Source organism: Colias philodice, chromosome 10, assembly GCF_061535455.1.
Source record: "Colias philodice isolate Cphi_HAF_F1 chromosome 10, ilColPhil1 Martin Lab GWU primary, whole genome shotgun sequence".
Taxonomy (NCBI): domain Eukaryota; kingdom Metazoa; phylum Arthropoda; class Insecta; order Lepidoptera; family Pieridae; genus Colias; species Colias philodice.
The window spans coordinates 6,164,442-6,308,620 of record NC_143095.1 but is presented as its reverse complement, the minus strand read 5'-3'; the positions used below and the strand labels follow the sequence as shown (position 1 = coordinate 6,308,620).

The 144,179-nt window shown below is 32.7% G+C and overlaps 9 protein-coding genes and 1 long non-coding RNA gene across 15 annotated transcripts; 3 read left to right on the top strand and 7 right to left on the bottom strand.

Annotated features, from left to right (window-relative positions):
- Positions 1-27,430: 27,430 nt before the first annotated feature.
- LOC149485232 (cyclic GMP-AMP phosphodiesterase SMPDL3A-like) lies at positions 27,431-53,774 on the bottom strand. The gene is made up of 10 exons (XM_089700027.1): positions 53,599-53,774; positions 41,909-42,004; positions 34,994-35,062; positions 34,305-34,464; positions 33,403-33,605; positions 33,031-33,188; positions 31,054-31,222; positions 30,140-30,252; positions 29,353-29,540; positions 27,431-29,069 (listed from the first exon to the last, which is right to left on the bottom strand). The coding sequence occupies exons 2-10, from the start codon at positions 41,973-41,975 to the stop codon at positions 28,841-28,843; spliced, it is 1,356 nt and encodes a 451-aa protein (XP_089556153.1). The 5' UTR covers positions 41,976-42,004; positions 53,599-53,774; the 3' UTR covers positions 27,431-28,840.
- Positions 53,775-60,236: 6,462 nt separating this feature from the next.
- Positions 60,237-61,542, bottom strand: LOC149485231 (uncharacterized). The gene is made up of 2 exons (XM_089699609.1): positions 61,305-61,542; positions 60,237-60,721 (listed from the first exon to the last, which is right to left on the bottom strand). The coding sequence occupies exons 1-2, from the start codon at positions 61,362-61,364 to the stop codon at positions 60,362-60,364; spliced, it is 420 nt and encodes a 139-aa protein (XP_089555735.1). The 5' UTR covers positions 61,365-61,542; the 3' UTR covers positions 60,237-60,361.
- Positions 61,543-63,025: 1,483 nt separating this feature from the next.
- LOC149485230 (myrosinase 1-like) lies at positions 63,026-65,477 on the bottom strand. The gene is made up of 5 exons (XM_089700025.1): positions 65,351-65,477; positions 64,471-65,135; positions 63,979-64,287; positions 63,446-63,687; positions 63,026-63,207 (listed from the first exon to the last, which is right to left on the bottom strand). The coding sequence occupies exons 2-5, from the start codon at positions 65,017-65,019 to the stop codon at positions 63,054-63,056; spliced, it is 1,254 nt and encodes a 417-aa protein (XP_089556151.1). The 5' UTR covers positions 65,020-65,135; positions 65,351-65,477; the 3' UTR covers positions 63,026-63,053.
- A 595-nt stretch (positions 65,478-66,072) lies between these two features.
- Positions 66,073-70,597, bottom strand: LOC149485229 (myrosinase 1-like). Of its 2 annotated transcripts, none has more exons than XM_089700010.1 (6): positions 70,474-70,597; positions 70,047-70,177; positions 67,481-68,145; positions 66,818-67,126; positions 66,455-66,693; positions 66,073-66,371 (listed from the first exon to the last, which is right to left on the bottom strand). In XM_089700010.1, exons 1-6 carry the CDS (start codon positions 70,563-70,565, stop codon positions 66,218-66,220), a joined length of 1,590 nt encoding a protein of 529 aa, XP_089556136.1. In that variant the 5' UTR covers positions 70,566-70,597; the 3' UTR covers positions 66,073-66,217. The 2 variants fall into 2 exon arrangements, with proteins under 2 accessions (XP_089556136.1, XP_089556137.1); XM_089700011.1 differs by having other exon boundaries at positions 70,302-70,558.
- A 541-nt stretch (positions 70,598-71,138) lies between these two features.
- Positions 71,139-73,008, top strand: LOC149485228 (putative bolA-like protein K11H12.1). The gene is made up of 3 exons (XM_089699980.1): positions 71,139-71,380; positions 71,464-71,675; positions 72,788-73,008. Exons 1-3 carry the CDS (start codon positions 71,359-71,361, stop codon positions 72,935-72,937), a joined length of 384 nt encoding a protein of 127 aa, XP_089556106.1. The 5' UTR covers positions 71,139-71,358; the 3' UTR covers positions 72,938-73,008.
- Positions 73,009-74,476: 1,468 nt separating this feature from the next.
- On the bottom strand, positions 74,477-93,320 carry ash2 (Set1/Ash2 histone methyltransferase complex subunit ash2). Of its 3 annotated transcripts, XM_089700007.1 has the most exons (10): positions 93,005-93,320; positions 92,736-92,914; positions 92,366-92,513; positions 91,593-91,789; positions 78,491-78,702; positions 78,054-78,231; positions 77,021-77,177; positions 75,927-76,050; positions 75,226-75,480; positions 74,477-74,767 (listed from the first exon to the last, which is right to left on the bottom strand). In XM_089700007.1, the coding sequence occupies exons 1-10, from the start codon at positions 93,145-93,147 to the stop codon at positions 74,663-74,665; spliced, it is 1,698 nt and encodes a 565-aa protein (XP_089556133.1). In that variant the 5' UTR covers positions 93,148-93,320; the 3' UTR covers positions 74,477-74,662. The 3 variants fall into 3 exon arrangements, with proteins under 3 accessions (XP_089556133.1, XP_089556134.1, XP_089556135.1); XM_089700008.1 differs by lacking the exons at positions 91,593-91,789; positions 92,366-92,513; positions 92,736-92,914; positions 93,005-93,320 and adding an exon at positions 84,980-85,101; XM_089700009.1 differs by lacking the exons at positions 91,593-91,789; positions 92,366-92,513; positions 92,736-92,914; positions 93,005-93,320 and adding an exon at positions 84,675-84,834.
- LOC149485227 (uncharacterized) lies at positions 79,934-81,333 on the bottom strand. The gene is made up of 3 exons (XR_016316137.1): positions 81,089-81,333; positions 80,901-80,962; positions 79,934-80,819 (listed from the first exon to the last, which is right to left on the bottom strand). It is a non-coding gene; the product is annotated as an uncharacterized LOC149485227 (long non-coding RNA).
- Positions 93,321-99,379: 6,059 nt separating the features above from the next.
- Positions 99,380-100,952, top strand: LOC149485225 (uncharacterized). The gene is made up of 3 exons (XM_089699608.1): positions 99,380-99,817; positions 100,023-100,359; positions 100,749-100,952. Exons 1-3 carry the CDS (start codon positions 99,595-99,597, stop codon positions 100,897-100,899), a joined length of 711 nt encoding a protein of 236 aa, XP_089555734.1. The 5' UTR covers positions 99,380-99,594; the 3' UTR covers positions 100,900-100,952.
- A 2,983-nt stretch (positions 100,953-103,935) lies between these two features.
- Positions 103,936-109,912, top strand: LOC149485224 (2-acylglycerol O-acyltransferase 2-like). The gene is made up of 5 exons (XM_089699979.1): positions 103,936-104,175; positions 105,300-105,527; positions 105,965-106,408; positions 106,680-106,879; positions 109,716-109,912. Exons 1-5 carry the CDS (start codon positions 104,147-104,149, stop codon positions 109,871-109,873), a joined length of 1,059 nt encoding a protein of 352 aa, XP_089556105.1. The 5' UTR covers positions 103,936-104,146; the 3' UTR covers positions 109,874-109,912.
- Positions 109,913-115,483: 5,571 nt separating this feature from the next.
- Positions 115,484-138,398, bottom strand: hlk (hulk). 3 transcript variants are annotated; one of them, XM_089699978.1, is made up of 26 exons: positions 138,225-138,398; positions 129,702-129,884; positions 129,078-129,218; positions 128,818-128,850; positions 127,590-127,772; positions 127,233-127,376; positions 126,685-126,867; positions 126,233-126,364; positions 125,709-126,023; positions 125,301-125,615; positions 124,899-125,213; positions 124,235-124,423; positions 123,892-124,032; positions 123,498-123,818; positions 123,123-123,305; positions 120,113-120,244; positions 119,599-119,922; positions 119,286-119,474; positions 119,065-119,202; positions 118,838-118,936; positions 118,225-118,539; positions 117,388-117,544; positions 117,139-117,305; positions 116,638-116,964; positions 116,152-116,331; positions 115,484-115,880 (listed from the first exon to the last, which is right to left on the bottom strand). In XM_089699978.1, the coding sequence occupies exons 1-26, from the start codon at positions 138,394-138,396 to the stop codon at positions 115,693-115,695; spliced, it is 5,166 nt and encodes a 1,721-aa protein (XP_089556104.1). In that variant the 5' UTR covers positions 138,397-138,398; the 3' UTR covers positions 115,484-115,692. The 3 variants fall into 3 exon arrangements, with proteins under 3 accessions (XP_089556104.1, XP_089556102.1, XP_089556103.1); XM_089699976.1 differs by lacking the exon at positions 118,838-118,936; XM_089699977.1 differs by lacking the exons at positions 118,838-118,936; positions 128,818-128,850.
- Positions 138,399-144,179: the final 5,781 nt, after the last annotated feature.

Sequence of the window (144,179 nt, the reverse complement as noted above, 5' to 3'; positions counted from 1 at the left end):
AAGTCAAATTCATAAAAACAATACAATTTGCCTATAAATTAAATATCGGAATGGTTTCATTGCATTATAAACTCTCATAGCATGTTTTAGTTTCTAATGATTTATAATAAAAGGGCAAAGTTATAAATAATTTAACGTCAACTGCACAAAAAATAAACATATCATGATTATGCGGCAAAAACTTATCTCTAGACTTTTGAATTTGAGTATTATTAATAACAAAATCGTCCTCCTAATTCATTAAAAATGCATATATTTTTTCATTAATCCCACTGTATTAAGTGCATACATCATAATGTTTTTTTGTTAATTTTGAGAATACTTCTATGAGAATCACACTATAGCAGTACTAGCGCTTCGCCTCGTCTTCGCTCGTGGTACATGTTTACGGTTTCTCTCCATAAGAACCATCCTCGTACTTTAAGGAATATTATAAAAAAAAATAACGAAATCGGTTCAGCTGTTCTAGAGTTATGCACTTACCAATACATTTGTAGATTCAATTTTATTATATAGATGTATGAATCACTATGTAAAATATGTTTTACAAAATAGATAAGAAGATACTCGATTCAATATACTATCTGATAAAACAAGATCTCGATTGAGCATTCATTGTAAAATATAATTTATTTCACTCAAATGTATCAAATCTTCTGAACGGTTGAAGTCAATAGAGATGTCTTCATTTCTTTGTATTGTCGATAAAATAGAAGATTGATAAGAACTAACATTTCGAAGAATTGTCTTCTATTGAATTCAGTTTCAACTGTCCGAATGAATATTGTCTATTATATCTGCGACTGATAAGATAACATAAGTGTTGAAAAGACATCGTCTTTGATTTCGCAAACCTTCAAGTGGAGTTAGTTTGAGACAAAATCTCTTAAAAAGTGTGTGCTTAATTTCAAAGTCACAATAATTTTATCCAGGGTTGTAATTTAATTAAAAAAACAATCTCCCACATTAATCGAAGCTAAATTATCTTAAATTGGAATTTGTCATATTTCGAATATGATTTAGCAGACATTGAAAATTCGAAATCCATTAATCTGTAGCCTAGTAATTTATAACAACAAACGTTTCCAATCTGTAATATTATATAACACTGTTGCTATTCGTTAACGGTAAATTATAATAACCAAATAAATTCTAAATTTCGATTTATGGTACGTTTTCAATTAATACTATAAAATATTAGAATTTGTGTGTAAATACTATATGTATTTGAATAAATATTTAATCAATAAAAAGCATCGATATAATATTATATTAGTCACATCACTGTTAAATGTCATTTAAACTGAATAAAATATAATAAAAGGGTGACCGTTCCTGCAAATTAATTTCTAAATAATTACCTCACTAGTCACTTAGCATCGATGAACAAGATCTTGTAAAAACAAATAGCTTTTTGGTCTTTAAAAAAAACATCGTCACTGAACTACATGTACGTAGGTAATTATTACTCTGAAGTCAATTACTTGTATTCGAATCTCTTTCCTTGTAATATTTAAATTGTCGCTTAAAGTCGTTTCCAAATGTGAGTGTAACAATATTATATATATTTTTAACATTCACGGGTTGTGTTAACTAATAAATTTGAAAGTAGGATGTAGTTCTATGCTCAAGAGTTGCTAATTAGACATACTTATAGCTCAAGAGAGTTCTAGTCGTGATGCTGCTTGAGAAGTATTGATCGTGAACCAATCAGCCTAGGTGAGTTAATTAAACGACATAATTTGTGTATATGTATGAGTTCATTTCGATTACAGTGGTAACTGTAACGGGATATAGATTTCTTGTAAGTGTTTAGGCAGTAATCTACAGATCTCTATAAAATAGAGATTTTATCAATTAGAGAATTGAAAGACTTTTTGTTACGTGGCTGTATTGGCATTAGGGAATGCAATCCCGATCCCGCGGGATCCCGATCTCGCGAGATCTCGTGTAATTTTTCGGGATCAATCCCGACGCATTATATGACGAGATCCCGTTCGAGATTGACGGGATTGGGCGGCAGTGGTCAGCGACGCAACACACAACCACTCGGGGCGCAAGCGGCTTCTAAAAGTCCTTTTGCACGTATATCCACGTCCACGAGCTTAGACAAATTAGAATCTACCATTAAAAAAGAAATGGATTTGTTTGAGTGTGGAGGAACAAGGGGGCGATTTTTGCAGTTTGCATACAGGGTATAATCGTTAAGTGTGCACAGGCGATTATTCCATAACTATTATAGATATCAAAAAACTTTAAACTGATATTGAAAGTACTATACCTAATGAGTAAAATGACAATAAGAACTTTTTGAAAGTAAAACGAGAAATATCCAAAAATGTTACATGAAACGCTCCCATACATTTGATTTCCCATACATGTTGTATTCAAAGCAAATGTTCGAAATGGCATCCTCGATATGGAATACCATTGTATTCCACATCGAGCTCTATTTACAGTTTCTGAATGAACTTTCATTAAAATCAGCGAAGTAATTAAAGCACAAAATCAAATAAAAAAGCAAAACCTTTCATATTAAATGTATGAAATAGTCATATTTCATACTAAATATATGGGAGCGTTTCAAGTGACATTTTTAGATATTTCTCGTTTTATTTATAAAAAGTTAATAATGTCATTTTACTCGTTAGGTAAAGGGCTTTCGATATCAGTTTAAAGTTTTTTGAAATCTGCAATAGTTACGGAATAATCGCCTGTGCACACTTAACGATTACACCCTGTATAATTGCTTCGCCAGTGGCGAATCGCCACGCTGTTGCCAACCAGCGTTGAGTCGGAGAGGGCATTCTCAGCAGCGGGGTACATTGCAACGGACATTAGATGCCGTTTAGCAGATGAAACTATTAATACCCTTTGTTTTTTAAGGAGTCATTTAACATTTTCAAAATCACTTTTTTTCCTAATTTCCTTGAAATAAGCTTATTGTTTTGATTACCTAATTTATCTTCGTTAATTTCTTTACAACCTGATTATTATTTAGTTGGTAAGATTAAAGAATAAAGGTTTTTATTTTCTTTCGAGTAATATGTTATTTGAGTTAACCTTACAAATCACAAACAAGCAGTTATTAGCTTTTTCAGTCATCTGAACTCAACATTTTTTTTAAATTAGACGGGATCCCGAAAATTCCGGGATCCCGCGGGATTGATATTTCTAATCCCGCGGGATCCCGAATTTGCAATCTCGAGTCGGGATTGCATTCCCTAATTGGCATTCATTAGTTTATTGTTCCTCACAACATGTGGTGAGGGTGGTGATGTTTGTATGCACTATGTACTGTAAGATATGGAAAAAGAAACAATTTATTAATCGCAGGAGTATGTACTCACATGCACATGTGTGCATATTTTAAAAGATATTATAGATAGAGAAAATTAATAAAGTGCGATTAAAAAATGCACTCACTAGGTACTTTTATTTTTTAATTTTTATTGCAAATGAAAATTCATCAAAATGTAGTAATACAAAGCAATACAATTTATATAAACAATTGAATTCAAAAGCCATAACCACTGAACCACTGATGATTGACACAAATCATTATCTTATAGAAACGATCTGTCAAAGCGGGCGATAATTCTCCAAAATCTAGGGTCCAAAGGAAATGAAACAGCTACGACGATCTAAATAAATAATGTATTACATTCCGGTCCGCTCGAACGGGAATCAGGAGATAATAGCCTTTCGGGGATTTAAGGGCACTTTATTGGGGCAATTTTACGTTCATTTGTCAGCTGTCAAAGGTACAAAAGATTTGGTCGATACCTGGTTACTGGTTAACGGTCACAACCAATCGCTTCACGATAATTTTTAACGTGATAACAGTGTTAAATGGTTTTGATATTGGGATTGTTAGCTGCAGAAATATGATGTTATAGAGGTCAACATTTTTTTGATAAATGATTAGGTAGGTTAATGCTTTAGATCAATTATTGTTTTGACCAGTCTTCTGTATCTTGCTAAACCGTGATATTAGACTTCAACAGGCTATAAGATCAACAAAGTTATGTTAAATTGATTAATTTTCATTGCTTGAAATTATGTCAATCTAATTATGTAGGTCGATTAATCTTCTACAGATAACTATTTCAAAATACACTTCAATTGTGGAATATGCGACGTGTAGGTAATTTGTATATTGTGAATTTTTATGAAAGTTTATGATAACATTTAAAACAATAAATCAATAAACGAACGGGTACTTAAATTAAGTACCTTTTCAGCTTACTAATGAGCTTTTATGTATAATTTATTCACAAGCTTATTAAAAACGTATGAAGCCAAAATTCCCGATTACAACCTTTTATTTGCTCATTATGTTCGGTTTCACAGTAAGCAGATTACACTTGATAAAATAATACTACATTAGTGTAGAGCTTTGTATATATATACTGTGACATATCGATAAATAAATGAATGCAGTTCGTGCGTATTTGTTTTTCAAACACGGACGTAAAAAGGATTAACTATGTATTCCCAAAATCCGAGATTATTACACAATATTGTGTGAAAACAGGCATAAAATAAATAAAGCAAGCGGCATAAAAATGGAGGAATTAATATTCTTGGAAAAGTGCCTTCGACGTTATTTCCTCTAAAAACTGACATTGTGCCTTTGTTTAATAAATTATTCATTATAGGTCAGTCTTCTGACTAATTATTCATTATAGGTCAGTCTTCTTTATACACCTATTGTTTTTATCTTGCTTGTAAATAAATCACCCAATTTCAAGGTGGTCACTAAAACAAAGCCAAATTAACTTTAGCTTATCAACCATTAACTCATTTGGCAAGCTCCCAAAGGCTTGCGATTTCCCTTCCAAGATACAGTTTTGGCTCGACCCTTGTTACGAGCGAAATGTTTACGAGGCAGCGACATTAAGCAAATTAAATAGTGAAATTCTGACGAAACGCTGCAATGACTTATCTTCACGGACTTAATCCAAGATTTTTACGATGGAGACTAATAAGAAGGTCTTAATACGGCTAGGAACAGAAAAGGGACCACTTTCCAGCGCATAAAACAAATCGGTAAATGGATGAAAAGGAGAAATTTCAATTTGTTTTTCCAGCCAACTAATTTACCGATCAGCAATCGTTTGAAGTGCTCTTTGCCAATTGCACAAAAAGACAAACGATTTGCGATTTAAAAAGAAGTAGGTATGAGTATTAATCAAGATCTAGTATCATATTCACTTAAAATTAATTAACTTAATAAATACTGACGACGCATTTGATCATAATGTTGCAATAAATGGACCATGTCGCAGACATTAATGTAAAAAAAAAAACAATATAAACATTAGGTACTTATTCAATATTCATTAAATCGAATTATATATCAAACTTATCAATTAACGTCATTTAAAGTTTTTACGGCATTTAATTATGCACGGGCGGCATGAGTGATGAGTCTAAAATATTTTATTTATTTTGACACATGAAGACTCTACACCTACCTATTTGAGACAAACGTATCCTGAAAAAAGCGATACTTCAATCCGGTAGAAAATCGCTTATTTACAAATACTAACATAGATCTTGAGGTACCTACTATGAAATTTAACCAACGCTTACCTTGTTTGAGGGTTTACACTCGTGTTGAGACACTCTCAAAAACTAACTTTGCAGCATGACCTAGTTCTGCGATTCATTTTTTGTTTTCATGTTTTTGTGAATGTACGATATTGGCTTGAAATGTTGAATAATTGAATTAATAACATTTCAAGCCGATATCGTACGTATCGTATATAGTAACTAAGCTTTTGAAATTGAGTATATATTTACTATTAGACTGATTGAGCATATTTTTTTTAATAACAAACACTTCAGCTTAGTTGATCAAGCAATTTGTAGAATCAGCGTCATTTGTCGAACTATATGCCACTGTTGAAAATGATTTTTTGCTTTATAATATTAAAATATCGCTTTATAAACCTTTACATCTTTCGTACGTCTTTTCACGCGTCTGTCACAGGTATAATATTTTTATTTATTAGGTAAACATTAAGTATTTCATTGTTGCTATAATTTTGAGCCGCTCTGTTTTCATAACTAGTATATCGCTCCATTCTATTACCTTATTCTGTCACATAATTCATAAGAAAATATTGTTTTAATAACTTGACTTTCTAATAAAGCTGTCTACTGAATAAAAGCATTAAGAATATCATGCCGTAGATGATGACAAACGGTTATCATTTTGCACAAACTGATTTATTAGTAGTTTATATTTAACTGAATACTTACGTTAATGGAAGCATATTTTGTTATCTTGTTCAAGTTATATTGAAGAAATTTACAAAGAAACTCAAGCTGTATTAATGTTAGACGTCTTTGATTTTATAATATCATCTATATATATAAAACTCAAAGGTGACTGATATAGTGATCTATCAACGCACAGCCCAAACCACTGGACGTATTGGGCTAAAATTTGGCATGCAGGTAGATGTCATAACGTAGGTGTCCCCTAAGAAAGGATTTTAGAAAATTCATCCCCCAAGGGGATCAAATAGGGGATGAAAGTTTGTACCATGAAAATTTATCTTTTTCACGCAGGCGAAGCTGCGGGCAACAGCTAGTTAATTATATAAGTTGTAACTAACTACTTTAGTGTTATTGTCACTAGTAAAGTAAAATTATAATGTCTTCATAATAAGCAGTAACATAACATTTATAAATTTATTTTTAAGCTATAAAATACGCTTCCTTTGTATAACATTTAAGGGAAGCCATTTAATTATCTAGCTCGGGATATTTCTATAAATAAAGGACAAAATATAATTAGTTATTATCGATTCTATGAAACGTCTTGAAACTTTATATCCCTTACAACAAATTTACGCTTGTGTTAACTTTGTTACCTTTTATAGAGAAAAATGCGAACGGAATTATTTTATACAATTACAACGTGTACCCACGCACTTTATTTGCGTTTGATAAAAATTATTCCAGGTTTTCTATTAAAGGTCTCGTGTTGAAAGAAGTTAAAATATATTTCATCTCAACTTTGTTGGATTTTTTGTATAATTTGTTCAATCATTATCTATTCCGTTACTGTACTTGTATATGTTTTTCTTACGTTTGTATAAAATTATTTAGGAAATAAAGCATCTGAGATAAACAAAATAATATTATAAAGTAAATTACATAACATAAACAAATAAATATTTTCTGGACATTTCACTCAGAATGTGTTCTCGGCTTTACGGCTACGCTCACTCTACTAAGTAGGCGTTCGTGTGATAAATAATGCTTACTTATATTATGAATGCGTAAGAATATTTATTTTATTTATTTATTTGTTTGCTTGTCTTTCTTTCATGTCGCAACAGAGCTATTTTATGGTATGAGTTTTGTCTGGACGCTACAATTTAGGGGGTTAAAGGCTACTTTTTACCGCGGTGAAACATCTTTGGAATTTCTTTGACTATGATAGCGAAGCCGCGTGCTATAAGCTAGTGCATGATAAAGATTATAGAATAATTAGATATGAATTATTTATGACTAACTAGTGGTCCCCCCGGCTTCGCCCGTGGTACATATTTCGCAATAAAAGGTATCCTATGTCCTTTCTCGGGTATCAAAATATCTCCATACCAAATTTCATGCAAATTGGTCCAGTAGTTTAAGCGTGATTGAGTAACAGACAGACAGACAGAGTTACTTTCACATTTATAATATTAGTATGGATTAGTCATTAATGATATATCAGTTATTTCATTATGGCTATAATACATCTGCCTCATTTAGACCTCGCTTTGTAAGTACACTAATGTTGAACTATAGAAAATAAGCAAGCGATTTTTATTTTTATTTTTATTATAGGATTTATTAAGCTTCCTTTCCCGGTGTCTGCTGGTAATCAAATCTAACAAAATTGAATTTGACTCATTTCTTAGTGCTGAGTCCGTAAGACATTTTGTACAATATATAAAGTGAAATTCAGTTTCCTGTATATCTATAGTGTCTAAATGTGAAAAGGTTCTAGATGTTGTCATTGTATTTCCGAATTCCTAAAACAATAAGCTTTAGGACTTTTTGGTATACAATACCTATATTATATTATTTGGTGAATATAATTGTATTCATAACATAACAATTATAAGAAATTTTCCATGGAATATCCAATAACAGGATGTTCAGCACCAACGAGGCAATGTTTAACGTCAGAACAACGAAAAACGTTTCTCGGAAAATTTTGGGCCAATTTTTTGATTGAATAGTGTTGCAAAATATCATAATGTTATCAGATTTGACTATAGAAAGCCAAACACCAAAGGAAAGTAATACCTACGACAAATTAAAATTAATTGATGAATAGCGATCCCCCCGGCTTTGCCCGTGGTTTGTTTGTTTACATGTTTACGTTTTTTTTTTATAAGAACCATCCTCGTACTTCAAGGAATAGATTCCGCAGCGCACGCGATGACAGAATTTTTATTAAGGAATTTTTTACACCTTGGTAAGGATCTCTATTTTTTTTTGAAAATGCAATATAAGTAGGTAGCCTATGTTGCTCAGTGAAGATGCAGGCTTCTAATGGTGAATTTTTGAAATCGGTCCAGTAGTTTATCCGTGAAAACCGTAATATATACATACATACCCGTAATATATTGTTATACCAAGATTTATCCATAGCATGTTAAACGTTATTAAATAACTATCTGGCCCAAATAAACTGCCAACAAATGACAGCAGTTTACTCGACTTTGAAGGTAAATATAGGTTTAAAATAGTAGTTGGTATAATTAAAACGTTTCATTGTCTTATATTGTATGTGAAACACGTAATATTCAAATCAAAATAAACGTATATTGTTCTTAATTAACATGACAATATAACAATGACTGTAGTACATATACATACATATTATAGTAGAATGAATTGTGTCATGTTGTTAACAGTTTACATTATAATCTTTCTTGGTTACTCATTTCTCAACGATATAATATAAGTAATAGGGCGCTCTCAGTGTTAAAATATCGGGATTTTTTACAGCCGTCTTATATATATACCTATTCTTAACGTAAACAAAATTCCAATGTTATAAGCGCTATATGTCCCGTATGTTACATAAATTGAATATCATATCAAGCACTCCGTACAAAAAGAAATAAAAAGATCCAATTTCCTTCAGCTTGGCTCAAGGTGAATGAATTTCAATACCGCACTGAGGGTGCGCATAATATTATGTACCTAACTCAATTGCTTATAAAATTACGCTTGCAATGACCATAATATGTGTGTAATATCAATTAGGTATAATTTATTGTATAAATACATGACTATAAGGAAAAGCTCACAAAAAATAGATATCAAAATGTACCAGAATCACGATTCAAACAGTTTTTAAACTTTTTTTATTTGTTGAATTTATGCTATATTGCCGGTATTATAAAACATTTAATCGAAAATGTGTCAGTGCAAACAAAAATACATGCGAAACAAAAACTCCATTAGCGTTCTCGACATTGTTGCAAAAAATTGCCAACTGATCGGACATTTATATGTTTTAACCGAAAGTAAAGTAAAGGTGGGTTCACATTTGATCATTTTTGCGTATCAGATCTCCGTCGCGACGTAGCATCGACGCGTATCATGTTTGCTAGTGTGGAAGCAAAATGATCGCGATCATGATACACTTTGTAAACACACCCATGATACACTCCGATCGCTATTAGCCGCGTATCTGCGGGCCGTATCATAATATTATATCTTATTTCCAGATTGATTATGCCCTGAATTGAACTTACTGGAAAATTCATATATGATCGCAATAAATAAACAGCCATGTTTAATTATGGTATTATATGAATTTTCCAGACAGTTCAACTCGGGGCGTAAACTGACTGGGAATAGAAGGTTATAATACGGCCCCTGATATGTGTAGTAAATAATACGGTATGGTCAAAATGCCCATTTAGAATACGCTTACTCGATTTGATACGCCTGATATGGATTGGATTACTTGATACAAATGTTGACCCGCCTTTACGAACATAGAGTTACAATGTGTATCAGAGCAGAGAATATTGTCTGAGTAATAAAAAAGTTCTCTTTCAACTTTAACAAAGTTCAATGAAGGTTGACGTGCTGGAGCGTCAACTTTCAACGCTGATGAATTTTAATTGTGTCCCCCGTTATTGCTCCTAATTAAGCTTGAATGTTTAATATTTTTAACAGTAATTTGAGGTGATATTTTTATAAGTAGTGCTCAAATTATTGTTGTATTTTGTGAGGCATTTCTGCTTTCGAAATAGAGAAGGCTCCCGAAGGTAATAAAGTGACTTATGAGTATATAAAAATAATTGACTCTTCTTTGTTCAAATTATAATATTGTTTTACCTTTATTGCTAAAGATCAAGGTTATGCTTGATATTTTTATCAACTCTCTATATAATTTTCTTTTCACATTTTCATAATTTGAATAAAGATGATATTATTAAACTTTTATGATATCAATTTAATAATGCAATCACGGGTAAATCCCCTCTACAATGAAATGGAAAAGAATGGTCAAAGTACGCCATATGATTATTCTTTTGAACATTGAATGAAAGTTTAACCGACAATAGACGCTATAGTAAGTTCTTTCAAACTATGTAACAAAGTAGGTACCGACCACTAAAACTCCACGTACTACTCGTACTACTCCACCAGGGGCATATAATAGAATGCTTTCAGTAATCAAGATATATATGATGGCGCGTTTAATTTAACGATAATGTTATATTTCAAAAGTAAATCATTTGATTAACTTAATTAATTATTTCAATAAAAATCAATTGGATAAAAGTATTAACAATCATTTCATTATCAAATAATATTTCATGTCGTATTCAAAATAATGATCAAAACAACACAAATATAACGCTGACTCACAACACTCGAATAGTCGTTTTGATCGTCGAGTAAAAATGTCTAGAAATATTATATCAGTATTAAATTACGTAATACAACCACGCCCTAACATATTTTATCTTTCAGAAAACATAATTGCCTTTATTAATTGAATTAAATTAAATTGAAATTGATACGAGCTATTTCCTATTGATAAGTATTTTGTTATTTTGATGTCATTGATCGTCCATAGTGGAAGACCAAGTAGAACATGTTTCTAAAAGTTATTTAATATTCCTCGAAAATTTTTAAGTCATAATGTAATTCTGAAGACTCATAACTTCTTGAGCATATTCAATGATATAATCAAAAACTTAAATTTCATAACATTGAATATTAATATAAAAAGCACAATTGCAGAAAAGTATGCATGAAGTGTGCGCTTTTTATCGTGTAGGCCATAAAGAGGTCAGGGCTGGCATTTCAACGATTTATTTTTAATACAACTTTGGCAGAATTAATTAAAAATGAAGAAGTATTTATTGGATGTTGTATTTATTGGATTAATATTACCTATTTAACAATTTAACAAAAAAAAGCTTATTTTGATAACTAGGTATATAATATTAATATAGCTGAAGATTTTGTTTCTTTATTGCACGCGTTAATCGCGGTAACTACTTAGATAGGCCATTTCTCGAGGAAGGCTTTATGAAACATCACGTCAAGATCCGATTATTCCGCGAGGCACAGCTAGTCAATAATATAACGAATCGTACATATAGAATTAATTTTATAAAATATCTCAAAAGTAGTTTCACGAATTGGTTTTACGTGCTCATTTCAAGAACCACTACAGTCATAACACCTCGCTTATTATTAATTGCAAATGCGAACTGAAATTTTCCCGTTTCTACCATAAGCTCAATGCGCTTCATTGATTTAACAAGTAGTCGATGTTTGAAAATTTTAACTTATCGAGTTTTTACATTTTCAGACTGCATGTGGCTCTTCGTACATATATATGGTGTATCGCAACGGCATCACGCGTGAATGGGTGGACCGATTTCGATAATTCTTTTTTTATTATATTCCTTGAAGTACGAGGATGGTTCTTATGTAGAGAAAACGTAAATATGTGACACGGTTGAAGCCGGGGTGGACCGCTAGTATTTAAATAAATATTTTCAATAAAGTCCAATATAACTTTGCCTCGGGCGAAGACAAAATCGTTTCCATAGGTTTTGAAACGGCAACGATAAAGTATTACCTTCGGAATATCATGTTTCTAATGGATTAAACGAAATATAATGCTGTTTACCAAACTATTTGAGTTTCCTTGAGTGGATGAAATCTATCGCGAAATATTTGCAAGACAATTTAAATCTCTCGTTGTTTGTGTTGTGTAGACCTACACAGTACACATGTTACGCAGAACTAAAACAATTTCATTCAATAGAAGGAGTTCCCTAGAATGCGTTTCCTCCAATTTCATAATATAAATATATAGAAGAAAAATACGCTATTGATCCTGAATTCAGAATGCACGTCTTTCCATACATTTACTAAAGGCACTATACATGTTATAAACTATGTACCTACCTATGTACATAGTTTTATAACAATATGTTTGATTCACACATAGACATTCTTCTATCATTTTTGCAGCACAAATAATTAATAATCCTAATTCATTTTTATTTTTTATATGTATAGTGCCTTTAGTAAATCTATGGAAAGACGTGCATTCTGAATTCAGGATCTGAAAGATATCAGAACGTGTGTGGGGAATATATTGCAGGATTTAAAAATATGTTATACTTTACAGCTTTCCGCCCGCGGCTTCGCCCGCGTTTTCTAAGATAAACCCCTCATAGTTCCCGTTCCCGTGGGATTTCCGGGATAAAACCTATCCTATGTGTTAATCCAAGTTACCCTCTATGTGTGTGCTTAATTTCATTGTAATCGGTTCAGTAGTTTTTACGCGAAAGAGTAACAAACATCCATACATCCATACTTACAAACTTTCGCCTTTATAATAGTAGTAATAGGATAATATTTCATGTAAATTTAAAGCTGTATTTGTTGAAGAAGAAATGACACTTCTTTATTGTATTATCACAAGACACGGCACCCTTTTAAAAAGTTAGTTCTTACATAGTTAGTTAGTACTACTTACAGCTAACAGTATTATAACACTTAGGTACTTTGTTTAAATTTCAAGTTTACATGAAGTAAAGCTTCGAAAGATTAGGCAAGGTTTAAGGCGTTACCCGGCAATTTCGACTATGTTCAACCTCTATAAAGTCTGGTACAACATAAAGCACAATACCGAAAAAATATATAAAATAGGATGGTCTTTGATCTTTAATTGCTCGCGAGGACTTTTTTCCAAAGTTAATAGATTTCTAGAAAAAAAATGTGCCGTGGTCATCGATTTTTCCGCAAATACTCTATAAACTTCGTAACCTGCTTTCTTAGAGCTCTGAAAATTTTATGTTTAATAAATTATCAGTTGCACAACAGTCCCTGACGAGGATATTTTGTTTCACTGATTAGTATCTTTTTAAATACAAAATGCGAGGAAAAAAGAAGGTGCAGCGGGAGAGGTTTGAGATCCGTCAAGTATGGTCAAGGTTATTAGCGCATGTAAAAGCCTTAAGCGCGTCACACACGGTGAAGATACTATAATATTTTATCTTAAGATACTGTAATATTTTATATTACAGTATCTTAAGGCATCCGGTATCAGCGTTCTGACCATCATTTTTCTTTTTGTCATTGCGTACTAAGACCCCTGTAGAACCGCCATCCTGTTACAAATGACCCACAAATAATATAAAATATTACAGTATATTACAGTATCTTAAGATAAAATATTATAGCATCTTCACCGTGTGTCGACAGATTGCGATATATTATTTAGTATTAAAATATGCGTATTTTGTATATAAAACTATTATTATATGTTGCCTATATAATATGATACCTACTCTTTCTAAGGTAAAAATATCATCCAACTATCCCAATTGTATTGTATTTGTTTTTAAATTTGGTGAATCTTTTACAGTTATAATATTTTACCCGAATTAACATTAGGTATCGAGACAGTTGCTTTCGTCCGCGGGTTCTAGTTCACTATATTCTCGTTACATTGCCGCATTTTCCAGCTTATCTACAGAAACATTGACAAGCTTTCAAAGATCTCAGTTTTCCAAACGCTACCTTACATAGTTACGATCCGGATATTTGAGTAGTGTCCTTCCTTGTGTTAATCTGAACCCTTGTGCTCGTCTTTACCAATCCCCTTATGTTCCTCGAATAAAGGAAAACATTTCGACGTATAAAAAAAGTAAATCTTGCTTTTATGTTCTTACCGACTTATATTATAGAAAACTTATACAAGAATAACGTAGAAGATGAAATATAAATATAAATAAACGTAGAGAAATATAAATCATGAATTTTATTTTCTTAAAAACGAAACAACAGCAATTCAGAATTAAGAACAATGAGAATAATAACTCAACATTATGAAATACATGGTCATGCATAATTGGACTCGCATGCATTGTCGCGTGAACGAAATCGCCGGCAAATTCCTTTTGAAACGCTGTCATAATTCCAGCAAAAATAACTCTTGAATTGACATAAATATTTGTTTTAACTCTTTGACAGAAACGGGTGAGCTTATCGCAATTTTTTACGATAGATATTTTGCATTTGGCATAGTGCACAAAGTTTAATAGCCAAACATGTTTGATTGGTCCTGTTTGTATATTTTCCCAAAAGCAGTGCAGATTTAAGAAGTTGTAGCCTTATCACTGGCGAGGCATCGTGAAGACTTTATTAGAATGTTTTGCCAAAATGAGGTTCTGAACTTATCGTGAACTTTATAGCGGAATTTCGTGCAGCAAATCAACGTCGAGATAAGATACGTGAGCTGTGCTAAATAATGCAAATATTAGGTACTTTAGTTGGAATGAAGTTGGCAATGGAATTGTTTTAATTGTACGTTAGAGTAAAAAACGTGGACGTATATCGTGTCCAAAATTCCAGCACAGTATTCCAGGCATTGTCTGAACACCGTGTGAATTTCTTTGCTTCGTAGTAGATCGAGTTTCTGAACAAAATTAATATACCTCCAATAATTATTATAAGGCTTATTATCGTATTATATAAATATCGTTAATAAGGAACGGTAGGTAGATACGGAGAAAATCAACAAATTATCGGCTACTCATTCATATTCACTGAACATCGAGTTCTGAAAAATAAATATTTTCCTTGTGAAAATATACTCACAACGTAACCGTTAAGATCTAAATATTAAGCAAATAAAACGTTTATCTTGTCTAAGAATATTCATTGTAGATTAAAGAAGAACTAATGATATTATTCTTATATATAAAAATGAATCGCAAAATGTGTTGGTAAGCGCATAACTCGAGAACGGCTGAACCGATTTTGATAATTCTTTTTTTATTATATGCCTTGAAGTACGAGGATGGTTTTTATGTAGAGAAAACGTAAACATGTACCACGGGCGAAGCCGGGGCGGACCGCTAGTGTTTAAATATAAAAATATTAACATAATATCATTAGTTCTTCAAAAATGAAGCATTAATAAAACTTCAAATTGATTGTAATAGTCACTCTATTTTAAATTTAATTATTTGCAGTTTTTATTTATGTTATTGAAACCGCTCCTTGATTTTTCAATATCTTTTCTAATTGTTTCGAGAATTTTTTTTATTCTTCAGAAGTTATTTATTTATACAAAATTAGTTCTCTCTCCATAATTCAACATTGTTTGTTTGTCAAAATCATGCATCCATTGAGTAAGGAGTTGATCTAACCAATAATATTCAATGGAGGATGTATTTGCATATTATGCTAATTGATCTATAATTGATTACGCTACGCTATAGGATTTAGCTGCAATAATAATGGAACCTGCGAGATAAAAAGTAGAAGCTGACGATCGTTAACGTTTTGTAGGACAACATTTGCTTCTTACGACTTTGTTAGTAGAATTTCTAACGGCTTTATTTTTCTATGCCTTTGCAGGATATTCGAACCGCCGCGCCGCGCCGCGCTGTTTTAACAAAGTGAACGTTCGTCTTTTCCACGTAATACTAATCTGTGTATTATGTTCGAATTACTTCAGTTCATACTTCATGCTCAAACACCTTTTAGATCATTTTATCATTTCTATTAATGCTTTATATTATTTATATACTAAATTTTGATTATTTTTGCTGTGAAAACATTTATTTCGTCGTTTCTGTTCTATTTAACAGGAAGGAGCTAAATTGATAGTCAATACAAATAGCTAAACAATATTTCCCATAAAGGAAACATTGATACAGAATGCTTCAAAGTAGTCGATGTATAAACGCGTACAAACGTCGAGTTACAAGTGCGTTGAATGCGTAATTGATGACGTCATTTTACGCAACGGACAAAGCTTTGGCCTGCAGTTCGTACTGTGACTAACGATACAATTGGAGTGTTTAAAATTGATCAATTTCATATCTTTAGCTGGGTTTTAAAAATACAATTTTTGGTACCAATTTAGTTTCTGTCATTGGGTTTTGGTTGCGGTGAACAAAATTACCATAATCTTAGTGTTCTATACGGTCTATACCTTACAATGATTTTATCCCGATTGGAAACCGTCAGTTTATTTTTATATTTCATGTGTCCAGTTTTTAATAAATTGCCATTATTTTCCAACCTACTCTCTTCTAACATAACTTTCTTAATGCATAGATACCTGGATCTTGTGTCTTGTATACCTATTAAGTAATGAAGAATAGAATTGAAAGTATGCATCAATAGGTATAATTACCAAAAAATCACCGCTTTGGTTGACGGTTTACAATTTATTTTCAGCAAACTTATCTGACTGTATTTCCGTGTTAGTAAAATATCTAAATTCATAAAAAAAATGTAACTCTGAACAAACCTGGCAACAATTTTTCTTGTTTGTCTATTGTTTGTTTGTAAAAAACGTGAATATTTCTAGCATTTGAAAAATTCTAGTACTCGTATGTTATTTGTTCGACTGAACTTTGTCGCAGCCATGCAAAACAATAATCCAATTTTCCACAGCTAGAGATTTAGTTGAAGGAAAAGAGCTTTCATATTGTCCGACACTATATCGTATCACGATAATAAATAAATAACTTTTTCAATTGCATCATATCAATCATGTCGCGATAATAAATATGTATCTACAAAAATTTTGCAAGTTATTTATTTATATATTACGTATTTGGTATTAGAATCAAGTATGGTACCTACCTGTTATCATCATCATAATCATCACTATTCAATATACTTACTTCTTAGGAACCTCTTGGTAGTTAGTGGTTAGTATAGAAAAACAAACAAGTTAGGAGAACATCAAAATGTTCATCTCGTCTTATTGTGATTATACTCCATAAATAGACATAGTTGTGATAGGGCAAGATACATATAAAATTATTCATAAATAATATCGTACCTATCGTAATGTATAAAAACGATCTCAAACAAACTATTCAACTAGCAAGAGGCAGTTTAATTGCCACTAATGCTTTTCCAGCACACAAAAAATACCGTAAAAACTTTGATTCCGAATATATCATGCTGAATAGAAAATTATTTCGCATACACTTCAGTTAGTTAATTTAATTTTCTATCATACTGCCAACAAGATAGAGTTCATTATTTCGTGATAATTCTGGTAGCTAAAGAATTACTGGATCTTATTTTGTCATATAATAGTAAGTTTAGAGCGCTTTGACATGATATACAGAGTAATAATCACGTCGAGTATTAAATTAAATGATAAGCAATACATATTATATAATTTTCATGCGAAAGTTCAACAAGCGTGCAGAATCCGACCACAATCGACGTATTTGAATAACGTTTTTAATAATAATATAACGAATAAATCGCATATTAAATAATTCGTTATGTAATTCATAATCTAAATCACTACATAGTATAAAACATAGTCGCTTTCTCTGTCCCTTTGTATGCTTAAATCTTTAAAACTAGGTACCTTCGCAACGGATTTTGATGCTGTTTTTTTTTTAATCGATAGAGTGATTCCCGAGGAAGGAAGACAAGAGGGCGAAGCCGCGGGCGGAAATCTAGTGTTAAATAAATCAGTCTAGGGCGCAAAAATGCTACATAATTTCATAATTATTTTTCTTACATTTTATTTCGACTTATAAATTCGGCTAATATCATACATCATATTAACCTATATTTATCTATAAAAGTGGGATATTACGTTTCGATTAAAGAAAAAAACCGTTAATCTTTTTGTATAGATACTACAGTCTACTTTCAAAAAATTTGAGTACCTGTACAATTAGTTCAAATTAGTATTAGTGTACAATTAGTTTTTCAAAAGTTACGTCTTGAAACAATTTTAAAATAGGCATTTTAGTTTTTGTTGTAGACCATAATAACGAACAAAATAGGTGTTATTTCGCAGAAAATCAATTTAGAAGGAAATGAGCTACGTTTCCGAATTAAATTAAGAAACTTAGGTACACAACTTTGTTTTCTTTCATAATTTCCATTATAAGACATTTTAAACTTATAGCATTATATTTCAGAAAATTTTGTAGAGTTTTGTAATTAATGTAAACAAGTAGACGTTATTTAAAATAATTTAATAGTAATTATTGATCCAGTCAAATGATATCGTTTTACTAGTTCGTCTCCATGTCAAAATATGCTTGACCGCTCCTGTTGGTCTTAGCGTGATAATATATGGCCTTCCTCGATAAATTGGATTTCTAACACCGAAATAATTTTTCAGATTGGACCAGCCCCCCTAGTCAAGTGGCTTTCTGTTAGCGTAGCGTTCAATAGAATAGACTACGAATGTATGAGATAGACGTAGGTAACCTGCCCCCCTAGTCAAGTGGTTTTCTGTTAGCGTAGCGTTCAATAGAATAGACTACGAATGTATGAGATTGACGTAAGCTGTAGATAATATCTACAGCAGCCACTCTGTAGATACGTTTATCTACAGCCTACGTCAATCTCATAATTCGTAGTCTATTCTATTGAACGCTACGCTAACAGAAAGCCACTTGACTAGGGGGGCAGTAGTTCCTGAGATTAGCGCTTTAGAGCGCTAGCTATTTAATACTAAATATTTATACTAAGAAAACACATGCACAGGAGCTATATTTTATCAATAAAAAGCGTCGGATTTATACTCAATAATCCAAATAATCCCAAACAACTAAATCACCTTGAACATAAATCATAGGTACTTACTATAAGCACTATCCATACTATATAATATAATATATATAATATAATATAATCCATACTAATATTATAAATGCGAAAGTAACTCTGTCTGTCTGTCTGTTACTCAATCACGCCTAAACTACTGAACCAATTTTCATGAAATTTGGTATGGAGATATTTTGATACCCGAGAAAGGACATAGGCTACTTTTTATCCCGGGAAAATTACGCAATCCCGGAAATCCCACAGGAACGGGAACTATGCGGGTTTTTCTTTGACTGCGCGGGCGAAGCCGCGGTCGGAAACCTAGTTGGCTATAAAATATTAGCCTATGTCATTATCTATACTTATAATAAATCTGTAGAGAGGCCAATTCTGTACATGAAATATATTAAAAAAAAAACTATGAAGGGGTGATAAGGGATCGCTACTGATGCCAAAAATGCAATAAGTAAAATTTTTGTCTGTCTGTCTGTCTGTCTGTCTGTCTGTCTGTATATTCGTTATAGAAACAAAAACTACACGACGGATTTTAACCAAATTTGGCACAATTATTCTTCATACTCCTGGGCAGGTTATAGTAAAAGAATCATGTAAATCGGTATAGAAACACCAAAGTTATACATGAAAATATACGCTATAAGTCATCGCGCGTGAATACAGAATCATGCCATAAGGATTATTTTTGTGTATCAGTTGCCGCGTTCGACGCCCTTCGCGGCGGGAGCTAAAAGGCGGTGGGTCTGTACCCGTTTCGCGTTGTCACGGTATCACGTGTGAACGGCTGAACCGATTTCGATAATTCTTTTCTATTATATTCCTTGAAGTACGAGGATGGTTCTTATGTAGAGAAAACGTAAATATGTACCACGGGCGAAGCCGGGGCGGACCGCTAGTGATGAATATTTTGATAAGGACCTTTTCAAGTTTAAAAAATATCTATTGAATTTGTCTCATTTATCAAGATTAATGGTTCTTTTTGTTCGTTACAATCCGCTACGATAAACTTCTAACTAGATGGATAAAACCTGAAAAAATAATTTATGCTCAGGAGAAATTTTTTGTAAAATTTATTTAACACTAGCTGCGCTTCGCGGTTTCTCTCGCATGGCTCCGCTACTATTGGTAATGAGCCTATAGCCTTCCTCGGTAAATGGGCTATCTAACACCGAAATATTTTTTTTAATCGGATCAGTAGATCCAGAAATTAGTGCGCTCAAACAAACAAACAAACTCTTCAGCTTTATATTAATATATTATTATTTTAAAGAATACAGAATTTCTTAATAATTACTGTTTAGTAAGTTTAAGTTTATAGTCGAGAGTGTGTAAGACCACATTTTGTAATAAAGATTGGAACTTTAAGATAATATAAAATCTTCGGAGAGTTCGCTAGAGCCTGTTAATATAATCCGGGGCTGGTGCAAATTTCATAACACGCAAATATGGAAAAATATACAGGTTTAACGAAAAATTTATCATGCGTTATTTTTTAACAAGTAAGAAAGAGCATAAACCATAGCATAAACTTATTTAAATTTATAATAAATATTATTTTAAATTGAAACAATCGGTGGTAAATGTTAAAAATGTTAATGATATGACGATTCAAAAGTGCTTCTAAAAGAAGTCTAATTGAATAAATAAATGTTTGAGTTTGAGTTTGAATATACCCAATAAGAACAGGATAAAAAGGTAATGTTTTATGTGTTCTTTTGTCTTTATCGATGGATGCTTAGAATACAGAAATAACTTTTGTAAGAATTCCACCTTTGATCAAATAAGGAAAAGGAATAATAAAATAATAAATTATGACGAATATATTTAGAACAAAGTCGCAGTCATATAGATATTTTAATTATAGAGGAAGGTACTACTCGTTTACAATCTGGCTACATATAAAATGTACATTTCACTTTAAAATTTTTCATCACACTCCACACAAAAATCAAAAGAGACGCAACACATTTGAAATTTTAAATAAAAATATACAACAAATAACTACTAAAACGAATAATATAGCGTAGTTCAATAACCATCAAAAACATTTCCAGAATTTTCCACAAGTACATTAAGCGACAAGTACATATAGATAACATTTACTTCAGAATCACGGGATTTGTCTTAAAGCTCCGGCGGTCGCTTGAGGCACGTACAAAATAGAGATCGACATTAGAGAAATACTGTTACGACAGTGACATCAATGCTACTAACATTATTTTAACAAAGAGAATAAAAATTCCAGTACACATTTATTGGATTTTGTAACTGTTATTATGTACTTATTATGGTTGTACAAATTAATATAATACATATTGATATTGGGAATACATACGGCGAGCAAACTTGTCTACTTTTTTGTTTGCTTTGAAAATAATTTATAGAAATTTTATATAAAAGCGCCGTTTGAAAAGGTAATGAGTGTTTTTACTGAAAACAGCCAAGATTTATTGGCACCGGCCACTAAGCCAAAAAGTCGGGCCATAATTAATATAACAATATCAGAAAAGCTATTCTGTTCAAAAACTACCAAATTTAAAAAGGAACCAGTTTTTTAAATCAAATATCTAAATCAATCTATTCGAATAACTGTAAAAGAGCAGCACATAATTATAGGATATAGAAAAACCTACATGTAATCAGTTCCCTTGCATTTGTATAAAGTGACTATACCACATGATGAAAATCTCGACCTCAGTTTATTATCCCATAAGATTTACATATATAGAAGCTGTGACTCAAATAACACAACCTTTCAAGTCAACCCCTTTAAACTTTATCAAAGAATTCGAAAAAAACCCGTATACAAAACTCCACCACACGAAATATGCACTGAAATATGGTATATTAGTTATTCGAGGTAAGTCCGTAAAATTAATTAAATACATTCATTTTTAAAAAATATTATGATCATCCATAACTAAGCCATATATTTCGAAGTATAGATGTCATTTGCAAGCAAGCTACAAAAGCAGGCAAATTCAAGTAGAGTATATTTCATTATTAGTAGAAACCTACTTTTTAAACGCTACTATGCTATAGACAAAAATAATTTAACTGCATAAATTAACTTATTAATAATTATACCTGTGATTATACCCCGTTTGCGTCAAGGGAAGCGTGAACCCAGAAATAATTGGTTACACACCTTCCTTAAGACGCCTCGCTATACAGCAACGTCATAAAAACAACTTCTTAAAATATGCTTAATTCGTATTACAAGGGTCGACACGAACTACAAAGCAACCGTTATTACGACAATACTTTCTTCACACCAGCGTTTGGGTCAAGACCTTCTCGACCTCGACCCGTAACTAAGGAAAACTTTGGAACCCTTTCTAAACGTCCCAATTATTGTGCAACATTTATAAAGATACTAGCGTATCTTATTGAAGTGTTCTTATATTTTAACAAATTTAATTTTAAGGACCGAATGAAATGAGATCTTTAAACTTCAACACTCGAGTGTCAATGAAAGAGTAATATCATATAATATTTATTACCTATCTTTATAATATTTATTACCGTAGCGGTTCGCCGCGGCTTCCCCCATGGTATATATTTACGTTTTCTCTCCATGAGGACCGTCTTCATACTTCAAATAATATTATAAAAACAGAATTAACTAAATCATTTCAGCCGTTCTCGAGTTCGCTTACCAACATTTTAGATGCGATTGCCTCTTAGTTTTCTAGACTCATGTACAAATAAAAATAAGATACTATATAAGATATTATTACTATATAAGATACTATTTTATTAACGGATGATCATGACAGAGATGACTAAATTATTGCTTATTTATTATTAACGCCAGTAAACCTGCACTTAATTATTAACTGTAGCTTAATTTGATGCAAATGGCTTCTCTGACGTAATATAGTTTGTCACGCCACGGACTATGGTGAAAACATATTTGATTAGCGTTTACCATAATAATTCATGTATGTGAATTAATTATTTATTACAGAATTAGTTTCAAAATTATCTTACTTTCTACGTAATAAATGAAACGAAATGAAAAAGCTCGAGAAGAAGGATAGAATGATAAAATAAGAAATGAACCAACTGCGTTTATTTGTGTTGTATTTTCCCCCGTGTGGATTTGATTGGCCAGTAGTAATTTCGACCTGAATCGAGGAAGGAAAAGGCCAGAGGCAATTTTGATAAAATCAAGCAAAATAGTAAGAAAATATTAGCGAAATTTTAGGTTTGAAATCATTCCTAAATTTAACGTTTGTTAACTAGCATTTTGCCCGCGGCTACGCTTGCGTAGTCATAGGACTGATGTTTCACCGCGGAAAAAAATCTATGTCATTCTCTAGCCTCCTTAATATTATCACCATTGAACAGAAGAAAAAGTTTTCATTTATAAAACTAGTAATGATTTTGTGTCAATGCTATGCGTATGCGTAATTAAGAAATGGACTGCAGAAAAAGTTCAATCCATCCTATCTTTATTGTTATTTATTGAATGTTTATTTTTAAATGCGAGGAGATTTTAGCGCGAAAGTTTTCCGCAGACTGCAATGCAGATAAACTTTCATCCCCACTGTCTTCGAACGGGACATGTATAATTATTTGTTTCCGAACTGATTCAAATATAGCACCTGTGTTCTTCCTTTCATTTCATATATTATAATTAATTTGGTTACATTAATTAGTTTAGTTTTAAATAGGAATAAACACTAAACTTTCTAACATACCTACAGGTGTAAGTACATAATATTTTAGAGCCGAGTATTTGTTCTGTATTCCTGCGTATACTTTGAATTTTTCTATTACTTTCAAAATTACTGGTGAGTAGGTAACATTCATTAATTCATTCATAATATATTATTAAATATAATAAAATATTTTTTCCATGTCCTTTACCTTCGCTATCTTTGATTATGTACTTATAAAAAAGAACTAATGCAATTATTTACATTGAAAAGAACAGAAAGACTTGATAGTTATCTAGAAGCTAGAAAACTGTTTACAAATTAAGAAATAAGACTTTAGTAAAACTTAAATGTGAATGTATTTTTATTGAATAGATTTAATGATAAGTTCTTTGCAATTATTATGAACCTCTTATTCGCAGACTAAATAATAAGATCCATTTACAATAGGATTAAATACGACTGCGATAAGACGATTAAAATGTACGTTGCAGATAATATTAAACTTGAGATTCGCTCAAGGTACTTTTAAAACAAAATAAAACTTATTCAATGAGAAAATATTCTCAAGTAAATAGTATTAAATCAATTTTATCGTTATCTAAATAGTTTTCTGATCAAGAGATGACGCTCTGCACTAAGTCCCTACTATAAAGTAAAAAAAAATACAGATCTCATCTAGACCTAAGTGACATATCACACTAGCGGATTGCGAGCGGTTTCAAAGCGGAGCGGGTGCGCAACGAATACGTTGCGGTTGCGCAGCGAATTCGTTGCGGACGCGTGGCAGATGCGCAACGTTTACGTCGCAGTCATGTACACTCATTAACAAAATGGAATCCGTGCTGGTTGTTACTTATAACTTGTGATAGTATAATAATTATGAGATCATTATTTTTTACGAGTTTCATAACATGTTAATGTTTAGGGTATTGTTTTATCTATTAAATCTTGGTCGAAATGCAATCAGATAACTTAATTGCTCATTAAGAAAGTTCATTAGTGAAATAAATGTTAAAGCTCCTTAACTAAAACAGGGCTATCTTATTATTAGATAAATAGCAGTGAATAGAAAATTTTATCAAGCAACCAGCAACTCACTATCACTTTGCTCATAATTAGGTTCACAAAATCTCTTTATAACATACGTTGCTATGGGAGAGATTATACTGGTCAGTCGTTACATACTTTTGGAATGTATGGTACATTCTAAAAGTCCTAGTAATTCAATTTTATAGCACCTTTTTTTAACAACTCCAGTTGTTATTACATCTTTAGTTAACTGTTAAGTAAGTGCATTTCCACAGTACGGTTAAAAAATTGAGTGCTACAGAAACGATGGAAATATTGAATGGAAGTTAGGCAAGGCGGAAGGGCTGGCTTTTGTGCGAGAGTATACAAAATGACGCGTCCGCAACGAATTCGCTGCGCAACCGCGGCGTGTTCGTTGCGCGCCCGCAACGTATTCGTTGCGCACCCGCTCCGCTTTGAAACCGCTCGCAATCCGCTAGTGTGATATGTCACTAAATCAAATGTCTAGAAATCAACCAAGAAACACTTTTATATCAACAGCGCTGATTTTTAAGAAACATAATATTATTTAGCACAAAAAGGTGAAGGTTACGATTTGTCCAACTAATAATAAAAGAGTGAATAAGAAGCTAGGCATTCAAGCGTCAATAATAGTTCGCCTATTCAAGGCTTTTTGTATCCTTTCATAAAAATAAGGCCCGTAATAATCTTAAGAAATTCATGTAGGTACGTTGGATATTAAACGTATTGTAAAAAAGTATTATGGGGAAAGGAAAAAGGGTTTTGTATAACGGATTTATTTTTTATTAATCAAAATTTGTTTTTTTTTTATAAGTTTACAAATATTCAGCGTAAAATGCTCGCATTTTACAAAGAATATAAATAATGTGATAAATATACAATTGATATCTCTGAAAAAAAATTGTTTGTCTTGGTCAAATATTTAATTAAACGTTTAACCGCACGTTCATGTATCTCACCTTAGATGCTATGAGTTGACACAAAATATAATACTATGGAAAAAATAACATGTACATATACTTTTGTGATCTAAAGATCATAAATATATAAATATAAATAATTCACCAGCTTTTATTCAGCAGGATTTCATTTAATCTCTCACGACTAAACAGCCCATATTTACTCATTGATCCAAATATTTATTGACGCCTTTGTAATAGAGGTTCAGACGCGTTGTCAGCTAGTTTATGTTCAAGAGCATTCTTTCGTGATATTTTAGTGCCAACGAAAACTGGTATTCAGTGTTGTTCAGTATTAGAACATTGCATAGAATCTTTTCAAACGCACTAAGAACGACGAAAAAATGCTCTACACCTGTTTACACTAAATGACATAGTGGGTTTAGAATGAGCATTCGCTCGTTTGATCTAAATGCACAAATGCACCGTAAGAAATACGAATAGCTCTATAAAATAGTTTACTATGAAGAGGTCATGCATCGTTCTAGTTTGCATAAATTTGCATCAAGATATTCTACACTCGCTTACATTGCACATGATACTACCCTAAGGCATTGTACGAAGCTATTTTTAGTAAAATTAACGAAACTTGTTTCTTTATGACAACTCTACATAGAAGTACTAGCTTTCCACCCGCGGCATCGCCCGCGCAGTCAAAGAAAAACCCGCATAGTTCCCGTTCCCGTGGGATTTCCGGGATAAAACCTATCCTATGTCCTTTCTCGGGTACCAAAATATCTCTATACCAAATTTCATGCAAATTGGTTCAGTAGTTAAGGCGTGATTGAGTAACAGACAGACAGACAGAATTACTTTCGCATTTATAATATTAGTATGGATTTTCTATGCCATTATGGGCTGATTTTTCAATCCTGGGTTAAAACTTATTCGTCGAATAATGTATAAAACTACCATTTTAAAAACGTATTCTAATTGCCCGTATTTGACAGTTTACGTGACATTTTAATATTATCGTGTACCTAATACTTTATTGGACGGATAAGTTTTATCCAAGCATTGAAAAATCGGCCCAGCCAGTTAATATTATTAAATTATTAGATACGTCAATTACTTAAATCGCTTACCCGTCTTTAAATCATAAACTTTTCACTTCATTTCTTTTTACATTTATGCAAAGTGAACAGAATAATTCAAAACTCTCTTTTTATTAAAATAATACAAGAGCCTTTGAAACATTTAAAACAATTTCAGAACAAAGAGTCTATGGAGGCGCTTTGAGCGAATTTGTACAAAATAATTTACGTAATGACTAATTAGTCTAAAGTTTAAACAAAATTGAGGTCACTGCAAATAATGCTTACAACTATAGTCATGTAGATTCAATAAAAATAATTAGTAAGTACATTCGAATAAATGATACCTGTAATCTTAGCCTGTAATTTGTAATTTTAAATATCAATTTTTAGTATCCAGACTATTCATGTATTTTGCTACGACTATAATTATTATAATATTTACAACACCATACATATTTTTAAATAAATATTTGTGACATATAAAAACTTTTGTCTACATTATGTATTTTCACATTGGATTATTTACAATAAGAAAATAAAAACTCAATTCGCTTCTTAGTCATTTATTTAATAAACACTTAAAATAGGTACATGATAATACAGATTTTTGTAATATGACTCGCTCAAGAAAGTATTACGTATTATTACGCTATTTGGTACAATTTTAGTCTGAAATGTGGGTATCACTTTAAAATATATTATTTTTTTACAATTTTGGTCTGAATGACGACTATCCGAAAGCATACAAATCACTTATGTTCTAATTGTTCCTCGTTCAAAATTTCGATTACCGTAGGTACCGTTTCGTTTATATTTACAAAACTTTCATACATTAACTATAGGTAAATATAAATATAAGTACAATAATAAAATATGTATAATTATACAAATGACATAACAACATGAAAAATACATTTAATAAGTCACTCTCAACTTAATACAATGTTGGACTGTTGACAATGAAATCATGTTTTAGTATGTAACACAAAAACCATGTGGAGATCAAAAATTAAACGAATTTTCAAACGACGCGAACGCTTCCAAAAGCCACATCAGTTCCCTATTTTTGCACATTATACTGAAAGGTTTAATTGATACTTCATAAGAAATTCCTTCTAGTGAGAATAATATTTATAAGAGTTTCTAAATAAATTGAATGTTCTTGCTTATGATAAAGTTATAGTATTCATTATTTACCACGTCTAAGTTGGTAACACCCTGAAAACCAGTTTACTCTTCATTAGAATATCTCAGCAAAAGCAAATTATATCTCGACTACACTCCAGAAGTTAAATTTATGGTAATTGACGCTTTGTACGTCAAGTGCCAGCCTTTGTTTTTAATAACACCAGTTTATGGAAATTAAAATATTCAGTTACAATTATGGTAACAATATATTCTTCACCTGAAGTAGCGTTGACAAAAGAAAACAGAAAACATTAACAGAGTGTATAGAAAATTACAATTAGCATATTTTGTTTTCAAAATAAATCCACAACATAAATTAATGCGAAAACAATAAAATATATTCAATATATGTATATTGTATAATGATACCACTGAAAAATAAATTAAACAACTTACACTTCGCCAAAATTTTTACAACTATGTACAAAATCTTAACAGCTACACAATACAATAAACTTATGGTCAACAGGCCTATGAAATATTAAATTATAGTATCACAAAATGCGGCTGAGCTTCATCAAAATTTTATCCAAATCATCATCGTGAGGCGTGAGCCCATATTATAATATTATGTTCCCACTGCTAGGTATGAGGGTACAGGCTCCACCACATAGTGGTGGGTAACACGCTGGCCAAATATTGTACACCAATTTCCTTCACCGTTCGAGCGGTGGTGATGTTATCAGCATGCGCAAATAAATTGAAAAATCTATCTGCATGCTCACCTGGTCTCGAACCCCCAACTTGAAGTCCGAGGTTCTCACCTAGCCACCACTGCTCATTTTTAACAAAAAACTTTCATTTAAATTTTCGCACTTAATATTAAGATAGACCATGCGTTAATGAGAGGGGCGCTTAGCATTTTCATAGCAGCGGAGTTGGTTGACGCGGCGAGAGCGCTGGCTGCTGCTTCCACGCATTGGCGATAGGCAGCGTGCTCCAAGCACGTGATGGCGCAATAGTGCTCGTGCGCACACGCCCCGTCGCAAATGTTCATCGGCTCGAACTTCACGTTGTATGCTCGGAGGTATCTATGAATTATCGCCAGGTTTTGAATAGACTTTTATAACATTTTAAATTACGAAAAGATAGTAAATAATTATAGTTTCAGCAAGATTTACAGCTGAGATTTTAACTTCACTTTTCTTTTAACACAGACACGCTGCATAACTTGCTAAATAGCCTGCCCAAAAGTATACCTACAGAATTTCAAAATAAACGAACTGTGATTATATTAAAAATAAAATATTTCACCAAAGTTCTTTTCTTTTACAACATATCGATATTCTAGACAACAACAAGAATATAACCTACCTGCTAAAATACGTAGCATCTTGAATTGAGTTACTACGAAATTTTTCCGCCAGATTATGAAGCGATTCAGCAGAAACGTCTCGAAGACCATAATATTGAGTGAAATTATATTCCGCCACCCATTCCGCCGCAGAATCCGCGCGATTTGCTGAGGCCAAATCCAGGTAAAATTGCGTAAAATCTAATACCTGTAGGAAAATCATTTTTGTACCTAACTATTTAATTCTTGAAATATAAACTGAAAAATATAATGATGGATCTCATTGTATTACTTAAGAGATTAGATATTTAAATATTACGCTTTGTTGTTAGCAAGAAAAGAAAATCTTCGTTGAGAAATCTCTTGTGCTCCTTACCCATTTTAATTATTTTCTACATTTACCTTTCAGTAACGGTATAATAAAAGCAGTAATGATCTACTTGAGAAGATCTCTCCCAAGTGTGAAATCTTAGTGCGTTCAACAAGCAGTGGCTAGCTATTTTTAAAGCTTTGTATTTTCCACTCAAGACTCTCAATGGAGGCTGTAGTGGTTCGTCTTAATAAGACGCTCAGGCTCTTACTTGATCGATTATCCGTTGAAACAACTTTGCGATCAAATGAAAATGAATTCTCTGAGAAATTGAGTTATGAAAAAAATACTTATAAAATTACTAATAATATTATAAAATGCATGAATATAATCGTTATTGTTTGTCGATTTTATCTATGACACACTATTATCTATGCAATTAAAATTATAAAAATTGAGCTATATTTAAAAATTTACATTTTTTTTCTTTATTTTACCTTTCCAGTATCTGTATCAAATTTGTAAAGACGCAAACCCGGATTAGATGAGCCTCCATATTCGTGGTGTGGACTTACTGATGGTGCCAGAAGAACCCACGATACTGGCCGTTCTGAAATAAATATCTATTAGATTCTAATAAATAAAAACCTAAAAATAAATTACAATGTAGAACCTAGTGTAATAAAGGAACAACTTTCTGGACATAGTTTACACTAACAGTCACACACTCATACATAATTTTGGCAATGAAATTGGCTCCTTCAACGTATTAAGTATGCAACAAAACAATGTCAATTAGGAAGTACCATTTTAAATAAGTTTATGAGCCTGTTTTTTCCTATTTATATTCGACTCTTACAAGTACACTTCGTCGTAAATGACCATTTATCAATAGAGTTCATTTATTTAGAATGTTTTGTCAAACAGAATAATATAATTGGTCAACAAAAATAATTACATATTGAGCGTGGGAAGCGACATGTTCACGGTTCGAAGTTGAACCAATATTGTCGTTTTGTTTGACGAAATCTATATTAATTGAATCAACACAAGACAGAGACATGGCCTAATTAAATAATGCTATTAGTGGTTGTGTTAGAGCCCACTTTAGACATACTATATATTTAATTTTCCCTTTGATAAATAATATATATAGTAGACAAAATCTAATTTGGACCTTGCCCTTCGCTAGATTTTTTGAAAAATAGTATACTATCCTACCTACTCGATTGCGCAAGAAGGAAAGATAATAAACGATACTTTGTACTTTTGTTTGTTCCCACCTGCAGCTTCATAAAGTATTGGGTCTGACTAATTTGAAAACTTTTACATTAGGTATATTGTACTTATTTACTTCTTTTCAGTTCCTTAATACTTACTTATAACAATTATTTTATTTAAAAAAACTCACCTTCATCATAAATAACTCGAAAGGTATCAGCGTGTAAATGGCCAAAGAATTGGCCAGCAATAATTGGCGCATATTGACGCACCATTCTGAGATACTTTCTATTTGCATCTGCAGCTAGTATACTCCTACGGGAGTCGTAGCCAGGGCCTGCATGGCCCACTATGAAGACCTAAATATAAATATTTAATGTTAAATATTCTGGTAAACTATAATTAGTTATACTTATTAATTAAACTTGTTCTATTCATAACACCTTATGCCTAATTAACTTAATTACTACATCTATTTGATTTGAACAAAATATATTTCTAATTTTCATACAAATTTTTAACGAAATAAAAAGGTGTTTGTTGTTTTGTATGATACAAATTTTATATAAAAAAATTATTTTTATACGCCTATTTAAGTAACCTTCGATTTTGAAAATATCCAACCAAACACGACATTAAGAACTCAAAGTTAATTATTCGTTAGCTTCTAAGTTTTCTAAGCACTTTTTAATAGCCATTTATTATATTACAATTAGGCACAACCTAGACTTGGCAGTTCTTAAGGTAAGAATTTATTATAATTTCTCTCGATAAAATATTCATTCATTTCTTGTTTAATTGATACGATTAACCATAAAACAATATAATTGATAAATAGTCAATCCCTGTAGATTGAATCTATGAAAAATATCCTTCTCAAAATAATTTTGTAAATTAAAACTCGACTTCATAAAGTATCATTAACTCCAATCAACCTCAACAATATCAATTTTGCAAAAAGTGATTAGTACCACCATTAACAAGCCAAGTGCACGGCCGAAATAAATCACCGGAAAAATCTCGTAGTTCGAGCGATTTGGATTCTTTCTTCCAATTTCAAAGGCTATTAGATTAACGAGCTTTTAATCTATAAGTTATTACTGTTGTCGATGTTCTCCGACTTCCTCAGTTATAGTTCTGACTTGTTGAGAAAGTGGAAACCTTTATCAAAGCCGCACTCAAAGTAAATTATTTGTAATCAGATTGTACGATCGTTGAAAATGTATAATTTTACGTAAACTTTGTAAACAAGATTTATGAGCGACATGTGGGTCGGGAGTTTTCAATTTGTAAACTTCAGGCCTTAATTTTTGTAATTTTGAAGAGTTGAAACGTTCGTTGGTTTTACATACATTTTTAATGGAATTAAAAAAGAACATAGTCTTTCCGAGGTTTGAAGAGATTTTTTTTAATTGATACACTTACAGGATAAGAATTCACTGCACCGCTAAAACGATGAGGAATGAGGTACTTCACAGCGAAATTTATTTTTAACTGGTTTAATTAGTACAAAAATGTCTTCAGTTTCTGAATTATTTAATATTCTGAATTAAATTTGTTTTAGTATAAAGACTTGATATATCGTGTCTAATACAACGCTGGTCCAGCTTAGGGATCCTTCAAATTGATGACTGGTCAGGGACCACGAACGGCTAACTAATTCTGAAGCCAGGGCTCATTAAGTCTAATAGACCCCATTTAAAACATGGCTTTATTTAATTAAAGCCCATATATTCATACCGAACTGAAACTTTGAAATTATGACGAGTAATGCATGAATAAGCATATTCCATACTAACTTTTCGCACGCGGCTTTCGCATTTGCCTATTGTAAGTAATCAATTTACAAAAAATTACTACGTTATATAAAAAACATGTTATTTTGAACATGTCTATAATTATACAACAATGGACGAAATATTTAATGGTCGAAATCTCAATTTTCTTTTCCTAGCTGCTGTATTTTGTCGTCACCAGAACTGTGTAAGGTGAATGTAATTCTTTATTCAAGAGCATACCTTTATAAAACAGAATATTATAATATAATATTGTATGCTCTATCTAATTATTATTAGAGGTTCAGAAGCAGTAAACCACAAACAAGCTCTCGAATGCTAACATTAAAACTCCTTAATAAATTCTACGATTATCACATGTGTTTACTTACCATTTCATTATTAGCTGTGGCCTTTTCCAGTACTGTATCAAGCCATTCCCACTGACGCTGTGCTAGCACGCTACTCTCTTCACGATCAGTCAGTAAGTTTGTATTTAGCACCACAATCCGCAGTTTACTTTGAGTTTGATCTATTGTGTAATATCCGCCTGTACAGAAAATTATATGAAGACAATAGTTTTCATGTTGAAAGTCTTTAAATATTGAAATTTTGTTTATTTTTGTATATGTTGTTCTTGTAGATACAATTTTGGAGAACCTCGTTGATACAGTATTCGATTATACTGACTATTTCTCGAATAATACTTGCTTCGGGTTAATTACAATATCTATGAACAATTGTTACATAAATCAAATACTTACCAATTTTCATAGTCTGCAAAGCTTCCAATGGCAACCAATGACTCCACAAGTTTGTTAAACGCTCAGATGGCGCGGGGTCCGTATGGCCAAGCACGGGAAACACAAAATGTGAACTGAACGTCATACTGAGCAGCTCTGTTATGTTCCTGATCGCCTGGTACTTGCTGTCCTCTGTTTCGTCATATCTTGATGCTATGATGTCGCTGTTTTCAAAATAATATTTAAATATGTATTTAGAAAATTGTGGAAAATAAGATAAATAAATACCTATGTTAAATACGATTAGAAGAAATTGCCTAAATCAATAACCATTTTGATGCAGTTTGTATTTCTATCAAAACATACGTGAAAATTTGTTGAATTTTTTTAATCGTTTTTCTTTTTTTAATACCAACATTAACTAATGAAAAGATTTTAAAACCAACTATTACGATGTAAAGTTCAAATGTAAATTAAATAAAAATGAATTAACCCTATACGGATTTTCTGGAGCATGAACTCTTTGAATTGATTTCAAGCAAATACTAAGAAGTAGTGCTGCAACATCAATATAGAAATGAAGTACGCCGCAGTAATTTCATCACGCTATCGTGTAACATTAGTCACCTGAATTGAGTACTACTCCTATCTGCAGGGTCAATATCGAAGCAGTAGTTGAGACAATTGTGATAACTACCAAAATCATGATGATAAATGATGTAAACATCGCGCTGCAATGGGCTTTTCCATCAGTTGTATTTTTTTATTTATTGTTTCAATTAAACTTGCTTAAATTTCACTAAAGTTTATAGTAATAATAAACTTATCCTACGAAATCTACACTCACAACAACATATCTAATCATAAACTAGTAATCCAATTTATAATTATAATGCCTTCAATATTTACCGCCTAAAACTTACCCGGTCCACAGCACGTATTCTATATTTTCAGAATGTCGGGTTCGCATGTATCGCAGAGCTGATACTATAAGCTCCAAGGAACTGTCACAGGAGTAGTCCCCGAGGCGACCGATGCCGCCATGGTGGCCCGGAGTCCCTCGCTCGTTTGTACGACGACATTCTAAAACATTTTCGCAATATAAAAGCAATGCTTGTGAAACAAAAGAAAAACATGTATTTTAAACTTATCTAAAAGCTCTGAAAACAATCGATGTTACAAAAATGGAATATATTTAACGCAAAATTTAATAATTTCCATATTATATTCCTAATTATTAGGTTTGTAATAATACACGTAATATCTGAATTGTTTTTGAAGTTGTTAATTTAAATGTACCTAATCAATAAGTTGACCCACAATTTTTATTGTTTCAAGAAAATTATAGACCGTATGCCAATATCAAAATATACAATTGGCTTAGAAACAAAATGTTTATCTTCAAAGATATAGAAAACTGTTAAGTTAATTTCTATCAGAGAAAAGCTTTTATAATCTTAAGAACCAAAGACGATTCTCGTATAAAGCAGCGAGCGGTTAGTACAAACATTATTGGAATACTGCAAAAACAAGAAAACGGCACGCTGTTATTGCAAAGTGCTAAGGGTTAGTGGAAACAGGCAATATTAAATTATTCAACAAATGTACTTACGTTTTCTTTTATCGCCGAGCGGTGTGTATAATGCATCGTAATGAAAGTCTGTTATGTGCCAGAAGTAACCTAAAACAAAGAATTTGCGTATTACCTGCGGGAATCTAATCTTATTTCACATATGAATTGATTCCTGCTCTTCCTTAACATGGAAATTACATTACAGGTGGCCATAAAAGAAACAATTTCCCATTATATGCAAATCCGAACTCGTATTTCAGTATTAATACATGAGGACGTATTTAAGAGCTACAGAACCACAGACATACACATAACGGTCAAAAATATAACCCTCTTCTTTTTACTTCGGCAGCGATAATGAAATCAAGTGGCAAATGCCAGAGTTAAAAAGTATTATAAAACCGCAGTGATATCCTCTATTTTAAACGCGAAAAATAGCAATCATAGGTGATAATAAATCCTAACATAAATATTTATCGCTAATTAAAGAAGGTAAAGTTAACTAAGGTTCAAAACTTCTATGTGATCGACAGCTTGAAAGAAACTAATGGAAACTAATTACTGCAGACGTAGCATGTATCAGCTACGCATGTTCTATTAAACTACATGTAAGCAAGTAAGTTTTGCGGTTACCGATATTATAATTATTACTGTTATCATAATTGATTAATTATTAGGAAGGATTTTTTATTAATTTACTTCTCATAGATTTCAAGTATTTTATAATAGAAGTTCGTAGCTTTTCTTTGTTATATAACCTTTCAATGTTGCAAGCATTATTTTTTTAATTTGTCAACGTTGTTTATTATATATAAATTCATGATATTACGCAATAAGTGAATCGTTATGAGGTTAACAAATCCGTTTATTTAAATTTTAATAAAGAAAATTTTTTCACAACCACTTTTTATTAAACTTTCAAACCGTGGTATTTCAAGAATTCTCTTTGAGTTATTTTTATCACGGTTGTCTTATAATTTTAACCTTATTACAAAAGCACTAAAATATTTATTTCGCTTCCTTTTGATTTAAACTTTAAAGTTTCAAATTGTTTAGGATAACTATTTACCGTAGGTATATTTAAGAGACAGTTGTGCTGTTTCACTGAAGTAAGTAAATGTCGGTTTTACTTTCCCCCTTAAAAAATATTAAAAGATTACTTACAGAAGTTTTACAACTATACATAATAAAATATAATAATAGTTCAATTTAATTAAGAATTTCGTTGAAACATCTCGTCGTGAACCGCGCCAATATAATTGAGCATTTACAATCAAAAGAAAATATGCGAAGAAAGAAATACGTCCAGAACAGATTCCTTTTAATAAATTGGAATTTAATACTCCTGGCCGTCTTAAATAACTGTTGGTCGGAATCTCTTTCGAGTACAAATCAAAAAGAATATTAACGCACCTTAATAAGGTTAATAAAAAGATCGGTAAAAGCCAATGAAATTAATTAAATGTGTTTTGTGACGGGAAAATATAAATGTAATGGAAACAATCTTTTAGACAAACCATAAGAACAAATGTGTCATGATGGCTGAGCACTCCTATTACAGTTCAATTTTGATTTTAGTTCGTGTTCTGCCCATCTCAAACATGATTTTGATGGATGAGACAAATTATTAAATTAATTTTGGCCCGTTCGGTCCTCACTTATATACCAACTTGCTCCATAGTTATATAACTATCAACCAACTTAAGTGTAAGTATTATAAATACCTTACCTAATACCTATTAAAAAGATGAGTTCTCTTAATTTAATGAAGCTTTAACTTCATCCAATTCAACAATGCCTCATATTGGTTTTATTGAAACATGAACAGAAGAGAATATTTATTTAAAGAATACAATCAAACTATACTACACAAATAATAACATTCAACGTATATTAAAATAACTATTTACAATATAAAACACCGCTGGGTGTATAAATGTTGATTTAGTAAACAAAATCCTTTGTTACGTAGCTGTAGTGGCGAGGGTAATTCGTTTTAAATCAAATTATTTATTCAATGCAATACATTCTACAAGAGAAATAAGAAATACGTTATTTGTGATTGGCTTGCATGTTTTATAGCGATTGCAGATACATTTTATACAAACACTAACGAAAGGTAAAAATGTGTGTGAAAAGCGGTAGGTATATAAAAAAGTAGATAGGTTCGGTTTATGTATAATTTAATTTCTTACAAATTCCGTTCCTTGTAAAGAAATTGCATAACTACATGGAACAGTTCAAAATTAAGCGATTCTATTTTTAAACATACACATTCATTGAACATTTGAGTATAAAAACATTTCATTAGAATGTAATCAATTATACGCGGTTTTCAACACAACAATGAAGCTGACTCAACTTTCAGGGCTTTTCGGGCACAATTTAACAATGTATAACATAATAATAGAAGCGCAATCACAATTCAAATTACTCATTGAGTCTATAATCCGAATACAAAAGAACAATCGCCAAGTAGGTCAACACCTACTATATAATTACGTTCAATGAGGGTAAGATGGCGACCAATTTTGCGATATAATTTAAATTGAAATGTAATTAGACCGAAATCACATCGAAGATATACGAGCTGACGTTTCTTGAACAATGACCCACACACTCGCATTCTGAACACAAGACACACACACATACAAGCGGTATCATCAATCAAGCTTCCAACAAAGGGAGGAAGTCTGTGATTAGCAAGCCTAAATTATTATCAACCGGCGTATGTGCCAAGTGCAGACTACGACGATTACGATTCTCGGAGGGAACAACCTCTGTGGTTTGATCATAATCTTTTTGTTGGGTTCCTGGCTTTTGTTAAATGTTAAGAATTATTTAGAATATTTTCTTCATGTCCTCTTATGGTAAAACCTTTCAATTCTTAGAGCAATAAAGAAAGAATATAATACGAATAAATGTTACATTAACTTAATAATGCACGGTTTTTGGCCAACAAAGCTAAATCTCATTCTCGGCAGCTAAAAATACCGTAACATAGAAATCTCGAGAGATTCAGATCGGGGGCGGCAATACCCCAAATGTAGAAGAATCAATCGACCGCCGTTTTCCCTGATGGACCATTTTTAGTTCCATTTTCGTGGTGTATTTAAGGCTTATAGTAACAAGGCAATTTCGAAAACTACATTAGAACTATAATTTACTTCGAACTTCGTTTCAACTCAGTAGAAACTTTTTTCAAACAGTAGCAACCGCTTGAAAATAGCTTACAGGATTACATGCACTAAATTCATCTCGTTTACAAGTTTGTATTTTCAGGAAACAGTTTTGTATTCGACAAATACGTATATTAGTGTTGAATGCGGGAGAAAGTTGTAACTCATTTACTAACATGCAACGCTAATGATTTAGTGCAAGCTATTGTCCGCAGCTTGGCCCGCATGGTCAAAATAAATTTTCATATTATAAAGTTTCATCTATTTTATTCCTTTTTAGGAAAAATTTATCAAAATTATTTATTATTAGATGTCTAAATCATAGTGTCTATCGTATATCATAGATAGACACAGCCCAAACTACTGAGTTTGGGCTGTGCATTGATATATTTGTCAGTCTGTAAGTCACCTTTTATATCGATAAATCGATATATCCTAACGCTCCTCCTTTATTTCAAAAAGAACTACTTTTTGCCATTTTGCCACAATCCTGTTACGTATATACCTCTGCATATTTCAGTTTAACACTAGCAATCGACGTACAAACACTATCTATCCAAACAAGATTTTTCTCTGTAATACATAATTTACTTTATCTAACTTTAATCCGGGTAAAGCCGGGCGAGAGCGAGTAGGTAATAAATTTACTTACTTGTTCTTTTGAATTAGTTTGCCTCGATGAGATTGCTTTCTAGTAGGGATGTAACGATACATGATTTTGCCGATACGATACCGATACCGATATTTGTAGTAATGTATCGGCGATACCGATACCGATACCGATATCGATGGCTTGGTAGAAAAATAAATAGTGAATTATGCATAAAAAGTTACCAACATTTAACAGAGACAACTGTTAATCGTATTCTTTTAAATAAAATGCCAAATCAAAAAACAACAAAACCATTTATTTTAGTATTAAGTTTTATTTTACAAAGTCAGTTAAACTTTAAGTAATACACATACAATCAGTACCTAATAAAAGTTTACTATTGGTAGAGTTTTTTCAGAAAACAAAGTGCGCACGCGCGGGCGGCCTCCCGCATCGTTCATTGGGCGAGGGTTTTTGAATTTTTTGATATCAAAAAAATTGGTTGTTTGTAAAGTAGGTTTACGATCGAGATGTTTACGTGATAACATAATGCAGTGGCAGCGCTCGAGATGAAACGGGAGATCGGTCCGTCTCTCTCTCGTTATACCTGCGATCGCGCTCGTGAGGGTTTGGTGTGATACAAGTTTATGAACATGTCACCCGACTAAAACGATTTTAAAAACGTTATCACGTTAAAAATTAAAAAAATTCAAAATTATTTATTTCTTTCCTTTACATAAACAAATTTGTGATTGGAACACTCCTAGTAAGCAAATAAAATGCTTGTGTCAGGAGGTTCCGCTCTTCCTTAACACTATTACAGAAACAGAAATAAAACAATATGAATGAATACAATGCAAAAACATAAAAGAAAAGAAAGAATTTAATAAAAAAATATCGGTATCGGTTGATTTATTATCGGCGATACCGATATATCGGCTTGCCGATTATATCGGCCGATATATCGGTATCGGTATCGGTATCGTTACATCCCTACTTTCTAGCTATAAATCTGCTTTTTATACATTTACCATATACTTCGTTTGGACAGAATAATATATGTTTAATTTACCTTGTACCTCATGATACAAGAAATTGATTTAATCTCGCGAATAATCTGCTCTTAAGAACTTTTATCACGATTGATTTTAGAAATCTTCAGACATGGATTTCTATTTATTAAGTGTTTCTGTATAAAGTTTTTAAAATGTTAAATTCTTATTCTATTCTAACTATTTATGGATGACATAGCGGTGTCCCACCCGCCTATAGTATGTGCTACGGAAGCCACGTACAAAATCAGTTGAGCCTGCTGTTGGTTTATAGGAATCTTAAAATGAAGTCTACAAATACAAGTCACTTGAATCATTTTCACAACAGTTTAGCCACTTTCAAAAATACTTTAAATGGTAGATTTTACATGAAAGTGTCTCCCTAGCCATTGGAATTGAATTGAAATTTATGCAGAAAATAAGGAAGGTATGTTTTCACACTTTCAATGTTGGTATACGACGTACATAATATATTATCTTACGTACGAGTTTTCCAAAGTTTCAAAGATTTTGAGATGAAGAATTGCACACGTAGGAAATACTCAGCTTTTCATTATTTATCAAACATTTCCAAGAATTTAAGAATAATAATGTTCAACATAATTTCAGCTATCATAACTTGTTACTTAATAAATTAAGTAATAATATTGGAAACAAACTCAACTCTTTATCCATGAGTCTCTAACATTATTATGATATTATGTATATTTTCGATTGAACTAAACTAATTTGTAAAGTAGGCATTAAAATATAAAATTAGTTACAGCCCACGGCTCACTGATTCCCGAATAAAAAGCATATATTCTAGTAGGAATACTGAGAAAACCCAACTCACACAAAAACACTACATTAATATCGTTACTTATTTTGTATATTAAGCTTATAATATTTAATGTACTTATGTTTAATCGGATGTTATAACAATAAACAGCATTGTTAGTAAAATATACATTAATTTTAACTTAAATACACTTTTGTGATTAAATGATTAAATAATTATTCAATATTTATCTTTGCTACTGATGAAAGTTGTTATTATAATAAAACGGTTAGCGAAAATATTTGTTGTTCCGTTCGATTGTAAAGTATTATTTGTTTCCGATTATTTACTCCTATGTATTTATTTAACACCATATTCAATTGATATTTCTGTAGTTTTAATTGGATTTTGATGGATTAATAAAAATTTAGTTGAACAAATGGCAGTTTCAATATTTATATTGATGAAACGAAAGAAATATCCGCACTTACATTTGCTATTAAAACAAACAGCATTGGTTTGGTTTTCATAAATTTAAACAAAATTTAAAATAGTTTCGATAACATGGAAAATGATGTTCGACTAAAGTTGGTGACCGAATTCTAACCATAGTTATTGGAAATTTCGTAAATCAAGACGGTGTCGTCATTTGAACTCCATGGTGCTTCGACGATTTTGCGCTTTTTAATAAAATAAAACTTTATTGACATAACAAAAAGTTTGAATATGAGTATATCTATAATTGTGATCTAAGATCTATAATATCTCTTGATGTTGGCTAGTCTTAATCGAAATAAGCGATCGTTGGTAGGAATTTTCCACCACAGGAGCGATAATAAGCACAAGTTTTTTTCATGTGATATAATAAGTACATACACTAAATTGAAAAGGCTACGTGCAATCCACATAATATGATATACTTAGTATAAATTAAGGTATTTAAATAAAACATGATATATAGAATACATAATGAATACGCGCGTGAAAAGGCTGACACGCGTTTCTATGAAAACTGACAGCTTCAACTATGGTCTAGAACTTTCTGAATGCAGCTTATTCAGACACCTCAGTCAAGACTTTTAAGTAGGCTACACATAAATAAAGAAACAGTTCTTGCTTCGAAGAACTTCGCCGCAATCTTAAAATCTTAAGTGTTTTTCTGATGCACACAAATGGGCTAAGGAAGCGGTTAAATTTAAAACCGTGAATATTCATTGCGTTACTTTGCCACAATGCTGTTTTTTTCCTTCTTTGTTTTTTTCTATGAGTTCCTTTATTTTCGTATTTAGCGAGGCTGGATTTTCGAAGGCGTTAGGAAGTGTAGTAAAAAAACAAATATGGTTGCAGGTACATATAACAATGAAAACGTACCTATTTTTCCTTGAGCGCATGTTAGTAGAATGATGCAGCAGAAAATCAACAACAACTTCATCTTCATTTTGGCGGCATTTACGTCATTTTCAGCATCTGAAAAGAAAAGAAGAAATATTATATCTATTAAATCTGTATCTTCTTTTTTGTGTCAAACAAATTGTAGGTATATTAGGTAATCTTAGATTACGGAAAGTCTACTGAAATCACAACTGAAATCATTATAACAATTACCTACTGAAATCACAACTGAAATTATTATAACAATTACCTATTGCTATTTACTATAACATTTCGTGAAGGGGCGGCGCTATTTATATAAAGGATATAACGCAAACAAAGCGGCTGACCCCCAGCAAGAACAAACATATCATCAAAGAGCCTCTAAAATTAAACCCACAGAAAACTTAAGTAAATCCAGGCACGACTTTGTGGTTCGTAGTACACAAACATTCACAATACGCCGAGTTCGTTACAAAGCAATTTAATTTTATCCAAAAATTTTAAACTTCCCCTCGCCAACATTGCAACTTAATGCGAAAAGCTGGAAAGTTACGGTAACGGGAACATATAACAAATAGATTCACTTGGTCTGAATCGCGCGATTCGCATGCGAATGTAGTATAATCCAATTTCCTGAACAAAATCTAGACATTTCTAGAATTGATTCAGATATATTCTCTCATACTTATATTGTACAGCTTACGGAGTAGTGAACGTAAGTATCAGTTGATAATATATTTTTGAGTGAACTGAAGGAATAACAGCTATTCCGTAGTTGATTCTGTATAACAATATACGGATTCCTGGACCTGTCTTCTAGCTTTAATATCTACCTAAATTCCGGGTATTACTACCCGGAATTTATAAATTGAATAACATTGTTAAAGTTTTCCACAGATATAAAATTCCTTGTTAAACATTGACGTACAAAAATAAATCATGTTATAAAATTGAAAACATATCACCTTTTGAAATAAATAAAATTTCATAGAACAGTTTTTATTTACCAGAAATATTTTTCCTCTTAGTAACGAGGGCTATTCCATAGAATTGGTAACGCATATTTTATTTATTTTATAACGGGCTCAAAAATTAAGGTTTTTCTTAATTGAAATTTTTTCTAATTAATATCTGTTTCAAATTAAATGGTAACAGCTTTTACTTATAGCATCAATCCCTTATTTTAATTTAATTCTTAAGACGATCTCTTGTATACAGTGTAATAATAGCGAATCATGTACGTATATATCTATAGTGAAGTCTATAGTGACATTTGTTATGAAATAATTAATTAGGTCTTAGTTCAGAAATTCGCATAAACGTAGAAAAATAGGCTCAGAGCGAGTCGCCTTTTTGAAAGTTTGAGAGTTTGAAAATGTCGGGCACAAATTTGGATGAAAAGGCAAATACACAGAGTGAGCAGCCTCGCGAAGCAATTTCTGCTCGAAGTAGCTCGATCAGTATCGACCCACCTATAATGTCATAACTTAGTGCAATATAAAGGCACAGACAAGGCTACATCTGTTGGACAATCGATGATGATAATAGAACATGCTAATTTTACACGTCATTAATTCTAGATTACGCCAATTGTTCATTAACAATGATGAAAAAACGATTCTGTTCAGACAATCGTCAATTTTTATGTGAATTTATTTTAGCTTTGCTTTTTTACGAGGATGCCATCAATTTTAATAATAGACAATTTTAGATAGATGAACTTGACTACTAACGAGGCAAATAAAAAAGCTTATGCCTATTCATCAAAGCTTATTTTAAAACCTTCTAGCATCCTGGTTAACTTCTGACATAATATGCTATCTTACTTTTTTACTATTTAGTTGATTTTACTCAAAATGAGTAAGTAAGTTTATACTTTTCCAAATTACCTATTGTCTTATATTGTAGGTAGGTAGGTACTATGAAAGAAATCAATTCCCGTCACATCTATTACTATAATTAATTTAAAGTGGTTTATTCAATAAAGAAGATCTTCATTTACATAAAGAAAGATTAATGTTTTCACACAGCAGACTGGAACCTCTGAGGATAAATTGTTATCCAGGCATTATTCATACCGTAACTAGAACTTTAAAGTACACATTTAAGCTTTTTATCTGAACGAACATCAAATATAATAATTATGTACTCATAGAGTAATAAACGTTCTCAATAAAACTTGGGTTCGAATTATTTTATTACTTTTAACATCTTTAAAAAAACATTGTGTATAAATTACGCATCGATTTAAAAGAAAAGTAAATACATTAAAAGGATACTGCAATTATATGCAAAAACTGTAACCGTTGATGCGAAGTTTGCGTGTAAAAATAAATAAGGAAACTTCAATTTGTATTTAGATTTACAAAAAATATTATATAGTACAACGCATTAATGTAGCTTCATTCAAAGGAGAATGTTTTGTAAATATATTCAATATCTGTGTAAAAATCCCAAATAATTACCGCTGTATGATAATTATTTTATAATATATGATAATATATCTATATAGATATGTCACAGTCATCTGGTGGAATCTTTTTTTTATTGAATGTAATTAAATGACTAGGCCGAACGTCGATTTTACATACGTAACTCAACGTTCAACTAGTTAGCAGATTCATAAGATGACGGCGACAGATAGGTAGAGATAAACTACGATAACATGTCGCGCCCCTCCAAATTACTGTTTCAATGTGTGTAGTGACATCCTTACGAAGGAGTTTGTATGTAGTTGTACGTATTCGTCTTTAGTACTTTAGTAGCAGGCCGGCAGCGGTCTGAATCTTGGTGGTGCATTGTAAATACTTTCACAAATACTTTCAAACGTTTTGAATTTTGGAGGGGCGCGCCATGTTATCGTAGTTTATCTCTACATCGATTTATCTCCAAGCTATTAAAACTGTGTTATATTTTTTTACTAAAAATCTTGACCCAGTACAAGTATGATGATACTTACGACCTCTCGACGTGAATGCAGAAATATATTAAGAGAGGAACCTCGTATTGTGCCACGATGAATATTTATTTTTTTGACTTTGAATTTAGAAGCTTAACGAGGAGATGTTATTTTAAGCCCCCGGTACAAAAGTGGGGTCATTAGTTAAACCGCCTCCACGTACTTATCACGTTAACGTAATAGAGAGGGCCTGGGTTTGCTTCACTGCTTTTGACATCTATAATATTGAAAAATTTTAAAGGAAATAGACAGACAGATAAATAGTATATACAAAAATAAATGAATAGTCAAACTTTCATTTACTAGTAAATATTGTATTCGCAGATTTACCTATTCGTTACTAGTTTGTTTTTCAAAAGGATGTGGGGACACTAGACTTAACTACCTCTATGTACTATTATTATTACTAAATATGGACATGCAGCTTGAACAAACTACAATGTAAATTAATATGCAATTTATAAACAAACCACAGTGTTGACGATGATTTGATGATGAATTTGCATTTGCAATTAACAATTTGCAAGTTAATCTTTATTATTATCCATGAATTATATTTTCAGTTAATCATGCGTACATTTGATATGCATTTCATAACAAAAAGTTACAGTATAACATTACATTCGTACTTATTATAATTGGTAACCTTACGTGTAGTTAAGACAATTTTACAACTTACCTACCTAAAGACCTGGCACGCCAGGTCTTGTTTAAATAATTGCATGTAAACATTTACGTGTATCACTTTGTATATTATATGATACTAGCGACCCGCCTAGGCTTCGCACGGGTGCAATGGCGGCTGGCCGGTACCGCCGCAAACGCTACGTCCCGCAATTTTTAGGGTTCCGTAGCCAAAATGGCAAAAACGGAACCCTTATAGTTTCGTCATGTCCGTCTGTCCGTCTGTCCGTCTGTCCGTCTGTCACAGCCGATTTACTCGGAAACTATAAGTACTACAGTGATGAAATTTGATGGGAATATGTGTTGTATGAACCGCTACAAAAATATGACACTAAATAGTAAAAAAAAGAATTGGGGGTGGGGCCCCCCATACATGTAACTGAGGGATGAAATTTTTTTTTTCGATGTACATACCCGTGTGGGGTATCAATGGAAAGGTCTTTTAAAATGATATAAAGTTTTCTAAAAAACATTTTTCTTAAAGTGAACGGTTTTTGAGATATCAGCTCTCAAAGTCGTAAAAAGTATGTCCCCCCCCCTCTATTTTTATAACTACGGGGTATAAAATTCTAAAAAAAATAGAGGTGATGCATGCTAATTAACTCTTTCAACGATTTTTGGTTTGATCAAAGTATCTCTTATAGTTTTTGAGATAGGTTGATTTAACTGTAATTTATTATATTTGCTGCTACGGAACCCTTTGTGCGCGAGCCCGACTCGCACTTGGCCGGTTTTTATTAAATCTGTAATATCTTCGAAAATATTCACTCAAATCATACGGTGTAAAGGGCTATATAGATCTATATTAAATGAACAATGTATTCAAGGTATTTAACTGGTTAAGGATTAATGCTGTATTAGTTTAAAATCGCTTCGAAAAATAACCATTATTTGTCGTAAAAAGTAAATGACAAAAAAAAGTTATTGTGGGTTATCCATAAGAGATAGACATATACCATCACGGACTTTTCTGTTGACCTTTTCAATTTGTACAATACTTAGTACATTATTTTGATAAAACTCGTAGAGTTCAGCCTGCGTTTGCAATGTAAGCGGAAAAAAGTAAATGTAAGCTTTTGCTGAGGCTGTATCCGTTTGCCTAATTTTAAGATAAATTGTGTAATGTTTATGTCTGTTTTTTTTTTTGGCAATAAATTACTTTTCTTTCTTTCTTTAAAAAAATGTAATTATTTACGACATCACATTAGAAACCTCAAAACAGTAACAGTACTTCTCCACTATTTAATGGATGTTATTATACATATAAACCTTCCTCTTGAATCACTCTATCTATTGAAAAAACCGCATTAAAATCCGTTGCGTAGTTTCAAAGATTTAAGCGTACAAAGGGACATAGGGACATAGGGACATAAGGACATAGGGACAGAGAAAGCGACTTTGTTTTATACTATGTAGTGATACTGTATATAATAGCATACATAACTTAACCTCCTCTAGCCTATCTAAGCTACAAGACGTCATCCTTAAATCATATATCGGTTCACTATAGTGACTAGACAAAGATTGATCTATTATAGGCTGCAATTAGTGCCATATGGCAAGCGCTCGTTAATAATGAATTAATGAAACATTAATGAAATCGATGGGAAATCGCGATTAAGAATGACAGACAATCGCGACCTAGTTTTGTATGAAAGATAGCATAAAGGATTCATTCAAATAGAGCCGTGTAATTGACCAAGACTTACCTCTAAAACTGGTTAGGCAAATGGCGGTATCGGTAATTTTTATCATAAGTTTTATGTGTATATGTTAATTTTTAATTCACCTAACACAACAAAAATAGAGATCTGAGTATACTGATAATAATAATACAGACACACATGTAGATATTAAATTCATTCCTATGAATACGTATAGGTAACATTTCTCTCGATAGTTTCAGTTCGATTTTAAGTTCCTTAAACATGTAACAAAATATGATTATTATAATATAGAACTTATTTTTTGAGGCATACAAATTTTCTTCAGTATATTTTGAACAATATACTACTATCATATTTTTTACATAACCGCTTGAACACAGGCCATATATTATGTATATCGAGCTTTCGATCATTTTATTAACCCGTAACTGAACCCTTACACACATACTATCCTACAACCTGCGAATTGTACTAAAAGTTCCGCTAATAGTTATCGGAAGCCAGACCGCAAATCTAGGATAATGTTTGCTTCAATTTCGCGTTCCTAATGATCAAAGTTAGTTATACTAGTAACGTTACCTAATGCTTGATAGTTGTATTTTCGAAATGCGATTATTTGCATATTAGCTCGATGATTGAACCTTTAATAGTAACCATATCTATAGCAACATACATTCAAATCATTTATGATAATAATTTAAACAAACTTTTATTATTAACATCAATTTTATTTATCAACCTACGGACTAATAGTATTTGGCTCAAATTAGTACTCTAATATAGAATTCTAATATAGCGATTATGGGCTTCAAATCCTCTTCGGACGTCACATAATATTCTAGTAAACGTGAAAACTCAAGATAATCCACAAAGTAATAAACAGTACCACAACTGTATATAATTATCATGCGGTACCACATGCACTGCATATATTTCCCGTACCATATTGCGCTGGCGTTACTAATGCACCTTCATTGTTTGAATGGAAACATTTAAAAATCTTATAACTACTTCTATTATATTACGGAAACCGCAACATTGCAGGAAAACGAAATTCACAACGAACGAACAAGGGAAATTAAAAAAGCCAATTATAAATCTTGTACACACATACAATACAATTTGGCTTTTATTTCTTCATCCTTCCTTTAGAAATACTGTTTTATAGAACAATGTTTCATCAAAAAGGTAATATTATTTAGGGCCATGTAGACAACCGCAATGTTATACAATTTTTTATGCATGAAACGTACTGATTAACATGAAAATAATCGTCAAAATTATAATAAAATGTCTCTTAGTCAATATTGGAACACGTGAATGAAGCAGGCCACAAAGATATATACCTAATAAGAACAATGACTTCGATAAGAACCACGCAAGCGTAGCCGCGGGTTACAGCGAGTTTGCAAAAATACTGCCAATTTTAAATGGCATCATAATTCAAATAGGATTGTTGGATTAAAAGTCTATCCGTTATAATAGACTTTATACTTTGAAAATGCTTGAGCCTGAATTGATATCAAACCTATTAATTACCCGATTAATGCAGTGGTTTCTGACCCTTCTTATACATCCAAAAGTATGAGTTTTTGTATCATCCACACTAGGAATGATATTGTATATAATAAGAATGTATATAACTGCATATATGAAAACATATATTTATGTAAGTCTGATCTACTTAGATCTAACTTAATCCTTATAAAACTTGATACAGTAAGACTGCAGCTTACAGCGCAACTTTGCTTCACAAAAATAGAGAAGCAACTCAAAGTACTTTAAAATTAAACTTATCTATGTTTTATTCATCCTTAAACATAGCTTAGATCATTTTCCGTAAACACGTATTTTTGTTTCAATTTGTTTCAGAATTTTATAATCCTTTAAAAAAAACCTTTTACAAACATTCACACGGAAAAGCATCCATTTATCGAATATAATTTCCAACGCTTCTGCAATGTAATATATAAAGTCATATCTTCCCATATTCCCTTTATATAATAACTTCAAAGCAGCATATGTTCGAAAATGAAATGCTAGTAATTTGAAATTGCTGGCAAATTGAAATTATCTGAAGACCGGATTGCGTCGAGGATTGACCCTATATATTGCGCTAAATGAAAAAGGCGAGAATTGCTTGCTTTCTCAAAAGATATTTTATCTATTCATGTAAAGTTGTGTGTTTGAAAAAGACATGAATTATAAAAAAAATAAGTATAATTATAAAATATATCATTACGTTACGTTTTCGAGGTATTAGATTTCCTTAGGGATAGGGTTTAGGGCACAATGTTGTTCTAGTTATGAAATTATACAGTAATTAAATTAATCTTTAAATTGAAATTTCATCTTCCAGCTCTTAATAAATCCTAGTACTATATTGATAATTCATTTGAAAGAAGCCACGCAAATCTCCAAAGACCACAGCATTACTGCTCTTTCTGAACGCCACCTCAGCCGAGCCGAGCCTTGATTAAATTTGTATAAGAACCCGTATAAGCTTGATAATTTTCATGTCTATTATTTATTGTTAGTATCCAATTTAAAAATTAGTATTTAAAAAGGTCTTCAAACTTAAAAATACACGAATAAAATACCTATAAATATTATTACTTAGAGCTAAATAAAAAAGTATTAGCGCGTGGGAGTGACGTGTATTTCTGGTGTTCTTAGGTTTTCAACAAAGATACATCAGCATTAAGAATGAATTATATCCATCCTATTCCCTTATATTTTTATCCAATTCAAATCAGGGCAAATTAGGAGAGACATTCATAAAGCGAAAATAGCTGACAAGCTTTACAATGTTAATCTATTTCAGGTACAATGAAATGAATTAATATGATGACGATATCGACCAATTTCATTTTATAACGTTATTGCTATGTAGGAATAAAAAAATCGTTTGACACTCGTAATTTATCCGACAAACAGCGCTCTGATTATTTTTCTTTTTGTCATTGCGTACTATAGTTGAGCCAATTTAATAGGCAACATTTGACGTCTATCAATTTTATCTTCATAGGGTGGTAACCTGCTTAAAAACATCGATTAAAGCGAATTAATCGATACGGACTTGAAACATTTGTCAATCGAACTTGAAACACATGTCAATAATTTATGATGATTTATATTCCCAAGTAATCGATGCATTCGATTCTAGATGTCAGATTTCGATTTTTAGAGTAACGTCTCTGGTATTTAAAAAGAAAAAAGGTTTAATGACACAAAATTGTAGCGACGTCAGTTCTTTAAATAAGAAAATGTTTATTATGTTTAGAATGGTTTATCAGTAAAATCAAATCCTAAAATTAGTTGCATCGGTCATTATTATTATAAATATGTAATCGTAAATTGAAAAAAGTTAAGCAAATGTGCAGTTACAACAAAACGAAATATCATGTTATTCTATGTCGTCGTTACTAGGTTACGTTGTTGAATTTTGTTGAACTGTCAAATGTTGCCTATTAAAATGGCTCTACTATAAGACCCCTGAAGAACTGCCATACTACTATGTATGTATTTTTGTTGAATACAAATGACCCAATAATTTCCATCAGTCTCTCCCGGCCTATATCTTGGCTAGGGTTTATATTATACATACAAGTGCATGGAATGTTTTCTTTCAATTTGTTATTTTAACTTTAAAGAATCAGTATTAAAAAAAAACAATTAGCTTAATAAAATATTTTATTGTTATTTTACTTCATGTACCTACTCATTGTCTGTAAAATGATGAAGATTATCTCTAGGTAGGTACTAGGTATATACTAAAAAGCATTAGGTAGATAATAATTTTCATTAAACTTCGCTTTTTAAAACTAACCACCTGTAGGCTGAGACTAATATTGAAAAAGTTAATCTCTATTCTATATTATAATGCAAAGCTTTCTGACCGCCACTTCACTTATGTGAAAAAGTGACAGTTTCATACGAACTCACATTTACAGTTTACACCGAAATATCGAACACTTTTTTCTCCCCTTTACGGTGAATTTCTGAAAGTCCTTTCTTAGTACTCAAATCATCTTTAAAATGTGAACTAATTAATTTAAAAACAAGTTTAATAAGATAACAAAAATGTTCGATGCAGAAGGCATCTTTAAAATGCACTTAAAATATTACGCGTTAAGAATAACAATTTTAAAAAAGCTCACTAAAATATGAACTTTATTTATGCTAAACTAAAAGTGGATTACTTTGAACAGTTTTATTAAAAGGACTTCAAATTCAATTGAGACCGAAATATTTTAAAATACTGTTAGTTTACTGCTTTAAAACATTTTAACCAAAGGTATTAAAAAGTAATGTTTTTTTCAGCTTTTATGTGAATGTAGAGGTCGATGTACCATTTTAAATACATTTCTATAAATAACTAATTAGCTGGTTCATTTTATGAATGCTAGTAGGTGATATATCACAATATATTATAATACCTTCGTCATGATATAAGGTTTATGTTAGATTCTTGAACAAGAAACAAACAAAAAAAAAAGACGTGTGGCACTCGGGGACTGCCGCGGTAAAGCTATTGCATAGCATGCCTTCAAGCCACACCTCCGAGCCCGTCGGAGTGGGGAGCGTGAGGTTTTTTCGTTACGGAATTTCTCGATTCGGCCCCCGCGCTCAAGGCCCGCAATAGAAGCTAGAAGCTAGAAGCGCAGAAGAAGCAATAGTCTATTTATCGCATATAGAATCTCTAACTATCATATTACCACACCCCGGACACTCCATACAAAATTATCGTTTTAGACAGTCACACTGTAGAGACTGCAAATGTGTGTGTTAATGCTTTATGGTTGGCACATTTGTAAAAAAAAATTCGCGTTTTTCCGATGAAATAGGGCGTATTCAGAAAGAAAGCTTGAAACTTATAAGCGCTTATCGGCGCTTGTCATGTTCATATATTTTCCTGCGCGGGTTACCAGCACTGACAGGAAAATATATGAACATGACAAGCGCCGATAAGCGCTTATAAGTTTTAAGCTTTCTTTCTGAATACGCCCATACATCCGTAAACAGCACAATTATATCTAAGCATTTTCTACGAAAAACGATAATCATAAATCCAAAATAATAAAATTACTTTAAGTCAATTTGATTAATGTTGTCAATCTTCGTTGCGTATCGTCCTTATAGAAAAATATGGACCATTTTTAGACTGATCGTGCGGGTTGAGGTAAGTGTTTAATTTTGGCGGGAGGCGGAGAGTGTCCGTTCTGTAGCGTTTAGCTACTATGTATAATGTATTCTGTGATATTACCATCAATTCCTTACTTGATGTTATTAGTAATTCGCAAATTAAGAATTGAAAACGGAAATTTATTGTTATGATTTCCATCATATAAACATAGACAAAGACAATGATATAGACACGAGATTTTCCACAGAATAGAGTTCGATTACATAGAAAAAACGAATGTAAGAAATTAAAAGAACATCATACCCACAAAATATCCTTTGACAGTGATAGTTACGTATTTGCACAAAGTGCATTTCACAAAGTTCTACTTGTTTAGCTAGTAAGATCAACATTTGGCGTCACAATTTCAAAGCACAAAAAAATGTCAACCCAATTGTTACCCTTTGACTGCTACCACAAAAGCCGCCGTACTAAAGTCCAACCAACCAACCACTCGATAGAGTCATTATAATTCTGAGAAACCATTTAATAATAGTCGACGTTTAATAGCAGAGACTCTTTAAATTGATAGGTAACCTTAGTAACTATATTCTATAACCTATATTTTCAATATATACGATATATAGTGAAATATGCTTTCTTCGTGTTTTAAAATTTTTAAATAAATTGCACATGACAATTACTCTGTTAAATTATTTTATCTGTGATATTATTAAACATCACTATTATTTTCTGATGCTTGTGTTTACAGATTTAAAAAAAAACATTGAAAATCAACGTAGCGGAGCGTCGAATTGGTAATTGGATGAATGTGAAAAAAACATCACGAGGAAATCAATATGGTAAGCCTAAAACAAAAACAACCAGCTGAGAGCCTCCATTGAAATGACAAATGCAGTAATCAAAGAAATCCATCTAGTAATATTAGCGACAAGATTATGGATGAATGTATGTTCCATAAATAGGTATCTAAGTTCTGTGTGAAAAATTTTAAAGAGATAAATTATAATATTTTGGATGTGCGGGTGAATCCGCCGGATTAAGCTAGTATGCAAAAACTATATTTCTGTTATTATAACGTATAAAAGATTCAGCTAACTAAAATTTAAGAAACATATTCAAATACATCAATTCAACGAGGAAGATAAAACTCACTTTAATACTACAACACTAAAGCTTTTCTTTAAATAAAGCATTGACAAAATTGAATCAAGTTGTAAACAATACTCACCAAGGGTTCAAACAACGATACTATAAATATACAGTCATTCAATCTTTTACCAACAATGCAGCAGCAAGCATACGACACTCTTAAATGTTTAACATAAGCACCAACTAAACTATATCGCCGTTTATCCCAAACACTTTTGCACTAGCACGATCGCGTGGAAGAGGTAAAACCAGCCGTCTTTCCTCTTCAACAGCCAACTGTGAACTGAGCCACGATTTCATACTGTTCCATTTTCCAACTTTGATATCCTCGACAGTTTTCGGAAAGCTCGAAACTGCTACATTGTCGGAATGAGACAGTTTACGAACAGACTTTGAGTGCAACTAAACGAAAATTGCACTATAAAAATGTAAAGCTGTTTTTGTAACTGTTTAAATGTAAATAAAAATTGTTAAAGCATTTTTTTGAGTTTCTTGTATCTTGTAAAGATTGTATCAATTAGCCCCCTAAGTATCTGCAACTACGAGATTTAAAACTGAATCCCTTTTTATTCGTAGCAATTTCGTAGCCGATTACGCATCGAGACTATATATAGAATATATGTACAACTTGTGAAACAATTTTCTTATGAACGAATGTGATCATTATGTATTATTTACAGTAATATTTAAACTACATGTAATCGTGTATAGTAAAAGGGAAGTCCCATGTCCCCTAGTGGGGTAAGAGATGCACAGATCGATTTTCTTCAGGGACAAGTCTTTAGGGATCAGCCTTCTGTGTCCTGCCAGACCGAGACATATTTTTTTCTTCGTCTCCACCGGGACCCAGGACCCCTCGGTGTTAGGCTGACGCGTCAACCACTGTACCAAGGATGCGGTCGTGTAAAGTAACTAAAGCTGAAACAAAATGGACATGTACTTGTATTTACTCTCGCCAAGAGTTCTCAGATACTTGTCCGAACTTTCCTTAACCACTTTTCATGTGACTTTAACCTAATCTTTTGACGAACGGACACTTTTGTGCGTACATCATAGTTATACACATTCACTTGTGCATTTGAAACAAAATTTATAGGAATTTACCACGAATTTACATTGCACGGACTTTATTATTCGCCTTCCCTGACCTACACAAAAGCTAGCGAGCCGGCCAAAATCATAACACAATATTTACAGTATTATTTACGAAATCTTTCATCCAATCTAATTTTTGCAAAACAATTCAGTAAGAATATATTTTTTATATTGTATCCAATTAATTTTATCTATGTACCTTATTAGTGTCAGTCGAACATAATCAAATCTCTCGGTTTTAGCATTCTATGATCCAACCAAACAAGGAAGCGGCCTACCGATGTATATCGAAGGCAATACCTCAAATCAATAGGTCAGTCATCTTTAATATCCCATAGTCTCGAGAGAAGCTAGATTTCTATCTCTAGAGCTGTCTAGTCTTAGCCTGGAATACCGCCAGCCAATCCTGATTGCTACTATTGACTCAAATATAACTTCATATCGACGGACATTAAATCTTGCTTCGTGAATGATTAATTGCATGAATGCCCGCTTTTGTTCCTGGTCAATAGGGACCAATTTGCACGCTTACGATTTACAAGCTGAGATATCAAGAACTTTGTAAATTCTAATATCATAGCAACGTATTTGTTTCAATATTAGTTTAATATGTGTCTTAATGTTTAATAATACATAGGTTTTCATAAATATTATTAGTTAGTGTGTCTTAATATACATAATATGTAGTTACTCGTTTGTTAGTAAGAAGTATAAATATTGTATGTTAATACATAACCCTAGACCCGTTTTCCAAGTATACTCGTAATGGGAAACAAAACGAAACAACCCTTTTAGACCGCTTCACTCCCATATTTATTACATTTGGGATGAGGGATTATGAAAGTTAAACTAATAGCAGATTATGCATACATTTTCAATCGCTATTACGTTAAATTTAAATTTAGATCACGTCCCATAGCAATTGCTAAATATATTTCAGTTTATATTAATATCATGATCAAAGGGGTATTAAACATATAACAAATAAGTTTCTGATAACAACTGGAACAGGAAACGTTTTTGACACGTAACAAAATAAACTTGATTCTTGTTGCTTATACAATGGAAAAAAACATTTATTTATTTAACATTCTTTTAAACACCTACACAATCTACAGGTCTTTATCTCTCTCTTTATCTTTAAAGAATTTCATACTGCATTTAGCCAATTACATTTAACTATGATAGAATACGTTGATGAATGGACCAAAGTCGCAGTATTAGGCTCTATTGGATGCGTTCACGTGGAATAATTAAGGGGTTCCTAAATTATAGACCCTGGTTCTATATCTCTCTACAACGATTCCTGTCAAAATCATAAATACTAAAATAGGCTCTATCCACTGATCTATCTCGCCTCTATTATTAGTAGCCGCTTATTCTGCGCGCAATAATTCAGGATGTAAAAAATAGCTTTATTTGGTAGATAGATGTATATTATTAAACAATTTCAAAAATCGGTCAAATTGTTTTTTAAATCATAACTAACAACCATAAAATTAAAACTTTATCTATAAAGTAAAGATCTAAAATCTAATCTAAAGTTAAGATGGCCTTTACCAATTGTATGCATAAAAAGTGTCCAAAACAATTGCTACCCCCATATTATAGTTTTTCATCTAACATCTAACTTTCAGTTTCACAGAACATGTTAACAATATCAGTTACAGGCAACAAAACAAAGTTCGCTGGTGAAAAATTTCCGTGTTTTTCGCTTTAGTTTTATTTGCATGCATTAAAGCATGAACGAGATATGCTCTATCAGTTTTACACGCAGGTGAGCATGGTGTAATACCTATGGTGTTTTGAGCTTTGTTGTATTGGTCGTTTATCGAACATCTTTGAAATTACTGTTTGAAGAATACAATATTTCTGTTATATTTCTTATATTATTAGCGTTAAAATTTATGTCTGCTGTTAGATTTAAATTTAAATAAATATGAATAAATATAGATTTCAAAGATTGAATTTATTATTTACACATTCAATCAATTAGGATTGAATATGTAAATAATAAAAGTATAAACTTTTCATTTTTTTTCCTTGAAAAGTAAGCTTTGTAGAGCGTAAAAATCATGGGAAATGGTGCTCATGACAATTTTCCGATTGGTGGATTGGATTTTCGAAACAAAATTTGGAGCAGGTGAAATAATTTATGGATATTCACAATGGAAATGTGGATAGTAATTAGTAAAACTTTTTTATTGAGAAATCCAAATTTAATAATAAACAGTCTCATATTTTATGTGTAAGTACGTTTCATTCCCTTAATCGGTAAAGGCAACATTATTTATTTACATTTAAACAGACAAATAAAAATGTATAAAAAGAAATGACACAAAATGGGTTAACTTTAAATTACGTCGCATGTTACACACATTGCATATTTTCAGAAATATATCAAACATACGTTTGTGTAGAAATCATCCACCATGAAAATGAAAACCGTTCCAATGTTTCACTCGGGCTTAACGTGTCAGGCGATTTCCACACTTATATCTCTCCAAATAATGTGAAATATCCCTCGAACTTTTGTCTAAGCAAGTCATTCAATTCGTTCGGGATGTGCAAACAAGTGTTTTCCTAATCGGAATGTTTGACCGTTGTTGTATTTCGTAACGAACCTAGTGACGTGACTATAGCTGCAAATGTGAAGCTGAATAGTAGATACATTTACTCATGTTTATCATGTTTGAGTAAAATAATATTTCTGTTTAATACACACCTTTATCTTTTAGAAAAATTGGTAAATTAGACATTGAGATATACATATGGAGACGACACCGCCTACATCACTTATGTTCCGCTCAACATACGCCATAATATGGCGTAACTGCACGCTCATTTTTTATTTGTTTTAAAGTGAAACGCATCAAATATGCCTTCGTGTGTGTTACGATATTGCACAAATAATACAAATAATACGGAAAAGTGCAAAGGAATAACTTTCATCGGTAAGTACCTAACTAGATAATAATTTTTAAAACTTAGTTAGAGCAAAAAAATGGCGCACAGATTTTGTTCGTGGTGTCTCCTCCATACGTAGTAATATTATCTCAATGAAATTAGAAGTATTTTTTTGTTACCAATAGGAGTTTATTTCTTGATTCGAAACTGCCCCTGGTTTGGTATCTGTGTATTATCTAATTCTTAAATTTTAAAACTTGACTAAATTAATTAAGGTAAAATGTGTAGATGTTCGATTGTTATCATAAGGTAGATGCAAAACAAGACAATACATTCTTATCTACTTTTAATGTCAGCGCGCATTACAAAACTTACAGAATACCTACTTCACAACTACGTAAGACTAAGAGAGTAATAACTTTTCGTGAGAAGTGATAACGTTTCGATACCTTTTAGGTACACGCCTTTTCCACAAACCTGATAATACTGAGAATTGGAATTATTGCTAATAGTAAAGCTGATTATGTTATATGTTTAAAAGGCAGATTTAAATAGTTGTTGAAGGTGTCGGTGAGGAGATTACTTATCCAAAATCTGAATTTAATTTATGTAACGTACGTATTACGTCAGAAAGCTTAATGAAAAGCATAATAAAGGTCTTATATCCACTCAAGTGCTGAACGACCGGGAGCCGGTCGATCCACATTCAGGGGCTTGTGCGTTGCGACCGGCTCCCGGTCGATCAACAGTCGTGGGTTTTGCGTTCGCTTTATAAAACGGTCTAATAACCTTCCTCTTTCTAACTTATATGACATGTTAAGGAAAGAACAGGCTAGCTATAAATCAAGATAACAACATAACCACATGATTTAAGTGGCCCACTTTTCATGACACATTGAGTAGGTAGTTTTTTGTACAAAAAAATAAACAAGGAATGTGTAAAAAAAATGTATGGGAGGGTATGATGTTTTTATTTTCTCGTAAGAAGAGTGTAACAAAGGATCAATAAATATTAACATCTCACTGAACAGCTGTTTTAATTTTTTATTAGCAGACAAAATGTAACAAAAATTACAAGGGTACATTTGCTTTGACTCAAGTTGTTTTTATTTATTTAAATGTTACCATGTTTTGACAAGGCATAGACTATTTTATTATCTATGAATATACATATATACTTGCAAATGTGCTATTGATAAAGGAATCTGAGATAATCGACTTTAAAAAAATATTGGACCGCCAAAAACCCCAACTGCGGCGGCACCGGGAGCCGGTTTCGCACAAGACCCGATTTTTGCAAAATGGCTCCCGCACTTGAGTGGATAAAGGCATATAATTAGCTTTATCTGAAATATATTACCATCAAGTAGGTATCGTCAGATATTATTGACATGTGATTTTCCAAATATGACAGGATGCAAATAGCAAAGCTAAAATAATGCTTATCAAAACATTCTCACCACTTCTGATAATAAAATGAAACTATAAGTATTCCTGCGCTTTTAAGTAAAAGCCTGTAAAGATATTATCAATATGGTGATATTCTCCGTTGCTCAGTTTTATTTGCTTCTATCTTTTTCTCAAAATTTTCCGCAATAATCACAAATTTTTGCCAAGTAATTCTTTAACTAACTCATTATTAAACGCAACATTGGTTAATGTAGACAACCCTAATTTCTAACAAATCCTTGGATGTGCAGCAGCTACGCTGTTTGCCTATCCATTTGAAAACTGAACAAAATATTTGATCATTAAATAGGAATGCACTTTACCGCATCCAATATCACTGAAATATTATCAGTAATTGGATGGTCAGACAAATGAATAGCCTCTCGTGAATGTTTATCGTGTGTTTTCGAACCAAATAATCGTTGTGATTGTGTATTTACGTATTTATGTTATAATAAGGTTTTTTTTATTTTTTTTTAATAAGGTATTTATATGAGAAATGTTTTATTTCTAAACTGTTATAATGTATCTATTACAGTAAAGTATTATATTAACTGTGCTATTAATAACTTATAGCTATTATGTTAATTGTTTTCAACATAACCATTGCAATGCAAATAACAGCTATTTGTACATAATAATTATACGAATAGATAAAGGCATAATCCCACACATAACTCTCTTTAAGTTAAGCCCAGTCTACACGTTCCTCGATGGAGCTGTCAATGTCACAAGGCGGGCTGTCAGTGTGACAACAATGCTGCAGGCGAAGACGCCACTTCCACAGCGTGACATTAACGGATATTAGAAAGTGTTGGATCGACTTGTCACTGACTACTTCTACTGAATATTGTATGTCTGTGTGATAAAGTGATGCTTATTTTGTTTGATAATAGATACTTCGATACCTAATAATATTATGTAGAGAAAAAAAATATTTTGGTAATGTTTTGATAATTAAGTAACCAACATAAACTAACTTCTAGATAGTTTAACGTTTAGGTAAGAGTAAAATAATATTATTTTATGTTTATTATTTACGCTTCGATGAGGGTAGATCGAATGTATATAAGGTATGGATAATTTAATATAAATAAATATTACACTTCTATTCTGTTGCTTTTAAATTCACTGGAATAATATTGTCCTGAGTTTATCTTTTGACGTATATTTTTAGCACTATCTATTTAAAAATGTGTGATACAAAAACTCAATTCTAATCGCATATCTATTTATCACTTAAGAACAACGTGATAAGCTGACGTAAACAATGGTATCTAAATATAGACTTCTTTCTTAGAATTTTCAAAGAAATCATACACCGGTAAAGAAACAACGACCAATTTAATATATAATAAATAGAATATAACAATTATTTCAACAACATGATTTTATACAGTAAACAGTATAGGTGACTTATCGTGGGTACACACGGCGACACGGTACATTCTATCGAATTTATCCTTCCCGTGCGTTTTATTGCACTCCTCAATTACTTTAGCAAATTCGTCTTTATGTTTATGATTGCCAACAAGAGAAACAACTGCGTCCTTTATAAAGTGTCCTTCACTATCAGCAAACCCAGCTTTTGTTAAGAAGCAATACATGAATTTGCTTGTATTTGGAGTTTTTTTGAATTTCCATGTTATCAATTTGTATAGTGTGTCCGCATCGACGCCCGTCTCGCTAACACAATTTATGGATATTCCTAATAATCGAGGTACATCTTCTTGAGGAGGCTGTATGTAATCCTGGAACAATTTAATATATCTTAATTGATTATAGATTTTGCGCATACAAAAATAACATAACATACACAAATACTTATACACTGATATTAAATGCTTTGAAGCTCTTAAACGATTATAAAAAATAGTTTTAGGAATTCACTAATCACTCAGGTAAATAAAAAAATATTTGAAATACAATATGTTATTTCCAAAATAAATATAGATAATCATTGGTGTGATGAAAAATATTTCAGTATATAATATAAATTTTCACATTGAAAGTCTAAATTGGTTCCAGAAGTAACAGGAAAACGCAAAAAAGAAAATTTATTTTCGCACATAAAATATTTTTTGCACTGGAATTTTTCTTATAATTAATGATGTCTATTTTTATTATCCTCCTTTTTTATTTATTTCATTACTAGTATCACATCTTATTTTGTATTATCTGATCCAATATTAAAAACAGATTGGTTAAAGGTACTTTAATAATTTATCAGCTACATAACTAGTCTTTTATTTTAAATTATTTGATTTAATAAAAAATGTTATTCAAATATCATAATTATTATCATAAAAATAATAAATAAAAATATTTACTTACAGTCTCTCCCCGTATTAAAGGAACGATCACCAATAAACCAATAACCACTTTCAGAACCATTGTGACAAGAATCCCGATTGCGCTGTCCTCTTTAACTCTTTACGATTCTTTTATACTCCACTTATATTTACTATTTAATATGGTAAGTATTATCAAATCCATTGTTTGCAAAAAAAATTATATCGCTTGTTTTTGCTTATTATATCGCCATGTCGCTAATTGCTATTATCATGTCTAGAACTTGAGAAATAAACCCGACATTGTATTTTTTCAATACGAACGCATGCTTAATGCAACGGAAATCCATTAATAAATCTACAAAACACGATTTTGAATAACATTAAGATAAAATGAAAATATAAATGTGATAATTGGTTACTTTATTTAGATATTCAAATGCAATGTTTTGATTTTTGTTACATTATTGTGCAAATCTGATCTAGCATAGATGACTATATATGTATTGGATTAAATAATTATCTACCAAATAATTGTAATGCATAATTAAAAAAGAGCACACATGTCGCAAGTGAAACTTCTTTGGCAAGATTCAAAGACACCAAAATTTCAAATTTTACTTTTTACTTCAAAAACAAACAAAACAAAATCTAGCACGCAATAAACTTCAAACAATAGTAGCAATTAAGGTTTACTTATGTTTTTATTTGTAATCCTTAATGATAATCGATAAAACAATAATTATGTATTGATAAAAAGACGGAACTTGTAATAGATTTTAGTTACTGTCTTGTAATTCTGTGTTTTTATATTACAGACAAAGAAGGTGTAAACCAGGAAACATCACTTATAAAAATTAAAAGCATTTTGATAAAGGTTCAATACTTACTTCTTTAGAACCAATATATAGTATTATATGTCTAATGATCTACGATCATAAATATACAGACTTATTCTTTATTGATACTATATCATTGATTGATTTACATTAGTATAGTTAAAGCGTTCTTTTGAATATGTCCATCAATATTTTCCTTTGAACTTAACCTTGCAATGCAATTATTATTAACTAAAGGGATAATTATTATACAATTACAAACAAATTACCTCTAGTTATATACTAAGCATTAATAATACCTATCTATAACCCTTCCTTTATTCCAATTGAATCGATTGCATCTCTGCTTACATATTACTTCTACTCATGGTATAAATGAAGAATTAAAATAGAATGTACAGTCTATAATAATATCGAACCTTGTCAAAACTAAATGATTCAATTGCCATCAGTTGGCAGTTATAATAATTCCATAACCATACAACATAATGACCAAAAATCAAAACAAATTGACTTCACTAATCCAACAAATAAATCCAACAATCCTATCCTACTTTATTTTAATATGTATTTATAATTAATGCGAAAGTTTGTAAGGATGTGTGTGTGTTTGTTACTCTTTCACGCAAATTCTACTGAACCGATTACAACAAAATTTAGCACACATATAGAGGGTAACTTGGATTAACACATAGGATAGGTCTTATCCCGGAAATCTTATGGGCACGGGAACTATGCGGGTTTTCCTTTCAAAACGCGAGCGAAGCCGCGGGCGGAAATCTAGTAAGTACATAAATCAAAATATATAAAAGCATTATAATTTAGAGTTTTAAAAGACGACTCCTAAGTAATTTATGTACCTACATTAGGATTTTTTTAATTTTAAATATAACAAGAACAAAAGAAAAAACTCAAGATCAATAAATTAAAAATTGAATTAATACAGAATGATGTCAATTCACAGCTAAGGGAACAGTAGTATCCGGCTCATAATGAGTATCAAGCTGTCGTGTGCGCACTAACTCTTTATACACATAAGCTGATTTCCTTGGTGTGCGTGTGCGGTTGGGACTGTTATGATCTACTTCATACAACCCGTAACGAATGCTGTAAAACAAGATATCTACGTTAAAAACATTGTCTGCTTATGTGAACCCTTACAGAAAAAAAATACTTTAGTATTTTTACGGGCAAAGAGATTTGAATGTGAGAGTTACATCCCAATTTTTACAATTTTATACGTTGCTTCTTGACTATCAAGTTCTAAAAAGGTTTTAATAACTTAAGGTTTAGTTTTTAGATGTTAGGTGTATGTTCATAGAGCAAAAATAGTTTTATCCCTTACCTATATCCATGTAACCATTCCATGTTATCCATAAGACTCCAGGCGGTATATCCTATGACATCAGATCCATTATCTATCGCATCAAGCAATGCCGACAAATAAAGCCTATAGTACGTGACGCGGTCATCATCTTCTAGACCAACACCACCGCTACCCATTCCGTTCTCAGTGATAAACACAGGAATATTATTGTAATTATCCTTAATTGATGTTATGAGATTATAAAATCCCCATGGCGACGCCTGAAATTTTTTACATAACAGCAATAATTATACAAACGTAAAGGGCATTTCTTTTACGTAAGATTTCTAGGAGACAAATGTTTCTTATAACATGCCATACATTTTTTCTTGATTTTATTGATAGTCTTAAAAACGAACGCAAGACGGTTTGTTTTATCAATTAAAAAATACCACATTACAAAGCTTATAAAAGTAATAACATCGACAGAAGCTGTATATTTTTGTACATGACGGAAATAAGTATGATACTTTTATCGCTATATAATGAATACTCTCATTTAAATAACTTACCCTGGTCGTGCTATTCTCACTCAGTTTCCATTTGTCCAATTGATACGAAACAATCTCTGCATCATGAAACATTGACGGTACCTTATGAAAACTATTTACTGAGGAGTTTCTATAAATATAAAATGAGATATAGTGGTTTAGACCAAAGAAGTCAGATGTTCCCTTCACGTATGCAATTTCTTCTGGAGTGAATTCGGGCAGTCTTGATCTAAGAAAGCCTTGCTCAGCGCTCTTAGCCGCTACTCTTTTCTTCATTGTTTCCGGAAAATCACCAGTTTTCGAAAATATAGGATGGGCGTATTGCATCCACTGAAATTATAATTACTTACAATTTTCTTACTATTATTTAATATGCACAATCGTATGATTTCGCTACTAGATCTAAACATAATTAGAAATTACTGGTTAATAATACAATATGATTCTAATACAAAGATAATATTATCTTGGTAAATACTAAATATTAAAAACATATTTTTACAAAATTCTTACATTGAATGCGTTTGCATCATGAGCTGCTTCAATATGATCTTTCCCTTCCGGTTCATTCCATCGCGCACTAATAGAAATGAATATATTTCCACCTTGAGAAGACCTAAACTCATCGTCATAGATATGATATGCTTTTGCATGTGCTAGCAAAAGATTTTTTGCGCACAGATATTCTGCAACACCTTGAATATTTAACAATGGTGCTAAAGCATTGGAACCGTATCCCTCGTAACAGATTTGATAAGGCTCATTAATAGTCACCCAATATTTAACTCTATCGCCAAAGAGGCTAAAAGCTATTTTCGCAAAATCGGCATACCAATCCACGATGTTTGGATTTGCCCAACCGCCGAGCTCTTGAAGTTTTTGTGGTAAATCCCAATGATATATAGTTACTATGGGTTCAATGTTATATTTCAGCAATTCGTCTATTAAGTTATTGTAATACTGTACACCAGCATCGTTAATAACATTTGGAAAACCAGTTGGAAGAATCCTTGTCCATGAAAGAGAGAATCGATAGCAGTCGAGACCCAGTTCTCTTATCATTTCAACATCTCTTTTGTAAAGGTAATAAGAATTAACTGCTATATCTCCGGTATCGCAATTTTTAATAGCACATGGGGTTTGATGGCTCAGATAATCCCAAATACTTTCCGATCTTCCTGTAAGGAAATAAATCAATTTTCCGTGACATATTGTAGGTAGGTAATAAATGATTTATGGGATTGTTTTTGATGTGCAAAATTATAAACTTTATCATCAATGTAATGTTGAACATTACCTTGGAAGCTAAATAAATAGGAATTGGTAGGATTTTTTCTAAAAGAGGAGCACCTCTTAATTTTTTAAATGAGAAAGATAATGCAAAGTAACATACCATCTTCATTCCAAGCGCCTTCAACTTGATATGCAGCTGTAGAAGCTCCAAAAAGAAAACCTTCAGGGAACTTTCTGACTTCATGGCGTATGGCGACAGCATAGCAGTGTGGTAGTGCTATAAAGGCTGTTATTATACTAAGAAAAACAGATTACAACGTCACTTTTTTATATTTTTTCTTTGTATATAAAATATAAACTTTAAATATAAATAAAATACTCATATAAGAATTATAAAACTTACTATAAGTTTATGAAAAAATCCATTTTAAAATCCATTAACTGTTGATTTCGGTCTTAAAAATGTTAAAAGATACAACGTTGTCGTAACATCATTTAAGATCCTACAAGAGAATGCCCTTCAACAAAGAATATCTTAACCAAACATCACTAAAAAGAATTTATCTGATCTATGATTAGTTTTGATAAATTTGAATAAAATATCTTATCTTATAAGCAGCGCAGCGTTTAAGTGCCAGATATATTTTACCATGTAATGTTCCATTGAAAAATATATTATTAAGCTTCAGGGTCATTGGGCATTTTGTTTTAGCATTACAGCCAAAAAGACTGTTTTCAAAAACGGAAACGGATCTTGAAAAGTTTGTACTTGTTCAGTTGGGATGGGTCATGGGTAATAATTTATAATGCATTTTAAAATGATAAATTATTTAAAAATAAATACATGAATCTTAAAATTAAGAATTACTTTTTATCGTGATATCAGCACTAAAATACTTCATAGGTTGATAAAGACGTGTTCCAGCCTTAATGATCTAAGGTTCCAGCATATTAAGAGGAGAAATGAAAAATTAAGGCTCATGATGTTAATATAATTATGATTGATGTTGGAAGTACTATATAATTTTCAATTCACAGATAAGGGAATAGTAGTATCCGGCTCATAATGAGTATCAAGCTGTCGTGTGCGCAGTAACTCTTTGTAAACATAAGCTGATTTCCTTGGTGTGCGAGTGCGGTTGGGACTGTTATAATCTACTTCATATAACCCAAAACGAATGCTGTAAATAAAAATATATGAAAAATAGATAATTAAAGAAAACTGAAATTAGAATCGATAATATATTTGACTTTAATCAGTTACCTGTATCCTTGTAACCATTCAAAGTTATCCATAAGACTCCAGGCGGTATATCCTTTGATATCAGAACCATTATCTACCGCATCAAGCAACGCCGATAAATAAAGCCGATAGTACTTGACACGGTCATCATCGACTAAGCCACTACCACCACCCATTCCGTTCTCAGTTATTAATACTGGAATATTATCGTAATGCTCTTTTATTGAAGTTAACAGATTATAAAATCCCCATGGCGCCGCCTAAAAACGAAAAACTATTATCAATACAGATCTGCATATAATTGAGACAGGAGTAAATGCATTCCTCAAGCTTCAGTTGCAAAATAACAATTTTACAATCCTTTTTTGTTTTTCATTTTCATACCTTAGTCGTGCTTGTTTCGCTAATTTTCCACTCATCTAATTGATACGACAAAACTTCTGTGTCATCATGCAAAGACGGTACTTTATAAAACCCATTTACTGAGGAGTTTCTATATACATATGCACAACTATAGTGGTTTAGTCCAAAGAAGTCGGATGTTCCCTTCACGTATGCAATTTCTTCCGGAGTGAATTCGGGCAGTCTTGATCTTAGAAAGCCTTGCTCAGCGCTCTTAGCCGATACTCTTTCCTTCATTGTATTTGGAAAATCACCAGTTTTCGAAAATATTGGGTGAGCATATTGCATCCACTGAAATTATAACCATAATATATATGTTAACTGATTAATAAAAAACATCTAATAATTTAGATACACCTATTCAGCATAATACTGACTACTTTGATCACCCTCACAGATATCAAATGACTAGCTGTGCTCCGCGGTTAAACCCGCAGTGCTCTGGTCACGTTGGTCTTAGCGCTTATGATATATAGCCTATAACCTTCCTCGATAAATGGGCTATGTATCACGGAAATATTTTTTTAAATCGGACCAGTAGTTCCCGAGATAAGCGCGTTCAAACAAACAAACTCTTCAGCTTTATAATATTAGTATAGTACTTATAGATTTACATAATATAATATGGTACTATAAATATCTTACATTGAATGCGTTTGCATCGTGAGCTGCTTGTATATGTTCTTCTCCATCCGGTTCATTCCATCGAGCACTAATAGAAATTAAAATCTTTCCATCAAGAGCAGACCTAAATTCATCGTCATAGATATGATATGCTTTAGCATGAGCTAACAAAAGATTTTTCGCACACAAATATTCTGCAACACCGTGAATATTTAACAATGGTGCTAAAGCATCGGAACCGTATCCCTCATGACAGATTTGATAAGGCTCATTAATAGTCACCCAATATTTTACTCTATCGCCAAAGAGACCAAAAGCTATTTTCGCGAAATCGGCATACCAATCCACGATGTTTGGATTCGCCCAACCGCCGAGTTCTTGAAGTTTTTGTGGCAAATCCCAATGATAAATGGTAACCATGGGTTCTATGTTATATTTCAACAATTCATCTATTAGGTTGTTGTAATACTGTACGCCAGCTTCATTAATAACATCTGGAAAACCAGTTGGAAGAATCCTTGTCCACGAAAGAGAGAATCTATAGAAGTCGAGACCCAATTCTCTTATCATTTCAACATCTCTTTTGTAAAGATAGTAAGAGTTATCTGCTATATCTCCGGTATCGCAATTTTTAATACTACAGGGGGTTTGATGGCTCAAATAATCCCAAATGCTTTGCGTTCTTCCTAAAACAAAATTAGCTCATAACCAAGTTTTTTTTTATTTCGCTTCACAATATTTATAAAATATGTAGTTATTTAGGTAATAATTATTTAAACTGGTCATGTCCGGTGAAGTTAAGTAAGCAGTTAGAAGCTTGGGAAACCATATTTTTAGGAGCAACCGCGCATGTTTTAATCCCTTTTACATCATTATTCCTCTGTTACTATTTATAATTGTATCCACGACATTGTCTAGACTTTTCGGCTTCTACTACAAAATCAAAGGAAATGTACAAGTTTAAGCTTCTCTTTATAATATCATCACTACAACAAAGTTGTTGCCCGCTGTCTGTAGATATGTTTGATTAAATCTTTAACCCTTAATTTGGCACTGTATGTACCGTCATACATGAACTTGAAAAAAAAAAATTGTTAAAATAATTACATCTTCCGTGTGGAAAATTAACATTCTTATGTTGCAACACTAACTGTTATTGGGTGGAAAAATAAACACACATGTAGCAACATTTATTTTGACATAACTTGAAAAAAATGGCTACCCGGCGGACGTCAACTGCGTTGTCCAAGGTATTTATTCTATTATTATGAATATTACTTAGTTTAGGACAGGTGTAATGACTAAAATGTATGCTTTATTGTGTAATGGAATAAGTGTGATAATAATTGTGATGTTTCTATTACATTGAATGGTTCTATTTTGATCACTAACATGATGTATGACGTGACATACACTGCCAAGTTTGTAACGAAACACCCGCCATTTTGTTTGTATGTCACGGCATACATTGCCAATTTGAGGATGCTTTTTTATTTAATTGGTTTTATAGCACGCTTTATTTTCTTTGTCGGCAGCAAAAATTTCTAACTCGTGGTGGTAGAATTTTAGCGCTTGTGCCTGCTGAGCATGCACCCTCTGACGGTAGCGAAAGTTCTGACGATAAATTACGTGTGCGCACCCCGCTTTCCGCGACATCTTCTTCTGCACCTTCTATAGATAGCTCAATGGAAAGGCTCAATTTTTTAGATGATGATGAAGACCCCCCCCGACCAGAATGTTCGACTCACACCAATTTTTCGAAGCGTGTATTCAAGCCCGTCCCTAGAACCAAATTGTAAAAAAGTTCCAATCCTGAGTGACATTCCGTCACTCCCAGCAACCTCTGCACTTCCTGAACCCCCCGCACCGCCTGAATCAACAGCAAGTGGCTCCATAACTTAGGCTTAGTTGCAGCTCGCATAAGGGCTTCTTCCAAGTCGCGTCCCAGAAATACCAGATCGCAACGGCCCACTGTTTCTGCTGTTAGACGACCTAGACGAATCACCAAGTTCACTCTGAACTATCAGTGGAAAAAAACGGTTTTTCGACACAAGGCAACTGTAGAAGAAGACTCAGATCACACCGACATATTAAACGAAACTTCACTCGGTTATTTCTATAAATTCTTTTCCCCGGACGTTTTAGTAGACATCGTAGAGCAAACAAACTCATACGCAGTATTCAAAATTGGGCGCTCTCTTGGCTTGACCGAAGATGAATTGCGATATTTTTTAGCAATTCATATTATAATGGGTGTTGTTAGTATGCCATCGTACACCGATTACTGGAGTTTGCGGTACAGATACGATCCCATAGCCGATTTGATGTCTCTAAAACGGTATCAACAATGAATATCGGCACTTGGCAATGTATGCTGTGACATACACTGTTTTTCAGGAAATCTGAAGTTCCTATATTTTTTTCACTATTTTTTTGTAACACCTATAAATGTATACAATAAATTTTTATAAAAATAAAATTGATTTTGTTACATTTTATTCTTTGCCAAATTAAGGGTTAAAATAGAAGAGAGAAGAAAGAGAGGAAGGACCTTTTTTGTTGTCACATTTAAAACAAAATATCATACCATCTTCATTCCAAGCACCTTCTACTTGATAGGCAGCTGTAGAAGCTCCAAACAGGAATCCTTCGGGGAACTTTCTGACTTCATGGCGGATAGCATAGCACTGTGGCAGCGCTATAAAGACCGTTAGAAGACTATAAAAAATAATAAACACATTTTACCATCACGTAAATTTTATTGTATTTTAAAATTCTAGCAAATAATAAGCAAATGTAACGGAAACTTCCCTTTTTAAAATAATTTATTAATAAAACTTACTAATATTTTAAGAATATTCCCATTTCTATTCGTCTCCAATGTAGGAGTAAATTGTTCTTGAATATGAGATGTTGAAACATTTATATTAACTTATTATCTCAAAGAGCGAAAGCCCTCGATATACAAATATCTTCACTGATATTAAATAATAGTATTAAAGAATATTGTTTACTTTAGATAAATTGGAGCAAAATATCTTATCATGTAAGGATTATACCTTCGGTTATCCCAAACTTCAAACATCGGGTGTCCAAGCATCAGCATCTTGATAGTATCATAATAAATATATTCCTAACCACCAAAGTTCTTATAAAAAGCATCTGACGATTACTAGGGTAGCAGTGGAGACCAAAACATTAATATTCGAATTTCGTTGAATGTATTATAATTATTGTTGCCTGTGAGACGTTCGTGCTTATCTTCGTCTATAGAAATAAATTCATTTATTTTAAGGCGCCACAATATGGGAATTGGACAGTGAGAAAACCTTATCTTTTGGTTGTTATTTCTTTTTTGGCCCAAAACCTTCGCCAAAGTCGAAAGTAAGGTAAAATCTAAGTAATAATTGTATGAAGTGCTCGAAAATACCCATGTCACAAGTGCAGTAATTCCTATACTCAAGGCTGCAGTTACTATTTAATATTGTTACTATTTAATATTAATATTTATAATATAAAATATTATGGTAAGTGTTATCATGTTTTTAAATTATCAAAAAGACTTGCATCCAAATCCATCTATAAAATTCAATTCAATATTTTAATTTATGGCAGTACTGCGTTGCCATCTATAAAATTAAAATTCATCTATCTCTATCGGGTATGACAATTGACATTATTTTGACTTTGACACTAAGTTTTGAATTTATTGTTTTGATTTTTGTCGTAATTTTTATTTGAATGTAACTGAATGTAACAAAATAGGATATTCAAAATAATTTGGCACCAATTTTCAATCAAATAATACGCACCTATTGATAAAATACATTGCTATAGCGGCGTTGTCGCTGTGTCATATGTTTTATTGTTAAGGATTCGGGGTAATACACGGCATATTTATGTCGCTTAGCTTTTCACATGGTAAGGTTATCTCTTATTTATATTTTTTGAAGACTTCATATTATTTATTTTTAATATTATTAAACGCTTTTATTTTTACACAGGTAGATTAATTAGTTTCCTAGTAACAAGAACAATGACCTCTATGAGTGGGGTGGTAGCAAATACAATCAAGACTAAATTAGAAACAGCTTTACAAACAAAGCATCTAGAAGTAATCAATGAATCTTATATGCACAATGTACCTAAAAACTCGGAAACACATTTCAAAGTGGTTGTTGTATCCGACAAATTTGATGGTCTGCCACTTATAAAGGTAAGACAGCATCATTTATATTTAGCTGTTTTTGTTTTCTATTATGTAAATATTCAAAACTAACTATTACTAATTGAAACTGCTCCTTATTTATTTGCAAAATAAACAGCCCTTGTAACTCCATATGAAATCAGCTACTTGCCTTCTTACTAAAAATTTAACTGCTGGCTCTAACAAAGACACCCAAAAGAACCTTTTAGAAGAATCATTATTTTGTTAGTATTTATAAGTACAGTGTAAACTCTATATAACGTCACTTAAGGGACCGTGCATTTTTCGACGTTATAGAGAGTGGTCGTTAAATAGAGAGAAAGGGAAAATTGCATGATTGGTCCCGAGACAGGAATATTATTTTGACATTGCCTACGAAACATGTGTCAACATGTCTTCATATTGAGGTTTCTTCAATTTTTTGGCAGATCGTCCTTCTTCTTCGGCATGCAGAATTTTTTCTTTATTTTTCTACGACTGCATTTCTGAGAATCTTCGGTATGTCAGTAAAAAAGAATGTACACAACTACATTTTCATTGATTTCGGCAACTTAGTCAGTACAACCTAGTCCTAGTTCCTAGTGGTAATGTCTTATTGTGGTCGTTAATTAGAGTGAGCGTGATGCTATATGGAGTGTATTATTGTATAGACAACAATATAAACCAACCAAAGTCGAGAAATCTTGACGTTATACGGAGTTTGACGTTAAATGGAGTGTCGTTATATAGAGTTTACACTGTATAAGGTAATGTAGTAAACTGAAACATATTTATTTCAATATGATTATACTTCTATGTGAAAAACATTAAACTCATCCATTATTTATTTCTAGTTACTTCAATATTATATTTTTCTATTGATTGCAAATCTGGGTAGTATGATACATTATGCAATTGTTTCACTGACCCTTTTGTATGAACAAGTATTTTGTTAGTATCAGCCTTCTGTGTCCTGGCAATTTACTTTTCTTTGTCCCCACTGGTAATCAAAACCCACAGTTCTATGTTCTTAACCATCATACCAAGAAGGCAGTCTGAACTAATAGCATGCAATTAAAAGTTAATGACAACTTTTTTATTGAAGTAAATACTATAATTATAATATTATTCTTTCATTTCAGAGACATAGACTAGTTAATGATATTTTACGAGAAGAATTGCAGAGCGGAGTCCATGCTTTATCAATTATAGCAAAGACTCCAGAGCAATGGGATAAGAGTGACAAGATAGTGGAAAGTAGCCCCAATTGTAGAGGCGGATTTGGTAAATGAACATAAGATAGACAATGTAGGAACTATAATTATTAAACTATAAATAAATAAAACTTTTTAAATCTTTCAAATTGTTTTTATTCACCTTTGTGATTTCTTTTAATCTTAAAAAGATTTTGATCTGTTTACATTTCTTGTATCTAAATTATACAATACTTTTGACACAATCTTCATAAATATTTCACAGTACACAAGATTGAAAACAGATGAACAGCAGAGGCTACTGCAGCGGTCGCCACGAAAAACGGAAAATTTTGTTCTTTGATAAAATAAAAACCCTTACTACTAATATTCAAGATTCATGATCTCATTCATTCATTCAGTGTCTTTATTCTTTACATAGTTTACATAATGTTTATCATAGTTTTATAATGAAATATTCTTATTATACATATTGTGTTCATAGCAAGATTCCATTTAATTGTTATGAAAAGACAATAAATCGCGTTTGTATACTTTCCAAAACGGAAACTCGCTCACATTGACCAACAAATATTTTTAATATTACATTTTGAAAAGTACATAACATAATGAAATAATATGTACATACAAATATCAATACTGCTCCATCTTTATACAATACTAGTAGTTCCTGAGATTAGCGCGTTCAAACAAACAAACTCTTCAGCTTTATAATCTTCTTATATATAAAAATGAATCACAAAATGTGTTGGTAAGCGCATAACTCGAGAACGGCTGAACCGATTTCGATAATTCTTTTTTTATTATATTTCTTGAAGTACGAGGATGGTTCTTATGTAGAAAAAACGTAAACATGTACCACAGGCGAAGCCGGGGCGGACCGCTAGTATTAGTATAGATATTAAGTTTTAAACGATTTATTCAAATAGCTATCTATTCTAGTAGAAAAGCTATTCACATTCATATATGTATTTTAGAATACATATATCAAAGTAGTAGTAAGTATCTACTCAAAATAATACCAAAAAATGACTGTACAATGAAGCTTTATTAGACTTGATAAATGAATTTAATAATTATTTAACTCCCGTTTTATATTCAATGATATTATGCCAATATTATATCAACTAGAGGTGCTATGTACCTCTCACCTTCCAATGCATAATAAGCATGTCATTCTAATGTGAGACCAATGCAATTATTTGTTAGGTACTGTAAAGATTATTAAAGCCTATTTATAATTTATACATTCCCTATTTCTTATCACTCTTAAAATCATTGAGATATACATATGGAGACGACACCGCCTACATCACTTATGTTCCGCTCAACATAAGCCATATGACTTAACTGCACGCTCATTTTTTATTTGTTTTAAAGTGAAACGCATCAAATATGCCTTCGTGTGTGTTACGATATTGCACAAATAATACGGAAAAGTGACTAACATAACTTTTCATCGGTAAGTACCTAACTAGATAATAATTTTTAAAACTTAGTTAGAGCAAAAAATGGCGCACAGATTTTGTTCGTGGTGTCTCCTCCGTACGTAGTAATATTATCTCAATGCTTAAAATATGTTTTATAAGTACCAACATGGACTAATAAATATACCAATAAGGTACACAGAAGTTTATTCTTGATTTATGATTGGAAGAAAAATCTTTTATTACCATTGTACATATTATATTCAATTTGTGTCAATTCCATCACTATACTAAGATCATGCCCTTATTTCTTACATTCACATGCGCAAATTTCACTGCACAAAGTCTTATACACCGTTCAACGGTGTTAGTTATATCAGAGATTAAAACTATCCAATCGCAGCTTCCCATCGTTCTCGGTCAAGTACAATAAGTCAGCCATTGTCTGCTCGCATATAGCCTCTTCCGCCTTCTCCGACATCTAAAAGGTATATTTGTTTGTTAATTATTCGAATTGTATGTAATACAAGATATATCTTAATAAAAAAATACAGGGAATTTGAAAATCATGCTCTGGTTTGTTAGGTTTGTGTCTTCTAACTATTGTATTGATCTGCATATATTATTAAGAATAATTTTGTTTTCATGGTTTGTGTAACCAAAAATTAATTATTAAAAGTTGTAGAAGAAGTTAATAACTTTTTTTACGTTTTACAGACTTGGCATTCATCTAAATTCATTCCTATGATTTTATTAAATTGATCTCATAACTTCTACACCCCTTCACATGCTTTCACATCTAAATTACCGGTTGTCTGGAAGAAATCGCTATTTAGCGATAAGGCCGCCGTTTGTTACAATGTATCCTAGATTAAGTCACAATTTGTAATTTTTAAGAGCAATAAAGTAATAAATAAATAAATCTTAACTCATACTCACCGGCCTAAAAGCATGTTTGGTGTTCGGTGTGAATTTAAAATTGGGTCCAAAATTTACGCTGACTGTGCAATTCTTGTGCAACGAAACGGATGGATAGTAGCATCCTTGAAACACATCAGTGAACGCTTCGCCTTGACACTCGCCGTTCTTGAAAAAGTATATTTTACTTCCTGATAGCGGTTTCAGATTGTTGAGAGATTCCTGGATGTTGTCCTTGTCCTCGTAGTATAGGTGGCTCTTGAATTTAACGAGCGGCTGCAAGTTTAATATTTATTTGAGAAATCATTCATTTAATTATTTTTAATAAGGAACTAACTAAAGTGCTTACAAATAGCTAGAACTGGTCAAAATTTGTATGTGATCTTTTTTTTTTAAGTTGAAAATAATTAAATAACATTTATTAATATACAAGAAGTTATTCAAACTGTTTGATTCTTTTATAATAATTTTCTGAATATAAAATCTTTCTTAAACTACTATAGGGGGGAAATATGTAATGCCAACTGAAAAAAAAGTGCTCTACATATTTATAAAGTTTAGTAGAGATTTCATACAGGTTGTAATTTAAACAGATTTTAGTCAGTTCGATTCCAGTGTCTTTCCTAAAATAATGAAATGTTCTCTATGAGTTAAATTGTCTTTCTACTTGAATAAGAGTACTTTATGTTCAGTAATTTTGTATAGCTTTTATAAGTACTTACGCGATCCTTATAAGTGTTTGGTGTGTACTTGGTAGTGGGGCTATCTGGCAAAATGATGAGGAAACCCAACGTGTCTCCCTCACCGTATCCCGGACTGTAGTGCTTACCGCGAGATTCGTGGAACCTGTGAAATCAATCGAATAAGCATATAATAAGAAAACAGACTTACAGAAGCGAAACTGACATAATATACATATTTACGTATAACAGTATTTTGATAGACGTAAAGGATTTTTGAAAATTTGCCTGCATGCAACCTTCTAATCGCGATATTTATTATGTCCGCGCTGCTTCATGCAATCGTCAACCACGCTACAAAATGGCTAAATTTTCTTCCTAATAGCATATTAAGAGTCAGTCTAGTTGATATAGTCTTGCGCGACGCATGGCATGCATTGCCGGAGCGACGTTGCCGCTCCGTCAATACAATTTTGATTGTTTATACGCAAGTATCACAATATTATGTAGATACAACCAGTAGGTAAACTTCATACAACACGTACGAAATGGCTCACGCACACAAGCAAGAGTGTTTACAAGAATCGTAAGGGTATTTCTTCTTTCTGGTATATCTGTCAATTATCATAATTTTCCCTACTGGTTGTATCTGTATATTGTGATCCTACCCATCTATACCCACCCAGCCTTTTTTTTTTTAGTGGGGAAATCATGCATAGATACCCACGGCCTTCGGGGAAAGGGCCGTGGGTTATGTCGGATTCCTACCGACCAAAACCCCACTGTGTTCCGGCAAGCCGCATCAACGACGGGGCCACGGGTATAGGTAGAATTGGTCCGTGACCCCATCAGCAGCTGCCCGTCTCCAGGCCAACACAAACTATGAGCCCGCCAGCTCTGACCTCATGGGGCGGCGTGAGCGGAACACGTCTCACGCCGCCTCAACTCACCGGACGATGGACTAAATCCCCGCTCCATCGCCCGGCGCCCCTCGTTAGGGAGGCTGGTTGCGGCCGCGTAAATCAGCCGCAACGCGACGACGACGCCCAATAGGACGTCGGCGCCGGATCGGGTCTGCGTGAGGAGTACCCACCCAGCCTCCCCCTATCCCCTACCCGCGCCACCAGTACCCGCACCTGGTGCCCTTCCTGCTGCGCCACGAGTAGCCGAACTTGTCGTAGCCGAGCGGCGCCTGCAGGTTGGCGTACCGGCGGCCCCAGCCCACGCGGCTCGCGGCGCCCTCCGGCATCTCCTCCACGCTCGCCTCCCAGTACCACGCGCCGCGGGACACGCCTGTGCATACAAATAATAAATAAATAATAATAAATATTTCAGGACAATTTTCACACATGGCACGATCTGATCCCATACTAAACTTTCGCTTGTGTTATGGAAACCAGATGGCTGATAAACATACATACATAATTTTAAATAAATACTTATAAGTTATAAGTATATAGATAATTAACACCCAGACACAGAGCAAACATCTATGTTCATCACACAAATATTTGCCCCGGGTGGAAATCGAACCCACGACCTCTGGCTTGGAAGGCAGGGCCACTACCAACCAAGCCAACCGGTCAGTCAAAATATATACAGGTTTTCTCGAGGAAAGTTTTAGTATATAATTTACTACCTGGTCCGCCCCGGCTTCGCCCGTGGTACATATTTCGCAATAAAAGGTAGCCTATGTTCTTTCTCAGGGTCTAAAGATTATCTGTGCCAAATTTCAAATCGGTCCAGTAGTTTATACGTGAAAACCATACTTACATACAAACCTTTCCTCTTTATAATATTAGTATAGATTAGGTTCTAGTCAAAATGGGCGAAGCCGCGGGCATAAAGATAATTATTATAAATTATTCACGATCGATATTTATAGTCAAGGTCGATAATATTATGAGTAAAAAGTTGTAGATAGGTTACCAATAACATTCTATCTTCAAAAACGGCACAAAAACGCACGTAAGGCAAATACCATGAGCGAAAAAGATACATTTCGCGTGCTGCATACTGCACTTTTCAACTTATAATATCATGGGTGAAAGTGTATTTATTAAAAAGGACGCTGTTCGATTAATTCGACCGCATCCCTTAAATTAAATCGAATAACGAACGACCGACGAACGAACGTATCGTTCATAAACGAATTCAAACAAATCTCACCATGAGTCGCCCGCACCATGCAATAGCCCTTCTCCCCAGTGACAGCTAGCCGGTCTTCAGCGATCTTCAGTTGCGGCGCTCGATCGTGCAACGCGAGCAACACGCCCCCGGGACATAGCGAACGGTACAACCAGCCCGGTATCGGCTTGCCACTCCATTCGTTGCTTTCGTCAAACTCCTGAAATTTGGGACGTATTTTCCATGGAGGAATTCCAGATGATTTGGTTTAATGCAATAGCAAAATGTAAGGAAACATTAAAGTGATGGTGTTTTTGCTGATTACTCGCTTGCCCTAGGTGAACTCCGTTTCGCCCATGATTTTTAATTCTAGTCAATAGACAGATCAAACGAATTAAGTCAGCGAAGACGCCGTCTAAATCAGTAAGATTACTTACATAAACAAAACATAGCACCTATTACATCATACCACAATTTACCTGTCTGAACGGCGCGTGCGGGTCGGGCTCGGCCAGTATGTACCTATACCCATCCTTGTTAAACGGATGCTCAGTAGGGTACCCGTGCGAGGGTAGCTTGAGCGAGCTAAGATCGCTCGACCGGCCCTTCTTGCCGACCGGCGCGCCCGTCTCAGCGCCCACCGCGGGCCGCCGCTTGCCTTGTCGGCCCTTTACATTGCCCGTTAGAGGTACTGAAAGTGCAATATTTATGACTACTTATTTCAAAAACATTTGAATTTACCACTTATTTCAAAAATTGCTACAAGATTTGGCTTAGACCTTGCTAAAACATGACGAAAATATCAATTTAATAATAAACAATAACAAGGCTCATTGTTTCTAGGTACCTAATAAGTTTTATTACCTAAGTAATAAGTAATTTTAGCTCTAGGCCAGTTTCATCGTATAAAACATACTAGACGTAGAATTACTCGCGTGCAAATTACGTTATCGCGTGACAACATGACGTATTTCCATTCCCCATTTCATCCGCATCAAGTTTTGTTTTCTGGACAAAATGTAGCCTACGCCCTTTTCCAAGGTCAAGATTATCTTTGTTCCGAATTTCAGATTATCTCAATGTATTGGGCGAAACGGGCAGTTACTATCGTATTTAAGAAAGAGAACACATTGTAAGTGTGAGGCAAATAGATTCATTCAAATATTATCTACATTATTGTACGTGGGTAATTTATAAAACAGTCTCTGATTGGGTCCGTCCGTTTTCGAAAAACAACATTTCAGAAAAAAAAAATACGTTTTATCCACCATCAAGAAAATGGAGAACTCTAAGGATTATAAAACATTTCATATACCTATGTGTTAAAAATATATGCAAATAGTTTTGAACACTTAGTATTAAGACGATACACAAAAAAAAATCCACTGCTTGGTGGGCGGAGTATAGTTCGCTATCGCGAACGCGGGTGTGCGCGATGTCATTCTTGCAAACTCGCCGCGCTGCCGCTGGCCGACTCGGGACAAACATGTATGGAGTCGTCATACAGTTATAATATTGTTATAGTTACATATATTTAATTGTTGATTTATTGGTTTTATTTTCTTGCTTATAAACAAATAATCTTCTTTTTAACTACTACTTAGACATTATTAATAATTATTATTATTTCGTAATGTTTACTTTATTACAAAATAATACAGGTTATAAATAATCTTTAAAATAACAAAAAATATTGTTACTCTGAAAAAATGAAATGGTACTCAATAACGCGGACTACTGAATGGATTTAGATAGAATTTGATGCTGACGTAGATATTACATCATGCCCAGAAATGAAAGGTAATATTTCTGAAAGAAGTTATAAACCCTAATTCTTCTCAGTCAAAGTCAAGAGTGGAAGATATCACTAATACAGTAAAACTGATGCGAAACTTTGGATGTTAATTTATATATTTTTTTGTTAGTTGTTACTTAATCACGTCAAGACTACATTACCAATTTTGATAAAATATAGCTAATTGCCTGGATTTACACATAGGATACTTTTATCCGAACTGAACACTTCTGTGGGATAAGACAGGATTCACGATATAATCTAATTCCACGCGGGCAAAGCCACGGTCGGAATGATATTTTTTTAAATAAAAAAATTGTTTAAAAAAAACACAAAATATATTGACGCATGTATTTATTTTTTGCACTCTATTATAATTGTAATTATTCATTACAAATAATCAAAATAAAATAGCCAGAACAAAGTTAGGCCCTGGTAGGGTAGGTAGGCAGGTACAGCAATGTGAGACGAACACTGGCTTATTTATACCAATAATAATGTATTATAAACATTAAATTAAGTTTACTTTCTAACAACAAAAATACATAATATTAGCTAATGTGAAAGCGAATCAACCAATCATCCCACAACAATGAAATGTGCACACAAATATTCATCCAAATCGGTTCATGTCATTAGGAGGAGTGACTGCAGCGCCATCTTCCGGGCCCAATTGTGTTTCCAGATCACCCAGGAACTCAATTTAATATACTTACACAAAATTTTTCGAAATGAAAACTCACATTACTATGTAAATATGAATATAAACCTGTTTTATTACTAAGCAATTTCCCGCACAGGTGTAGTAAGTATAAATGAAATAAATATCAACATCAAATTCTTTATACAACATACTTATCTACCACCTACTAAGAAATGTAATTCTTGAAATTTTTTCGTATTTTTTTTTAAATATAATACTACTCCAATGAGCTCCTGTTCCATATTACGTCCACCATACTTCCACTAAGTTCACCATGATTTTTTATTTCTTTGCACTTTGTTGCTTTTTGCTAAAAATGGAATCATGCGATATGCGATAAAACCAGTAGAGCGTTGATAACATACATTTTTGACTGAATAAAGGTACTTACGAAGGAGTGGGTTCACATTGTGAACAATCAGTGGGTTTATTTTCCTTCTGGATTCCGGATTTCTGAAAAGATTATTTATGCTATAAATGAAAAAATCTTACACATTCGTTATGTACTTAAAACAGGGGTACATATCAAACATCGTCTATAATACAATTATCATCAAATTTAAAATAAAACCAACTTACTTCATTAATTTGTTCCAATTGTAAGCATTCTTTTTCCTCCAACCTTTATGTTTCTTCTTCTTATTTTCTTTATTGTCCCCATTTGTCTCATTTTGTCTTATCGTGTTGTCACCCTTTTTTACGATTGCGCGAGCGACACAAGTTCCCCGTGTGACGGCCGTAGCGGGAATGACTCGTGCAGCGATCGGGGTAGGAAGGTACAGGGCGGCTCTCGCTATATTGGCTGGTCGCGCGCTAATTTCAAGTATTTCTTGTTTATTTCAAAACCATCGCATATTTCAAAATTCTAACACGGTAGACGTATAGGTTGTATATTTTATAGTTAATATCCAAAAAGTCGTAACTTTACGTTTGTTATTTTGAAGATGCCAGAGATTAAAAAAAAATAACAATGAGAACTTTGTATTTTTTTTCTATCGAAATCGAGAAAATATCATGGAATCATGTTTCTAAAACGGTAGACGTATTGTGTTACTATTGAACTTTCTTGTCAAGAATTTTCATCACGACAACTTTAATAATATAAAAATTACGAAGGTTTGAAAAGGGCCGTAAATATTAGAAAAATTAATTCATCACCTTAAGGAAAGTAAAGTTAAGGATAAGTACGTAGAAAAAATGGCCCAAGTGATATTTCTTACAAAAGGGCCCCGCAGAGGTCACAGGGAAGATTAATTTGGTTGTACAGTAGAACCTCGATAAGTTAAAGTCCAAGGGAAACACAAAATATTTTAAGTTATAGAGGTTTTAAGTTATCAAGGGTCTATCCATTTTTCACTGCTTCTATAGCTTTTAATTTATCGGCGTAGGTGAGGGTTGTTAGTTTTCTTTTTGGACTCATTTTAAGCCAGTTTTATCACACAGTAAGTAAAGCGATGTTACCAGGACAACTATCAAAAACTTATGATGCAAGTAAGTCGTTGTCATAAAGCTATCCGCCGCAAAGCTTTGAAGAATTTCGATAAAGCAAACAATAGGTAATGTATTGTATACGTTAACAATACATAGTAAACACGTGCAAGCAATAAATACCGAAACCTTTTGTTTTGACACTCTTTCAAAATGACTCATTGACAAATAATTTTATGTTATAGAGGTTGTGGAAACATTTCTTTAAGTAACTGAGGGCCAATACAGAGATTATTTATTTAAGTTATAGAGGTTGCGTATTTTAAGTTAAAGAGGTTTTGGGCTCTGATGGGAAGGGAACATATAATTTTTTGAAGTTACAGAGGTTTTTATGTTATCGAGGTTTAAGTTATCGAGGTTCTACTGTATGTATTTGTGCTTATGCGAAGTCGAGGGCATCAGATAGCTGTATAATTTACGTCAATAGTGAATACGCCGTAAACCCGTTGTACAACTTGTAAACGAGCAAACTCTGACTTATTTCATATCTTAAAGCCATCCAGTTTCTTTTACATCTGCGCACTGGTTTAAAGTTTACCTATTAATCAAATAAATTCTTCATATCAACTAGACCAGAGCTTTAGATAAGAGAAAAAAATATACGTATATTGAGACTTTAGTTTAAAGAACATAATATTTGTATTGATTATAATTCTTTGAATTTAAATTCGTCTAGGTAAATGTAATATTGGGTATAATATTAGATACCTATGTACCTATAGTAAAAAAATACGTAGCATCCTTTTCGTGGAAAATTAGCTTTAGGGACTTTCTAATTATTTCAGAAGGCATCGCCCAAAACCTCATACCTGTATTAAAGATATTAGCATCAATTTCTACTTTAAAATGATAACATTAATAGTTACGGTGTTACAGCTTCGCCTTTGTTACGCACGCATGCGCTGCGACTCGCGACTCGACAGTCGACACTGCAGAGTTTTATTGAAACACCCATTAATAATAATACTGTTTTATAAAAAGATTACAAGCTTATTACACTCCCAAATGGCTATATCCTAGTTTAAACTAGCCTGTTTATCAGGCTCATACAAAATCTTTTATTATAGAAACTAATGCCAAAGTAACTATTCTCTAATCTGTGCTAATGCGCTGGCATTTTCTTTTTCGTTTTGCTATCTATGATTTGCGGTCATCGCGTTACTTGGAAACCCAAGCTTAATAGGCTATATTAAGACACAGATCATACCAGTTAAATCGATACGAGAAGTTTTAGACCAATCAGATTCTGTTACACAATGCGTACTAGAAAAATGATTAATAATATGCGAACAGAACATATTATTATAAAGAAAAATATGCTTTTAATAGTAGGTACGTTTCAAGATTATATGACTTTTAATAATTCACATTAACGTTAGAGAAATTTTGAAAAATACTAATGTTTTGTTTTCAAATGAAAATTCCAATAGATTTAATTTTTATTGAAGTTTTGACGCAGAATGCTGCTCCACAATATTTTTAAGTACATAAAAATGGTATCCGATCGATTTTTATTTAATACGAAAATCGCTAACTAGCCTCTACAAATAGCAAGAGTCACATTAATTAAAATCATTAATAATTAATATTTAATATAAATGGAGTGATTAAGCCTAACCGTGTAACATGTAGAGTTACAATAGCGAAATAATATAATATTATAGAGCTAGAATTGTATGTTAAAATACCAGAACAAACTTTTAATGGTAATTATATTATAAGTAGCTACTTTAATATTTTAATTTTTAATCCTAAAATTAAAAATATATATCGTCCGTTTACCATTGGAAATCGCATGTATATCACATATTTGGTTTATTGCTATTTGGTTTGTGAAGCTCTATATCAATACACATCACTGATTTAAATTAAATCATAACCATGAAATATTGCTTCACTATAAGTCCTAGGTACCCACTACCCAGGCCTCAGGAGTATTAGCGAAAGTGGGTATTACGTCACCGCGTCGCATGAAATTGTCTTTGTATTTTTCTAGATTTTTACGAACTAGGTACATCTATTACTGTTAAATTCTTGATATTGTGTGTGATTAAAATTGATATAAAAGATCTTTGATATTCGTTTGTATTTAACATTAATCAGTCAAGCTAATCGGATCTTAGATCACATTCACTTACAGAGTTAAGCTAATAAATGCAACATAAAGCGTCGACAATGCAACGAAGAAAATATTTTTTCATAAAATAAACATTCATGGTACCAAAAAAATTTATTTAATATTTAATCAAAAAAGGTCAAGCTTAATTTACTCACACGCTATATTAATAAAACTACGATAACAGGAAAAGTAGGTCACAAATAAAATTCTCGTTTAATCTCCATTTATATTATATCTCAACGAAAACATAATATCAACTAGACTTCTGGTTAACAATTACCTTTATTTGAATAAACATAATAAAATGCTAATTAAGTCAGCGCTACAGAAAACATGTTACGCAACGATTGTTATCTTCAGTGTTCTACTCAAATTGTGGATGACCTATAAGTTAAGTTTGTATTCGTCGTAAACGAATATAACATTACCCTATAAATACGTCCATAATAATAAACTCCGAAATTGTTTGTTTTAGCAGTAACATATTGTTTTGAAGCTGTAAACTAAATCGCACATAAATATAACTTAAAAGCGTGTAAATAATCATAAAACACTTACTATCCATGTCGAACGGGAACGGTAATCACATTAATTCGACGACCGACTACGAAACAGTGATAAGATAACGAACTAGTAACTGCCCTAAACATACACAAAGATACATATCACATTTACAATACATAATGCAAATTAAATGAACTCGAATACTTTCAATAGCTTTTCCATGCCACTGTGATAAAAAAACCTACATTATAATACGAGCATGCAAAGTAAACATCCGTTCAAGGCCATTCACGTACGTACATCTTATTACGTTTGGTGTAAAAATTTTAATGGTTTTATTTTACAAAAATATAACTCACCAGCCATAAAGTTCAAGGTTTAATATGGAAATAATAAGGTGGAATCGATGGAGATATCGTCGTTGGACGCGACGCCGCGTATGTGAGCGTTTAAAGTGGGAGTAGAGCCACACTCGCAACGTAGCGTATACGTGTCGCGCCTGTGTGTATCGTCCGTGTTTACAAACACCACCGCAGTGCATATAGAACAATGTCATTATTCAATACTTGGTCTAGAATTTTATGCGACATGTTCGCGTAACTTACGAAGTATTATTTGCTACCACTTCGTTCATATGACCAACGTTAGCGCCCTAATATCGTTAATATTATGTCCTATACACAAAACCTGTTGTAGGTAGTCAAATTATAGCTTTTTGTCATCAAATGAACTGACAATATTTATTAGTGTTATGATGATCCAATTAGAAAAAAATATATTATTCGTATCTAGTGTTTTGGTCTAGAATCTTGGCATATCCGTTATTAGCCCTGACGCCTAAACCATCACAATGCTGATAATTCATTTCGCAAGATTTAAGGGAAACGACTGACGACATACGGTTAAATATTTGTCCATGAAAATAATATATACTTCTGACAAACCGAAGAAATAAATTCAGGGTTACACTGTATAATTTAAAAGTGCGAATATTTGTATTCAAAGCTGAGCCGGGATAAATTCTCGAATTCCCACTACTTACTGAAAGGTTCTATACAAATAGGGTCAGTTTTATGGAACTATATATTATATGTAGACATCGGATTATATGCATTTGCATATTTGCATATGCAAATGCATAAATCTCTCTAATGACGGCGTTAGTGCATATTTTAGCCTTTTTCCCCAATCGTGCATATTTCGTTAAGTAGCGGGAATTTTTTACTGGTCGACTAACCTTTTTTAGCCAATCAGAACGCTCAGCGAGTAAACAAACCCTATTTTAGCATGGTAAAATGGCAAAAAATTACAAAATGGGCTCCATTTTAAGTAAATTTTGAACCAATCAAAATAGGGCTAGATTACCCTTTTGGGGCTAAAAACTTAAAACACGGGTTGAATACCAAAAAAGGGCTTAGTTTAGCTCGAAATGGTCTAAGGTGGCAACACTAGGATTGCGGGTGACAAACGTCACAAATTTGCACTCGAAAATTTGGTAAAAATGCTTAATTGTATATTGGCAAAAAAACTATACTTAATTACTTACAAGAAAATTTCACTGTTTTTGTACAATCTATAATTTAAATATATAAAAATAATGAAGGTTTTTTGATTTTGTATTGTGCATATTTTAGGCATATCAGTCGTTTTTAGTGCATATTTCGGCCTTTTTTAGTGCATATTTGCATGCATATTTTGGCATTTTGTTAGTGCATATAATCCGATGTCTAATTATATGTATGCGATAATGTACCGAAAATCAGAAAGATAAAAAATATAAATCATCTTTGTATATAATCTCTTTTTTGTCAGAAGAATGGTGCAATGTTTATTATGATGACAAATAAAAAATACTTGCTCATGTAAGAAATACTTGTTCCGAATTCGTGCTTCGTGATAATAATATGATTGAATACCTTGATTTGATCTTTTTTTTGCAGGTAATAATTAGTAGATATTTATATTGTGTCAAAATATAAACTTAGACCACACTTTTTTATGGAAAAACGAGCTATTGCTCATACCTATACTTAGCATATCATTTTTAAAATCTGTTCAAACCTACCTAAGTACGATCAACTCTTTTTATTTATTCGTTCTTTTTATTTGCTAAATCTACATCTATACTAATATTATAAAGAGGAAAGGTTTGTATGTAGGTATGTATGGTTTTCACGCATTACTGGACCGATTTTGATGAAATTTGGCACAGACAATCTTTAGAGTTTAGACCCTGAGAAAGAACATAGGCTACCTTTTATTGCGAAATACCACGCGAAGTATCACGGGCGAAGCCGAGGCGGACCGCTAGTTTAATATAAAATATAAATCAATATATTATGTAGTTGTGTTAATGTAAAGAGGCAAGTTCTATGAAAAATCCATATCATTTTTTAATTATAGAATTTCCGTTGTATTAAAGTTAGTTCGCTTAATATTTTTCGATTTTTTTAAGTTCAGTGCATTTTATGCAAAATTTTGAAATAAGTGCGACAGTGTTATCGGCGGCGCTAAAGTTAAATTTAGCTCTGAATGAGCGGTCTCATGGGGTCGCATACACAGACATGTATCAAGATAGACTAAGCGAGTGTATGTACTTCCCGTGTCCAAACTAAGATTATGAAACTTACTTGACGCTGGCCTACACTCAGTCCGCGCTTGCAGTTCGCCAAGGAAAGACGTGAAGCTGAATAAAGTAAAATGCCGAATTACGCCGTTATAAACTGTAGAAACTCCACAGCTGTGAGTGGCCGAGTTAGCAGAGATGTTTCCTTCCACCGGTAAGTAATTTTCTAATCAGAATATGCACTATTTATTTTAAAATCAAATAAAGAATATCTGTGGAAAACGATCGTGACAAACACGGATACCAAATCATACGAAATGATTCGGAATACATTGCGGCTTTTACTTGGCACGGTAAAGATCGAGTCGTATGATAACAAGCAATGAATAACGTCTTCTCATTTTTCTGTTCTCATTTTTCTGTCCAATTTTGTGGTTAGTGATGTTCATTTGATGCAACAGTTCTCGATTCTAATCGATTTTATAATCGAACAGAAAAATGATAATTTGAAGGAGCAATTTTTCAGAAAAAAAGGCATAGATTTTTTTTGTCATTTAATACGACTTGACCTAGAACTATTAAGTATTTTAATACAAAGGTACTAAAAATAAATATTATGACATGGACGCCATTAGTTAAAGTGTCATCTTGGGAGTTTTTTAAGAAAACTCCTTATTGCTTAGACTATGTTTGTTTTTTCAGTTTTCCAAGTAACCCGAACATAAAAGAAAAATGGATTGATGCAACGGGACATAAAGATTGATTGATTGACAGTTTCATTACTTTCTTTCGATGGCCTCTCTAGTACGTAGTACACGGTAACTCAATGGGCATATGTAAGAAAAAGCTAAAACACATTAGTTTACTTGTTAGAATATTAAAAGGTTTATAAATTTATTTTATCATTCCTCTGTCTATGGTAATTATCATTTTTCTGTCTTGAATCGATTTAGTAATCGATTACGATTCATTTATTTAATTACCTCTTAGACATAGATCTAGTTTGATCTGATTTCTTTCGATTTACTTCGATGGGATAGGACGATACTAGAATCGCCGCGCGAGTGGCGTCCTAATCGATTTAGCGTAAAATGAAATTACCATCACTAAAAAGCGCTCGTGACGTCATAACGCGTCAAGGTCAGTACAAAAAATATGACACGCTTGGTTTTCATACAGATCGCGGTACTTGCGTAGTCTATCTATGTCTGTGGTCGCATACGAAGTCTGTAGAAAGTTCAACAAAATGTCGTACCTATGATATATTCATAAGCTAGTTTATGCCATTTGATCAAATTAGGTAGCAGGTATGCCATCTCTCAATCCTACAAATATAATCCTACTAATATTATAACTGCGAAAGTTTGTGAAGATGGATAGATGGATGCTTGTTAACTCTTGCACGCAAATACTACTGAACCAATTAGACCCAGTAAGACCCAGAATAAGACATAAGCTACAGCTACATTGGAACGGGAACTATGCAGGTTTTACTTTGAAAACGGGGCCGGGGGAAGCCGCGAACGGAAATCTAGTACATAATTTTATAAACGCAAAGTTTGTAAGATTGGATAGATGTATGTTTTTTATCACGCGATAAGATTTGATGATCCTTGGCAGTAATATAGCTTATGGATCTATCAGAAGATATCCTATGCCCTATGGTATAGAAATATGTACTTGTACGGGCGCGGGTGATACCGCGCGACACAACTATCATCATAAATAACCTTTTGAAATATAGGCCTTATTTCAGTTAATTTGATTGATTGCTCTTTTCATTGTGTTTTTAAACAAATATAATATACCTATAGTTTAGGGATGTAACGATACCGATACCGATACCGATATATCGGCCGATATATCGGTATCGCCGATAATAAATCAACCGATACCGATATTTTTTTATTAAATTCTTTCTTTTCTTTTATTTTTTTGCATTGTATTCATTCATATTGTTTTATTTCTGTTTCTGTAATAGTGTTAAGGAAGAGCCGGAACCTCCTGACACAAGCATTTTATTTGCTTACTAGGAGTGTTCCAATCACAAATTTGTTTATGTAAAGGAAAGAAATAAATAATTTTGAATTTTTTTAATTTTTAACGTGATAACGTTTTTAAAATCGTTTTAGTCGGGTGACATGTTCATAAACTTGTGTCACACCAAAACCTCACGACTCCGATCGCAGGTATAACGAGAGAGAGACGGACTGATCTCCCGTTTCATCTCGAGCGCTGCCACTGCATTATGTTATCACGTAAACATCTCGATCGTAAACCTACTTTACAAACAACCAATTTTTTTGATATCAAATAATTCAAAAATCCGCGCCCAATGAACGATGCGGGAGGCCGCCCGCGCGTGCGCACTTTGTTTTCTGAAAAAACTCTACCAATTTAGTAAACTTTTATTAGGTACTGATTGTATGTGTATTACTTAAAGTTTAACTGACTTCGTAAAATAATAATACTAAAATAAATGGTTTTGTTGTTTTTTGATTTGGCATTTTTATTTAAAAGAATACGATTAACAGTCGTCTCTGTTAAATGTTGGTAACTTTTTATGCATAATTCACTATTTATTTTTCTACCAAGCCATCGATATCGGTATCGGTATCGGTATCGCCGATACATTACTACAAATATCGGTATCGGTATCGTATCGGCAAAATCATGTATCGTTACATCCCTACTATAGTTAATAATTTGTTCAATTTTTTATTTAATTTTTTTTTTATTAAATATACATATATTAAATTTACACAAGACAGGTTTTTCGGCCTTTCAGTATGTTATTAAAATATCACGTTCTATTACAAAGAAATCAGTAAATATGTCAATACAAAACATCCACTGCATCTACAATGCGAGTAAACCTCGGGCCTAGCTTCAATTAAATGTAGACTATTGCTTTAGAAGTTTTTGTCATCACCATATTTAACCAAATTTTATTTTTAATTTATCATTTTACATACAACTACACTTCAACTACACATCTTTGTAGCAAAGAAAAATATTCTTGTCTCTGTTCCTGATTTTTTGTAAAATAAGCCTGAGCATAAGCTTGTTGTTTTTAAACAATTTCAATGCAGTGACTGGGTGTGATCGCCAAAAAAAGTACATAACCGACCGGTTGGCTTAATTGGTAGTGACCCTGCCTTCCAAGCCTGAAGTTGTGGGTTTGATTGCAATCCGGGGCAAATATTAGTGTCATGAACATAGATGTTTGCTCTGTGTCTAGGTGTTGATTATCTATACATATACAAGTGTCTTTTGCACACCTCATAAGCGAAGCGTTGAGGTGGGTACTACTGTCACTTCGCGCAAAACATCTGATTTTTCAAACTTAAAATGTCTTTATGTATCATACATTGCACTTGTAAGATAATACATACACACACATATTAAGAAAAAACACTATTTTTAACGTTCATGATATTTTTGATGTCATTTTTGTTATTTAAACTAGTTAAAAAACAGTTTAAAAAAGTTCTGTCTTGGACGTCCGTGTGTCTGTATGTGCGGATCCTTTTTCTTGTTAACACGATAGCGACCAAAATACTTTACTAATTGAGTCTTTTTTTTTCTCTTACGCTTGAGTATGCTCAGGAATAGAACCCTTTCATTTTTCAGGGTCTGATTCGATGTGGTTTAATTGTTATTAAATAAACAAAAATAATAATTAATAAATAATTATTTAAAAAAAATTATGAGGCGTGCACTTTTGGATTTTCCAAACTTTTTTTTATTATGCAGGAAACTACGGAAGACCTGTACCGGTAATCGAAAATAAAAGACATTAAAGGCGAGGCGTGCACTTTTGGATTTTCCAAATTATTTTAAATTATATTTGTTTCAGCCATCTGGATTTCATAACAAAACTGAAATATTTATATTTATTTATAAGAAGCGGAGATGCCAAACAACAACAATTTTCCACCTAGATGTCTTGCTTGTTTAAAATATCACATCAAACAAAACAAAAAAGGGTTAATTACATATTTAAATCAAATACCCTAAACTACATTGTTTAGAGGTGTTGAATCAAGAGCGGGTAGTGTTTCCTAACAACCTGCTTTCTTTTTCCACGGGAATAGTTTTGTGAAAAACTGACAAAATAAACATTTATTTGATCTCTTATAAAAAAATAAATTAAGAGCACTCATTGCATGCATTCCACACATTATACAAATTTACAAATTAAAATATAATTACAAAACTCCACAATTGCCCCCCCTTACTGATGTTTTCCCTTTTTAATATACACAAAAATATTCCAAATTTTAAACTTCCACACTCAACTTTATCCTGATAAAACTAGAAAAATCGTGACTTATTAATAATTATAGTAACTTTTGCCTTTGAACAAACAAAATAATTTGAAAAATTTATGTCTAAGTACTTACCCGTAGCTATTCCCATGTCGGTCACCTTTAACTGGCCCTGCTTTATCATAGCTTCATAATTGGGTTTAATATTTGTTAGTTGCAAGTTAAATAATCCAAACATGGGGCCTTGGTGTGCGTCCTCTTCATAGGTGAATGTCACTTGTATGTCTTTTATTAGTGCCCTCTGCACTGTTGCATACCAGGATTGCGTAACTCTAAAAACAAGCTCACATTAAAAACTAAATTCTTGAAATCTCCTAATTAAACAGTTTTTATTACCAAATCACAAAAAATTAAGAACTTCAAATCATGTCCCAAAACTGCAAGACAGATTTTAAAAATGGAATGTGATATAGATTTTTTTTAATCCATAGACAATAAGAGCTATTACGCACTGTCGACCAGTCGCCGGCGACTCAGTCTCTCGGCGACCAAAACAGAGAAACTAGGGGCAGGAAACCAAGCCGAGCGACAGTATTATAAGTACATTCATGCAGAATCCGGTCATACAAGAGTCGCTACGACAGTTGCTTGCAGTGTGAACGCTCCCATTTGAAGCCGTGCTTTTATTGGTCGCCGGCGACCGCCAGTCGCCTGTGCGTCGCCACAACGCGGCGAGTCGCCGAGTCGCCTGGACGACTGACGACTAAGTGCGCAAGCCCCTATTTAAACTCTAGTAAGTCACAGTCGCCGGCGACTGAGTCGCCAGCGACTGGTCGACAGTGCGTAATAGCTCTAAAGAAGAATGAAATATTCTTTTTATTTTATTTTATCAGTAAATAAATACCTACCGTCTTGGCATAGTTGTCATAGCTTCCCAGTACTGATCAATGTATGGTATTATTTCTTTATCCTTACTAAACAGAAACTTACTGCTTCCCTCTTTAATGCTTTCTTGTCTTAAATTTGCAATTGCAGTCAGACACATTTGTGGAAAAGCTATAAAATAAAACATAATAAAATAATGATAAAGCTACAGGCTCATTTATGTAATTGTAAGCAGAATTCATCAAGGTCCACTAGTCAACGGAAAAATATTCGAATAATAATTATTATTATAGGTCTTAGAGCATGATACCACATCATGAGTATCCTGCCGACTACAGAGTTATGATAGAGATTGTAATATTTTATCAACAAATTGAAGTAACTTTTACTTACTAGCTTGGTTCTTTTTAAATGTTTCCAATCCTGTTGGTGAGCAATTTTTGCATATAAACAAATAATTCGACATAAATGGGACTAATTTTCCCAGTTGATATCCAATACAGGATTCATGAAACCACCTGTTGCAAGAAGCACAAAGAAGTTCCACTATATTCAAGTTTCGATCTTTGCCGCTGAAAAGAGGTTACATTGTTATTAAAAAAGAAGAAACACAACAGCCAGGTTGAATAACTTTTTTTTTCTACTCTAAATATAAAACATACCAGTAACAATTTCCTTGAGTATCAGCATTTTTGTGTTTGTTTTTGTCGAGATTTTCCCCCGCTTTTTGAGATTCTGTTTGAGAGTTATGCGAATTGTCCATGGCATCGTTAGATATTTGAACTCCTTCATTTACAGAAGCCATTACAGTAATGGATAACCGGGAGGGTTAGTGGATTTAAATTAACCAATTAATATTTCATGTCAAATTCTACGAATAATAGCTATAAGATTACAGCTGAATTACTGTGATCGGTAAGCGTATAATGTATATTTATTTATTATACGGTAGATCAATCGTCAGGTTGATAAAATACTTCAAACTCAAAAGACATAATCATACGTCACCACATGACAAATGACAAGCAAAGTTGTGTCAACTGTCAAACAGATGAAGTCGGTTAAAAACTTAGATAAAAACCATGGACCTCGGAGCAATAAATTGAAAACATATTATTATACACCTATACTTGTATACGTAGTATATTATTATTAGTCTGTGATACTACTACATAGGGCGTATTCGGAAAGAAAGCTTGAAACTTTTATGCGCTTATCGGCGCTTGTCATGTTCATATATTTTCCTGCGCGGGTTGACAGCACTGACAGGAAAATATATGAACATGACAAGCGCCGATAAGCGCTTATAAGTTTCAAGCTTTCTTTCTGAATACGCCCATACGTAGTATATTATTATTAGTCTGTGCCTATACTAATTCCTTGGAGCATTGTTGGTTTAATGCTCTAAGGGCGTATTCAGAAAGAAAGCTTGAAACTTGTAAGCGCTTATAAGCGCTTATCGGCGCATGTCAGCGCTGGTAACCCGCGCAGGAAAATATATGAACATGACAAGCGCCGATAAGCGCTTATAAGTTTCAAGCTTTCTTTCTGAATACGCCCTATGACTTAGATCATTAAGCTCTAAGACTAATTCAAACATTCGTATATAATAAGAAAAAAAAGATTCCTCGTGTTTCTTAAAGAAGCAGTAAATAGATCTAGCAATGAGTGTAATGCAGAGGGGATGCTTTGCATGTTTTTGTGCCTATATTAGATTTTTTTATAGTATCAGACTCAAGCACATAAAATCGCATACGCAAATTATTGATAATGTGTGTTAAAATTCAAAACTTAAGTAGGTGGTACTCACTTAGAGCAATAAATGGTTTAATTCTCTAAGAGCGTTTTCACATTATCCGATCCGATATCGGATATCGGACGCCGATAGCCGATATCCGATATTTTTACTGTATGTACAACTACGATCTACCAGATCTAGATTCTAAATCCTTTTTAACATGTTTTTAGGGAGTGAAAATTGTGGCGTACGGACCTCAAACATCGTAGTACAGTCCCCAATTGAAATAAAATTCATTTCCTTCAATTTCTTGGTAAATCTAGATATACCGCACAATAGAATGGCCCGACAGCCATCTTTGTTATGTCATAGCTACCCCGTCCCTAGGAACTGGAACTAATTGGAAGTGACTACCGCACTTTTTGTGTTCAGAAAAACATGCCGATTATGTGAATAGTGGATACCAGTAGTCCGTATGGTGGAGGTAAGTCCCACGAAATTCATTATTTGAAGACTTTTTTACAAATGGGTCTCACACACAGTATTACAATATCGTGTAAATTGTAAACCTCAAACACCAATGTAATTTTTGAAATTGGTTTTTGCGCGGTGATTTCGCACAAGCTAAAGTAATTTACCTAATCTGGGATCCTAGAAATGTTAAACAAACTATTTTTTTTTATAATTAAACATTTAAATAATAAATACCTTCTTTTATGAAAGGGGGTTAAAATGGTTGCTGTAGCTGTGACCACAGTGCACCTTAGATCATTAAGTAATGGATGGAGCATGCTGGCAAATGTTCTAACTAAACTTTCTGCTGATTTTGGTGCGGGGAGGGTAACTCACACTTTGAAACACATTCACAAAAATAATTTGTGTCTTTACAAACTCAAACTAATACAAAATTGGCAGACTAGCATGTTTTTGCACACATACATCGATTACTTACACAGAAAAATCTCTGTACATATACGTAATAATACAATCGCTCTAAAGGGATGTACAGTTTAACCATATCGATATTAGAAAAATAATAATTTTGTTGAAATTAGAAATAACATTAATATTATATTCATAAAAAATACTAAGTACACAGGTCATTTGAAACATTTTCATCATCATATTATGCATACGAAAAAACAATAAAACGCCATTTTATTTGTATTTGAATATGTATTTAATATTTATTCAACACATCACATATTATATTCAATAAAATAAATATCGGTACAGAAATTTTTATTAAAGTGAAAACTTCTTTAGCGGCGTTGGGTATAAAATCTTAAACTTTCGTCAGGTGACCGATCGAAAAAGCGTAAGACGGATGGATATCAAACATGCTCAACGTTAATAATCAAGTTTTCACTTCTGCAGGCTCTCCCGGAGTGCAACCCGTCTTTTTTGAAGTGAAAACTTCTTTAGCGGCGTTGGGTATAAAATCTTAAACTCGCGTCAGGACACGTGGCCTGATCGAAAAAGCGTAAGACGGACTTTTTTTTTAGCCCTTATATTCCATGCGTAAGACGGATACCATTCCAAAATATCAAACATGCTGAACGTTAATAATCAAGTTTTCACTTCTGCCGGCACTCCCGGAGTGCAACCCGTCTTTTTTTGAAGTGAAAACTTCTTTAGCGGCGTTGGGTATAAAATCTTAAACTCGCGTCAGGACACGTGACCTGATCGAAAAAGCGTAAGACGGACATTGAGATATACATATACGGAGACGACACCGCCTACATCACTTATGTTCCGCTCAACATACGCCACATGACGTATGTTGAGCGGTTTTTTTTAATGGTTTTAAAGTGAAACGCATCAAATATGCCTTCGTGTGTGTTACGATATTGCACAAATAATACAAATAATACGGAAATGTGCAAAGGAATAACTTTCATCGGTAAGAACCTAACTAGATAATAATTTTTAAAACTTAGTTAGAGCAAAAAAATGGCGCACAGATTTTGTTCGTGGTGTCTCCTCCATACGTATAGTAATATTATCTCAATGAAGACGGATGGATATCAAACATGCTCAACGTTAAGTTTTCACTTCTGCCGGCACTCCCGGAGTGCAACCCGTCTTTTTTTATTTCTGTACCGAGGTGTCGCTACAGATAGGTATAATAAAAATTGTAATTCGATTTCTTGTATATCTGAAATATACGCAATATTAATACATACATATAAACAAATTACATAATAGAAAGGTTACAAGATTAACATTATAAAAAAACGGCTAAGTGCGAGTCGGACTCGCGCACGAAGGGTTACGTACCATTAAAATGTTCTGCCAGTAAGTAACCGAGCGTAAGTTTTAATAAATATATACAAGATTTACAAAATAAACATTATACTACTTTTTATGCAGTTGTGTAAAATTGTAATATAATAAAGATTAATTCTCATCTCATTTCAAATTATACTCAGAAAAATATTTTTTTATCGACGTTCAAGTTAAAAGCAGTCCGTCACTAAGAAAGTCGTAAAAATTTACGACCTTTTACGCGACGAGTTTTTAAATTCAACTCTATCACTAATACACTAGAGTAGATAATTTTTGAAACAAAAAAAAATCGCAGTCGGATGAAGCCCATTAGAAAAGGAGGGGAATATGATAAAAATGTAAGGAAAAATAAATTACGGTCAATCCGAGTTCGGGAAGCGGGAGGGGGGAGCTTCTAAGAGAAAAAAATGGTTTCTCTCGATTTCCGACAAAACTACAAGTCCTATAGAAAAAAGTTCAATGGCAAAGTTGTAGGTAATTAAAAGTTCTACAACTTTTGTATTCACAATTTTTTCACATAACCTCAAAATTTAGGTGAAAAATTCAAAAAACCAAGTTTTTGGTCTTTTATTTTTATCTACTTCAAAATTTATTTTTTTTCTACGAAATTTGGTGAAAACTTACTTTATTATGTCCCAAATATACTGTAATTTATTTGATTGAAAATATTTATTTTTTCGCCTTATTTTGAATTAATACCAAAAAAACAACCTAATTTTCAATCGAAAAGTCACCCGTCAAAATATCAGCATTTTTCAAAAACTTGGGGTGCCTTTTATTCATTGAAATCTCTACTTTCATATGGTGTAAAAAAAATAAACACCACCGTAGTAAATGTTCTCAGGAAATGCATACAAACAGTGTGAAAATTAGCTTTTACTAAATCAGGCACACTTCTCGAACTACCTGAAATGTTTTTATCGACATCATTTTGCTTTTGAATATGCTGTAAAATATTAAACTTAGAACAGATAATTATTTTTCTTTTGAAATATTACCGAAAAGCCGATACAAGAGAAGATATAGAGTTCAAGAAGTGTGCCTGATTTAGTAAAAGCTCATTATTACACTATTTGTATGCATTTCCTGAGAACATTTACTATAGTGGTGTTTATTTTTTTTACACCATATGAAAGTAGAGATTTCAATGAATAAAAGGCACCCCAAGTTTTTGAAAAAAGCTGATATTTTGACGGGTGAATTTCGATTGAAAATTGGGTTGTTTTTTTGGTATTAATTCAAAATAAGGCGAAAAAATAAATATTTTCAATCAAATAAATTACAGTGTATTAGGGACATAATAAAGTAAGTTTCCACCAAATTTCGTAGAAAAAAAAAAAATTTTGAAGTAGATAAAAATAAAAGACCAAAAACTTGGTTTTTTTAATTTTTCACCTAAATTTTTAGGTTATGTGAAAAAATTGTGAATACAAAAGTTGTAGAACTTTTAATTACCTACAACTTTGCCATTGAACTTTTTTCTATAGAACTTGTAGTTTTGTCGGAAATCAGGAGAAACCATTTTTTTCTCTTAAAAGCTCCCCCCTCCCACTTCCCGAACTCGGATTGACCGTAATTTATTTTTCCTTTTATTTTCATCATAATCCCCTCCTTTTCTAATGGGTTTCATCCGACTGCGATTTTTTTTATGTTTTCATTATTTATAAAGGCTTCTACCCCAGTCTATAAGTTCATAAAGATTAAATTTGAATTTCTTTTCAAGATAGTCTTGCTAAATTAAAATATAGTCTCGTGGGGAGTGCGGTTTAATATCGCGTTCTAAATTCAACTTTATCGCTTAGTTCATAAAGATTAAATTTGTATTTCTTTTCAAGATAGTCTCGCTACATTTGTATTTCTTTAAAATATAGTCTCGTGGGGAATGCGGTTCAATATCGCGTTTTAAATCTCTAGTTCATAAAGATTAAATTTGTATATTTTCTTTCCATGATAGTCTCGTGATCCTTAGATCATTAAGTAATCTAATAGCATCTACAGACGCTCCGATTTGGTTGGTGCCAACCATATCGGAACCGACAAGGCAACCATTCCAACATTGCTACAGATTGTCCGACGGTTGGCCTTCCAGCTGTCAGTTGACCATAGAGTAATATGTCAGTTGACCATAGTACGAAGAGAATGGGCTAAATTCTACTATAGAAATAGAGAAAATTACAGTCATATGCGGCTCTTACAACTTATTTTTTAAGGTTTTTAATGTAGCCGCACTGTCAATTTTTTTTAATACTTCTAACATAATAAAATACGCTTGATTTCTGGCATCTCTATTTGCGTAATCTTTGTTACTTAAGTCCCACAAACAGGGAAAGTCTTTATATAGTTCCAGCAATTTTATTAATATGTCACGTTCGGTGTCCGTAACTCCCTCGGCGTTCATGTTGACGTCCTACACCGGCGGCGTTGCGAATGTGAATGAGCCAATTACCTATATTACTCTATGGAATGAGCCGATTTGGTCGGAACAAAGCTTCCAGACGTTCCAATTTGGTTGGATCGGATAGGAAGTTGGTTTGGTCGGTATCGCCGGCGCATCCGACCACGTCAAACCAATATTAATAATAATTATGTCGGACCGACCGCTCTCTACACTTTCCGATTTGGTCGTGGTCGGATGGTTGGCACCAACTAAATCGGAGCGTCTGTAGATGCTATAAGTCGTGATCAATGATCGAGTAAACACATGACTCGATTATTTGTCTTGATCATATCGCTAAACGATACATCGACGATTATTAGAAATTGCATTTAAATTGATATTTACGTAAAAAAAATAAAAAAATACTTACAAATGAAAGGTTATTCCATCTTTTTTAATATTTGATGTGTTTGACTTGTTTCTGCAAGACTTGACAGCACAAAACGGCATTTTAGCGGAGCACTCGCAGACGTCCTTTCGATGTTTTACGAATACGCAGAGTGTTTGTAATCGATTACGCAAGTAGTTTTTATGAAAGCATATGTTATATGTTATCTGTATACATTGTTAAACGGTTGCATGATATCATCTGTGGCGGATTGTTTGTTTTCAAATTTCAAAATTTTGAATACTTGTCGAATACAATAACAGCAATATTAGATTTTTTTATGATATAAAAACAGTTTTTATCGTGAATATCTTGAAGATCTTGAGAATACCTAGAATAATTTGTTGGTAGTTATCCCCGGAACGACTTCTTTCATTATTCCTGGAAATATATTTTAAACATGGATTCTATTACAAGCACAGATGATAATATGTTGATTCAGACCAAAGCAAGACAAGAGAATATACTACTAGAAATAATTAAGGAAGTTTGCAGCGTTTCTAATTCACAACTGTCTTCAAAACTCGTTGGAAAAGTTAATAGGATCATCGCTGATTGTGACCTAACTCATTATTCCAGTCTTCACAAAATCAGTACTGCTGATGAAACGGCAACTGTTTTAGGTAAACATCATCAATATATTTTTGTAATTAGTAATAACAAAAGTTTTTGGGAGAGATCTATGTCCAGCAGTGTGGACGTTTTACGGTTGAGAATCAGTAATGTGTAAAATGTCTTATGATAATATTTAAGTACAAAAAGCTATGCATTGGTGTAGTTAAAGTTATTTGAACACAAATATGTTTCATTGTTATATTAATATTTCAGGTTTTATGAATCAGTCTGTAGCAGAACTTACTTTTGATGAACAAGTGGAATTAAATAATGCTATTTTACATAAAATTCAATCAAAGCTTCCTGAATTTAATAATGAATTAGAAAAACTGCAGCAATCCATGGGAGCTAAGAATTCAAGGAAAGCTGAAATGCAATCTTTACAAAGAAGTCTGGATGAGAAATTAAATGTATTGAAAGAGCAAGAGGGTGAAAAGGTTGATTTGATGATGGAGTGGTTGAATCATCGGCTTCATCATGTGTCTACATTTACTTCTAACTCCACAAAACATTTAACTTTGAAGACTAAAATACTTGAAATGAAGTCCAGGTATGTTGCATTTAATTGTTATTGCACAATATAAGTAGAGAAAAATCTTTGAACCTAATTGTTTGCCAAAAATTATAAAACATTTTGCTTCTTTGTTACAAAAAAATTCTTCAGAAGCCACCTTTTTTTACAAATATGTATAAACTATAAAGGTTATAATATTTAACCAGTTCTCCCGAGACACCACTTAACCAGCATGAATCTGCATGTGGATTTTAGATGCCTTTACTATGAACTATGCAAAGCATTAGTTGCTCTTACAGAAATTATTATGTAGAGTCATAGGGCATTGGATAGATGAATTTATAATTTGGCAGCAAAAAGTTAAAATTTTTTTTGAGGGCAATTTTTTTTAATATATTTCGATGATATTTGTCTTTTTGTTTCAGAATACTGCATCTACAAATCTTGCAGAATATCTTCACAGAAACAAATCAATCTATAAAGGCATATAGCGAAGTGCATAAAGATTTAAAAGAAAGCATTCAAGAAACAGAACAGAGGATCAAGCAGTATAAAGATATTATTGAAAGCAGTTAGACATATTGTCCAAGTAACCATTAATATGTTAATTAAATTATTTTATAGTAATATATTTTATTTTCTTTAATGTTTACACCGACAGACCAAATATGCTTAGTTAACAGTCAATTTCTTATAGGCTTTATCTCTAATCCATGACAGTTAGACAATTGAAATTTTCAGGCATTATGTATTTTCTATTTCTACTTTAATAACTAATTATTAGGCAGTGGTTGGCACACTCATAAATTGGATTGTGACCAATTTATTTGCAGTAGCTCTTTGCTTCTAGGCAGTTCATGCAATTTCCAGTGAAGACAAATGGGTAGGTAGACACTAGGCACTTAACTATTATGTTAAATTCTTTATCCAACTAACCAAATAACGTTAAATAATATTTTTTGCAGGTAAACCTTTTTGCTGAAATCCCCCCCAAAGATGACTCAAATTCTCTTTGAGATTATGGTCGATCATATGCGAAATAATTGCTAATTGCAATTGCCTTACTAAGAATAGGTTTTATTAATGATCCGAACAATCTCAATGATATATCATATAGTTACATAATATTGTTTAGCTCGATATTTGATATTAACATTAATGGGTATAATAATAAGGCGTAAGGCGTAACACAATGTAAAGAAGGCCAAAGTACAAAAGTGGCGTAAAATATTGCGTACCAACTTACGTTCTTACAAATAGTCAATAACACCGGCATATTATGTTATGTCAACAACATAGTTCATTATTATTTAACTATATTGACGTTGAGTCCTACATTCATTTGAATCCTACTAATATTATAAATGCGAAAGTTTGTGAGGAAGTGTGTGTGTGTGTGTGTGTTTGTTACTCTTTCACGCAAATTCTACTGAACCGATTACAATGAAATTTAGCACACATATAGAGGGTAACTTGGATTAACACATAGAATAGGTTTTATCCCGGAAATCCAACGGGAACGGGAACTATGCGGGTTTTCCTTTGAAAACGCGGGCGAAGCCGCGGGCGGAAATCTAGTTTAAGATATAAAAATGCATGCCTGTAGTTTTATACTACTCTTTGATCGCGACTCTATAATTGGTAGGTAAGTACCTATTTGATAATATGTGCCTTTGGGTTTTTACAAAAGGCGGTGAAATTTCAAATAATGATGACGTTATCGTATGAATATAATATGTATTTTCGTGATACATATCTTTACAATTCAAAATGTACCAAAGATATTTTAAATTGCAAAAGATATTTTTTTATTTATTATTATTTGTATGATATTTCAACCGGTAGGTAGTAGGTGTCCATTTACATATATTACGGAAACATTATTTTAAGATCGACATTCACCCATTTGCTAAACGGACAAAAAAATTATTTTATAAAAAAAGAATGTTTCTCGAAAAAAATGCCAATTGCTAGAAATAAAGTACCTATTTAGTATTGACCGCTGTGATTGACTGCCAGCTAGCTTATACCAACACTACTAGCTAACTTTATTATTAAAAATTAACCGACTAGCTTCACAAAAGCTTCACTAACCTAACCTAACTTCCGGTAAAAAGCTTAGTAGGTATTTTCATAGAATACATAGGTACTCTAACGCGTACTAAATGATTTATAGCATTTTATATTTTTTAACTTATCAAAAAGATGGATAGGTTATACTATATAAGGTAAACAACGATTTATTTTGTAGCATCTCACGCATAAACTCACGCATATTTAATATATCTCGATATCGTAATTTTTCAATATGGACTAGCAGTTCCTGAGATAAACTCGTAAGGAACCAAGCAAACAAAAATTTCAACGAACACGGAACGTGATTAATGAACGGCCCCACAGGCTGTAAATTAGTGAACCTAATAAAATATAACTCATTTTCATAAATTTGTTTAATTGAGTAAGTATTCTTATTCTCATGAATCTTGTTTACTGTATGTTTATGGATGTTTAATGCTTATGTGCGAGTAATTAATGACGTAGATGGAGTGCTATTACTAGATAATACTCTCTATGATGATGTCTATATGAATCTATTTGTAATTTTCTAGATAATGTAATAAACTAATGACTAATCATGATTTCTTTGTAGATCAAACGACGTTCAACTTTCAAGTCCCGTATTATGAGAATGTTAACTCAAAATTAGGAACCTAAATTAAATTTATAATTAAGATAAGTGCCTATTTAACTATAATATGTATAATTGAGTACTTTTTTCCTACCTAACAGCATGGACTAATAAATATCTAACAGTCATATTAAATTATTGCTCTAGTAAGTCCAATAATCTGGCGATTGTTGTATAGTTTGTTCAGCAAATACAGGCTTGATAATATGTAATACCTATCTACTATATTACTTTGCTCTATGATATGTAATAGCACAGACTAATATTAATATACTACGTATATAATAGATATTCATATCAATCCTGTATATTTTCATACTAGATACGATACTTATGACACAATCCTATGAAATAGATCACAAATTTCTGAAACTACCCCACATATCTGATATCCGCAATTACCCTAAATGCTTATTCATTTTACTAGTTATTAATTACAAAACAAATATAACGTTTACTTAAATCCTTTTATTTTATACCATTTATCAAAGAAGCAGAATTTGTATTTTTTTCAAGTAGCACGTAGCAGTAACAAGAAGTAGCCTTTTCTATACTCCCTTGACATAAGTAGGTACTTTACTAGCTAGAACCTGTTTATTTTTATTATTTAGGTTTATCCATACTGAAATGACCATGTTTTCTTACCGTCTCCCATCTCAAACACCATCTCCATTCGCGCGATGCTTTTGACTCTTTTATATAAATAGATAGATACATATTATTGTTTTTATTTTAAGAACATTATTGGAACAGATCGTGAGAGCGTTCGAGCGTAACAAATGGACAAGGTTTTATAAGAAAACAGCTGGATTGAATTACAGCTCTCAGTTCAGATGTAGGTAGTAAGTAATAGTAGACCTACATACCTTTTACATTGCCTGACTAATGTTTATCTCCCTCTAGCCTAGTTAGTTGTTAGTTTAAACTTTGAGTTTAGTGTTTACACCATAATCCAAAGTTCGAAGTTATGAATGATAATAAATCAAGTAGTTTCTGAGTCATTCAGGTCCAAACAATTACGCGATTTAACTTTGTAGGACAGATAACATTGCGGAGATTAGTCGCATGTGGTGTGTTGCGTGAGCTGTTCGTATATTTGTTTTTCTCAACACGTGCTCGTGATCTGATGATAATATGATACAAATGTTTTGGAATATTTTTTTGTGAGTAACATTATGTTGTTATTGTAGTTATAGTATTATTTTAATATATAAGCTGTGTGAATGTGAATCTGTTAAATGCGATATGCATTCAATATTAATTAATAGTGTTTATTTTATACATTTATAATGGGGGACGTTTAAATGTTGTTGGCCATGAGTTATTAATTTCTTGACGAGTTCTATAATTTTCGTTACAATGGTGGGAAATGTTGTTAATGGTTGTTTTACAATTTTAGATTATGATAGTATCTAAGTTAGCAACTAAGTATAAGGAAGTAGGTACATAATTTATGAAATTCAAAATAGGATTATCAAGAACATAGGTACCTACTCAGGCAACTCATATAGGTAGTAAGTTCCTATAGAGTACTAACGTAGTCCGTAGGTATAGTAGCTATTTGCTATTTAGTACTCTGTTATATTTCCTACATCTATCTGTCGCATCACATCGCAGGTCTCAAACGGATGAACAAATTAGAACGGATTTTCATAATTAAAATCTTATCGGTTGTTAATTTCTTGGTAATATGTTCATCCATACTAAGCCTTAATTACCTACTTAGTACTTTGTATCTGAATCTCAGGCAATCTGGTTGCGTAACAATAACAGACCTTGACTAAATAAATAAAAAAATCCCTTCTAATATAATATCGAATAAGAGTTATAAGTTAAAAATTAATTAGAACATCCTTTAATAAAATGCAATTCAATCTCAAACGGAAGCTTTAGGTGCATCGATCGCTTATCATAGGTAGGTAGGAATACACATCAAACCTATATATTTTATAGAAAGTTTATTGACTGATAACTGACTGATTTTAACCAGTAATTTAAATTAATCTAAACGAAAAGGTTTACCATGCCATTTAGGCAAGTTTCGATATCGGTTATCATTGATGATGATACTTTAAATGATGAGGTATATTGATATAAGAAATTTTATAATTCGAGGGTCCCGGTCGTCTATAAGTACTCCAATTAATAATATACTAAACCGGAAGTTTATTTAGAACCTATTGAAATTTGAAAAAATAGCCTACAATGTAAAAATATTAGTCCGCACATCCGTTATTTTGAAATAGATCTTATGATTTTTGAATCAATAATTAATATTCTATTACAGACGAATATCAAAAACGTTAGGAGTAGAATGGGCTCCTTTAAACGTGCCGCTATCAAGGCGTCTCCAAACTTTAGCAGCCACTGGATGGATTTGCCTGGTGCTATTCAGTGAAGCACTCGCAGTACTACTGTTTATTAAGCTCTTGTACTCCTCTTATTGGTATTTGGCGCTACTGTATGCAGTATGGATGTTAAACGACATAGATATCTGCCACAGAGGAGGGAGAACGTAAGTGTTAAAAAGTAGTAAGACACACTTAGTTAAACATCATATCAAAATATGTAATATTATTGGTTCATACACAACCATTTTTTCACACAGAATATACCTAGCTACCGAAATCTTGCTTTAAACTCTAAATTATACACTCGCTTTGGTTGTAGTTTAGAATTTTACTTTAACCATCTATTGTGACCATACAACCATGACCGTATTGAATGTTCGTCTTATAGCCGTAAATGCAATTTCTAAACATTGAACACCGATAAAAATCATTGCAGCGTAACGAACAACACAGATTCCAACCTTTTTTCATGATCATCTATTTCTGCCGCTTTATCGTATCAGTGATGACAATTTATTTAATTTATGAATAATCATATTAATTAATTGTAGTTATCTTGGTTCATTGGACTCAGAAACATTTATCAACTCATACTTTTCAGAATCCAATGGGTAAGAAATTGGACATGGTGGAGATATTACCGCGACTACTTCCCTATCAAACTGGTTAAAACCACAGACTTGGATCCCTCTAATAACTACCTCTTTGCCTGTTTTCCGCATGGAGTTGTTTGCTCCGGTGCCTTTGGGGCATTTGCGACAAATGCCCTCGACTTCTACAAAGTATTCCCAGGATTGAGTTGCCATATGATAACGCTGGCTGGACACTTTTTGGTGCCATTCTTTAGGGAACTATTGCTTGCGTTTGGAACCTGCGCATCGTCACAAGAAAGCTTATTGTACTTGTTGGATAAAAAACGACATCAAGGCAATTGTGTGTGTCTGATTGTTGGAGGAGCCGCGGAAGCCTTGGACTCCCATCCTGGAGAATATAAAGTTATTTTAAACAGGAGAAAAGGATTTATTCGTATCGCGATGAAATCTGGGTAAGTTGTTTTTAACTAGAATATAGAAAAAAAAACAATCTGCTGAACTTTTATTAACTTCATTTTGATTTCTCAATATATTTTTACGAATATGTATTGTATCAAATTTATCAGAAGCATTATACTATTATAGTCTCCCTCTGCAAAGTCGGTACTGCAGTACAGTTACAGTACAGAGTAACTGCAAGTCACTTTTAGATTCGAAAATATTTTCAATCTCATTGCAAACTTTTGGTTATATATATTATGTTAATCTATAATAATTTTTCAGTGCACCTTTGGTACCAGTATTTTCGTTCGGAGAAACAGACGTGTTCCGGCCTCCGAATAATCCTCAAGACAGTTATTTACGTCGCTTTCAAGAGAGAGTCCGCAAATTAACCGGAATATCTCCAATGTTTCCTATTGGAAGAGGACTGTTTCAGTATTCGTATGGTGTGCTACCTTTACGCTCACCTATCACAACAGTGGGTAAGGATCTTTAATTATCATTATCATCATCATCAGCCCATATACGTTCCCACTGCTGGGACACGGGTCTCTTATGAGGGTACAGGCCATGATCCACCACGCTGGCCAAGTGCGGGTTGGCGGATGTCACATGTCGCCGAACTTTTGATTCTTCGACATGCCGGTTTCCTCACGATGTTCTCTGTCACCGTTCATGCACTGGTGATGTTATAACATGCGCAGATAGATCGAAAAAAAAAGACGGGTTGCACTCCGGGAGTGCCGGCAGAAGTGAAAACTTGATTATTAACGTTCAGCATGTTTGATATTTTGGAATGGTATCCGTCTTACGCATGGAATATAAGGGCTTACAAAAATCCGTCTTACGCTTTTTCGATCAGGCCACGTGTCCTGACGCGAGTTTAAGATTTTATACCCAACGCCGCTAAAGAAGTTTTCACTTCAAAAAAACAATTTATTTCCTGCGCGCTCGATTGGTCTCGAACCCCGGACTTATCGATTTAAAGTCCGAGGTCTTCACCACTGAGCTACCGACTGAGTTTAGGAAAGAAGGTTTCAGGATTATAGTATGTTTGTTTATTAATGTCTGGGACTATCTTACTTACGTTTACGTGCTGTTTTTGTATAAGTATAAAAAATAAAAACATATTTTAACTTCGTAAGCCTCATGTGTGTAATATGATTAAGCATTTCTAAAACAAATACAATTTATAAACTCAAGGAGGTTATTTCAAATTTTAGTCTGCTAACTGTTTCGGAATATTAGGTAACAGAAGAATAATCCAAATTCCAATCCTTCGAATTTATGTAATAAATTTCCATTTCGCTTGCGCTGATAACGTTTATCAGATTAAACTTATTTCTTAACCAATATTTTTACGTTATCAAAGTCTGCAACTTTTAACTATTTTTCATTATAAACTCACTATGGTTATTTAGCATGATAATATATCCTCGTAAGCCGTCGTTGGTGCGTTCCAAAAATAAATCCAAATACTTACTTCCAAGAACTTTGTTTTATATTATATTACCACCTATATATAATACAATGGTTATAAAAAATCATAAAAAAGACGATCATTCAGTGTTTAATTTCGCACCATACAAACATACTTAATGTAAATTGTTGAACGCAAGCATGGAAGATGTACAACATTTATATGCATTTCTTAATACAAAAAGTAATGTTATGTATAATATCAAATTAGAATACTAAAACTCATATATACCTACCAATATTGAACTAACGATAAAGAACGATATTATAATGATAACATTTATCAGTTTCTTTGAAATGAGCTTTAATGCGATTTTTGTTGCAAAATAAATAGGTAAAGGCGTTGTAATGTACAAAAAAAATTGTGGACCTATGCAGTCCGAAAATACACTTATTGAAGGTCATTTTTATTAAAGAAATCAATCGTTATATGCGTAGGTAAACTCGTTTAGGCCTTACTGTATAAAATAAATTTCCATTTTTCTATAAATTATATATCATTTTTTACAACAATCATTTCTTATTGAACTTGATTATTAAAACATTGATACTGAAGGAATTTTAGAAAAGAAACTACATATTCTAATTTTTTTTGGGTATCATTTAAGCTATCACCAATTTAATTAGTTTTGTGTTTCTTAAATAACAGGGTTTGTCCTCAAAATAGTAGATCTGTCACCAAAATGTAGTCACCAAACAATGCAAAATCAGTTCCACAATAAATCACCTAAAATCCTGAGATATAAGGTCTAGTACCAAATAAATGTTTTTGTATGTATTATAATAGGTGTGTCCTAATAAGTATTTAAGCAAACTAATTTAAAGAGATCACCAATAAATCTTATTATGTTACTAGAAAAAGCTTCCAATTCGCCTAGGCTGATCGTAGGCTGTCCGTATTTACAACGGCGTCTGTCAATTAAATACGTCCTTACTTGGGACATTTTTGGCACTTTAATATCTACCATCAATTTTAGTCAAATTTGCAATTATGGCTTTTGGTTTGAGATGTAAGTCGTATAATTTGTTTATTTCTTCCTTTACTCTGTCACTAAGCCCATAACCAGCGAGCGTTTTTGAATCGTGGTCATGATCAGAAACTGTCCGAAACAACAATACTTCATCCAAGAATGAGTACATGAGTAAATACAACTGAGCTGAACACTGTGGTCCCTTCCGCACCACTTTATTACATCTAAAGTACTTTTTTCTCCCTTCCTCTACATCATGCGTTCGTAGAAAAGGCCAAATTTTTTCAGCCTTTATATACTCCTCAGCACTGTGTTTGTCTTCAAATTTTTAAACGAAAATCCAATCCTTGCTTTGCGACCGTTGTCAGTGTCAGTACCTTCCTCATTTTCCACATTTTAAAGCGCGCCAATTTGTCTCCGCCCCTTTGATCATTTTTTCATTAAAATTATAAATTGATGTATTAAATTGGTAACGAATACTATTAATTTAATATCTGAACAAAATAAAATGTTACTACTGTATTGGTGACAAAATATCAAATAAAAAGGAGTCGCAGTCAGGGATCGATAATCGATTTATTTGGTGACAGATCTACCATTCTGAGCACAGAGCTATTATTTAAGTAACAAAACTCTTATTATAAGAACGAAGTTTATATTCATGTAATGCAATATAATTTTATTGGTTATCGATGTCTTATTTTACACATATATTAACATTAATTTGATAATTCATACCTGGGAACAATTTTTGTTTATCTGAGAACGAAAATATTTCGTGGTGATAGATCTATTTATTAGGTAATACAACTTGATGACAAATATAAATTTTGGTGAAAGAAAATATAGTTCCCATTTTTTTTTACAGTTGGCAAGCCATTAGAGGTTCCAAGGAACCTCGACCCGACTGATGAAGAAGTAGACGCTTTACATGCAGAATTCACAAAAAGACTCATAGAACTATTTGAAACAGAAAAACCTAAGTATTTGAAAAATCACGAAAATATTTCCTTAATTATTACATAAGTGCGGAACAGGGTATGATATTATAGGAGTAGTTTAAAATGCATGTAGTAGTTGTACATGGTCATACAGAGGATTTTTTTTTGTTAGTTTTAAGTTTATACATTAAAAGTGTGTGAAACAGTTTTTGTGAGATTTCTGTAAAACAATTGTTCATAAATTATAGATAGATAATCTTTATTTCCTACTTGGCTAGATAAAATATTTAGAATAAATGTGTTTTGAAGAAATTTTTAAATTCTAAAATAACATTGTTAAAAAAGTTGATTGTGACTAGTACCTATAACTATATAGATTTAAATAATTCTGAAAATAATATTGATTTGTGCAAAGTGTGGTGCAAAGCAACCGAACGGGTGACAGTTTAATTTCATATTTCCGATGACGTACCTACATTATAATCGGAAATTTGAAATTACACAAACGAACCTGAAATTACACAAATAAACTTCTTAATGTTAAATTTTTTAATAGAATGTTTTTTATTTATTCAATGTAAAATATTATAGATATGGGTATAGTTCGACTGTTAGTTAATACCCACCAATAAGGCCAGTAGTTAGCAGCTAAAAAATATATTTATAATTTTTTTATACCTACAGTTATTGTGTAGAAAAAAAAGACATGTTTTGCTAAATTGAGTTAAGTTACCTATTAAATAAATTATTGTGAGTTACTAATTACTATTATCAACGTTACATATTAAGTACAGTTCGATTCAAACTTAATGGCGGTTCGTAAGTTAGCTGCAAATGCATCATGCAATGCTCGCAGGTATCCGTCCCTTAAGGGCCCTTAGGGCGTTTGTGCACTACTAGGAATTTTACTGTCCGGCATTCCGATTTTTTACGGTCCGGTATGGCACGCCATTAATCTAAATCTTATCTAAATACTAGCTTGTGCACTATACGTAATTTTACTGTCCGACATTTTACTTTTCCCTATTCCGGATGGTTTTTTGTGTCTACGAGTCGCTGTAGGTATAATTGTTTTCGAATGCCCACTTGCTTGGATTTTACTCTTTTTACTGCATATGCCAATTGAAAGCAAGCTCTTGTTTTACTTTCTATTAGCTGGCAGTGTGATTTGAAAAGTCGGTATTGTTATTTTTATATACATTGACCTATAATTATTATCTAAGTAAGTGTTGGTAAGTTTAAGTTAAAGTGGGAATAGCTTTAGCTCCTCGTCACCGATTAAGATAAATAAGTGAAACACGCATTTTAAATCTCTTACGGAACTTTACTTTTTATTATAACGAAATAATATAATATTTCGTATTCTATATTTTTTACTCATTTCTTGTAAAATGCAAAAACAATCATTTATGATAGCATTAAACTTCCTTGAACTGTACCGCACTGATGACTGATCCGAGTAAAGACGGACAGGTGCACAAGCCAATTCATCGGTTTTTTCATGCCACACCGGACCGTAAAAAATCGGAATGCCGGACAGTAAAATTCCTTGTAGTGCACAAGCGCCCTTAGGGCGTTTGTCCACTACAAGGAATTTTACGGTCCGGCATTCCGATTTTTTACGGTCCGGTATGGCACGCAATTAATCTAAATACTAGCTTGTGCACTATACGTAATTTTACTGTCCGACATTTTACTTTTCCCTATTCCGGATGGTTTTTTGAGTTTACGAGTCGCTGTAGGTATAATTGTTTTCGAGTGCCCGCTTGCTTGGATTTTACTCTTTTTATTGCATATGCCAATTGAAAGCAAGCTCTTGTTTTACTTTCTTTTAGCTGGCAATGAGATTTGAGAAGTCGGTATTGTTATTTTATATACATTGACCAAGCATTGACCTATAATTATTATCTAAGTAAGTGTTGGTAATGTTAAAGTTCAAATGGGAATAGCTTTAGCTCCTCGTCACCGATTAAAATAAATAAGTGAAACACGCATTTTAAATCTCTTACGGAACTTTACTTTTTATTATAACGAAGTAATATAATATTTCACCTTCTATATTTTTACTCGTTTCTTGTAAAATGCGAAAACAATCATTTATTATTATTTATTATTTAGCATTATACCGCCAAACTTCCTTGAACTGTACCGCACTGATCCGAGTAAAGACGGACAGGTGCACAAGCAATTCATCGGTTTTTTCATGCCACACCGGACCGTAAAAAATCGGAATGCCGGACAGTAAAATTCCTTGTAGTGCACAAGCGCCCTTAGTAGGTGAAAACGGCAAAATGGACTGTTATCTATGAGCTATAATTGAAAATATTGAAGTTTTTCGCAGTGACATTTCGAATATGTATCACAGAACGTATGTGTGATGGGATGACTGTTTCCAAAACACGATTGGAAAAATTTTGCTCGATAAAATAAAATCCTGAAGTTACCTCTAAAATATCATAATATAAATGGTCATTACAACAACTTTTTACCTAGTTTGGGAGTCAGAGACTTCAGTATTTCAAAATGTTGTATTCTATTGTCAATAAAGAATATTTTATTAAAAAAAAAAAGGGACGGATACCTGCGAGCAGTGCATGATGCATTTGCAGCTAACTTACGAACCGCCATTAAGTTTGAATCGTACTGTACAAATAATTATTTGTCTATCTCTTAAAATATTAATAAAGAGAACCTGCTCCAATACTTGATTGTATTTGCTTATAATTCTTGATATTTGTAATAATATTGCATAAGAATGGATTTAAATCAAAATTTGAATATTCACTAAGTACCTATGTCTTGTGTTATCAATATAGGAAATTATACGTTGATGTTATTTATCCGATAGCGGATGAAGACTTTTATGCTATCGCAAATTATATGATGCAAATAAATTAATGATTGTGTTCAAGTTTATAGTTATAAATAAAACAATTTTTACTGTGTAGAATATTTTATTTATTTCCCTACTGTAGATTTCATATTCCCCTTTCTTTTCAAGTGATCTTCCATAACATTCTACATACGATTTTCGTATTTCCTCTGCCATTCATAGTATTGATGGTATGAGTTGTTGTGTATGTTTTTAATGTATGTGTGCCTAATTGAAAAAAACGTGTGCGTGTACTATAATAGTGTACACACGTAAGAAGTGAAACTTCTTTATGACCTTATTTTTCAAAAAATAATTTACTATATTCAACTTTACAGAAATACGTCGAATCACGCGTGTCACGCGTAACGAATAAATGTTACTTACACTAAATTTTTTTCCAACCCCGATAAAGAAGTTTCACTTCAAAAATCTCTACGTTTTATATCTAGGTAAGGTACCGTAATTATTTTTACATATTTTCTTGGATTAAGAATTTCAAAATACCTATATCTAAGTATACAAATCCAAATCCATATTTTATTTAGAATCTCAAACATACATGTGCTATATAAATTAGAATATAAGTACTTAGTAGGACTGTTTACTGTGTTTCCTTCCTTCCATCCATAAAATTTTCTTTATTTGATGATCAAAAGTGGATCTCTATTTCTAAGAGATAGAGGTAGATAACTAGGTAAAATAAAAGTTCCATAAGTTTTACTATTTTTATTTTTACAGTTTTAATTATTTACATTTATATACAACACTTATAGATTTCATATACGAACGTGTTTGCGAATTCCTTTGAGCATAATCGCAAAATCCCAAAGAGAATGGGGGCACTTAATAAATATAACATCGCAACGCCGCGCCGTCCATTTACACAAATAAAAAACAGAAATATTCTTGATTATCGAAGTTTACAGTTTGCAAAACTGTAAAAAATGAAACAGGTTAGAAGCAAAACGATATTACCTATACATGAGAATTAATTTATAATGAACATTTATGAATTATGAACTATACTTATAGCTACTGCAATAAGCATTTGAAAAAGCTCATGATAGCTTTGCAATCTGAGAACCAAAGATAAGAATAAAGAAATAAAAAAGAGCGGGAATGATAGAAAAAGGTGGGCATGTTGCCAAGTTATCCATTTTTTAAGAGCTCTTTTGAAAAATGTAAGACAACAAAGCAAAATGCGGGCGTTCCCGCCCATATACCAAGTATGACACAGATTATGTAAAATATAAACAGATTCGTAAAAAAACTACGTTTATATTGCTAAAATATGTCTTTGAGAGGCGCAATTATGGTTAACGAAATATCAACCTTTAGCCCTATAAAGTAGGCTTAGATAAAAAATAGCAAACAAGTGGCATTATAATTTATGCCCTAAGCCGTATTTAATTGAAAACTTAATACTTAATTATTAAAATAAAAAGAAAATCTTAAATATATATTTTTCATTAAAGCTCTTATAAACAGGTGCAAATTAACGTAGGTTTATAGTCTTTGTTAGGTACATTTGTAAAATCGAGAAAGGCTTATAGATATATTTAGGTAGTTACTTTATATTTTCAAATTACTTATTTTTGCTGCCATTTTGACTTCAATCAAACGATTAAATCTGTTTATTATTACGTAACCTAATTAAAAAATAAATACATAAAAAATATAAATAATTTCTATAACAACAGGTTACAAAGTACCTACCTATATTATAAATTATAAAATAATAACCTGGGTTACACTATTAACTACTATATTGTAACAAACATATTTACTAGGGTTTCTTATTTGCACCTGTACGAGCATACGGTTATGAAAATGCTGATATTTAACCTTACAGTAAGTAGGGTCTACTGGAACAGCGACATAAATATTTTCTATAACTTATTAGTGTGTTTTAAACTAAATAGTTCAACAATAATTATTTTGAATGATAGTTTTACTCAAAAATAATAGACCTTTAACATTATTTATATTTATCATTCGAATGACGAGAAACTCGCCTAAACAAGAGTTTTTACGGGATTATATCCGTGTTTTTTTATAATTACTATAAAATATGTTAATAATGGTAACATGATTTGTATGGTAACAGATCAGGTTATGGTGTTGAACCTGGGTTTTTGATACCAAAACAAAACTAAAAAAATACAAACGCCTGGAATATTTTTCTAAGAGCCGACAACTTTATTCACTTCAGCTAAATTAATAATAATATCTAGTTGTTACAATTTGTTCCCAAAAATTTTAGCTGTACAAAAAATTACAATTGATGCATCGATGTTCTGGAAAATCGAGTTGGCAGTGTACTCGCATGGAAGCTAGTTGAAATTCAAAATAGTTTGGAAAATCCAAAAGTGCACGCCTCATAATTTTTTTTAATAATTATTTATTAATTATTATTTTTGTTTATTTAATAACAATTAAACCACATCGAATCAGACCCTGAAAAATGAAAGGGTTCTATTCCTGAGCATACTCAAGCGTAAGAGAAAAAAAAAGACTCGATTAGTAAAGTATTTCGGTCGCTATCGTGTTAACAAGAAAATCCTCCGCACATACAGACACACGGACGTCCAAGACAGAACTTTTTTAAACTGTTTTTTAACTAGTTTAAATAACAAAAATGACATCAAAAATATCATGAACGTTAAAAATAGTGTTTTTTCTTAATATGTGTGTGTATGTATTATCTTACAAGTGCAATGTATGATACATAAAGACATTTTAAGTTTGAAAAATCAGATGTTTTGCGCGAAGTGACAGTAGTACCCACCTCAACGCTTCGCTTATGAGGCGTGCAAAAATGGTAAAAAATCCTGACAAACTGCTCAGACTATTTTAGTAGTAACTAAACCTGTGAAAAATTAGCACACGTTTTCAGAAAGCTTCGAAAAGCTTATCAGATTGGCAATCTTGAATTGTTTATTCAATAATTGCCAGGCTAGTATATTGCACAAAAACTTATTTTTCGCGCCACAAAATGGCGTCTTTAAAATGTCTGTAAAGTGTCACATTCACGCTTGTTTGGGATGTTGTGTAGTCGTGCTTGGAGTGGGTTTGAAACACTGAAGTAAGAACGCCGTGTACATAACGAACGCTATCGACAGAGCTATCAAGGCGTACATGAATATGTTCAGTTCTGGTTGCCTAAATCTGTTCTTACGCAGCCATTCCAGTACTTCGTCTTCTGCCATGACGTCACCTGAAACGTAACCAGAAGAAAACGTTAAATATTAGAAAATTACTAACCATTTGTGACGACGATCTTTTTTACTGTTAATGTTAAAGTTAATTTTATACTATTTAATTGGTTTGTAGAAAAGAGAGCAACAGAGTAACAAAGTTTTTATTGACTGTAGGCTATGAGGTTTAAGTATATGCCTGATTTTGTATGCCATAATTAAGATGTTATAACAAACATGTAGTAATTACTTATCTTAGGTACTATAGCATATCAATATATTAATTCTCACCTCTGTATATACTTGGAAACCGTTTCCTGAAATAAACAATAGCCGGTAACTTCGTGACACCCCACTTACGGGCATAGCGTGGATCGTGCATTTTGACAAACGTTATATCAAGGTTGTCTGTTTCACTGTCTATGTTCTCCAGTTTATCCAAAACGATTCGACTTTCAGCTGAATTCTCATCTGAAAAAATTATAAGTAAAGCATAAATTATTAAGAAATTCTGAAGATTGGTGTTATCTCTTGCATATAGGTACATGGAATTGTAAATATATTTAATTTCTAGACTATATTGAATGTCAATAATTATACAAAGATAACTATGGAATAAGTTTAATAATGTGAATGGTTACTGCATACCTACAATCTAAACAAGACAAGAATTTTTTAATGCTTTAAAACGTATTTGAATATCAAGATATAAAGACCAAGGTCTTTTACGAAACACTATTTCTTAGTATCGAAAAATATCGATTTTTTATAACTTACAGAAATAAACTGCCAAAAATTCGTTTTCGTCCAGGAGTTTATCAAGCATTTTGCGGTTAACTTCTTCAATTTCGTTTTTAATTTCAAAAACTTCTTGAGACGTTAGCCACTGTAATACTCTATCCACTTGATGTAAATCTCCATCATAGAACATTGGTGTTCGTTTACGGAAATATACCAATGATGGTATGTTAACTATATTGTATTGTGCCGCTGCTTCAGCGCTCGCAATTTTCACGAAATCAATTCCAAATTGATCTACCTCGCCGTCGATCTGTTCTAACTCTTCCAGAATTTCTTGACATTCCGGGCAATCTTCGTCGTCATCTGAAATACAATAATAATAGATATTCAGAGCTTTCAGTGCATATTTTACAAATTTTTGTTGGGATTTATAAATATAACTAACTACAAACTTATTCACAATACTATCTATTTGCTTTACATTAGAAATATTTTATATAAAGATATCGTTAATTCTATTCATTCATTTCTACTTACAGAAAAATACAGCTAGCAAATGCGACTCGTACAATAACCGCTCCAACATTCTATCGTTAACTGATTCTATTTCATCAGCTAACTCTCGGTTATCGTCATCTACAAGCCACTCTAGAATCGACTCTTCATTTTGTAAATCACCTTCGAATAAGAGTGGATTACCGTTCCTGTAAAAATTAATAATTTTTATAAATTTTTCTGGTATCAATTCAACACTGTTACTTTAAGAAATTTAAAATTATATCTTACCTGAAATACACCATCGCAGGGAAAGTTTTAATTGAGTATCTCTTAGCAAGTTGGGGGTCCTGAATTTTCACCATGTGGATACCGTAGACGTCACATTCGTCGTCAATTTTCTCAAGCTCTTCCAAAATATGATCACAAATATGGCAGTTTAGTTTATCTGAAAGTATTAGTTATTACATAACTTAATAGTTGCTTTATTATTTACTAGCGGTCCGCCCCGGCTTCGCCCGTGGTACATATTTACGTTTTCTCTACATAAAAACCATCCTCGTACTTCAAGGAATATAATAGAAAAGAATAATCGAAATCGGTTCAGCCATTCACACGTGATGCCGTGACAACGCGAAACGGGTGCGGACCCGCCGCCTTTTTATAGCTCCCGCCGCGAAGCGCGTCGAACGCGGCAACTGATACACAAAAATAATCCATAAGGCATGATTCTGTATTCACGCGCGATGACTTATAACGTATTTCATGTATAACTTTGGTGTTTCTACACCGATTTACATGATTCTTTTACTATAACCTGCCCAGGAGTATGAAGAATAATTTTGCCAAATTTAGTTAAAATCCGTCGGGTAGTTTTTGTTTCTATAACGAATATACAGACAGACAGACAGACAGACAAAAATTTTACTGATTGCATTTTTGGCATCAGTAGCGATCCCTTATCACCCCTTCATAGTTTTTTTTTAAATATATTTCATGTACAGAATTGGCCTCTCTACAGATTTATTATAAGTATAGATATAGATAATATTAACTTAATCATTTAATACTTGAACTACTTTTAACGTGAAATCTATTTCAGTCTAGAATTACAATCCCAATACTTACAGAAGTACACAGCTAAATATTGCGTCTCGTCTACCATTTTCTCCAGCATTACTCTAGTTATTAGTTCTATTCTGTCCTCAGTTTTCTGCGTTATCAACCATTGCAGGACTTCTTCTTCTTCAGCTAACGAACCTTCATACACATTTGGAATATTTTTCTCAAAGTAAACTAAAACTGGGAAATCGGTCGCTCCATACGATTCGGCAATGGCATAGTCTTGAGTTTTAACAAATTTGATTCCATGTCTGTCACAATCGTCATCAATGTTTTCTAACTCTTCTAAAATGCCAGCGCATTGCTCACAATCCAAGGAATCTGTAAATTTGCACACAACAATTAATACCTCAATTTGTTTGGTAATCTTCGACATAAAGTACACACCAGGAACATAATTTAATATGTCTATAATTGGAAACCAAAGATCGGACTATCTACGTAAAATACAATGACGTATACAAAAATCCAGGACAGGGCTGAAAACGGACATATCTAGGACAAAACTGTGATTGTGATACATGCTGCATGCTCGATGCAAGGCAGGCATAAATAATGATTTCTTAACTACATAAACGTCTACAATGTAAACCATTCTATATTATTCGAAGAAGAGTACCCTCAACTTCCTGTAATTCGTCCTCTTGACGATCTTTGCCTTTTTTTGTTTGTTTTTGCGTTGCTTTTGCACTACATAGTTCACATAATGTTTTGTTCCCTATTAGAAAGTAAATAATATTTATTACATCAAAGAAAGTATTATATTTTTTACTTTTTCAAATCGCTGTGTACAAATCAATCAAGTTTATATCGACTTATATTGAATTGAGATAAAAAATAACTTACAAAAGTATACAGCTATCGAATTTGATTCCTCAATAAGGTCTAAAAGTTCTTGACCCTCGAGGGCTTCGATGACGTCACCAGCTGGATTTTTCTGAACCAGAAGCCAACTTAGTAATTGTTGTTCATCATATAAATCACCTGAAATAGCATAATGATTTGAAAATTCTTTCACAATTTTAATCATGCTATGCTATGTTTATGGTTCTGTAAGTTATAATTACCAGCATATATCACAGGGTCTTTGGATCCCATTTTAAAGAAAAGCACTGCGGGTAAGGCGAATACGCCATATTCTTTGGCCATCTGTCTATCATCTATCTTCACAAAGTTGATGCCAGCGCCGTCCGCATCGTCATCTATATGCTCAATCTCAGCCAGAACTCTGGGACATTGTTTGCAGTCATTACTGTCTAAAACATGTAATATATGCAATTCCAAATAATACTTATTATTAAATAACATGTGTATCCAACACGTCTTTAATAATTTAAAGGATAATGTGCAAATTAATAGTAAATAAAACGAATTACTCACAAAAGAAGACGGCCACATAGTCAGATGTTTGTCGAATTTTCTGAAACATTTTCTTATTAACTTTCTCTATATGATCAGTTAATTCCATGTTTTCCGGATTAGTTAGCCAGTCCAGAATTTCTTCTTCATCGTCTATATCACCATCGTAGTTGATGTATTTAGTTTTCCTGAAGTAGGTGATGCCAGGGGGGTTTCTGTAACCATACTTCTTTGCCATCAGGCGATCGCTACACTTAACAATTTTGATCCCATATTCAGCTGCCTCGTCGTCGATAAGTTCTACGTGTCGAAGTATTCTTGGACTGCCGGGATCATCTTCCTTGTCTGAAAAACGCAACTTTTATAATTATCCAGATTAGACAATTTATCTGACTGAGGATGTGTGATATGGACTAAGTATAGAATACAAAATTAAAGATTGGACACAAATCGTGTTTGTATCTGTTTTTCGCCAATTTAAATGTGTTTTAAAAGTACAATAGCTTGTAGTACCTATGTCTCATAAAATACTTACAAAATACAACTGCTAGAAATTCCTTAGTCTCAATATATTTAAATAGTGTATCTCTGTCAATTTCTTCAATGCTCTCATCTTCTTTCTGCTTTACCATCCAATCGAGTACTTCGTTCTCGTCAAATAGATTTCCTAAAATAGTTCTATCGTTATTGCAATACTGAAAGCCCTAAGAAAAATAATAAAAAAGACAAGAAACCACATCCATTTTTGATTTGTATATTTTAAAAACTCACCATTTAACATCCAATGTATGACATGCGTGGACAACTATTGCAATACCATGCTGACATCATTCGTGTATTTTTTTTAATAAAATATAAGTAATTAATAAAATGTATTTATTTAACAAAATATTGTACCAGCGTCGTCTCAACAGATTCAACATAACGAAATTAATAAATAAAATATATAACATTCATGCGTAATGTCGATCAAACACTACAATTATAACATTGTTCACAACGCCAGCACTTATGTATACAGACTCACAGGCTTTAGTGGTATTAATTATTGCGACAACTATCTTATATAAAATATATATAATGTATAAGTATTATGTAATTGACTCACTCATAAAGTTCACATAATATAGTTATTAATAAAATAAATAGCTGGTAATAAATAATTATGTATTCGACAACAATGTTAAAACTAACGTTGCGTTTGAAAATTAATGTTTAAGACTATAATATATAAATAATATAAAAGTAAGAATTAAAAGTAATGTAATATGAGTTTTTATGAAAACTAGAAAACTATTCATGAACATGAAATCCTTACATCGATAAGTCTTTCAAGATGGCAAAGTAAGAGAAGTTAAAATGCCTCTGTATAGATTCGTTTGTTCCGTCATTAATTTCTAATATTGGAATAAAATTTACATTCAATATAACGATTTATACATCATCTTACAAAGTTTCTAAGTATCCCAATATTTATATGACTAAATTTTACCGAACAATATAAATTACATAACAAAAGCTTCGTGCTTAAAATTATTATATTTAGATCTGGAGCTATGGGCTGCGGTCACGATTTGAATATTAAGTATTTTGCAACTCGTAAAGTTAAAGTCAAAGTGCAATAATAAATACAATAAACACCTCGCCAAGTGCTTGCAAGGACCAAGGGACACGAGGTTACAAATGACCAATGTTAATATAGCATAGGATATGATGCAGCGTTAGATCGTATCAGGTAACTAAGTTATAAAGAGAAATCTTTTGGTGAGCATTTAAAACACATTCGTGTCCACTTGATACGCGCACGCGCTTCTAACAACGACATCATATATTTATATAACTGCTAGTACTATCATTTATTGCTTTACCACCACCAAATGTTTTCAGAGTCGAATAAACCTTTTTTTCCTTTGCCCCCTTTCTCTGACTTGGCGAGCGCCTTGTTCTTGCCCTTGGTCGGTCTCTCCGGCACTATCTGTTTATCCTTTCCCAGTTTCTTGGCCGGAACTTTGGTTGGCGTCGCCTTGGCCACTTTTGTCGGACTCTGAATTTTAGTAGGACAGCACTGGTATGGTTCGTAAGTGATTTTTGGTACGGCCGGTTTCGCCCCCAATCCAATGTAGAAACAGCGATCGCCTGCAGTCAGTAAAAATTTATTGTTTATACCCGGTATACAATCAGTTCAAAATAATAGTTACTTCAGTTAATAAAGTGCATATTTAAAATTAACTACGCGCTTGTAAGGGCGCGCTATTAATCCTAAATGTTATGTTAGTAATAATAAGAGTTTAAGAAGTTGTAAATTGCTAAGCGTTCGCGAATGACTGCAGGCAACAGCTGGAGTAATGGACCCATGCGGGCTCTGATCGACCATGCAGATGTGTAACTGGGGAACATCTGTGCTTCCGTGCAGGGTACCTGTCTACATATTTATCTCTACTCAATTACCTGCAATATTGATTTTTATACTATTGTCAAAATCTTCATCGTCGTCGTCGTCGTCATCATCATCATCATTATCGCCCAGAAATCGGCGGGCTATTGTACTGATTTTGTATGTATTTTTTAAACTTCCTTCATTTTCATCATCATCTTCCTCCTCATCCTCATCGTCTTCATCATCGTCATCGTCGTTATCCGTATCATCATTCTCTTCATCCTCATCATCATCGTCGTCATCGTCGTCATCGTCATCATCGTCGTCATCGTCATCGTCATCATCGTCGTCATCGTCCTCATCCTCATCATCACTTACAACAGCTTGTTTTTTATTCTTACTATTCGCAATATTTCGACCAGGAAATCGTACTTTTAAATTTGGCATTTTTACAAGTTTTCCAGTATTTTTAAGGTCATCTTTTATTTTTTTGTGTTTATTGTCATTGTCATCGTCATCGTCATCAGTATCATCGTCATGTTTATTCCTATTTCGTAGATTCGCACTCTTGCCTCGCTGTTGTAATTTGCTTGGAACAGCTCCTGGAAAAACCACCTTCACAGTTCCCAGTCTTTTCCATTTATTACATTTTACATCAGTATATAGCATAATAATGCCTCGCTGAGACCCAGTTTTATTACCATCTGCATTGGCCATTGTAACTATTAGCTTTGTTTATATATCGGTGGGTATCCTCACCTGCAGGCATTAGTAACTATCATGCAAAATGACGTAGCTCAAACATCCAGCTTTTAATGCGTACAGTAAAACACATCTCTAAACATATTGATATGTTTGGAATGATGTCATGCATGTAACATTTATTTTGTAGTATTATTTATACATATTGAAAATTTAATAGTAATATTACGTTACAAAGTTTTTATAATGGATGTGGGTTCTTACTTTTTTGATCAATAAGCCACTGGAGAACCTTATTTTCGTTCTTTAAGTCACCTATAAACAGATAATCATCATAGAGTATTGAGATAGTATAGAGTGGAAAGAACATGGTAAAATAATGAAATAACCTCATTTGTATTTATGAATACATTGCAGCCTATTCCATATATATGAGAGGCATAATATTTTCTTTTCAAAAACTCACCATCATACATAATAGGAACCCCAGTTTCATAGTATACTAACGCTGGGAAACTAAATATACCAATATCCGATGCGAGCTTAGAATCCTTTGATTTTACAAATTGAATACCATGTTTGTCTGTATCATCGTCAATTGTTTCTAATTCTTCCAAAATTTCGTCACAAGTATCGCAATCATCATTATCTGTAAATTAACCAGAACGACCATTTTAACTATCATTCTTATCCAAGACGTAACGTAAGTCCAACTTCTGTCGCGCTATTAAACACAACCTGTCCATAATAAACCTATACACGTCATAAAATTAAGTACAGTTAAATCATATGAAAAAAAAGAAGTAGTTAATGAGATACAATTAAAATAAAATATACTCACAGAAAAATACTGCTAGATGCTCGACGTCATTGATTAAATCTTTTAACGTTTTCCTGTCGACATTTTCAATAACTTCGGGCTGTGAGTGTTGAAGATCTAGAACCCATTTAAGAATAGCTTCTTCGTGCATTAAATCGCCTTCATAGATGGTCCTAAACTTATGCCGGTAGAAGGCCAATGCCGGTAATCCAGGAAGGTCATATTCTTTTTCGACACCGTCGTCTGATGTTTTGATAAAATCAATGTTTTCTTCTTCACACTCGTCGTCAATATTTTCCAATTCACTGAGGATTTTCTGTGATTTCTTATCACCTTCCTTGTCTTAAACAAAAGCAATAAAATTAAGATACGCAACAGTTATAATCAATTTTAAAAATACTGTAAAGTAACTTACAAAAGAAGACTACAACGTGGTCGTTTTCTTCCAATATTTTTTCCAACATTCTGGAGTTCACTTCTTCAATTTTTCCGGGGATTTCAAGAGTGTCTTCATCGGTAAGCCAAGCTAAGACTTCGTCTTCATCTTCAATGTCACCTTAAAATTGCAAAAGAGGCATGAAGAATTACTTTATTTTTTAACAAATTTTGTCTAATGCAAATGAATCTAAATATGTACCTAATTTATGAGTTTCTATTTGGGATGTTATATTGTAAATATACGTACTATTTTAATAAAAATTCGTAAGCAAAATGTTTACGTGAATTTTATGTTGCAAAATGTTTACGTTTATTCTTACCCTTATAAATAAGAGGTTCCTTGTTTCTGAAGAAAACTAATGCAGGGAATGTTTTGATTCCATACTTCTTGGCAAGCGACACATCTTCAGTTGTGACAAATATAATACCAGTTTCATCTAATTCATCGTCAATGTTCTCTAATTCTTCCAAGATATTATCGCATTCCTCACCTTCTTCGCAATTACCACCTGTAAATAAACGAGAATTGTATTTTTGTGTATATTCGTAACTAGCTGCGCTCCGCGGTTTCACCCGCGTGGCTCGACTCCCGTTGGTCTTAGCTTGATTACATAATATAAGCCTTCCTCGATGAATCTATCTATCTAACACCGAAAGAATTTTTCAAATCGGACCGGTAGATCCTGAGATTGGCGCGTTCAAACAAAAAAACTATTCAGCTTTATAATATTAGTAAGTAAGTAATTATAGATAAATCTAGGCTACCAGTGTGAGGAGGGATTTATGTTTTATGAAATTTTCAATTATACACGAATAATCGAATGTCAAACTGTGACAGAAAATATTTTCTTCTGTAGTTAACATTGAAATACTATCATGTAATTAAGTAGTTAAATATGTGAAGATTTATTTAATTTACTTTTACTACGATTAAGAAGTATAATATAATTTAAGAGATTTAATTAAGAAAATCGAAAGACTTACTGAAATATACGACGACATACTCGTGCTCTTCAATAAGATCAGTTAAAATTTCATCCGTAACTTCTTCAATGGTTGCACTATTCTTTTGTTCTATTAACCACGCTAATACTTCATCTTCATTCATAAGATCCCCTTCGTAAATAGCTGGAATATTCTCTTCGAAGTAAACTAAAGTTGGCAGGTGGTCAATTCCAAATTCCTTAGCCTCTTGATCGTTGTCCATTCGTACGATAACAATACCCTCCTTTTCTAATTCATCGTCAATGTTCTCCAGTTCGTTCAAAATTCTAATATCTTGTTTGTCTTCTTTGTCATCTAGAAGGCGAAATAACTATTATTTTCTTATTGAATTCAAATTAGATGTAGTTATTAAAAATATAATAAAAAAAATTAAGAACTTACAAAATATAACGGCCAAGTATTTGGTACTGTCGATAAGTTTGTCCATCATTTCATCGGTCACTTCGGGAATTTCACTGTGACGTTTTTGATGAATCAACCAGCCCAACAACTCATCTTCTTTCATCAAATCACCTTCGTATACGTGTGGAATACCCTTTTCAAAGAATACCATGGTAGGTAAGGTCTCAATACCATATTCTTTGGCCTCGTTATCATCATCGATCTTTACAAAGGCAATGTCATTTTGGTCACATTCGTCATCGATGTTTTCTAATTCTGCTAGAATCTTTTGACTTTTCTTATGATCCTTATCATCTGAAATTAATACGGATAAATTAATTGATCTCCATGTTTAACACAGTTAAATACATTTAATAGTAATCATTATTTTTGACAAATAATACTTACAAAACAAGACGGCAACATACGGCATTTTTTCAATAATCAAATCGAGCATTTCATCGGTGATGTCTTCAATTTCATCGCTTTCAGTTTGATGTTTCAACCAAGCCAAAACCTTTTCTTCTTCTTCTAGATTGCCTTCATAATATGTTGGAATTCCCTTTTCAAAGTATAGTAAAGTTGGGACTTTTTCAATTCCGTATTCCTTAGCCTCTTCATCATTATCGATTTTGACGAACGCAATGCCGAGAGCATCGCATTCATCGTCAATGTTTTCCAGCTCATTTAATACTTTTTGTGACTTGCGGTCATTGTTGTCATCTGTAAATGATAATAAAATAACGCCGCAGCCGACTAATTTTTTGATGAATCTTGTACGTACAACAAGTACGTGCGTATACACGTTTTTAAGAACGGAGATACACATTTTGTATAGATGTGTAGATGCCAGTAATGTAGACACAAATGTAAAGATAGCAAAACCCAAAAATATTTAACTTGGTAATAAAGATAATAAACTTAGTACTTACAGAATAAAACAGCAACAGTCTTTCCATCTTTAATAAGACGGTCCAACATTTCATCTGTGACGTCTTCAATTTCATCTTTTTCCAATTGACTAACTAGCCATTCCAACATCTCCTCTTCATTCTCTAGGTCACCTGTTTCCATTTAATACCATGTAATATTTAGTAAAACAATTAGTTTATAAATGAATTTATAAAGAGTAGAAAATCTATTAGTAAGCGGGATTCGAACCCGCGTCTTTCGCCTTGTCGGGGCAATTCGACTTTTCGGCCACCCGTGATCGCGCTCGAAGTAGAATAAGTCCGATCGCGATCCAGCAATCGGACTTATTCTACTCTTTCAGTATAATCGGAATATGCGTTTTTTTATTCTTTAAAAAAATATCTTTATATAGCATTTGAATGCTATAAAACGAAATATTACAATGTTAATTTAGACATTATTTTATACGTACCATCGTAAACATTGGGGATTTGCTTCTCGAAGTAGACAATTGAAGGCACATCATCAATACCAAATTCTCTTGCGGCTTTCTTGTCGTCGATCTTTACAAATTGAATACCATGGCGATCGCAATCGTCATCTATTTTCTCTAATTCTTCTAACACTGTCATTGATTCTTCATCACCATGGTCATCTGAAAATGTATAATGATACTTATAAATTTTTATCTATAAAATGTAAACTGCATTGTCGGCTAGATTGTGTTTTATTCATTGATATTGAGCTAGAAAATGGAATACGTGATAATTCACCGTTTCATTTACATGTACTATAAAAGATTTTTCTGTGACAGTATAGAATAACAAATAATAAACCAGGGGCCTTAGACAAAGTAACAATTAAAAACGATAACGAAGTTAGAAAAGGAACAATGTATGGGATTGACATTAGATAGACCACGTGATCTAACGCGGCGTATATCAATCCCATACATTTTGCCTTTTCTAACTTCGTTATCGTTTTTTAATTGTTACATTGTCTAAGGCCCCTGATACTTACAGAAAAGCACAACAAGATTGTCGACATTTCCAATAAGCGTGTTTAGCGTTTTGGATGTGACATCTTCGATAACATCTTCTTCGTCCCCAGTCGATTTATTAGCAATGAGCCATTCCAGTACGTCTTCTTCTCTACTGAGTTCACCTAAATTTAAATTAATGATTTTTAGATATTTTAAAAGTATCTCTATTATTGAAAACGTTGTTAACGAGAATAAAATATGAAGACTTAAAACAGATTTATATTCAATAGAGAGCATATCAACATGATGAAGAAATTGTAAGGACACATAAATAGCACATGTCTTACAGATATTTGATTTCGTAATAAATACGTCAGAAAAAATGAGTCACCAACTTTCATAGATAATAGGTATCTGATGCCTGTAGTACACAAGTCTTGGCAGCTCGCCAAGGCTGTACTCTTCGGCGAGTTCCTCGTCGTGGATCTTCACGAAGCCTATACCGAGCTGGTCTGCTTCATCGTCAATGTTTTCAAGCTCTTGGAGCGCCTTCGCGCACTTCTTACATTCTGGCTTATCTGTAACATTGGGCAAAATGTTAGAAAACATGCGTATTGTCCATTATAAACGTGTCTATATCATGCCTCGTGAAGGACTCGAAGCAGTGCAGTTAAGCCATCGCTTAGGTAATCGTGTGTTAAAATAGAGTTAATATAGTGTGTGCTGTAAAAGCGTAGTGTCGTGCAAGTGATGGTGATAGTGCTGCATTAAAGAGGTGGACGGTTGGATATTATTATTATCTCTAGTTTAGCTGAAGGAGAGTATTTCAGTGCCTAATCTAAGTAGGTCATGGACATATCTATGGAATATATTGTTTGAAGTCCTGAAAACTATGATCATGATATTGTTTTATACTGGGATCACCAAAACCATGTGCTATTCACAAACTCCTGTGCAAAAGGTCTATATTTAACGTCACTTATTAATATACGGTAGTGAAGTGTTGCAATGTTTATATGCCATAATATTTAAGTGGCAGACTCCGAGGTATTTAGGTCAAGGTCATCACGCCAGACTATAATAAATGATCTTGGAGAACTTTCTCTATGATATGGGCAATGAATATGCGAGCTACGAAAGTTTGCTCTGTCGTATTCATGACATGTCGGTCCGTCAATCCGAGCTTGCTAGCGGGACATAAATAGAACAGCCGAAATAGCTCGCTGTTCTCTCCGATCAAGCAAACGAGTTTTTGATTCTAATCTTGCCATACATTAGGATTAGGAGTTAGACAATGTTACCCTATGGACTATTTGCCAATGTAAAAATAACAAAAAATATTAGATGGCTGATTGATAAACTGCACCTTTCTCTTAGTGATAATGCATTATGAAATCTATTATCGTAATGTGTTGTCTCGGCGCCAAATATTTGATTGAACAATGATATCTAATAAAATATAATCTATAAATCTGTCTAATCATGTAGAAGTGCCCACCGCACCGCATTACAAGCGGAAAATTCGTTTTGGTATTATAAAATAAAAACTATTCTACGAAGCCAAGTATAACAGCCACAACGTCAATACTTCGAGGCATGCCGCCATCTGAAATCCTTACTTACTGTTCATCGGGCCGCAATTTTTGTGATCAGGACCTACGTCAAAAACACTGTCAAACACACAGCACAATGTACTTTCCTTTTTTACAAATATTATGATGTACGTTTTAAAAATGATGGCGAAATAGAAGTTAACTACATTACTACTTTCACAGATTTTATACTTCGTTCAACATTTGTTAGTTAAGTAATGGCTCAAATTTTATTACATTAGCTTATTAAATTACTTGACAAAACCCACGTTATAACATGTAGATACGTACAAAAAAGAACAGCTACATATTCTGTATCCTCAACAATTTTTCCGAGGATTTTTTGGTTCACCTCTTCTATCCTGTCTGGAAGGTCCATTGCTTCTAAGCTCGTCAGGAAATCCAGGACACTTTCTTCGTCCATAAGATCTCCTATAATAAAAGAAAATACAAATATGTACGATGTGTTTCTTGATACTAAATTAATTACATTATAATGAACTTATATGTAGAGAACGCCTGCTATTAAGTTTTTTAAATAAGAGCTCTTTTAATTTGCCATTAAAACGAGATATCACATTAAGAGTTCATTTGTTATTTTAAGTCATAGTTACAGTCAATCTTACTGTACTGTTTTATTAATTAAATCTGATCGGTTGCCAAAACCATCAACCTCGCAGACATATCTTCTCAAGTATCTACTACATATACAACGTGTCAATGTCATTTAAATCGATTTAGTATGTCTCATCGTATGGACAGAGTTTACCAAAAAATTTGACTATTCTGTAGTTCTATTTCTGTGAGCGTACCGCCTGCTGCGATTGCGTTGTGGTTAATTGTATCTAATTTATCTCGTTGCATTTATTTTGGATAAGAACAGATGGCCAGTGAGAGTGTTTGTTTAACTTTTACCTTCGTAAATGATCGGTTCCTTCTCACGGAAGTACGTGAGGGCGGGGAATTTCGTGATACCATGTTGTTTCGCGAGCCTCTTATCATTGATCTTCACGAAGTCGACGCCAAATGTGTCGGTGTCATCGTCTATTTTTTCTAGCTCGTCCAAAACCTTGTCGCACGTGACACAACTTCTTGCGTCTGCGGAAACAAATTTTTATCTCGTTAATATAAATTTTAATAATTTTAATTTTATAGGCTGTTAGGATCAGATAGATACTATCAATTATAAATTAATGATTGTGATTCTAAATCCTGTTTCGAAAGATGTTCCTAAATAATTGACAAATAAAGTATAATAAGTAGGTATCTTAGACATAGGTAAATAATGTAACAAAATAGCAGAATATTAACTTTAATTGTGCTTTTATTATTTCCTTTTTGATGCTTTGTTATTTTGCTGCTCATTGCCTATGAAATCCACTGAGAGGCATAGTGAGCAAATTTTACAAATATTAACAAAAATAATAACATAGGGACACAGTACATATCCTTATTACTCAGTTTATAAAATATATTTTAAATTTATCTAAAGAAAGGAATGCGTGAGAGCTAATTTTCAATATATGACTTTTTACATGGGCTTTTCAGTCTGTATCTAGAGCTCTCATAACAGTGACAAATTAGATTATAATTAGACACTAGCTGCACCTCACGAATTCACTCGCGTAAATATACATAGGTACAAAGAAAATAAAAAAAATACATCTCTCTCACGCTAGTTAGTGTAGTTTTCTGTATGTGAAAGATTTTCTAAACAAACTATCATGAAATCTGTCCCTTCATAATTAGGGTTAAACAAAACAGGTGTTTTGGGAAGCTCACAAGTCACAAAATAGTATGAGTTATTTTTAAGCTACATTCAAATAACATTCGATGAGGTAGTTACCACAGATGTAATCATTTATACATAAACGGCCTACACCCCCAGTAAATTTCACTCATATCAACAATGTTGAAAGAATGAACATCACTATTTAAACTTGGAAATATTTAGTGTAGAAATAAATAAGATTTAAACCCTGGCTCTCGGTTTGTTGGGAACTCGAATGATATTTAAAACACCATCGCTGTTCTTGAGAAAATAAACTCATAAACATTGAAAACAAGAAATAGCCCGAGCAGTTCGGATTTACGACTGTAACATACTTCAGTGTAGTAATCGTTACGGTGTAATACCTAACTATTCTGTGGTTGTGCATTCTTTTAGGCGCCTCATTTGAATTTATTAACGACCAATTTCATAGGTAACTGCAATCGTTACGTATGATGAATATTGCTCAGTAAATATGAAACGTGTAGGAAATATGCAACTAGCTCAAAGCTCGGTACTAATAAGGTACCTACTCTACTAATTCTATCTACCTATGTCTGCACCAAATGTAATACCATGGACCAATATACTCTAGATATTGGTCCATGGTAATACAGATTCGACAAGCTGTTTTGCGTGAAAGAGTAACAAACATACATGACATACATCCATATATTCTTAAAGACTTTCTCGTTGTAAATATATTATATAAGTAGGATAAAGGATTAACTACAAAAGAAACGTTATACCACAGACTAATAATAATATACTAGACGTATACAAGTTATACTAATTAGGTACTACCTAACTACTAATGAGTGTAAACTTATATTTTTAACTGTATATTTCTTAACTCATCACGACCGTGGCCGTGGTTTGAATAGGTATCTATTTTCTCCACAGTCAACATTAGGCCTTGAAAAAGGTCCCATTTCATCACGAAAGCTTTTTTTTAAATTGTATTCATCGTAAACTTATATAATATTATATTCATTAATTTATTTACGTAAAGGTGATTGTTTGTTAGTAGTGACTAATGAAGTAGTATATAGCTTAAATAATTATATTGTTGCTCTTTCAAAGGAAATGGGAATCTATAGAAACTATAGTGATTTACATCGGTGGATATGCCACCAGAACTAATTTGATACTTTTAATTGGGAAAATAATTTTAATACCTTCACAATATGCTGAAAATTTAGGGAAGTACAATATATTCTAGTATATTATAACTTCGAAAAAATACAGAAATACACATGTGTTTAATCATAGAATAGGTAGATTATGTTCATATCAAAGCCATACAACAAAGCAACTGCTTTTAAAATTTTTGTCAGTTTCCTGTTTGTTTCTTTAAAACTAATTGATCGCTCGGAATGCGGTGAGTAACTATCTGTCTGTCTGTTACGCTTTCCCGCTAAAACCTCTCAACCGATTTTGATGAAATTTGGCACAGACAATCTTTAGACCCTGAGAAATAACATAGGCTACCTATTATCAAAACACCACGCGGGCGAAGCCGCGGGCGGAAGCTAGTATTCTATATACTATACCAGAACAGGAGGCACCAACTTTAAAAAAAATATCTTTTTTTTATAGGTTGTCCAGTCTAAGGTTTAGACTCCTGAAGCAACAAACCCAACAACAAAAATAGTGGAATTGCGATCCAAGTCGGTTTAACTGAGATACAAACCATCCCGATAGGCAAGACTTGCAATTATAAACAACGCACTCAAACTGTTCATTAATTGAGTGTAACCTACTCAATTAATGAACAGTTTGAGTGAGTTGTTGACAGAAACACGTGGTAAACTTAAAGCACTCCTGGTTTTGCTAACAGTTTATTATTTGTTTTCTGTCTAACGTTGCATTTAAATCGAACATAGAGCTAGAGCAAGAGCATTCTTTCGTGATCTTTTAGTGAAAACAAAACACATGTCAGTGTAGTTCAGTATTAGAACATTGCATAGAATCTTTTCGAACGCTCTAAGAACAACGAAAAAAATACTCTACGCCTGTTTATACTACAAGAATTTTACATAGGGGGTAGATTGAGCATTCGCTCATAAGAAAATTTTATCTAATCGTTTTGCTACGTAGACTAAATAAAAATTTAAGTAAATCGTAGGTTCTACGATTGCTTAAGACTTTGACAAAAAATTATATGGAGATACCTATCGCAAATAATTGAAAAAGTTATGGACAGAAGAGTCAAAGAGAAATTAAGAATAATAATTGAACGTAGGAAATAGGAGTGGAACATTTTTTACCTTTTACATCTAAATTAAATTGCGCAATTTTTATGAGTATATTATAATACTCATAAAACCTAATAATATCATAATATAATAGAGGAAAAGCATTCAAACTGTGTGCGACCACATAATGTCACCACAGAAGTTTGTTTAACAACATAATCGTCTAGCGGCATGACACCACAATATCAACAAGCCGAAACACGGCAAATGTTGGCCACAGTTTCCTCGTGGACCACGAAGCAAATAGTTTAATGTTCTGTCAGATAATATATCTATACTAATATTATAAAGGGGTAAAGTTTGTGTGTTTATGACGTTTTAGCTATGAGCTCCTTTAAAAGAATGAACTGGAGTCGTATAAGTACACCATTTATAAAAATTTTCAACTTCGCAGCCTGAATAACAGGATTGAATGACATAAAATGCAAAGAAGTTGATAAAAATAGAATGGATGCATAGTTCGTGGATATGGTAGTAACAACTAACACACATCCCCGGGACGCTGGTTAAGTAGCTTATACATACATTTCCGAAAAAAATTATATAACACTAGCGACCCGCCCCGGCTTCGCACGGGTGCAATGCTGATACTAAATACACTACAGAAAAACTGTGAACGTTGTATATAAAAACATAGCGTCCCGCTCCGGCTTCGCACGGGTATAAAATAGATAGCCGGGCGGCCGGCCTGTAGCGCTGCAAACGCTACGTCCCGCAATTTTTAAATCTGTAATATCTTCGAAAATATTCACTTAAATCATACGGTGTAAAGGGCCATATAGATCTATATTAAATGAACAATGTATTCAAGGTATTTAATTGGTTAAGGATTAATGCTGTATTGGTTAAAATCGCATCGAAAATTAGCCATTATTTGTCGTAAAAAGTAAATAACAAAATAAAGTTATTGTGGGTTATCCATAAGAGATAGACATATATACCATCGCGGACTTTTCTGTAGACCTTTTCAATGTGTATAATACTTAGTACATTATTTTGATAAAACTCGTAGGGTTCAGCCTACGTTTGCAATTTAAGCGGAAAAAATGTAATTTTTTACGACATCACATTAGAAACCTCAAAAATAACAGTACTTCTCCACTATTTAATGGATGTTATTATACATATAAACCTTTCTCTTGAATCACTCTATCTATTAAAAAAAACCGCATCAAAATCCGTTGCGTAGATTCAAAGATTTAAGCGTACAAAGGGACATAGGGACATAGGGACAGGGAAAGCGACTTTGTTTTATACTATGTAGTGATAGTGAAGGTACAATCTTATTGTCAAAACAGGTAATGAACACATAATAAACCAAAACATTTTCATGTAAAATTTTGCCAAGACGCGACTGTTGGGCTTGCATTCTGAAAAATATATCACTTTAATGTAGAGCCACGTAGAGCCAAGCGTAGCCTCTTCAGTCTTCACGTCTTAACTCTACGAACCCTATACCTTAATGTTAAAAGCCCCCAAACCATACTCTATCATTTGACCCCGTAATGTTTTTGACATTCTCACAATTGTAATTTGTATGTTCACGATTGTCAGCTCATTCATCATCAGCTTATCAATTTACTTTTTGGAATATAACCATATCATAAGAAAAGCTATTTCCTAATTTTAAAATAATTTTTAAAGGATAGTTTGAGAGCTGAGAAGGAGTACAGGTTTTATTCTGGAAATGTCACGGGAGCGGAACCTATGCGGGTTTCGATAAACGCGGATGAAGACGCAGGCGCAAAGCTACTGTGACTACAATGTAATCCAACTAAGAATCGGATAAACTTATTGCTTTCATCCGACGTCATAGATGTTGTAACAAAACAAATAGATTAGTGAGTTATTTCTAAGCCATAAAATTATTATATTTAAACTTAATGTAAGATCAAAATAAAATAAACCGATATTGGTATGCATATAAAGGTCTTGTTTAGGTACATTCATTATATCGATTAGTTTAGGCCTTATATTTTTTTTAAGAAACTTCAAGATACACAGATACTTTCTATAATTGTTTGACGATTATTTTCCTTTTATACTTTTCCTATAATAATTAATTAACTACCTCTATTGTAAAGTACACCTACTTCTATTGTAGAGACATCCGATTGAAAACTATAAATAGTGGGCTATAGCTACTATAAAAAGTAGGTACATAAATTACATCAATAGAAATAATAATACCTTGTTCATTGTTCATGCTTTTAATGATTGTAATAGAGATGCACATTGCACTCTTCTTTTATGATAGGTATGTAATAATCTAATCCGGATCTATAAAGCCACCATAAATTTTTATTCAGTCAAGTGAGAGTTCAAAAATCTGTTTTAAAAACAAATGTATACCATTGAGATTATTAAACTATACGAAAACGATCCCCGAAGTTTTATTCACCACCATCGCTGGTGAAAACCACGAAAAGGGTTAAGTTCATTTTAATATTGAACGTTTCATAATATCGCTCAGCAAAGTTTGTTCAAGAATTTCTATAATTCAAATCTATTCAGAGAATTAATGTAAAATGGGACAAAATTAGTTTTATCAAGGTTCACAGTTAATAAACAACACGTTGACCGAAATATTTACTATGTTATGCTTCTACACAAAATTTCCAGGCATATTGATACTAATTATAATTTAACTAGCTGCCCTCCGCGGTTTCACCCGCGTGGCTCCGCTTCTGTTGATCATAACGTGATGTTAAATAGCCTATAGCCTTCCACGATAAATGGGCTATCCAACACCGAAAGAATTTTTCAAATCGAACCAGTAGTTCTTGAGATTAGCGCGTTCAAACAAACAAACAAACTCTTCAGCTTTATAATATTAGTAAGTATACCTATAGATTAGAATCGACTTATATTGTTTTAACCATTATAAAATCAACTGGCATCTGCTTGGTTCAAAATTATTTTATGTTCCTGATGGACAAAAAAATCATAATATATAACGAGAGAGTGAAGAAAGAGCATTAAAAAAGATAATTTGGAGAAAAATTTTAAACTCATTCTGTTTTATTTTCCATCATATAAGGTGAAATTCATTTATATATACCAAATATTATATAAATATCTCTATACCAAATTTCATGCAAATTGGTTCAGTAGTAAAGGCTTGATTGAGTAACAGACAGACAGACAGAGTTACTTTCGCATTTATAAATTATAATATTAATAGTATGGATCGTGTGGAGTTTCTTTCATCTCCGATATTCCATAAAACTCAAAACTAAACACATGCTAACATTTTAAAAACACCTAACCTAACAATAAAGACAACATCAGCTTGCCATACCACCTTGCTCCAGGACGTAAGAATCAATGAAATTTTAATTTTATTATCAAAGTTACGACTATGAAAGTGAGACTTAAATCGGCGTCTTTTGAATCATTTGCTCAAAAATACCCAAGGAGAATTACTGAAATAGATATTTACGTAAACAGTGGCACAGTTAATATGCTTTACATTATACTTTATTTTATATTTGATTTCGAAGAATTAAGAACAGATTTATTAATGATGGTACACGTTTTCGAGATAAATTCTGATTTCTGACAACACGGTGTAATTTTAATAATAATAGAAATGTAATTTTTGTAGTAGATAAAAGGCTGTTTTTGTAATGAATTGGCTAAAAGCTTTTGTACAAGAAACTTAATTTTCCGAAATAAGAGGTCTTGTACTTATGCAATTTTTCAAAGATGCCAATATACTCGAATTTAATTGAGCCTAAACTCTATAATTTATTGCCATAAAACTATTTGTTTTTATATGTTGAAAGAACATTATTCGCATAATCAAAATAATAAAATAAACTATCTAATTTCTACGGTATTTGATTGTAAAATATAAAATATGTAATTAACTCGTGAGATTCTTAAGAAAATTGCGTAGATATTAAAAAGAGCTACAATAATACAAAGCACATGGCAGTCACAGCATATAGAGCTTTTTAGAAATGAAGCTTTATGTTCAATAAAGTTAATCAATAAACTGAAAAATATCGAAATCCATTGAAAATTTTGTAAAAAACCATCTATATTTTTTTTTCAAATCATCTGGTACCTACTTACATAATAAATAAGATATAAAATCAATCAAGAAGACAAAATTATGCCGATACAATCTCATAAAAAATAAGAGATCTTATACGTAGAGCAGTATCGTTTATTTGTTAATATTTTGTGAGGAAGCAATAAATGCAAAATTCAGATGCAGAATACCTTTCAAACGTCTGCGGATACTACGTCATACACTATACACAGACGTCATTCTGTTTGTAAATCATGAACTATAAACGAAAAACTACTTTATTTATGTCTGATGAAGCTCATAAAAAGTAACATCGATGTGCTCGGAACGAATAGCTTAATATTATAATTTCAATTAAAACAAGTTTTAACAACGTTCTAATCAGAAAAAATGTAGAGATTTTCGTTAATCAAGGAAATATATTGATAACATACGACAATTTTGGAAGAATTCCAAGCCCAACATTTACACGAATACATTTTCGTAATTATGTCTTTTCTTTAACATTTTATACTAGGTGACTGCTATTTTTAAAGCAAGGTTTGTTGGAAAGATTTAAGTATTGTTAATTTTAATTGACTAATCAATTTGATGATGTCTTTTGCGGGTTTTTTTTTTTATATTCAATAGTAAAAAGTTAAAGTGATACTTCGCACGACACGGTATACTCGGTATATACGACTAAAATTCTGCCTAATAATCTAATAATATATGAACATAAGATTAAACTTCTATTATGATGGAATGTTTACCTATATCTTCTCTACATGTTTTGAAATTAATTTTTTATGTTTTGTTTATGTTTACGTTGATAATGGATAATATCGAACCTCCGGTTTGTGATGCATAATGGAAGTAATTTAACTCTATCATAAAGCTATAATACATACTACATGTGCGTTTAACGGGATGACTTTGAAAAGCTCAGTGACTTGGTTTTAATCGTCGAAATAAATATGTACGACAAAGAGTATAAAAATAGAGCACATTAGAAACGACATTCACAACTGCCAACACACACAGAATTTTTTCGAAAGTTAACAAGAGATCAACGGATACGGCCCAAGAGTTGGCGACAAGCGAAAATAGTCGGAATGCCAATATCGCGTAATGGAAATCTATTTCAGCGGAACATGCGGCATACACTGGTATAGTTTTAGCCGGGCTGAGAGCGTAGGCGCCCGGCGACCTTGGTGGTGGAACCGTGGAAAGACCCGCCGCCATTTTAGGTGACGGCGCGGTCGGGTCGGGTTTTATTGTCTCCGTTGCATAACGTTCGCTAAAATATCGCGGTGGGAAAGCGACCCTCAACGCTCGAGCGGGGATGGCCGTCGGCGTCGTGGCTGCCGGCTGGCGGGGTGCCAACTTACACCAGTAGACCGCCACGAAGTCCTTCTCGTCGAGGAGTCGTTCGAGCTGTTTGGCGGTGACCTCCTCGATGCGAGGCTCGTGGTCCTGCTGACTCTTGGGCGTCGACTTGCGCGCGGAGACGGTAGCGGTAGCGAGCAGGAAGGCCACGAAGGCCGGCACCCACCGAGCCATGGCGAGGGCGCGCGCGTACTGACGCCGCGCCGCCCTGGCGCTGCGCAGGCGCCCGCGCCGCCGCCCGCCGCCCGCGCATGCGCGTTGCGATGAACTTCACGCTCAAAGTTATCCAATGTTTTGTTTACACGCGCCACTCAACCTTTCGGATTTGATGCATTATTAGTTATCAGTAGTTCCGCAATTTAGTTCATTAAAGCAATTTTACTTACCCATTAATGAACATCATAAATTATTCGGTTCTGCTAGCCACTAACACGACGTATTAGTGTTACTTTCAGCTAGACCGTTCGCGTTGCTCCAAAATCAAATATTGAATAAGTATCATTTACGAAAACATGGATAACCTCCTGACTGATTGAGATATCAGGGATATAACCGACGCCCTAGCACGCTAACACTGTTTGAATAAAAGAAAAATCATAAACGATTTGTATAAGTACCATTTTTGGTCGAGAAAGCAATTAGCTAACCGCGGCTAACCGAAAAAGCAGTTCATACTTATTTTGTTTCATATAACTATTTCAGGGTACTTATACGTACCAAGTACCTACGTGAGTCATTATTTTAAAGTATCATGCAGTTGCACAGCAGTAATAGTGCCCGCTTTGATATCCTCAATCCTCATAAGTGATCTATTGAGTGCGCAATGTTAGTAACCTTTTACCTACTACGAACCTACTTCCAAGCTTAACATTTAAGACTGAATGACATGCAATCTACATGCTGGAAGCTTATCGATAAATATTATTATTTTCTATCCTGCAAGTTCGACTGAGACGCAGCATGATCATTTATATATCAATTGTGTACCGTGAAACCTGCTTACTTTGCCACTTTTTCATGTATCAAAAAGTTTGATTCGCTTTAAAAAAATATAATTGTATGAAAACGTAATGAGTAACCTGCACCTAGACGTAGTAAATTTCATGAAAATTTACATTATTACTAAATATCTATTTCATTTTTGTAAATTATAATATTTTAAGCATAAAAACAATTATGGCAAAGTTAGCTGTCACTTCTGGTAAATTTGCCATATGAAAGAAAAAATGAAATTTTTGGAGTTTATGAGGTAAAAAGTAATATAGGTAATTATTTGCACTCTTCCTATATCCCGTAAAATAAAGTAAAAACTTTATATTATTTAGCACTGGTAATTTAACTCTCTAAGAAGGTGGCAAATTCACCAACCTTTCCAAAATATTTCCTATATAAAGAAGAAGTTAGGGTTAGGGTTGTCAAATAAAAATGTTTTCGTAGTAACAATTTAGTAAAAGTAAAAAAAAAAACATAATCAATTACTTCTAAAGTCCGGTCGCGGAGCAGAAAGAATTTCGTACAATGACCTCTTTACCTACTGACAGTGGTCACAAACATTTTTGAATGAAGTGCAGTTTACATGAAATATTTGGAGGAGAAAATGTTTTTTACTAATTTATTAAATAAATGTCCTTTATTCATTTACAATACTTATTAGCTTATAACATTTTAACTTTTTCAATAACAACGATATATTATATAAAAAAAAGTGTGCGTGTACACACATAAGAAGTGAAACTTCTTTATGACCTTATTTTTCAAAAAATAATTTACTATGTACAATATTACAGAAATAAGTTAGTATAACACGCGATTTCGACTTAGGCGGATTTTGATTGGACATAAGGAGTTTGAGGTTTATTCTTATAAATTTTGAATTCACAAAATCATAATTGAACACCTGACACCAATCAAGCAAACACAAACCTTACGCTCTCAGGTTAAAGGTTTACAATCCCTAAGGACGGCGGTCATTGCACCTGTGCGAGCAAGACACATTATTTTTACAAGGGAGTGACAGTGACAGGTAATAACAGGTTAATGTACGAAATTCTTCCTGCTCCGCGACCGGACTTTAGTTAGTTTCTTACTTTGAATTGTTTTACACAATAAAACAAAAAAAATTGTATTCTTATTATTTCTTTTGTGTGTGCAATAAATAATTAAATAAATAAATAAATAAATACCTTTTGTAAAACAACCTTCATCTAAGCACATGCACTGTGTATTTCATACCTGGCTACCTAACTATTTATAATTTTTTTTCACCAGTCAGTAGGTACTTACAATGACAATTTAATTAAAATATTCATCAGAAATTTTGTGGCAGCCCTAACCTCCAACAAAACATGGCAAAGTCACCATCACAGACGTTGTGATTGGGGTTGTTGAATTTACCAATACCAATTGCGAAGTAAAGGTAGCTTGTAGCACAGCAAATCAGCTTTTATTTAGCTAAAGAACATTATGTTAACATAATATCAAAAAAATACTTACGTAGGCAATGCTTTTCCCGTTTGTTTTTGTAAAAGTTCCGGAGCACTAAGTTTCATACCGCCAACATTCGAAAAAAGTAACCGCCGAAAATGACATCTCAAAAACAAGCTGGGCTGCCACATCTCATTTGGTGTTGCCATTTAACTCATAAATTTTACTATAAAGGCATGCATACATGACAAAAAACTGATATTAAGATGTGACTACACTTTTTCCCTCAGAAGTTGGCTATGGCAAAGTCTGCAACCGTTGGCAAAGCTAGCAGGTTTTACCGGTAATGAAGAAGACGCTCATGCAGTGATGCAGCATTGAAATTCCATTGAAATTCACGTAAACGCATTTCATACTTGAATTAGGTATCGTCGTCGTCGTCCTCGTCGCCGTCCGTGTACACTGTACAGAGTGGCCGTACACGGACGGCTCGAGCAGTTAAAGGCTGAACGACGTACACGGACTGCTCGAGCTGTCGCTACAAACCGCGCAGTTGACGGCTTGAGCGGTCGTGACAGCTCGAGCAGTCCATGTACGGCACTTCTTGACGGCAGTGAATGAATGTCCATAGTGCACTGCGCGGTCGCGGCTTCAAGCCGTCGGTCTCAACTGCTTGAAGCGGTCCGTGTACGGCCGCCCTAAGAGCGCGGGATATATTTAAACGGCCGTTGCCGTTATTTGCAATATTGTTTGTGAAAAAATAAAACCTGTCTATACTTTTTATACCCGTCATTGGTTTTACATACCTACCTATAATAATTAGTCAAACCTTACTATGTTCATTAATTTATTTACAGGTACGTAGGATTTGACGTACAGAAGCCAATGCCAACATCGAATCTTTGCCCCTTTTCCACAGGTTATTTACCCACTGATACTCTGATGAAAATGTTAATTTGTATGAAACATCTTTTAACCTAGGTATTGTATTTCATTGATAAGATTGATAAATTGAAATGCAGAAGTTACGTTTATAGTAAAAAAAACCTAGCTAAGTAGTTAATACCTAACTATGAGTTTAGGTATTTTGTACTTACCGAAATATTTTTCTGTATTGTGTCGGTTTTTATCGTAAATATTTTATTTTCTAATTTCTTAGTTTTTTTTTGTAATACTCGCTGGACCAGCAGAAAACTGTCCAATAACCCTCTGACCTCCCTTGCCCTCGTGAAAACTGTCAAATAACATGAAGTTACAGGTTTTCTTCACCTTTCTTGATAAGATCCATCTTTTTAAAATAACAATTAAAAATAACAAACAGACCATTTGTAACCACTAATCTTTATTATTATTAAATATATAAATAATTACTAGCATGGGTATTTTTTAAACAACAACGATAAGTTCTTAATAATTTTAATTTTAAATTTTATTAAACCCAAGTAGAATACGTACATAATTATCTACATTTTGTATGTACACGTGACAGTTGACACTTCAGATTTTAGAACGAAACCCATTTTGACGTGAACGCTTAGTGTTGTTTAGACGTCATAGGATTATTATCGATAAGCTCAGAAAATAATAAAGTGAAATAGAGATTGTCTAATCTAAAAATGAACGCCCCTCCACTAAACTTAATTGTTTCAATGTGTGAGGACAAATAATTATTGAACCACTTTATATGTGTGCGCGCGGCGATTCTACTGCAAACTTTGACTGTCTCGCGCACTGATTTGTCAACTAATCGGGCGATCAGTTCAGGTGCCTAGCATTGTATGGCGGGGAGAGCGCGCTATGTACGGAATGACACGTCCGTTCTGTCGTGCATCGCGTCATTTATGCACTAGTTGGCCAACTGGTCCTGTCGTTCGGGCATGGATTGGACTGGAGGACTGAACGACCAATGAGGCAGACCAATTTGTGTGTATTGCGTCTATACACGTACTTTGAATGTGAGCGTAAACACAGTGGAGGGGCGTTCATTTTTAGATTAGACAATCTCTACCTATTTATAAAGTACTAGCTTCCGCCCGCGACTCCGTCCGCGCGGAAAAATTAAGATTTATTTTTTTTCTACGTATTTTTCCGGGATAAAAATCCTATTTTATGCCCAGGATAATAAGGTATAATTATACCAAGTTTCGTCGAAATCGAACCGTTAGTTTTTACGTGATGCCTTCACATACAGACAGACAGACAGACAGACAGACAAAAAATTTTTTAATCACATATTTGGGTTTGGTATCGATCCAGTAACACCCCCTGCTATTTATTTTTTCAATATTTTCAATGTACAGAATTGACCCTTCTACAGATTTATTATATGTATAGATAGATTATTGCATGAGTAATTATTAAAACAAAGTTATGGCTACTCATTTGCAATGTTGAGATTTGCAATTTCTAAGGTTTACATAATATTTTATCAAAAACCACTATAACCAAAAAACTTTGAATACCTATAGGTGTTATTTTAAAAATTTAAATTGTAAGACATAAATTTATATTATAAATTCGATAAAATCATCTAATCATTTAAATTAAAAAATAATTTGGAAAATCCAAAAGTGCACGCCTCATAATTTTTTTTTAATAATTATTTATTAATTATTATTTTGTTTATTTAATAACAATTAAACCACATCGAATCAGACCCTGAAAAATGAAAGGGTTCTATTCCTGAGCATACTCAAGCGTAAGAGAAAAAAAAAGACTCGATTAGTAAAGTATTTCGGTCGCTATCGTGTTAACAAGAAAATCCTCCGCACATACACCCCGTTTTCCAATTACAGCACTAGAGCGCATTATGCGGCATAATGCTTAACGTTGAATGTTCCAACTACAGCAACGCTTCGCACAATCGAGCACTAGAAAAAGTAATGCGCGTGAATTGATGCGTGCAATCGATTGATCGTTAGTAATTATTAATTGTTGGAAAAAAATTTAAAGCTTTCGTTTCATTGTAGTTTTTTCGAAATAATCAAATTTAATTCAAATTGTGTTAAAAAAATAAATATAAGTATGGATGAAGGTACAAACGTCAGCGTCATTGCTAGAGTTTGTCGGGAACATAATAGATTATTTAACAGCACAAAAGTTGACATCAACTTTCTTAGTTTGTTTGCATATAAAAGCGTTTTACATAAAAATTATACTGATGAGAATAATGTTTTCTGATTAGAATTTATACTACGATTAGAAGCTATAATTTGATACAACTCAAAAATGCATGTTGTATTTGCCTGTAATTGGATCTACGTCTTGCTATGCATGCTAATTTATGTCACATACTCAAAATATATTATAAATATAAGATGTACATCTGTTGGCAAATCAAATAAATAAATAAATAAATAAATAAATAAACATTGAAAAAAATGTTAATGAAAAAATCAAAATCCAAATTACTTAAAATAGCCGTAATTATTTTTCAACCAATTATTATGTATACTTACCACTTTATTTACACATTAATGAGGTTATTGCTAACTATATGAATATTTTTTTTTCAACACTGAACTTTAGCGTAA

Bases quoted from the DNA above. Each gene is read 5' to 3' on its own strand.
- LOC149485232 (XM_089700027.1), bottom strand. From the start codon at position 41,975: ATGAAGATGAAGTTGTTGTTGATTTTCTGCTGCATCATTCTACTAACA. The intron at 31,223-33,030 runs GTAAGTAAACAC...ATTTATATTTAG, and splicing joins CCACAGCTAATAATGAAATG to GTCTTCATAGTGGGCCATGC. The intron at 29,070-29,352 runs GTAGGTTATATT...GATAATTCATAG, and splicing joins GATGCTACGTATTTTAGCAG to ATACCTCCGAGCATACAACG.
- LOC149485231 (XM_089699609.1), bottom strand. From the start codon at position 61,364: ATGGTTCTGAAAGTGGTTATTGGTTTATTGGTGATCGTTCCTTTAATA. The intron at 60,722-61,304 runs GTAAGTAAATAT...AAATTGTTCCAG, and splicing joins CTTTAATACGGGGAGAGACT to GATTACATACAGCCTCCTCA.
- LOC149485230 (XM_089700025.1), bottom strand. From the start codon at position 65,019: ATGATAAGAGAACTGGGTCTCGACTGCTATCGATTCTCTCTTTCATGG. The intron at 64,288-64,470 runs GTAAGAATTTTG...TTATAATTTCAG, and splicing joins ATGATGCAAACGCATTCAAT to TGGATGCAATACGCCCATCC. The intron at 63,208-63,445 runs GTAAGGGATAAA...CTTGTTTTACAG, and splicing joins GAATGGTTACATGGATATAG to CATTCGTTACGGGTTGTATG.
- LOC149485229 (XM_089700010.1), bottom strand. From the start codon at position 70,565: ATGCTGATGCTTGGACACCCGATGTTTGAAGTTTGGGATAACCGAAGG. The intron at 67,127-67,480 runs GTAAGATATTTA...TTATAATTTCAG, and splicing joins ACGATGCAAACGCATTCAAT to TGGATGCAATATGCTCACCC. The intron at 66,694-66,817 runs GTATGAAAATGA...TTTCGTTTTTAG, and splicing joins GCGAAACAAGCACGACTAAG to GCGGCGCCATGGGGATTTTA.
- LOC149485228 (XM_089699980.1), top strand. From the start codon at position 71,359: ATGTCGCTTAGCTTTTCACATG. The intron at 71,381-71,463 runs GTAAGGTTATCT...ATTTTTACACAG, and splicing joins GTCGCTTAGCTTTTCACATG to GTAGATTAATTAGTTTCCTA. The intron at 71,676-72,787 runs GTAAGACAGCAT...CTTTCATTTCAG, and splicing joins ATGGTCTGCCACTTATAAAG to AGACATAGACTAGTTAATGA.
- ash2 (XM_089700007.1), bottom strand. From the start codon at position 93,147: ATGGCTTCTGTAAATGAAGGAGTTCAAATATCTAACGATGCCATGGAC. The intron at 92,915-93,004 runs GTATGTTTTATA...ACCTCTTTTCAG, and splicing joins ACTCAAGGAAATTGTTACTG to CGGCAAAGATCGAAACTTGA. The intron at 92,514-92,735 runs GTAAGTAAAAGT...TTTATTTTATAG, and splicing joins ATTTAAAAAGAACCAAGCTA to CTTTTCCACAAATGTGTCTG.
- LOC149485225 (XM_089699608.1), top strand. From the start codon at position 99,595: ATGGATTCTATTACAAGCACAGATGATAATATGTTGATTCAGACCAAA. The intron at 99,818-100,022 runs GTAAACATCATC...TTAATATTTCAG, and splicing joins TGAAACGGCAACTGTTTTAG to GTTTTATGAATCAGTCTGTA. The intron at 100,360-100,748 runs GTATGTTGCATT...TTTTTGTTTCAG, and splicing joins ATACTTGAAATGAAGTCCAG to AATACTGCATCTACAAATCT.
- LOC149485224 (XM_089699979.1), top strand. From the start codon at position 104,147: ATGATACAAATGTTTTGGAATATTTTTTT. The intron at 105,528-105,964 runs GTAAGTGTTAAA...CATACTTTTCAG, and splicing joins TGCCACAGAGGAGGGAGAAC to AATCCAATGGGTAAGAAATT. The intron at 106,880-109,715 runs GTAAGGATCTTT...TTTTTTTTACAG, and splicing joins CTCACCTATCACAACAGTGG to TTGGCAAGCCATTAGAGGTT.
- hlk (XM_089699978.1), bottom strand. From the start codon at position 138,396: ATGGCTCGGTGGGTGCCGGCCTTCGTGGCCTTCCTGCTCGCTACCGCT. The intron at 118,540-118,837 runs GTACTCTTCTTC...GCAAATTTACAG, and splicing joins CGAATTACAGGAAGTTGAGG to ATTCCTTGGATTGTGAGCAA. The intron at 116,332-116,637 runs GTAAGTTATAAA...TAATTTTTTCAG, and splicing joins ATTTTTGGCAGTTTATTTCT to ATGAGAATTCAGCTGAAAGT.